General features: G+C 40.2%; 5 protein-coding genes and 1 long non-coding RNA gene across 21 annotated transcripts; 2 read left to right on the top strand and 4 right to left on the bottom strand.

The window, feature by feature from the left end:
* Positions 1-3,910: 3,910 nt before the first annotated feature.
* cldn23.1 (claudin 23.1) lies at positions 3,911-5,671 on the top strand. The gene has a single exon (XM_010732242.3). It carries the CDS (start codon positions 3,986-3,988, stop codon positions 4,799-4,801), a length of 816 nt encoding a protein of 271 aa, XP_010730544.1. The 5' UTR covers positions 3,911-3,985; the 3' UTR covers positions 4,802-5,671.
* Positions 5,672-9,445: 3,774 nt separating this feature from the next.
* On the bottom strand, positions 9,446-14,549 carry LOC104920088 (uncharacterized). Of its 2 annotated transcripts, none has more exons than XR_002042012.2 (4): positions 14,347-14,549; positions 12,577-12,975; positions 11,576-11,645; positions 9,446-11,182 (listed from the first exon to the last, which is right to left on the bottom strand). It is a non-coding gene; the product is annotated as an uncharacterized LOC104920088 (long non-coding RNA). The 2 variants fall into 2 exon arrangements; XR_797044.3 differs by having other exon boundaries at positions 12,577-12,907; positions 14,347-14,545.
* A 3,757-nt stretch (positions 14,550-18,306) lies between these two features.
* LOC104920103 (low-density lipoprotein receptor-related protein 2) lies at positions 18,307-39,283 on the bottom strand. Of its 7 annotated transcripts, none has more exons than XM_027278661.1 (47): positions 39,160-39,283; positions 38,316-38,438; positions 37,882-38,130; positions 37,507-37,620; positions 37,238-37,357; positions 36,921-37,046; positions 36,226-36,429; positions 35,651-35,819; positions 35,328-35,496; positions 34,728-34,950; positions 34,452-34,571; positions 34,048-34,266; positions 33,444-33,752; positions 33,117-33,335; positions 32,811-32,957; positions 32,437-32,685; positions 32,100-32,333; positions 31,752-32,000; positions 31,231-31,452; positions 30,914-31,162; positions 30,457-30,669; positions 30,105-30,353; positions 29,746-29,958; positions 29,353-29,619; positions 28,931-29,146; positions 28,556-28,738; positions 28,287-28,409; positions 27,630-27,797; positions 27,301-27,516; positions 26,985-27,214; positions 26,756-26,885; positions 26,407-26,600; positions 26,070-26,256; positions 25,667-25,879; positions 25,352-25,535; positions 25,059-25,260; positions 24,803-24,967; positions 24,379-24,624; positions 24,036-24,263; positions 23,563-23,697; positions 22,994-23,195; positions 22,791-22,916; positions 22,267-22,374; positions 19,654-19,890; positions 18,900-19,209; positions 18,690-18,786; positions 18,307-18,449 (listed from the first exon to the last, which is right to left on the bottom strand). In XM_027278661.1, the coding sequence occupies exons 1-47, from the start codon at positions 39,215-39,217 to the stop codon at positions 18,384-18,386; spliced, it is 8,880 nt and encodes a 2,959-aa protein (XP_027134462.1). In that variant the 5' UTR covers positions 39,218-39,283; the 3' UTR covers positions 18,307-18,383. The 7 variants fall into 7 exon arrangements, with proteins under 7 accessions (XP_027134462.1, XP_027134463.1, XP_027134464.1 ...); XM_027278662.1 differs by having other exon boundaries at positions 32,100-32,282; XM_027278663.1 differs by lacking the exons at positions 29,746-29,958; positions 30,105-30,353.
* Positions 39,284-41,921: 2,638 nt separating this feature from the next.
* LOC104920104 (nodal homolog 2-A) lies at positions 41,922-44,070 on the top strand. The gene is made up of 3 exons (XM_010732259.3): positions 41,922-42,259; positions 42,534-43,303; positions 43,426-44,070. Exons 1-3 carry the CDS (start codon positions 41,950-41,952, stop codon positions 43,576-43,578), a joined length of 1,233 nt encoding a protein of 410 aa, XP_010730561.3. The 5' UTR covers positions 41,922-41,949; the 3' UTR covers positions 43,579-44,070.
* Positions 44,071-45,406: 1,336 nt separating this feature from the next.
* Positions 45,407-47,591, bottom strand: LOC104920089 (eukaryotic translation initiation factor 4E-binding protein 2). 2 transcript variants are annotated; one of them, XM_027278594.1, is made up of 3 exons: positions 47,302-47,591; positions 45,555-45,749; positions 45,407-45,468 (listed from the first exon to the last, which is right to left on the bottom strand). In XM_027278594.1, the coding sequence occupies exons 1-3, from the start codon at positions 47,435-47,437 to the stop codon at positions 45,443-45,445; spliced, it is 357 nt and encodes a 118-aa protein (XP_027134395.1). In that variant the 5' UTR covers positions 47,438-47,591; the 3' UTR covers positions 45,407-45,442. The 2 variants fall into 2 exon arrangements, with proteins under 2 accessions (XP_027134395.1, XP_010730545.2); XM_010732243.3 differs by having other exon boundaries at positions 45,407-45,471; positions 47,302-47,590.
* Positions 47,592-48,652: 1,061 nt separating this feature from the next.
* ank1b (ankyrin 1, erythrocytic b) lies at positions 48,653-116,919 on the bottom strand. 8 transcript variants are annotated; one of them, XM_019260183.2, is made up of 45 exons: positions 116,797-116,919; positions 113,845-114,639; positions 85,367-85,468; positions 81,684-81,782; positions 80,979-81,077; positions 80,731-80,829; positions 79,944-80,129; positions 79,457-79,555; positions 79,193-79,291; positions 78,948-79,046; positions 78,475-78,672; positions 78,044-78,142; positions 77,645-77,743; positions 76,945-77,043; positions 76,509-76,706; positions 76,029-76,127; positions 75,733-75,831; positions 75,318-75,515; positions 75,065-75,163; positions 74,755-74,853; positions 74,414-74,512; positions 73,519-73,611; positions 73,227-73,299; positions 73,019-73,039; positions 71,519-71,642; positions 71,307-71,370; positions 70,844-70,956; positions 69,628-69,852; positions 68,845-68,999; positions 68,418-68,629; positions 66,439-66,643; positions 66,173-66,269; positions 65,867-66,095; positions 65,382-65,510; positions 63,717-63,836; positions 62,892-62,976; positions 61,693-61,767; positions 61,463-61,594; positions 61,112-61,270; positions 60,333-60,404; positions 54,382-55,048; positions 54,109-54,238; positions 53,598-53,669; positions 52,942-53,036; positions 48,653-52,709 (listed from the first exon to the last, which is right to left on the bottom strand). In XM_019260183.2, the coding sequence occupies exons 2-44, from the start codon at positions 113,968-113,970 to the stop codon at positions 52,968-52,970; spliced, it is 5,715 nt and encodes a 1,904-aa protein (XP_019115728.1). In that variant the 5' UTR covers positions 113,971-114,639; positions 116,797-116,919; the 3' UTR covers positions 48,653-52,709; positions 52,942-52,967. The 8 variants fall into 8 exon arrangements, with proteins under 8 accessions (XP_019115728.1, XP_027134394.1, XP_027134389.1 ...); XM_027278593.1 differs by having other exon boundaries at positions 114,338-114,639; XM_027278588.1 differs by having other exon boundaries at positions 116,807-116,880.
* Between the last annotated feature and the right edge of the window lie 6,674 nt (positions 116,920-123,593).

Raw genomic sequence — 123,593 nt, 5'->3', positions numbered from 1 at the left:
GTTGAAAGATGTCAGCTGGCCTGGTTGAATACAATAACGACATCTATTGGCGACCATTAGTCATAACACCAGGATACAGGAGCTGCACCAGTCCCACTGCTGATACAACCAGCACTTAAGGAGATTATAGAACAGACAGATTACAACATTACACAACAGGTATATGACAGACAAACGATATTAAATTGTACAGACAATATGTGGCCATTAAACTAGTAGGTAATCATATTTGAATAATACACATGCAAGTCAACTTTCCAGTACAGTAATAGAAATATTGTCTAAAGTATGTATGTATGTATAATATTATGGATTTATAGTTCTAAAGTTACTCTAACAACAACAAAAATGTGACTGACGTGTTACAATGTGTGAGTTTCATACATCAGATTTAACATAAAAATTTACATCTGCAGATTTCTTAATGGCATTTTGGACCTTTCGAAGTCTCCTGTTCAAAGTGAACACCAAAATATTAAAGCGTATATAGCATTAAACAATAAAGGCAAATGTCTCAATAGAACAAATTCATGGAAATTATAATATATTCTATGCTCGTTGCACTAAAATTTGAGGATGAAGATTAATTTGTTACTGAACCTTTTGTGTGGACAGAATTATCTCTACCAATATGTTCACTTATAAGTGAAAGACGTCTTGAGGACATTTATAACTGGATGGCTTAAAAATTTAAGTTTAACTAAAAAAAATAAAATAAAATAAAATATATATTTGGTCCTGATGATTCTGATGGGACAAATACTAAAGACTTTTTCACCTAATACACAGCATCTGGCAAAGATCCCTGAAGACTAAAGAATGCAGATTAATGTGAATGCACAGACTGCATTAAATTGCAGAGCACTTCTGAAGAAATGGACATTATAATTTATTATGGCATCTCTGAAGACATTAGAGACACAAAGCCTCCTCAAACAGATGCTGAACTTCGATTTTGGAAGCAGAATCATTCCCAGTGAATCTCTCAGACATAATTTTATTGTGATGAGATGTCCCCTTTCCTGTGCTTCAAGCCACATGAGGAAGTAACTTTTGACACCGTAATCCATCGCATTACCTACCGAATGTTACCTAACACAGGAGCTTCTCAGTCGATTTTGTCATCCACAACCCTGACCTTTCAGATGTCTAATCAATGCGATCCTTTATGTAGAGTCACAGGGGACATTGTATACTTTTCAAACACTGAGTTATGTCGAGCTGAATATAAGTATTTTGGTGCCTGAAGAAACCATAGCACCAAGATGAGAACCTACTTAAATATGATGAAAAATCCAGTCACTTTTCTGCGATTTGGACCATCTTGCCATTAAGCAATATTTCCACCAGTGACTGAGCCACACATCAAAAATAGACAGTTTATAAAGTGTTGGATAACTTTCCTTCATGTCAGACCATCCACTAACAGAATATTATAGTAGTTACATGAACTGGCCACCAGGTAGTAGCAGACATGCTGTAAGAAAGTGCATAAACTGAGGCATCTCTCTTTTCACACTGCTAAAATTATTCTGGATTTAGTTTCTCATATGATAACTTTACAGTATACTGTATATACATGTACCATATTAGGCTATATTTAGTGTTATGTAATGTTAATGTTGATTCTCATGGTTTTGTTAAAAGCAAGTTCGTGATCCTAAATCATTAGCATTTTGAAGTAAAGCTTAAAACCTTTTTCATGAACTTCATTAAACCCTGAAGCACACAGTACCATATTCAGAAGTCTGGAATCACCAATAATATAGATAAAAACACCAAATGTATTATTTGTTTATTTGTTTGTTTTGGACCCAAAAAGAAGAAAAAATAAAGAAAGTTTTGTTGTTTAAGTTTTTGCCATAAATAAATCTGATGTAATTAGAGACACTTATTTACTGTGCTATGTAACTTTGTGGTCCAGGTGCGATGACCTGCTAGAAGTACATAATGCTTTACAGCTAAGTGACATACCACCAACTATTTGACTGACAAAACTGGATCATGTTTTCTGCTTCTCCTCTGATGTCTTATGGCTACTGGGCATCAACCCTCTGTTTCCTTAATTGATTGTAAGGTAAACTGCTACAAACTATAGCTGCTGAAACTAATGTTAGCTCAGTTTATTAGTCAGGCTGCCTGGACTGTGAGCTCAGAGCACCAGGGTTAGTAGTTTTAGACTACTGGAAAGAGGAGATTTTCAGTCTTGGGCATGGGCAAATGCTGGTGGGGAGCAGTGCTGGTGTTGTGCCAGAACTGGAGCTGGGCAAGCAGGCAATATAAGCAGGCACAATGGCCTAAGGTGCAATAAACAGAGATGAAAAGACCATCAGTGGAAGTCATCATCAATCTGTAATACCACTACCACAGACACATTATGTTTATTTGAGGTTTTGGCACACTGCTAATGCCATTTTTTGCCCTTTAAAATACACCCAGACTGTAGTAGTAGCAGTATCAGTACCAAAATTAGCCATCAGATATGGAAATTTACAGCGTTTCACAATAGAGTCTCTGTGAGTTTAATGTCAAAGTCTGTGACAAGTAATGTGCGGCAGCTGATCACACGTGATAACTGCTACAACAGTGATTCAGCTTGTAAGAGTGGTAAAACAAGATGATGGTGTCAGGGGATGAGTATGCAGACTTCTGTCCGGTTGGATGACATACCTCTCATACACCTTCAACTTTGTGTGCCAAAGCTCAAAGCAGGCTAGAAAAACATTTCTCTGAAAAACAAGAGAAGGATCCCAACGGCCTCAAAAACACATGACCTGTCAGTTTGAATTTGAAGTCAACGACATTGATGTGCTTATGTACATTTCACACCAGGACAAAAGCAAAGAAATGTAAATGCAACCGGTGCAACAATGTAGTATCTGGGTGTATCCATAAGCTGTTTGCAGGTTGTTTAGTTAATCACTTTCATGTGGGGTTGACATTTCAGGGTCTGTGCACAATGATGTCATGAGAGTGTTTGGGGTTTTGGTCAACTTTAATAGCATTTGGGAATAATCTACTTTCATGGGATTATCAGACTGACTTGAGAAGAAACCCCCAGAGCAGGGATAATTTGAAATAGAGAAAAAGCAAAAGAAAGAAATAAAACCAGACAGATATGCAGATAGAAATACAGGAAGGGGAGAGGAAAACAGATAAACACAAAGAGGTAGGAAGGTATTTGAGCTGTTAGAAGGTTCCTGCAGAACTACATTCTTACAAAAAATAGTTCCCACACATGCCAAGGTCATCCAACCAAATCCATCATCATGAGTCAGAGTTGGATTGTGTTCGACTAAATCTGATCATCTGCAGAGATCTTTACACGTGAAGTTTGTCATGTATGCCTCCAAAATAAGAACTAAGAACAAAAATAGCAGCCTGCTGTATGTTTTCATACATATACGCCTTGTACTTTGTCTTCTTTTATTTGATAACTTATAATAACTTAATAATTCATAATCATTGTTTTATATGGGCCTACATGCTATGATTTCTTACACCTGGTGAACAAAACAAAGAAATAATTCTATATATTTTTGAAGTTGACAAAAAGCTGAAAATATGTTGTTGCTCATTGATAAATAGATGCAGTAAAACTGGTATTAATCATGTGTTTGTTTGTGTGTGTGATAGCTCATCCTCTTATTCATTTCTTTTAGAGTTTGCGGGAGTTAACAAAATATAAGAACATTATTTTGAATCATGAGCCAGCAGATGATAAGTGATCTTTTTCTAACTCTTCTAGCCTCGTCGAAACTCCCCTCTCCCCTGTTTCTGCTGTTGCAGGTCAATGAAAAAAGCTGCCAGCCCGGCTGCGCACGGCGCGCCACACCTGTCCTATTTAGGTACAGGTGAGGCGAAAGCCCCGCCCACTGCCAGGTTTCAGTCAGACTTGTTTTTAAGAACAGCTGTTGCTATCAAAGTTACTACACCGAGTTTGAGAGTAAGACCGTACACATCATCAGCAATAACAGCAGCGATCATGCCGAGGCGATCAACGCAGGAATGGATCCGGATATCGATGCGCACACCGGGCATCCTGATCTTCGGGATGGTTATGTCTCCCTGCGGCTGGATCCTGGATCTGGTCGCCACCGTTGCCCCAAACTGGAGGACCATCCACAACATCCCCAACACTCCGTCCGACGAGTTCATCCAGCAAGGCATCTGGGACATCTGCAGGGCCACCTCAACCAACACGAGAGCGGAGTGCAACCTGCAGGACTCCACATACTTTGGCAACCAGATCATCGAGGTCGCCCAAGGTTTGATGGTGGCCTCCCTGATCGTGACTCTAATCGGGCTGGCTGTGGCCATCCCGGGGGTCCGCTGCTGGAAAGACAACCCTAACTGGACAGTGGCCGGCCTGGGCGGACTGTTGATCTTCCTGTCGGGCGTCATGACCATCATACCCATCGCCTGGTACACACACATCCTCGAAGAAATCTCCACGGTGACGCCGACCGCAACTGTGACTGTCGGCTACTGCATCATTCTTGGCTACATCGGCGGGATATTCGAAATCCTGGCCGGCTTTGTCATGTTCATCGGGATCTGTCGTTGCTGCGGAGGCAAGAACCGAGGGGAGAGACGGGTTGATGAGATCACCCACTTCAGCCACCAAAAGCCGCCATCGAGACGAGTTGACGTGCCAAGCCTGAACCGGGCCAGAAGCACCGCCAGCAGCAGCGTGCCATACTCCAAGGACTCCATGGATGAAGATGTGTCCTTTCCCCGGGCCAAGAGCCCTGCAGTCAACAACTCCTACAACGGTACACCCTACGATGCAGACCTATGAGAGGTGACATCTGGAGAAAGAATACCCACAGAAGAAGGACGACTTGAAGTTAGACCTGAATATCTGCAAAAGAAACTGAGAGTGGAAAATTATAATAGGAAGAAGCAATGGTGATTACACAATGACTTTATAACGTCACAAAAATCAGTAGTAAAACTTAATATTATTATCTATAATATTCTGGAGTATTGTAGTAATAACATACTAAAAACCATAAAGTACTTTCAGTCAGTTAAGTGATGAAGCTATTCTGGGATATTGTAACAATATTTCAGCTCAAATACCTTGAAACATAATGAAATAACTGTAAACTCATTGTTTAGTGAAGAAAGATTACTTTGCGTATTACAGTGTTTCATCATTAGGACAGTGATGCTTGAAGGCCAACATGTATGATAGTGTTAAATGATATGAGTGGTCATGGCTGGAGTTGAATGTGGAGATGAGACCCTCATTATGGGCTTAGCTGCGCTGTGATTAATACTAACATCATTGTAATACATTATAGGTGTGCCATAAGCAGTGCACGTACGGAAAGTGAACCTTTCTGTGTTATTATGAAAGAAGAAAAAATGATATTGAGTTGAAGTTTACCCTGTCTCTCTGTTACAGTCTACAAAATGATGCTGAACTCTGTTCTGTTTGTAAATAGTCATCTTTAAGGAAGCTTTTGTATTTTTCTGCGAATATTGGCTAAAGCATGAATCATTTCCCCCCATGATTCTTATGTAAATACTGTATTCCTATGCACTTTACAATTATGACCAACATTGTAGGATAATGTGCCACAAAAAAAAAACATCCTGAGGTGATCGATATTGTTTTAATTGTGCTTTTTATTAAATGTGCGCAGTGTTTCCTAAAAACAGATGACTGACTGTCTGACTGATGTCTGCCATTCTTCTCTTCACTCTTTTTGTTTGGCTTGGATGGGGCGTTATGAAATACCTGTTTCTGTGATGGTTATGCAGTGGGATTAAATGTGTTTTCACAAAGTCAAAAGCAGGAGTGAAGCACGACAAAAACGGCGTCTCCAGAGCAGGAATCTAAAAAAATGCCACATTTTAGAGGCAATGTCTTCTATCAGCCGTCACCATTCATCGTGTATTTTAAACACACGTACAGGAATTTCACGGTAATAGTTTCTCTCTCTTCCACCCTGCTCAGTCATAAGTATACAGACAATGTAGCCTGACCGGTCTGAGAGGTTTCTTTACGCATCTTGTCTGACAACATAGCCTCCTGTTCTGTTTAAACTGGCTGAACATTTTAAACAAAGCAACACTGTAGTATACAATTGTCCCAGTACAGCTCTTGGTAAGTTTTCTGTTGTTAAATTGGCTTCTCAGAAATAGCGATGCAGTTCTCCCTTCAAGACCTGTTGAATGCCACAGTCAACAAATACTAAGAGGCAAATTTTAAAGCAAAGGTTGGGAGTTTTTATGCTGTCTGAGACTCAGACATTAGAGCAAGACACTGTGGACGAGCGGATCAGCTACAGAAGCTGGATATCTCTGCTGAATAATATGAGAAATGCAGGATTTTGAAAATATTTTGAAGGCAAAGCAGTACAAACATAGAAAATTGTCATAAAAAAAACACTGATTTCGTAGTATACTACAAATCAATTCCTCCAAGTTCCTGCTTCATTAGGGTACAATCAGCTGACTTCATCAGGCTCTGATAACGCTGATAGTGAACAACAGTTTTATTCTGAAAGAGCTTGTATTGCTCACTCCAGTCACACTTCCTCTGAAGTGGTTTTACAAGGTAAACTATGTACCTTCATGAGTAATGTGTAACCACCTCCATCTCTATTGGTGGATACAAGATTGTGTTTGATAGTGACAGCAGTTCTGTGGTCAGGATGCTCTAGGGCCCTGACGATTCTTTTATGACACAGAAGCAATAACATTTTATTAGAACAACAATTGTGGTAACAATTTATTTAAATCATCCAACTACAGGTAGTTTATAGTTAGTAACATTTCACTTTGTCTATCTATAGAGTATATTTCATGCACACACACCCTAACCAAGACGTTTTTTTTGCACCTAAACCAAATCAAACCTTAACCACAGTGGTGTCATATCAGTAGACAGTTGTTAAATCTCAACAAATTAGCTGTTGAAATGTTACAAACACTATCTGTAGGGGGACTAAATAGTGTTTTAAAGGTTATGCTTTTTTAGTCTTCTGATAATTAATGAGTATATAGAGTGTATTTATTCACATTTCTAATGAATGCAGGAGTAAGCTGGTTATTGTTAACATTAATCTTAATTAATTCTTCTTTCTCATGGTGACAATAACACACCCAAAACACAACACAATTATATTTTCACACTACCGTCCAAAACATTGCCACACCGACACCTCTGACTCATTCAATGATGGCCCAAGAGGGTGACAATGGATGCTGTGTGTAGGGTGTGACAAAAGACAGCAGTTTTTATTTATAGTCTCATCAACCTGGACTGTTGAGAAGTTTTCTCCACGCTGTTCAGGTCTCATACTCATAACTTATTCTGTTAGTATAGATTTTTGGATCAAAACATGGCAGATATACTATGTCTGCTGAGAAAGAAATGAGGATTACACTGTGATCCTGGGCTTAGGAAAACATAATGTTGAGGAGCGACTCCAGCAATTTAATATTTCACTTAAGTAGTAGTAGCATTAAAACACTCACATTAACATTTGTTAAACTAGTCTTTCTACTAAAAACCTGTAGTCTCTAAGTCCAAGCTGAGACTCCTCCAATGACATCACCAGGGTTATTTTCCACTTTTACAGGCAGGTAGCACTCCCTATGGCTATTTGACTTACCATAATGTATGTAAACAGTAGAGAAATGAACCACGGACTTCAAAGTGCTGCAGTTTATTTTGCCATTATTTTATGTGCTCCTCCCTCTGTACATCAAACATGCAAAGTCATCTCATTAAAAGGAAAGAAACATAGTGTACATAGTGTCCTACAGATATTTCCTGTTCCTGGTTATGATACATATTTTCCCCATAACAAAGATAGTTAGCTCATCACACATCAGTCAGTCAAATCAGTCTTATTACCTGTTGAGTTTAGTAAACACCAAAGGTGATACAAGCATGTCACCAGATCCCAGAAAGAGCTTAAAGAGGCAGCAGTACATGTTTTGGTGTATGCATAAGATAAAGAGAAAGAGACAGCTGTCTGTTGGCAGTGTTAATACACACTGATGCCTGCAGCAGCATGTGAAAACAACATAGTAATGATTTTACATAAAATCCTAAAAGACTTCACAAAATAAAAGTCTTTAATTTTTCTAATAACCTGCAAACTCTTACCTGTGTTGAAGAATGAGTTGCATTTATACAGTGGTTATATATAAAACTTATTTTAATGTTTTACGTGAAAGCTAATGAACACACAATACAGTATAGTCGTGTGTTACAAAAAGTGATGGTCGTGTTAAACGGTGCACACTAACTGATTGTAAGAACGAGAGACTTTATAATTAGAGTAAAGGTTATAAATAACCTTAATTTACCAGCTGATGACCATCACACGTCCTGAAAGAAAAATGTGTACTGAGAAAGCAAACAGACTTTGCTCTGACGAGAATGAACTAGTGTGAACCACCTGAAACTACAATGTATGTGCACACCTTGCCAGATCTCGTTTGGCTTCATTTTTAAATTCCTCTCCTGTCATGCATGTTTGGAACACTACAGTTTAAAACATGAGCCAGATATAACTCATTATTCTTTCTAAATATCTTGTGGTGTTTATTTTTAGTCACTAAGGCTATTGTAGGTTGGTGCTGAGATATTTACTAGTAACTATTATTATGTACTTCGTTAAGATTAAGTTTTTAAGTTAAAATTTTGACATCCTGCTTCATGTCAATGCTCTACTGAACTAGCTTTGCAAATGTAGAACAAGTCTGTGGATAAACTGGTTTATCTTTCCATTGTCCTGTAATTATCACAGATATATTTTCTTTTGGACTTTTTACTGCATGTATACTGTAAGTTTTTACTGTAGGTGACAGATTAGACTCAAGATGTTGTGTACAGTACAGTTTGATACACGCAGTATAAAACATTATATGTGGTAGCTCAGGTCACAGCCATCTTGGCAGTCCTGCCTCTGCCGCCACATTGCTTATCTAAAAAGGGGCAAAGACGTAGATCGTCAGTGGACCTAACGTGGGCTGAATGCCAATGAAAGCGGCCATGCTGTTAATTATGCATAACTTTAAGGCTTAATATAATTTGAACAGGCTAATTAAATAGAAATTCAGCCTAAGTACAGTTGTCATGTAGCTATAGACCATTTTTTGTACCAGGTTTTAAACACGTTTATTTCTGTAAAGACATTCTAACATAGCAGCGTTTGGAGATTGAATAGTTTTGTAGCCTGTCTCAAGTGGTTGTTAGAGGAACTGCAGTTTTGGCACTTCGGTATTGGCTTCACTTCACAGTCACAGAGGTTGCCGTTTGGTGTGATACAGTTGTTTTAGTGGTTTACTGAGGGCTTGGTGAGCAAAAATGTATTACCTTTGGTCATAATCTCAAATAAAAAGATCCATATATTTTTTGTTTTTTTAGTCACTCTGACCCGTCACTGCCTACAGAGAAGAATGACAAACAATCAAATCATTTACAATGCGTTTATATACAAAAATCACATGCTCAGTGCGTCCATCACACACTGTGTTTAACATTTAACATGTCTGACTACATGAATTACTGTATTCATTTGTGTAATTCGAGATATAGACGAGACATAAAAACATGTATGCATCTTTCTAATGTGCGTGGGTATCATTAGAGTTACAAAACATCATATTGTGTAAAACGGTTATTCAGACAGTAATGTACAAAACAAACAGACAATACAGCACTCAGTACTCAGTAAGGACCAAATCAAGCAGGGGACCACTGTCTAGCTTTGATTTTCAAAATTCAGAGAGCACAGGGTCTAATTTAAAACATTAACACAGTAAGCATGAAACAAAGTGCACAGTATGGTGAAGTGATTCTGTCCCTGCTTACTTTCAGAACTTGTTTTCCGTCAGTCTTTCCCGTCAGATGTCAATTTTTTGCAGGTTATCTCTGATAACAAATTGAACACACCTTTTGTTTTTATTCAAACAGGAAGCAGAGATAAAGGATGACAGTGATGTATAGGTGTTTTTCTGCCCAGAAGTGCATTAAATTCTGATTACGTTCGCCTGGAAGCAAAACAGATTCTTCTTAAAGAAATAAAAAAACAAAACAAGAAGAATCTCACCAGAGGCTAAAAGTAGATCATTTCAGGGAGTATAGCATGATTAAGCAGCAAATACACAAAGTGTAAAAAAAATGTTTTAATCTTGTTGACAACAACTGACTAAAACCACATCATGCTGGTCAAAGTGTATCTGTATATTTATGAATTGTATTGGATAGCTGTGCAAACATCTGTTCTTACAGAGTGGGTTATCAGTACCTGTATGAACTCGCTCCTTTAAGTATAAAAGAAACAGCAGTAATAATATGTCTCAATCGCTGTGGCAGTCACCTCTGCTTTCCCTGTATTTTAAGGAAGTCACTGCTCCTTAAATGTAGCTGGTGTTAGAGGACGCGATCAGCTTTGACATATTTTCAAAGAAGATTTTCATTAGGAGTATAGACAAATAGAACACCAAAATGTTCTAGTCTTCTATAAATAACACTATGAATATTAAAACAAACAGATATCAGTGAATTGCAGTTGCATTGCATTTCAGAAAAACATTCAAATTCAGAACTTGTAGCTGGTGATAAGAAATCAAAGGCATTTTTACAGTGCTAATAAGCAAATAAACGTAGTGACAAAACCTTCCATTCCTAGACTGGTTTCCCACATATCAATTTTCTATGGGCATGCTTTTTTTTAAAATTGTAACTCCATAAATGTATTAAGTTTTAAAGTTAGCAAACAGCATAGATGCACTGTATTATGTCAACATCAGCTTAAAGTCTCTGCTGTAATGAGACACTAGTGTACCTCTAAACATACTGTGAGTCATCCACTAACCACCAACAGTTTGAGAGCTCTGAAATACATGCATGTCATTTTCTCTCAATAAATCATGTGTGTTGGGATATAATTTAGAGTTGGATTTTTTTTTTCCATTATCAAATGATGTCTGAAAAACATCTGCAGAAATTCACTGTTGCTCAGTTCATCAGTTTGAGTTTCTGGGACAATCAGTCGTAGAGTGGCAGGCACAAGTCAGCCGAGAACAGCAAATTTGATTCGCTTTTAACAAACATCACACAACATTCAACAAACTGCGCCGTAAGCTTGCTGCAGAAGGATGCTGATGGAAGCCCAATAGTATCGCTGGCCATTATTTCATGGTTGACCTGGACGAGAATGACAGAGTAAGGTATTATTATTTTTTATTACATTTATTAGTGTCTCAGTTTCTGGCCTCTAAAGGTGTATGTTAAAGGTACCTTGTGGAGTTTTGACCACTAGTAGTGCTGTTGAGCAACACTGACTTTTGTTTTTGTTTTTGTATTGTGTACATGTGGGCATGTAAACATAATTTTTCTTGGTTTAAAGGCCAATTACACAGGCTAAGTATAGGAGTTAGTTTGTTATGAGGTGTTGTAATTTATATTTAGTATAGTAATGTAATGCATTTTATACTTCAGGCAGATCTCTATACTCAAATTTCACTTCTAGGTAATAACACTGTTTCCCAAAATGTAAAGAAATTTGGAAATGAATATCCTGAATATCTGAATACCTACCTCAGATATGATTGAGATTTATCCACATTACACAGCAATGTTGTAGCCATGTTTTTCTGCCAGACGTTTCCTGTTGACAACAGACGAAAGACACAATTTGTATGTAAATGTGAACTCTTTCTCATACGCAGCTTCCAGCATGTAGTAAAACTAGACACTCTACAATAGAAATTCCAGACAAACTTCAGGCAGTTTTGAACAGCTGTCTTCGATGCTGGTCCATCATTTTCACCTGCATGGTGAAACTCAAGAAACTAAGTGTTAAGAGGAATAGTTCAGTATCTGAATTATGGTGCCGGAGTCAGGACATAGTTAGCCTGGCTCTGTCAACTGTTCAAAAATATACCAACAAAAACTCTAAAACTCACAAATTAAATTAATGTTTTATCTGGTTGATTTTAACATGCACATGAACAAAAATGTAAAGATCACAATGTGTTATGTGCTGGAACTTGCTGCTCAGGACCTCGGTGCAGCATTTTCGGCTTCACTTACAGCAACAATGTGGGTTTGCAGCAGGTTATTGAAATCAAAGTAAAAATATTACAAACAAATTTACAGATATAGCAAAGATAAAGTAAAGTACCTACTAAATTTGTCGGTCAAAAACAAAAATATACACCAGCATAGGTACACTAATGTAGGGGGCAGTGTCATTGCAGAAAAATAAAAATAAAACATACATTTCAATGTGTCTCTGATTACAGTTTTGACCAAATAAGTATACAAGTCAAAACAAATATAAAGATATTCTGATTTCTTAGAAAAAGCATTAAAGGTTGTTGTGCAAATTTCTTTTCACTTCACAATCAGGCTTTCTAGTTTTTATCCTAAGCTAAAAATGTCCTGACTTCAGCTCCATTTTAACACACAAGGTTGATCTCATTCTTCTCACCTCTCTCCTGAAAACAAAGCAAAGAATAATTTTTTTTACCAAAAAGTTGAACCGTTCCCTCAAGACTACCAAAACAGAAAGCCACTGAGATATTTCATTTTATTACCTGTTCCTTTTCTTTTGCCTCTGCCTAATTTTGGCAGCGATGAACGCGATGGTCAGCACCCCGATGATGACTGCCAACACACTCAGAGTCAGTGGTAAACTTAACGCCCCGTTGACCGTGTCCTCGCAGGATTCCCCCCGGTAGCCAAGCTCACATTCACACACCAAATCAGTGCCACCACCAGGAGGTACAACGCAGGTGCCATGGCTATTGCACTGAGTCTGTCCACAGGTGGGCAGGCTGAGGTCGATGCCTCTCGGTTGAGGAGCAGGAGCAAGGGTGGTCATCGTAGAGGAGTGGAGGTGGAATGAAGGGAGAATACACTGGAATGCTATGGGAGGGAGTGAAAAGTGGAAGGAGGACGGGAGAGGAGGGAAATGAATGGAAGAAAGCCACACCCTGAAATACAACAAGGAAACACAACAAAGAGTGACACAGATCCTTTTCTGTTCAAGAGTTGAAATGGATAAGGTGTCACACATGTCAACAAGTAAATTTACAATGTCATCTTTAAACCAGTTTACTGCCAGCTTTGTGAAGTCCTGTCACACACTAATCTAACTGAGCAAAACAGAATTTGTCTCTCAATTTGGACTGCAACATTCAGTCACACATCACTTTTTTCGTATACGTATCATGGATGAAAACATTTCTTCCAACATGGAGGAAAAACAAGATTCGCAAACACCATGTAAAAAGCCACTAATGCCTGCTGGGTTTGTCACATACAGTAACACTGTGGGAGCTCATTCTGTGTGAATGACTGAACTTTTGTTGTCATTGTCCTAGTTTGGTCAGACTGACCTTGATTCCAAGTTCAAATTTGGCTGCAGGAAAGACAAAGTTCATCAGATCTTTTACCTTGTGTAATTTAGTCCATTCGACCCATCATACATTTGTTGGCTGTAGTGATTGTGTTGCTCTCAAACAAACATTTTAAGACAGAAATTCTAGAAATTTGACGTGTTGGGGACAATTTAAATGTCATTGTTTATACACTTCTGCTTTTACACAATAAAAACAAAACAAGATATCCTTTCCTTTTCATAAAAAGAAAATAGCCATGACTGAGTATGTAAATCTGAGCTGTGCTGTCTCTTCCTCAAACATATTTTACTTTTAAATCATCATAAACAAATGACCAAAAGCACCTAATGGCCTAACTACAGGCACATGGATTGGAGTCCTTGAAAACAACGTTACTTTTCTTTGCAGTAATTCTTACCGCATGACAAACACAGGGAAGTACTCTTCCTAGCAACTCTTGCATCACATCACTAACAACATTAGGCACTGACTCGGCTTATACTGACAAAATAAATGCATGTTAAAGGACACGGTATGATTTATTCTGACCCTAAAACATCTTTCGAACAATCACTAACATACCAGATGCATAAAGAGAAAAGAGAAAATGAATATGCTTGCATTATCTATGCCATAAAGCCTCACTTTTAGACTTTTAGGTTCTCAACACATGAATGAAACCGCCACAAAGCACATTTTAAACCCATTCTGAGTCACTCTAGAAAGACGCTGCTCCACAGCCTCCTGTACAATAAATACACTTTGTGGAAAAGTCACTGAGATGTAAGGGACAAACCAAAATTCTACAGCGCAACAGGTTAAGTGATAAATACGTGGTGGTCATGAAGCTATTTGACTTTTCGTCATTCAGGTTTCTCTGGTTTCAAGGCAGTGAAATAGTAAACGTATAGTAAAATAGAGCAACAACACATTCAAATATGACAAAATGAAACATTTACTCACAATGCCGGTGCCTTAAAATGGACTCTGTGGAGTTTGTTGTTGTGTCCTTTCAGGTGTCTGTGTGTGTTTGCTAAAAGTCCTTTTAAAAAGAATTTGAAGTTCCCCTTTCAGTGAGGGAATCAGCAACAATAGGGAGGGAAGGGGAAGAAAGCCGAGAACCTGTGAATACCTGCCTGGGTTTTTTTTTCCCATAAACACACACACATGAACACACATCACACGAAATCTCCTCCCCCTCCGTCTGCCTTATCTTAAAATGGACTGAGTCATATACATGCTATTACCCACAACAAATATCCCTGACATTGATGGAGCAACTCTACGTTTCGTAAATAGAGTACTAACTAATCTTATGCTTAATCTTATAACCCACACTGACTCACGACACTCTGAGTTCCCTGGGAAAAACTTAATTCATATGGTGCCTTTTTAGACGATGTCTCCTTAGATATATAGGATAAAGAAATGTGACAAATAAAATGTATAAAATGTTAAATATGCCATTCATCTGACCATTTGAAAGAGCTCACTATTCCTGAAGGCTTAATAACATAAACACACATGCATGTTCACACACACTCCTTTACCCTGAGGACTATTATACTGAGATACAGGACGTGTGTTTCCCAGACCAGCGGGGGATGGGAAAAAGGGGAGACAAGTTAGAACAAGACTCAGCTGCCAAGACCTGACAAGACAGACAGTGTCTGTTACATGCAGCAGTTCCAACAGCTATAGTGTAATTGTTAGGGATTTCTTAGGACATGAAAGAGAAATCAGAGGTGACTGATTGATTTAAATGTTTTAGTTTTGGCAGTATGGTTCTAATAGCAATGTCGATCTGTCATTCACTTCATCACTTTGGTCTGAACTCATCAACTACTGGATGGATCTTCATGAAAGTTTGCAAACATTTCTGGTCCACAGAGGACAAATACCACCGACTTTGGTGACGCCCCTGAGTTTTCCTCTTGTGCCACCAGGTGCTTGACATTTTTGGCTTTAAGCCTTGAAGACTAGTGGATAGATAAAATTTGGTACAGTCATTTAGATTTCCAAATAACTTTGCCTTGGGTGCAATCATCAGATCAAAGTTTCAGTTTTGCCGAAATTTTGGTTGATAACCATCAGTCTCAGCTGCACTGTTCAGTGCTAATCAGAAAATGTAAGCATATGTTGAATCTGGATGGTGAGCATGGTAAATATTATACCTGCTTAAGAAGTACTCATTGACTGGGACTATTCAACAATGACTTTTCTTTTCTTAAAGTTTCAGAACTGATGCGGAAGCACCGGAGATCCGGACATCATTGTTTTTATTCCACACTTTCTTCATCCTTGCCATCGTCTTGCTAACAGTTGCCAATAATTCAATTCTAGATTTCAGTCAACCCTTAATCACATGCAATTTTACATACATTGAGTCTTCAGAGACTTGTTACTAAGTCCACTATGTAAGATTTAGGGGGTTCTTTTAACAGATTCTTTTATATACAGACACTGTGAGTTCTCTTCCACAGATCTGGTCATGTTGGACCTCTACGTTTCTCCTGTAGCCCAGAACCTAAAACCCAGAACAGACCTACTAAACACAGGCTCTAGATAGAGCCTCTCACTTGAAGAGAAGAGTATTAAGGCCTTAGATTAGTCTGTATTCTGGTCTCAAGTGTCACCCATGGACCAGTACACTTTTAAATGATCATATACATACAATAAAAAAAAGTGAAATAATTAAAGGTTGCCATTTTCAATGTTAGGACGAAGAACTGAGTGCTTTGTACTGGGGTGTTTGTTTGGAAGCTTGGAGGAGATCACAAGGCAGACCAGAACATGTTGGAGGGATTGCATGATATACAATATAGCCCTGGAACGCCTTTACACATGTAATAAGTGTGCCTTAAATGGTCATCTTGAATTTTTATGTTCTAGACAATATATCTACATAAAAAACACAACTGTAAAACACATGCATGGTCAACATATCCATTTAAATTGGATTTGTTGTACTCTCAAATATTTAATCAAAGTCAATACAGGAGTTCATCACAGGCAGAAATTGCATAACACAAAGGTATTTAACTTTAATTGCATGTGTGACTCCTGTCGACTATGCACACATATGTTTGTAGATGCAGTATGTGTGTAAAGTGGGACAGGACACGATGAGCCATTTAGTTTCACTTCAAATTTGCATGTCAGAATGTGACACTATCACAAACAGAACATGTCTGCACGTGTCTTCTATCTCTGGCCTACAGACAGGTGGAAGTACATAAACAAAGGGATCTTTCATACCAAATATGTTTCTGTGAAAAGCAATACTGGTATTTGATTACCAAACTGGCTACAGACTAACATGTAAAGCTATGACATTTGTGCAGCACTGGAAGAACTGATTTCTGTGTTCTGAAATTGTGACCTGTGGTATAATTGTTTGAATTTGGTATGTAGGTTGTGAAAATGTGAGATGAAAATATTAAAGCAACATCGTGTAACTTCTCTAACATAAAAAAATACAGATTAAAATCATGTTGATGCTACACTGACTTGTAAAGTACCTCTGTCATTCTCACAATCCCATATCTCTGTTCTTGCATGTCTTGTCTTGTACATAACGCTTTATGTCATACCACCAACTATTTTACTGATTTTGGTGAAACCGGATCATATTTCATGAAAAATCTGCTTTCCCTCTGATGCTTTTTGGCTGCTCTGCATCAAACAGCAAACTGTAGCTGCTGTTAGCTAATGTAAGCTCATTTTACTAGCTGGGCATTTTGGACGATTGGGAAGAAGATGGCGAGAAGTGACCGATGTTGTGCCAGAACTGGAGCTGGGTAAGCGGGCAGCATAACCAGGCTTTGCAGCTTCTATAGACATATCTAATGTCAAAGAGACCAAAGAGAAAATTGTCAGACAAAAGGCGATGGTAACCAAACAATAGGCTGCTAGACAAGAGTAAATCTGAAACAGATTTATTTAAGGCTGAAGAATAGACACTGTGCTGGGCTTCTTGCTGTTTCCAAATAAGTGCGGCACACAGTGACATACCAGACAGACAACACAGGCATCACCTGCAGGCACACGGAAACAGTGTCGTCTCAGTAGCATTAGTAAGATATACAGTACAATATACACAAATACATGCGTTGAAGAAAGGTAAACATTAGAAGCACCAAACAATGACAGATGGGTGACGACAGAAAGGCAGACGCAACAGACAAGAAGATTTTAAACATGGTGACAAATCTGTCTGGGCTGTGTTGGGGAAAAATCCTTAGTGTTTATGTTTGTTGTTGAATTAGTATCCGCCCCATGTACAAAGGCTCAGTCCTTGCCGTGGTGGCCCAGGGCTCAAATCCGACCTGTGGCCCTTTGCCGCAGGTCATTCCCCAAATTAGCAGAATTAGCATATCCCTTTAACATTACAATGCAAAATTAATGACATTTATTCCACAATGCTAGTCTATAACAGAAAATATTCTGCTGTGCAAGCTATATCTTTTAGGAAATAAAATACAGAGCAGTTAACTGTCCTCCAGTATGGCTGACGATCAGTTTAATATAGTTGCTGATGTGACACAAAATGGCATATTCACTAGACACAAAGTATGAAAACTTGAAAACTTGTGTGCACTTTCTGAGTCACTCATGGTTTGCATATCATAACCAGGACCAGATATATCCACCATGTCAATAGGACATGTCATATGGCCAAACTAACAACATGAAAAGGGAAATTAGAAAATGATAAGCCACTCAGGAAACAGACACAGAATAACATTCAGGAGGCTAATGAACAAAAAGAAACTACTTTCAAATGACTAACATATTGGAATATATTCATACCTGATTGAAACCCTGAGTCAAAAAAAACTTGCACTAATAACGAACCTGAATTTTGATAGGCAAAGAAGTTTGTTGTCCTTGTTAGTGATTAAAAACAAGCAGAAACTGGTGTTTGGTTCATACTTTATCACTTTTATTACACCAACAATCTCCATCAGCACCACAGGAATGCATCCTTAAACATTACATTATTTTAGTTGTAGCGACCTTAACAGCAGTGGAGGGTTCTTTACATCTACAGGGGAATCCAGCTCCTGCGGTGAAGAAAAGATCATACAATTTCTTTCCCGCTTTGATTATAAACGAAACAGACATTTATCTGAAACCCTGCCAACTAATGAAGGTAACATACTTTAGAAAGACAGGAGATAAATCATCGTCATTACTATAAAATAATTTATATCAATCCTTTAAAAAGAAAATCTATAATAACCTATAAATATGTCTTGCAAATAACTACAAATGAATCTGTGTTCAGTCGATTAAAGTTTTACCTCAGAGTCGGAATCGTATTGTTCACATGGGAGGCCCATGTTGGCCATCAGAGTTTCTTTCTCAATGGATCGGTTCCTGATCGACGCCCAGGTTCTCCTGTTGAAACCAGATTAAACTTTGTTTAACTTAGTTTGTGCTCTCAGACCGGTAAAGTGTTGAATTTCTCTGACCAGGCCACAAAAGAAAATGCTCTTCCTCACAATCACTACCTTTTATTGAAAATAACAGCAGCCCCCATCAATACAGCAATGAGGCATAAGACACCCAAGATCACAGCCACGTGGCTTCGTCCAGTTTCGGTCTCTTGACAGAACTCCCCCTTATAACCATCCATGCACTGGCAGCGAGTGACTTTGCCTTCTGTGATGCAGTTACCGTGACTGTGGCAGAGCTGGAGATCACAGGAGTCTTTTTTAACTGGAAGAATAGAGTTCTTTTGGGTGTTGGGTTGAAATGGGGATGAAGACTGGGGAGGGTGGCCATCACTGGATTTGGTCCCGAAAGAGTTTGTGTTTGGACCTGAAGAGAAAGTCGGTGAGTGGTTTTGTGACATTATTAAAACTCGACTGCTGTTACTGGTCAAATATTGTAACTGCGATAAACATTGTCACTTAGGTACCTCTTGGAGCCTTGTCATCACCATGAAATTGAGTGGTATCAATTTTCTAATTTAACTTTCGACGAGAGTTCAAATAAGGACAAATTAAACATTTCCAAAATAACAGTCCTCCTAATGTCAGGTATTTAGGCCTACATTTAAGAGGCTGGCAGCTACAACCTGACTAATTTAAATAATCTACCATGAATACAGCTCCTTTTATTGTAGGCGGATACATAAAGATTGTTTTTTCAAGGGTAATTATTTACGATCTGCATGGAACTGATCAATACCAGTGAATCTGTTACTTGACCTAAAACAGATTCCTGTATTTGGATCCCAACAAATCTGAGATAAAAACTCACAGTCCTGTTCATCTGACTGGTCTGGACAGTCCACATGCCCATCACAGAACTTGCTGCTGCTGAGACACCTGCTCCCGTCAAAGCAGGATTCTTGCCCAGTGGGGCAGTCGGGGAGCGGGGCACAGGAAGTGGTATTGACAGCATAGAAGCCCCGTCCACATTTACATGTTCGACCTCCGGGATAGGACAGACACAGCTGGGCACATCCACCATTGTTTTTGGAACAGCGATTAGTTCCTGGAGTAAAATTAAGAGGATTAGCAAATTAAGCAGCACAAATCCATTTATACTTTTTTATTTTAAACAGCTTTTTAATATTGTAAAGCATGAGCAAATAAGCTAAATAAGCATAACTTAAGGTGGATGGCAGCAACATTTATTTATTTATTTTTTTAAATCAATTCCACTCTGGAAGACTTCATAGATCAACAGAAACCCCTTTTACCATAGTTTAACAATAATAATGTTCTATAATGAGACATGTGGCACTAACAGTGATGCACACCAGAACATCTTTGCACATCAAAAAACATACAGTGATGCACACCAGAACATCTTTGCACATCAAAAAACATCAGCCTCCTGGCTGCATGTAATGACATAATCTGCTTTAGCACTGTGAAGCAAACTTCCAGTGCCAGGATGAGAAAACAAGCTTGGTTCCAGCCTGGGAAACATAACAGAGGTGTGCCGACATTCGTCAATGGATAATTAGAATATAGGGCACTGTGCTAGTGACTGTGTGCAAATTAATTATAATACTACTGACCTGGTTTTAAAATGGACCAAAGACTTTGTGTTTTTATATATGCTTTTGTGATTTTCTATTTCCAGTATTTGTGACATTGTTGGGCTCAATATAGAAAAAAAACTGACAATTTGCACTCTCATTTTTGCTTGCACCTTGCTTGCTGTGGCACCTGCAGTGTGTCTTCAACTGCCAATAACTCTTGTTTCACCAGTAAACAAACATTTTAGTCAAAGTGTAGACATTTATTCATATTTGCAAAGTTTGTTAAAAATATATCTAAAAGCATACATATAGCATAGCAAACATATCTAAAGTATTAGTCCAGTGACCCAACTCCAAAAAGTAGAGCATTAGGAGGTAAAGCATTTAAAAGTGGGTCATGTAATGTTATAATAATAAAATTGGCTTGCTCAGTTCTTCCAAAGGTAGGTCAGTTGGCTGTCTATCAGATGCTGCTTAATTGGTTACTTAATTAAGATATCTCGTAAGTTAGTTGTATAAGAGCATTATACTGTAAATGATTAGTATTTGTAGGTCCTGTTATAAACATGATACCATTAAACGGAATAGGTCTTTAGTCGCAACCCCTCCATGATTATGCACCTGAATACAGTTAGTTATCCCTGTGTGGCGTCATCATATGAACAGACAAACTTTGCTTTGAAACAGGATTGTTCTATCTGTACAGAGTATGTGACGGGTCAAGAGAATAAGCAAAGAGGGAGTGAGACCTTTCCACTGCAGCACACACACAAACACACACCACAAGAGACTGGGCTCTCCCACCGCTTGCCAAGCCCCATCTCTCTGCAGGTATCACATCACTCTGCCATCTATTCAACTCAAACTGAGCCTAAGTGAGTCTTTTCATTCTCACTTAGGTGTCCGATAACACACATTTTCTTCTCTCTTCAGAAGCAGAAGGCAGAGTTGAGGTGAATATCTAAGTGTGCAGATGGTGAAATCCCTAATTTGTGACTGACTGGTTGGATGTGTTTGCTTTTAAAAATAAAGCAAGCAGACTGTGGTGCTGCAAGCCTCTTGGTTAGAATTGCCACCCTGGCAGAAATTAACGCATTATATAGCATTATGTGGAGGATTTCAGTGTTGATGAACCATGGTCACAGTTTCATCCATCATCTCCACATGATGCATGCTACGACTGCATGCTCATGCTGGTTGGGAAATTGGCACCAACAAGCTTCAGATAAATCAGCACGATGGTTGATAGGTGTGTGCTTTTGTGTCAGTCCTTTTTAATGGATGAAATACTGGGGCACCATCTCTGGAGGAGCTTTAACCTTACTTGTTTTCCAGATACGACTGAACCAGTCTGTTATCAGTTTCATAATCATCTGCTTTCAGTGCGGTACCAATTATGCACACCAGTGTTCAGCTGCACCAATCATTTAGTGCAAGTAAGACACTCTACTCCAAACGACAGCATGTAACTCACATTTTTAAAGCAAGCCAGTCATTAATATGTTTTTGGACTTTGTGATTTAAAGTATTTAATTTTGAACTACTTTATTTTATAAAATTATATTTCTCTTGTAGTCTTTTGTTTATTTGTGACAGTAATACCTGCTGTCACTTTTTGCATTCAGTCAGCTCTGGAATTTTCTACATCCTGTCAAGCCTTACCTGCCATCTAGTGGCCATCGGAGTCCTCCTTATTGTTGTCACTACTGTTACAATCACCCTAACCTCAGTATACAGGATTATAGAGGACAGTTCGTTTCCCTGTTATTTTCCTGTCTGCTTGTTTCACTGTAGTTGTTTACCTGGCTCTGCGTGCCTCCCTGTTGCAGCCTTACTACTGACCACCACTTCAACCTGCTGTGTTTAAGACAGATACCTACCAGACTGACTGTCGGTGCTGTAGGCTCTGACATCCACCAGGCTGGTCTTTGTCTCAAACCACAGTTGGTTAGGCTGAAGACCATCACTGAACCACAGCTTGGTTACATCTACAGTTTGGATACACACACAAAAAAAAGCATAAGAAAACCTCAATACTTACTGAAGTTTCTGCACGCTCAGTAGTCAGACTGAATATTAAGATATGAAAGAAACAATAGCAGGCCTGATGGAGCTGAGAAAAAGTACTTGTGAATGCAAGTGGGTGTTTAAAGATGTATAATAGTGCAGATTGCTGCAAAGAGGATGACTGAATAATTCATTGTTAAATTAGTCTGTGATGCCATCTGCTGCCTGAGGGGGAAAATGACAATGACACGAAGGTGAAAGCCATGATATGAGAAATTAAATTCCACAAGCAACACTGAACAGGTTAATGGAGAAAAAAAAGAAAAAAAAAGAAAGAATACACCAAGCTCTACAATTTTATGTAGGGTATAACTGAAAAGAGTGCTTCCACCCTTACCTTTGTCTAGGGTGACCCAGAGGAGGATGTTCTCAGTATGTGTGAAGGAGATGAGCAGCCCTGGGCCTGTTTTGTACTGTTTATATCCTGTTCCATCCACTCCAATGGAGCTGATTACACCTTCACCTGTAGAAAAAGAGTAATCAGACATGTAGGCAGGCAGAGACAAAGTCATTGAGTATGTGTGATTTTTAACTCCTCACTTGTGTCAGCCCAGTAGATCATGGTTCCTTGATTGGAAAAGACCAATGAAGTGGGGATGCTTGACTTCCTCCATAACACCGCTTTGTTACGGCCATCCATCCAGGCACAGTCCACCTCTGTCTGGCTCTTCCCACCTGCCACAACTATTGCTGTGTAGCAAAGTCGTCCCGATGGGGGATGTACTGCAATAGAAGTGGTGCCCTGAAAGGACAAATAAGATCTGAGCTAAATTTACCATGAAAAGCAAATAATAGATGGTGTTGGGACAAGCAAGGAAAAGGAATGCAAAGAAATGTCAGGGGTAAAAGAGGATAAATGTTCTGCTTTGTTGTACATCAGAAGTCCTGATGTTTCTGCTGACTTCTGTACAATTAATGCAAAACCAACGTTTGTTACGCATGAAGAACTTCCAACCTCCATAGCAACCTCCTGAACCTTCAGATGGTCCACAAGACATGAGAAGCTATGGCTTGTAGATTAAGCAGCCATGTAAACGTTGGCGGTAAAGGAGATGATGGATGAGCAGAAAAGAACAAAATGGGAGCAGCAGAGCTGAGGCCTTGTTCACCTTCAGTGATCCCTGCAGCAGTGACGTGGTGTAGCCGTCATGACGGGAGGTCACGTGGAGATCGGGCCTCTCGCTGCTGCTCCAGTACAAGTTGGAGGTCACCCAGTCAACTGCCAAAGCTGTGACTGAATCATCCTTGTGGAATGGAGAAGTTTCCAGAATTAACACCAACTTATGGACCATCTGAAAATTGTGTGTCAGGTTTTCAGCAGTATCAAAATAGATTATCAAGGTCTCTTTTGACATGAGATAAAAAAACTTTACTGACATCACATTTGAACATGGCAAAACACTGAAGGACAAGGAAAGACATTTAAGACTCATTTAGACTCATCAACTACAGTAGCTCAATGCTGCCATCTTATTTTATCTCTGTCCATCAAAACAAATCTGAAAACATGGAAAAACAAAACTAACATTTTTGCCAGCATTTGGGAAATTGTCATTTCCCTTGAAAAGCTGATCATGCCTACCTTCAGCTTTAAGATTTGTCCAGAGGGTGTTAGTCCCTGTCTCGACCTGGAGCCGCTCAGTTTCAGCACATCCACAGTTCCTTGACTTGCATCAGCCACATACAGAGAAAGATCCTGGATGGAAACATCCAATGCTAATGCGTCGGTTACTCCGGGAAGGGCTAAAACTCGGCTGTTTGGCATTTTTTTCAGAGCAATGCCATCCCGACGCATAGAGTGCAAGTAAATCTACAAGTAGAAGGAGGAGGGGATACAAAAAGAGGCAAAAGTGAGTAGTAAGGAGGTGTATTCATTATCAAAAGGCAAAAGCGTCCTTCAGAAGTGTTCACAGGCTTAAAGTCACCTGGTAGACGGTCGTACGAGACAGAAGCAGGATGAAAGTTGACTCCGTAGGCACAGAGCAGGTAATCTTATCCTTGGAAAGTAGCATTCCCTTTGGGCAGCGACAAACTGCCGTCGGTCCCCTCGCAGCTGGAGCTCCTGGTGCTCCAGACCTGCCCCTCACTGCCGGGGCCAGGAGACAGAGGTGGGAGCAGTGCAGCTGGTCACAGGGGCTGGGTATGGCGGGTTGGGAGAGTCCATGCATCAGCTGAGAAGAGAGGAAACACAAGACTCATAGCTGAGACTTAATATTGTAGTCCTTTGGCCCAAATGCTACTTATTTAGCTGTGATTCGCAACTTCTTAGACATTACACATGTCACCAGCATATTTCTAAAATATTAATATGTTCAAACAATACAGGAGTTAGAACCACTGAAATCTCACTTTCAGTCCAAATGGTTGCCCTGGTCTCTTTAGAAGGATCTTTTGATCTTTGCCAGTGTTCTTGTCAGCCGAGCGGATGGTTCTTCTTTTCGTGTCTGACCAGAAGACTCTGTCATTGAAGACCGCCACTGAGAAAGGACTTGGTGTTTCAGCCAACTGGAGGATCTAGTGAGTGAAGGAGACAGACTTCATCATCGCTTTGCTCAAATGAAACTAAAATCCAGGTCATTTTTCCCCCTCCACATCAGCTGTTTACCTTGATATTGTCTCCATCCAGAGAGGCCGAGCCAATGCAGCGCAGCTTCTCATCAGCCCAGTACACCCTGTTGTCCAGCAGGTCATAGGCCAGACTGACTGGCCAGCTCAAGTCCCGGCTTACTACTACCTTCCTCTTTGAACCGTCCATCCCAGACCGCTCGATCTGAGGGGTGCTGCCGATCTCAGACCAAAGCATTAACCTGAAAGTGTGGATTATGTGATCCATGCAACGATGAGAGATTTGGTGTTGAACTCGGGAGTAAACATGATTTTTCAGATTGAGCACCTTACCCTCTGTGTGGCAGAAGAACCAATGAGCTGGGCTGTTCCAGATCTTCACCCAGGACCACAGTGTAGTCCTGAGACATTACTGTGACATCGCTGAGCTTCACAGCCAGAATCTGGCCAACCAGTCCATCCACCCAGTACAGGTTCTTACCAACCCAGTCCACTGCGATGAAATCTGACTTAACCCCTGTAACGAGATTTCATTTGAGCGCTGAAGATTAGTGTTACAGTCTCCACAGCCCATCAGCTCATCATTTCCTTCACGTCTTGTGGATTTAGTTAAACCACACAGTCAATGAGTTCCAGACACAGTCGTACCTTTTAAAAGTGTCCCTTTGTTGTTTGAATTTTTCATGTCAGCCCAGCGGATGCTCTGGTAGTCGGGACTCAGCCAGTAAACTCTCTGCTGAGCCCAATGATAATCTAGCGAGAAGACCGGTCGACTGGCAGAGGACAGAAGACGCAAGGTGCTACTATGAACTCCCAGGAGTAACAGCTCCGACTGCACAGATGCCAGAAGCAAAGGCTCGTCTAGAGATGGAAACATGAGCAATGAGTTCTTCTGGCTCTCCAAGACAGTGAGTAACAACAACCAATATGACAGCACAAAAACTGAGCACAGTTTTAAAATATTTGTATATTCAAGAGTGCTCCGACATCCAAGGTTTAGCTAAAAAGCATTGCATTCACATAAAGGAGAGACAGTGTAGACCTACAGTACCTCTGGTCTTGCAGCTTGTGTTGTCAGGTTCCAGGTAGAAGTCGGGGCGGCAATGACAGACGTAAGATCCACGGGTGTTCAGGCAGGTGTGTTTGCAAACGGCATGCGGCATTGCATTGCACTCGTCAATGTCCACACAGGACGCAGCACTGGACTGTAGTCTGAAACCCGCAGCACAGTAACAACTCTGCAAAAAAAAACAAAAAAAAACGGGTAATTTCAAGACAAGCAGGGGTCAACATGCAACAACTAGAAGTTTTCTTGCCATTCCATGAAAGCATCCTGAGGTTCAAAGCAGAAAACAACCACATACACATCTGTCCTGTACTGTACTGACCGGGCCATTTGGGGTGCTGACACAGTGGTGGTCACACCGAGGAGCTGATGGGCTGGAGCAGTTGCGTTGAGCGCATCCCGCCCCCTCATCTGAGCTGTCAGCACAGTTGGTGAAGCCATTACACACCAGGCGGGGGTCTAAACACTCGCCGCTGCCGCACTGGTAAAGGTGAGAGGGGCATTTTTTCTGGCTGCCTGTGAAAGCAGATAAACATTCATTGCGACTTTGCAGTGATTCAAATACACCGTTCAGGACTGCATTTATATGTAGGTTTAACTCACTTTATTAAGCCAATTTTGACATAATTAAATCTGATAACAGGTTTATGTTTGAGAACAAACATGCTCACATTTGTCTTCATCCACGCCGTTGTGACAGTCCTTTTTTCCGTCACACCTCCAGGACAGAGGAATGCACTGACTGCTGTCTCCACACTGCCACTGGTATTTTCTGCATTTTGCTTGTGGTGACATGCAGTTCTGGATAGAAATAATAAAGACTCAACCACTGCTTTACCAATGGCACTCAAAAAAGCATTACATAAATGTTTGAGAATCAAGGAAAATGTAGTTCTTTACCTTCTCGTCTGACCCGTCTTTGCAGTCATCCTCACCATCGCAGAGCCATTCTTTCTGCAGGCACTCGTGACTATTTGGGCATCGGAGCTGGACCGGACAGCGCGGAGGTCTCGTGCAATCCACTTCATCAGAGCGATCACTGCAGTCAGCGTATCCGTCACATCTCAGAGCCTCAGAAACACACTGACCGCTAAAACAGCGGAACTGGTTTATCGCACAGGCCACTAAACCTGCAAAAGACAGAGGTCACGTGATGTTTGAATACATGTTCCATCTTCATCTTACAAATATTTAACAAGACCGGATCATCACCTACCACACTTTTCTTCATCTGACCCATCAGCGCAGTCTTTCTCGCCATCACACAGGAAGGTCTCTGGTATACAGCGAGTGTTGTTATCACAGCGATGATGGCAGCCCTCAATCACAGTTGAACAGTCCATTTCATCCGATCGGTCTTGACAGTCATTCTGCCCGTCACAAACCTGCTCTTTTGGGATGCATCTGCTCCCGTGAGCACACTGGAACTCAGCTTGGAGACGGGGAAAAGAGACTCATCAGAGATAAACCATTGCATGCAGAGTGTCCATGTTGTGAATTGTTGTTGTTGAACACACTTTAACCAGCTCAGTGCATAAAACAAACCTGGTTTGCATTCAGAAGCACATCCCTCTTCGTCTGATCCATCTTGGCAGTCCTTCTCTCCATCACACACATGGCTGTACATAACACACCCCAGGCCATCTTTACATGGCTTGAAACCATTGCGACACCTCAGTTGGGCTGCTTTGGCACTCGGTCCATTTGCGGAAGCTTAGCAGAAAGAAAATACATTAAAAGGGTTATGAAGACGCTCATCTTAGATTGTGCGAGTCAGGCAATGAAGTAATCAAGTCAGGGATTGTTTTCTTTGATTGAACAAATGATGTTGAAATGAGAGTTTGAAAGCTTTGAGTGGTTGGGTTGAACTTTGCTGAGCTGCAGCAGTTAGTGTGTTGCGAGGAGATTGCTATGATGGCTCAGACGGTGTTGATAGTTTTCCTGTGTTTAGGGTGTTTCTAGAAGAGGTTGGAGTGTTCGGCAAGGTAGGTTCAGTTGGGCGGTTGTTATGGTGTGTTGGTTTCTTGCTTGGTTAAATGATGCTAGCATATTAAGGTTTGTTATGGTGGCATTGGGGACTTATGGTGTATAAAGCGGTATGTTGATAGAAGAGTTCTTACTAGGGTATACTATGTTTTTACACAGCAAGCACATCCAGTATGAGAGATGATTTGATGCACTGTATTTTCCTTGTTGGCTTACTAGGAGCAATAGGATCTGCTGATTGACACTGCTTCTCATCTGAGCCGTCAGGACAGTGAGAACGACCGTCACACACTTCCATCCTGGGGACACATGCCCTCTGGTCGCTGCACAAGAAGTCATCTGATGTGGAGGAAGAAAAGGTGTCAGTTTGAGGAGCAGGCAGGAGTTAATAAGTGAGGTGTTGTTTAAAAAAAAAAAATAAAATGCTGCCCACAGTGCAGAATTTTCATTATGAAAGTAATGAAACTAGTGCTCCCAAGACTCACCTGGGTTTTTACACTGAGCCACACAGTTTGTTTCGTCAGATCCATCAGGGCAGTCTGTTTGTCCATCACACAGCTGATTTTGAGAGACACACTGTGATGAACCTGGACATTGAACTGACGGAGTGATGCAAGTGGATGCGGAAGGGAGAACGGGAGACTCTTTTGTTGCTGCAGTAACAGTGTCTGAAAAGGGGAAAACTGTGTTGAACTCAAAATGCTGTGGCCCTCACTGCCAGGACTGAATTCTAGCTAACCTTAAAGTAAACTAAGGAACAAGTCTATGTGAAGATTAAAGTTTGTAATTGTTCATCCCAGCAAGTCTTCATCAAATCCATTGCCATCACCAGGAAATGAATACTAGAAAACTAGACTTACCGCAGCCCACCTCATCTGTGCCATCTGGGCAGTCTCTCTCTCCATCACACAGGAATTTCTCGGGGATGCAGCGATTGCCGTCAGCGCAGCGATGCTCACAGCTCTTGGTTCCTTCCCTGCAGCCTAGTTCATCAGACTGGTCCCGACACTGCGACTTCCCGTCACACACCTGAGCCTCAGGAATGCACATCTTCCCGTGAGAGCACTGAAACTCACCTGGAATGGAGTACAAAATAAAAGCTTTGAACAGAGAAGCATTCCAGCCATCTTCAGACTACTCATTATGCATAAAGGTTGAGTTAGTTTGTGTCTACCGTGCTACATCTTCACTTCTTCTTGTGTTCTTTTAGGATCTTATTGATTAGTGTGGTTAATCTTCGTTACAAAAAAATGTCTATCTGAATGAATTGACGTGGAACAACCTTGGTTGCAGGTTTCTGGGCATCCCTGTTCATCAGATGCATCCATACAGTCATTTTCCCCGTCACACACGTGGCTGAAGAGGACGCATTCTGTGCCGTCTTTGCATGGCTTTGAGCCCAAGCGACACTTCAGGACGTTCGCCTGAGCTGCAGGAGGAGTAACACTCGGACAGTTGACTTCATCTGATTCGTCGTGGCAGTGAGAACGGCCGTCACAAACTAGACTTTTGGAAACGCAGCTCCGACGGTCCTTGCACAGAAAATCAGCTGAAGAGGAAGCCGTTTAATATATTAAACACAAAAGCAATAAAATGACAAAAAAAAAAAAAAGTTCTTCTTTTCCAGTGTGTATCAGAAAAACCGTCCTAATCAGCCCATAATCTGATCACTTACTCTTGTAAGGACATCTTTTCACACAGTTCTCGTCAGATCCATCAGGGCAGTCTTTTTTTCCATCACAAAACTGTTTTGGGTTGATGCATAAAGAAGAACCTGGACAAAGAACTGAAGGACTGGTGCAGGATGGCTTGACGAGAGGCTCAGTAAATGACTTGACACGTGCAGGTGATTTGTTTAAGTGGAGATTCTCTCCTAGAATGGTGGTGTCTGCAGAATTTAAAAATATTACACCAAGAGTTGCTTAGAGAAGTCAAATGTCAAAGTACTGTCAAATTGGTACATATCAGAAACACCTTCATATTTCTAAAAGCAATATAAAAAGGTGTAAAAGCAGCATTTGAAAGAACGCTCACCACATCCTTCTTCATCTGATCCATCCCGGCAGTCCTTCTCTCCGTCACACACGTGGCTGAAGAGGACACATTCTGTGCCGTCTTTGCATGGCTTTGAGCCCAAGCGACACTTGAGGACGTTCGGCCGAGGTGCAGGAGGAGTAACACTGGGACAGCTGACTTCATCTGAGGCGTCGTGGCAATGAGAACGGCCGTCACAAACCAGACTCTTGGAAACGCAGCTCCGACGGTCCTTGCAGAGAAAATCAGCTGAGAAGGAAGAAGTTTAATACATCAAAACAACAAAAAAATAGGTCTACTTTTCCAGTGTGGTTTAGAACACATCGTATAAGCCCATAATCTGATTACTTACTCTTGTAAGGACATCTTTTTACACAGTTTTCGTCAGATCCATCAGGGCAGTCTTTTTTTCCATCACAAAACTGTGTTGGGTTGATGCATGAAGAAGAACCTGGACAAAGAACTGAAGGACTGGTGCAGGATGGCTTGGCAGGAGGCTCAGAAAAGGATTTGACGGGTAAAGGGGATTCATTTAAGTTTTCTGTAGCAGTGGTAGGGACAGTCTCTGCAATTTAGAATAAAAATAATTAGCTCAAGTTCAAAGTTCAAATTTACAACATCTAAACATCATCACCATGTGATTACATTAGTAATAGTGACCATAAAAATAAGTGTACAGTCCAAGATTTCATCTCAAAATGACTGAATACATAAATCTAAAAAACAATATTGAAATCCTTCACTGAAACAAATAAATCCAATTTGCCAGACAACATATCAACTTTACAAACACTTCTACAGAAACTCACCACATCCTTCTTCATCTGATCCATCCCGGCAGTCTATCTCTCCGTCACACACGTGGCTGAAGAGGACACATTCTGTGCCGTCTTTGCATGGCTTTGAGCCCAAGCGACACTTCAGGACGTTCGCCCGAGCTGCAGGAGGAGTAACACTCGGACAGTTGACTTCATCTGATTCGTCGTGGCAGTGAGAACGGCCGTCACAAACTAGACTCTTGGAAACGCAGCTCCGACGGTCCTTGCAGAGAAAATCAGCTGAGAAGGAAGGCATTGTATCAAAATATAATAGAAAAGTCGTATAAGCCCATAATCTGATGACTTACTCTTGTAAGGACATCTTTTTACACAGTTCTCGTCAGATCCATCAGGGCAGTCTTTTTTTCCATCACAAAACTGTGTTGGGTTGATGCATGAAGAAGAACCTGGACAAAGAACTGAAGGACTGGTGCAGGATGGCTTGGCGGGAGGCTCAGTCAAGGATTTGACGGGTAAAGGGGATTCACTTAAGTTTTCCATAGCAGTGGTAGGGGCAATCTCTGCAGCATCTTAATAGAATAAAAAAATAAATAAAGTTCAAAATTCCAATTTACAGCATCAAAACAACATTGTAGCTCGTCATAATGGACATAAAAAGTAAGCCTTCACTCCCAGATTTACAGTAGTCTTCATCATAAGCTACTGGTATCATTGCTGTATTGTAATTCCAAATATTCTTGCTCATTCATATTAATTATATTAAATTAATATACCCATCTTTCATTAAAATTATTTAAAGTTAATTTACCAGGCAACGTTAGGTATGAAACAATACAGCTACAAGTAAAACACTTCTACACAGACTCACCACATCCCTCTTCATCTGATCCATCGCGGCAGTCTTTCTCTCCATCACAAACGTGATGGAAGAGGACACATTCTGTGCCGTCCTGACACTGTCTGGAGCCCAAGCGACATTTCAGGATGTTCGCCCGAGCTGCAGGTGGAGTTACGCTCGGACAGTCGGCCTCATCGGAGCCATCGCGGCAATGGGAACGACCGTCACAAACCAGACTCTTGGAGATGCAGCTCCTGCGGTCCTTGCAGCGGAAGTCGTCTAGACGTAAATCACAGAAAACAAGTTGAGCTTAAATTTCAGGATATTTTTAAGCATTTGGAATTAGGAGAGCACAAACGGCACATTTCAAGGCTTAACTTTTTGAGGGACATCTTTTCACGCAGTTCTGTTCATCAAAGCCATCAGGGCAGTCTTTACGCCCGTCGCAAAACTGGCTTGGAGAAATGCAGAGATGGTCAGAGGAATGAGGACAGAGCACAGAGGGGCTGCTGCAGGCCGGCACAGTTGGAGCAGGAGGTTTGGTGGCAGACAGCACTTCATCTGATGGATCAATATTTGGTTTTAGTGGAGTCGTGGTCGGCTCTGTGGCATCTTGAACATACAGAAGTGATCACATAAAGTTAAAACAAATAGAAGTTAAAATCATATAAGTCAAATATAACATAGCTGCAAACTAAGTGAGATTATGCCTCACCACATCCTTCTTCATCTGATCCATCCCGACAGTCCTTTTCCCCATCACACACGTGGCTGTATAAAACACACTCCGTGCCATCTTTACATGGCTTTGAGCCAGTGCGACACTTGAGAACGCTCGCCCGAGCTGCAGGAGAAGCTACAGTTGGACAGTCGACTTCATCTGAGCCGTCACGACAATGAGAACGACCGTCACAAACCAGATTCCCGGAGATACAGCTTCTACGATCCTTGCACTTGAAATCATCTAAGATTGAAAATCAAGACAGAAAAGCTCAAAAAGGACCTTGAGTTATCAGTCAGTGAATATTTTTAGGATTTTAGAGCAGCCCTGGCCCATTCCAACAAATGTGCAAAGGTCTGATACTTTACCTTTAGATGGACATGTGGTTACACAAAAATCCTCATCATCTCCATCAGGGCAGTCCTTTTCCCCGTCACACAGCTGGGCTTGTGAAAGACACACTGATGAGTGTCTGCACCGCACAGAGGGTTCACTGCAGACTGGAGTATTGGGCACTGTGGAAAGTTAGAATGATGGAGAAATTTCAGGACTATGTCAGAGTAAAAATCTCTTTCTTTAGCTTTTTAAATGCACTTTCAAACTTTCTTGCAAGCCAAGGAAGTAAAGAAATCCATAAGAAAAATCATCTGTATAAATTTGTTTAGCAGTCTTACCTGTTCTTACATCCCCAAGTGCAGCCACTACACTCAGCACATGACCTTCCACAGCCATGTTTTGGATGGCGCTGCCATCACGCCGATCCCACAGAGTCATGACATTATCAGAAAGCGATAACAGGAAGGGCTCGAGGGCAGCTACGATCGAGCCAGAAATCTTCCATCTTCTACCAGCTCGGTGGCTTCTTTGCTGCAGCAAACTCATTGTTGTCAAACCTGTAATATAAAGCACAAGAACCAAAACTAGTTCAACAGTTCTCCACTGTGGAAATGTGGGCTGCAACATCAAGAAAAAAAGATTTTGATCCAAACAGAGTGACAGACCTGCCCTTTTTGAGTTCCAGAGCAGACTATCAGCCCTGAGGTCGAAAGCGATGTTCCCTCGGAGTCCCCCGGCTAACTGCAGCAGCTCTTTGGGTTTGTCTCCCATCATGCTCATGGTGAGAAGTCGCTCTTCCTCCAGCCACACGATGCCATCCCTGAGCCAGTCCAAATACAGATCTTGGATCTTCTTTGTTGTGCTGTACAGCTGCTTTGAGTATTGGCTGTCGGCCGTGATGGTACCGATGCTGTTTTGGTCACATGACACCCAGTAAATGTTCCCTCTCCGCGGGTCTACTTTTATCAGACAAACTAGAAAAGTAGAAAAGAAGACGTAGTAAGAGTTTTGTGGGTCATGGCTTCAACTGAAGTCGAAGCCATCGACTTAGTATCGAGTAGAGCTGAAAACAATTTATTATTTATAAATGTTTTCATGTATTCATAATTTCATCTATACACCTAACAGTCCACAACCAAAACTTTAATTTACACTGATATAAAACAGACACCTCAGATCTCACATATTGGAACACTATTTTTGCTTGTTAAATGACTCAAATTGACTAAGTGTCTTCTGTACAAGCCAAGAAAACTCAAAGCATAAAACCTGGCACAGGAGTTGGGACCCCCTCAGTCTTGACCTGGGTTAGACTGGTGCGTTGGACATGGCCAGTTTCGTTAGTCCAGTATAGCCATTTTCGGTACCAGTCGATATCAAATGACAGGATGCCATCGTCAGTGGCAAACAGTTGGGTTTGGGTGGCGTCTCTGCCTCTAAACTCCAACATGTTGATGTTGGTCATGGTAGCATACACAAACCTTGGATCTGTGGGAGAAAAAAAAAAGAGATAAAAAGGATAAGATGTTAATGGGAACATTAATCCCATAATGACTCATGGACAATACAAAGGAGAATTTGCCTCAACAAGCCCAGTTCTTGTTCCTACGTCAGTTTGGGCCACTTTAACATCTACCAAAAATGAGCAAATTAAAAAGTTATGGTCAACCTACAATCACATGTCCCATCAAGCAAGAGTACTTGGGAGTTTGGACAAGCACAGGTGAATCCAAAAGGGTTGCCTTTAGTTAGCTGGCAGAAGTGACATGAAGTCTTCGCACATGCAGAGGTACCTGGTTCATGACAAGACGAGATATTTTGACATGCGACAAGTATTGAAAGATGCATTTACACTGGTTTATGATACGCATTACAAACTTAATTTAACCTCACAGTACGTAAACACCTCTGTAATCATCAATCATTAAATCTATTGCTCCATGAAGTACCTTCAGGCTGCTGTAGCTTGTTGTAAACAGCCAATACTGGCAGTGCAGCTTTCCAGATGAATTTCTTCTGGTTTGGTTGGTTCTGTGGAACTTTCCACAGTCCTTTGTCATCCACCCAGTAGAACGAACTTCCAAACACAGCCAGGCTGAGAGCCGGTCTCCTGTTGAACAGTCCTGTGAAGGAGTAATGGCCAGTTCCATCCACCTTCACCGTCTCTATGGACTGAATGAAATAAATTCATGTTCACTGTATGTACGATGTTCAACAAATGGTTTATAAAATTCATCCAGACTGACAACCAAACTTTTACAGTGGTAGGTTTATGTTTAGTTTAGGTTATATTCTCTTCTCATCATGCCAATACTTTATTATAGTCCATTCATAAATGACCTTAAATTAAGCAGGGCCATAGACATGATTTTTGAAATTGACACTGGAAATATCATAAATAGTAATAAGACCTGTGCTTTTCCTGCTACGATAAGCTAAAATGTCTGCTGTGAAACACGCATTAAAAACCTGTATATCTATTCTAATTATTATTGAATATGCATACTCCAGTGTGTTTGATGAACTCCTGCCTGTGTTTCTCATATCACCTTCTTGAAGTCACTGATCCAGTACAGCCTCCTGGCAGCCACGTCAGCAGTGAGACTGTGAGCAGATTGAGCAGTGAGTGCCGTCAGAGAGCTTCGCTCTGACCCATCCATCCACGACCTCTCTATTGTCACTCTGCTCCCGTGACTGGTACTGATCCAGAACATCAAGCTGGGAGGCAGACAGCAGAGAAGTTGAATCAGCACTACTCAGCACTGTGTATCATCATTATCTCTCGAATATACTTTTTGCTCTCATCTAATCTATGTCCCCCATAAATATAACTTAAATGATATCAAAAATATTTTAAAATCAGACAGCATACCTCTCCACAGGTATAAGCACCAACTCTGATGGACTGGTGTTTTTGCTCAGCAAAGTAGTGTAACTTTTCCCATCAGCTCCCTGCATGTAGATTGACTCAGTCTTCTGATTGGTCCAGAAGATGTTTCCATTCAGCCAATCACAGGCTAGACCCTTGATTCCAGGCTCACCTGTCAGAAAAATGAATTTTGTTTAGGAAAAAAAGAAAAAAAGAAAAGAAAAAAGTAAAAGTTTTGATATGGATTAAATGAATGATTTTATAACTGTGCAAAAGAAGAAGAAGTACCCATCTATTAATTTAAACTATACACTTTGGTCTTTGCCTTTTTTCCCTCTCTGGGTTGGATTTAGATGTTTCAGGACTTCAAAGTTATTCAAACCGAACATGGAAAAAACATGGTTGAACTGGTTGCAAATGGTGACCAGTGATCACAGGTAGAAACTGCATTGGCCACTAGCTGAAATGTTGGGAACCACTCTAATAGACTATCAAAAATAAAATTAAATGCTGTACTACATTGTGTGTTATAGCAAAGCTAAACAGAAGTGGAAAACAAAAATCTCGGGTTAACTAACCAGTATAGATTGTTGAGCTATTCTGTCCGTCGCTTTTATAAATACTGCCCTGGTTGTCAGCCCAGTAGTACCAGCCTCGGGTAACATCAAAAGTCAAAGCCACTGGGTCAGACATTGTGGTCTGGATAGCGTCAAACTGTAGAGACTTCACATTCAACAGCCCAATGGTTTTCCTCTGCACCGTTAACAATCTGATAGCATCACCTGGAGAGAAAGGTGCAGTTAGTGTGAATATTTGGGACTACAGTCCAAGTTTGACTTCCTGCTCAACATCCTTTAAGTACTAAAATTAGGAAGTACTTCACAGATCAAATATCAGTGACTACATTTGGACAGAAAATCATTTCAAGTAATTGATTTTTGAAGTAACCTGCTCAATTGTTTGCATTTCAAGTTCTGTCTTTTGATCTTTTCAACTTTTTTGCTCTTGCTTTTTTGTTTGGCCGCATCAAAAGAAGACCATTAACATGTCAGTGATCTTTGAATTGAACTTCATGATGCTTTTTGTTTTCAGAGGATGAAACTAAATCCAGAGTGTAGGTTCAACAAAATAACTCACTCAATAACACTCAACAGAATTAAATTTGGAATTGCATGACAATGCAATACACCCTCTTTTGTAGCACTCGAGTATTTTCCCCCCCGGCTCAAGGCGAGACCGAGTTGATTTGCTGATCACCTTGGATTTGGATTACCTGTAGCCACACATGCGGAGCCTCCATCCAGTTTGAATCCGTCTCTGCAGTGGCAATAGAAGGAGCCGATGGTGTTCATGCAGTGATGCATACAGGGAGCAAAGGGTGGAGCACATTCATCCAAATCTGAGGAGTGAGAGAGCGGGCTTGGACTTCATAACAACAGTAAACTTGATTTATACAGCACAAACAAAGCCAACAAAGTGCTTTATATGGCTGATTAAAACATTGTTTTTAGTGTACTTCTGGTACAACCCATTGTCAGTGTTTGTGTCGTATTGCTGCAATATTGAGTTATGTTTTCATGGCTCACATACCTTCACAGACTGCTCCATTGGGAGAGAGCTTATATCCAGAAGGGCAAGCACACAGAGCTCCCCAGGCTTCATCGACACACACATGGCTACAACCACCATTGTTCATAGAGCAAATCCGACCTGCAGGAGGAGCAGTACGGCTCATCACAGAAATAAAAGTGTGCCGGAAGCATTTTGCTTTGTCACAATATTTGGAGATCAATAAATATCAGTAGTGGTAAAGTAAAGCTGCAGCAAACTGCTGTTATTGTATTCTGTCTCAAACCTACCGCAGGTTATGGGCTCGTCGCTGCCATCTGAGCAGTGAATCTGCCCGTCACACCTCTCTTCAGCAGACAGACATGTTCCTTCAGGACACCGAAGGCCGTCCTCACCACACAGACCTGAAGAGGTGAGACGATCAGCTTACAGCTTCTCATACTTAATCTGCTTCTGTCCAAGAATAACTTTAATACTGTCTTCACTTGGTCTCTATGAACATGGTGGGGTGACAAATTGAGTCATGACCCTGATCTATCAAAATCATAGAACTTAAAATGAGTTTTTGTAATTTGGACGAGCCGACCCTTTAAGTATACTTTACTCTATAGTGCCACTCTATAATGTTTCCCGTGGCACAACATTCAGTCCTCCATCTTTCTCACCACAGTCCTCTTCATCGGAGTTGTCCAGGCAGTCATTCACTCCATTGCAGCGCAATTCTTTGGGGATACAGATGTGGTTTCGACAGGTCCAGTCGGACTCCAAACAGTCCTCTGTAGCTGTACAGTTCTCCTCATCGGAGCCGGTGGGACACTGGATTTGTCCGTCACAGCGGGCTGATGCATCAACACAGCCGACAGTGTCCATGCAAGGAAACTGACCTGGTGGACATTCAGGCGAGTCTAGACCCGCTGAAGGAAAGAAAACACAACACTGTGCACATAATGGAAGGCAACACATTGATTTCCTTAAGTCTACATACATTTTCTTAATAGATACATACATACATACATACATACATACATACAACACCCTAAACCTTTTGTTGCTTGTCCATAAAACCTCATGTCTTTAGCACCAGTACATGTATACGTACTAGTGCAATCCATTTCATCAGATCCATCCACACAGTCTCCAGCTCCATCACATCTCCAGACATCAGGGATACAGAGTCCATCATCACACTGCCACTGGCCTTGATTGCATCCCAAAATCTGACCTACCGAAAAACACAGAGACAGAAAGTAGGACCAAAGATTAAGACTTAAAAATATGACTGGAGAAGTCCAAGTCACAGACTCAATGAATTGTCAACCCCCTTTTTACATAAAACTGGTTGATTTCTTCAGACCTCAGTGAAATTGTACCTGCTGTCATGTTCAAACCATGTGGCATCTTTCATAAAAAGTTGAAACATGACATATATCCTGCATTCGGTCACCATTTTGCCTGTGTTGCCAAAGAATATTGTACAACTACAGACATAAACATGTAGCTGAAGTCACCATGGAAGGCCATGGGGGCCTGTAGGCCTCAAAGGGCCAAACAGAGGGATTGTGATGATCTTCACTTACCCATGGTCAAATGATTATCAAAGGAAATTGGCTAGAAATAGCAAAACATGCCTTAATTATAATCCAGTCCTGTTCAAAATGCAATGCAGCCTTTAATTAATTAATTTACCCAAATATGTTTCAACAGACATATTAGAAAGCCCAAGTTTGTAGGTGCTTATGTTACCCGTGCAAATTTATCTAATTTAACTGTTGAACTGTGGATTAAAATTCCATTAAAGTTTGCAGCCCCAAAAACTCATGGAGTCCACGGAAGAACGCCATTTTTCCTCGTCCATGTTTCTGCGTAAAGGACGTCAACACACCGCTGCATGCTATACAAACCTGCAGTTTGAATTAAGTCGACGTATAGAGAGAAATGTTTACCTCGGGAAACTGTCAGACTCGCCAGAAGAATCAAACAGATAAACTGGCGCAAGTCCATGTCGGCCCGCGCGGATCATCGGGACAAACAGCGTCACCTGAGAGGAAACGCTTATATCAGCTTCCACGTGCGTCATGGACCCATTCAGCTTCCGTTACCAAACACGAGATACAGCACAGTTACCATGATGAAGTCTCATTCATTATTTCTTCATTTAACAATCCCGTTTTCACATGTTCGTTTTATTCTTTATTTATTTGTGTCATGACATTTAGCTGTATATTTCCAAACCACCGTTAAAGAAAAAGTCCTTTTGATGGATTTTCGCCACACACACACACCTCTTATTTCTCAGATTTAAACCCACTTATTAATATTTTGACAGCTTATCATTAAGCACTCCTCTTTGACATGTTTTGTTTCGGCTCCTGGTGTTCACATCCACGATCATTGCGTTCAGTGAGATGATAAGATCGTGCGCACTTTGGATGCGTTTTGCGCTTTTACGCACAGGAATGATTGGATTTCCGTCGAATTACGACTACCGTTCTTGTGTTGGTGCATTTTTTTAAACATTATCCATAAGTTAAACTGAGAACACGGTTCTGTCTCCTTTTCAGGATATGCGAGGATGTGGTCTGCAGCATGGAAGGAGCGCAGCTGTTTTGGCGTGTGGATCCAATGCGTGAAGGTTGCCAACCTCACTAGCAAATCTTTAGCTTAATATTCAGTTTAGTTCTTCTTTTCAAATTGTCTTAAAAAAAATTAAGTAAAAGTTCTGCAGTTAAAATATTTCGCATCAAAATACAATTTAAGGATCATCCAATGAATGCACAATGGCTCGTGTCAGGGTAGTATATATGAATTGTATTGCATTATAATTATATGCATGAATATAAGTGTCACTAATGTTCTTCATATACTATTATAACACATCATGAGTTATAAGCTGTCGTGCTAATTATCTTGGTTAACTGTGGAGGCTAAACTAAAATCTAGTATTCTGTTATGCATGCATGCTGTTATTTGGAATAATACACCAGACTTCTTTTGTGAAAAACTATTATATAAAGTAACCATTATATAAAGTAATTCATATAAATATTCTTTAAAAGTCACTAATGTCACTATTTATTAAAGGTCATTGTTATTATTTATCATGTGTAGAGTCATGTGTCTTATTATTGCTGTTTTTGTGTGGACGCAAGGAAGACTAGTGATTACTTTTGTAAAATCTATATGGGGATCTGAATAAAAAATACAGTTGATTCATATTTAGTATTAATAATCTAAAATGTCAAAGTAATCAAGGTAGTCAAATAAATGCAAAAGAAATGGAGCAGAAGTAGCCTGTACAGTAGCATGAAGCAGAAATATTCAAGTATACAGTAAGTCCCCCAAAATTGTACTTAAGTACTCAGTTATATTCCAGCACTGACTTTGTTAAAAACACTGTGCACAATGTGCAATTTTGCTTTGGTTAGATGATGTAATAATTCCCTTTTTCTATCATGTAATTGTATTTATTTTGTAGCCCAAACTGTGCAAACCACCAAATTCTAGTTCAAAACAAAAGTTTTATTTGATGTTCTGACAATAAAGAACTTTCAAAGAACCACACTATTTTAATACTGACTGAACTGTGTCTTATGATTTTTTATTATTATTATTCTTTTCACACATCATACTCATCAAACAGAATCAAAGCTTTGTAGTCGGCCATCTGTTCTCTGTGCTTTCCTTTGAGCTCAAGTGTGCACTTTGACTTATGAATGGCCAACGATCATTAACGATCATGAATGTCAATTAGCATGTCAGATTTTACACTCAGGTGATGATGCATCGAATCGTTTCACTTAAGCTGTCCAAAATTAAACATTTACACCTCAAAAGTCACCTGAATATTGATTTAAAGATCAAAAACAAGGGATAAAATAGATTTATTTATGAAAAGCTTATTTACAGAAAAATAGTAAGTCAGAAAACAATGTCCAGTTCTTTATTTTTAGTATTTCTTGTAAATATTTATTGATTATTGAAGATTATTTATTGTGAATGTTCCAATGCTCTCCTGTTCAGTTCATTAGTATATATTTTTTTTACTTAAAATAATCACTATATCAACTATATGTTTGTCCAAATTGTCCAAACGCCATCTTTATTGAATTATTATTATTTTATTAACTATTTATTTACTTTTATTTTGAAGGTATGGACATACACAATAGACCTGCCATGCCAGGATTAGGCTATTTAAACCTGGTATATATACACAAATCAATAATTAAAGTTCTGCATCAAGATCAACTTTCTGGATTTGGGTTGTATTGACCTTAACTTGTCCCCGGTTGAACCCGGCTGTTAACAGGTCACGACCCGGGTTACAGAAAGTGATTTTTCTGATTAACTCCCGTGTTGCTTCCCCATTAATCACAGCGCAGTTGTGCAGCTCCTAATCTCCTTAACTAATATTATTGTCATGGCTTCTTATCAAAGGGATCTCTAATATACAAAACAACAACAATCAGAGTGGTGGGCTTTTACACTTTTCACACCTTCACCACTACAAAGACCAATTGGTTTCGATACACAACGACCTTGTCACATTTAAGTCTTTGAGCGCTCCCCGTGGATCACACACGCCCTTCAACCATCCAGGGCTTGACAGATCTCTTCAAAGGACGTCAGGGAAGAGGAAAGAGGTGTGTGATTATAAAAACCTGAGTCCCAGCCTCTCACCTGGACCATTTGGACTCTACCTGTGGAAGAGACAACAACACATCTTGGGAATTATGAAGGGACTAGCAGTGGATTTCTCTTTTGCGCTTCTCATTCTTCTGAAGGTGGATTTGGTTCTGGGTCTCACCGGGCAGCCTTTTCTTGGGATGCATCCTGACACGCTGCTCCGTGGGATGAGCAGCGGATCCAGACGCACCGTGCAGCGGCAGCAGACCAGCAGGCTGCCCCTCTACATGATGCAGCTCTACCGGACCATGCTGACCGAGGACCGGGCTAGGACTCCGGCTGCCGTGAGCCACACCAGGGAGGAAGACAATCCGGTTCTTCACGACTCCGACTCTGTCATCAGCCTTGTCGCTAAGAGTGAGTATTGAATATTAGAATATATGAATGGAGTTTGGTATTATGACTATGCATGGACTGTTTATAGACTGGAAATAGAATTGATACACCTGAATCTACTGAGGTGAATTGAATCATTTATCATCAGATTTTGCTTGATGTATTTGGACACTTATTGGGAATAAAGGCTGTGAAGTTTGTAAGACCTGCAGCACTGTGGTCATCACAAGATCAGGCTTCTCTCTGTAAGTCATAAATGATGCCAACCAGTTTTCTTTCCTCTTATTTCTTCCAGGCTGCCAGCAGATTGGCAAGAGGTGGTCCGTCACCTTTGACATGTCCTCCATGTCTGCAAGCGACAACATCCAACTGGCTGAACTTCGCATCCGCCTGCCCGCCTTCACAGAGTCTTCCCGAGCCTCAGTGGACATCTACCACTCCCACAGGGACCGATGCTCCGGCATTCACTGCCCAGAGAACAGGCTGTTCTTGGGGCGTCTGAGAGCTCATCCCAGTTCCATGGTCTCCCCGTCCTCCTGGAAGGTGTTCAACATGACAGAGATGCTCCGTCTGTGGCTGCAGCGGGAGCATTCCTCGCAGAGGATGGAGGAGGAGGAGGAGGAGGTGAAGGAGGAGGAAGAGGAGGGAGTCCAACACCCTACAGCTGACCGGGTCATGATGGTGGTCTTCTCAAGGCAGAACACGAACAGCCAGCGAATGCCAACACTCAAACGCACAGCAGAGCACTCCAAGTACGTGAGCCTGGACAGGGAGAGAGTGGCTGTTGGATCTGGTTCTAGGATCAGGAACCGCAGGGCCAAGAGGCACCACCAGACCCATCACGAGGGTCAGAGGGTTGTTGGAGCTGCTCCTGCCAACAAGCCCATGGAGGAGGAGAAGAAGGGTCCTCTCTGCAGAAAGGTGGACATGTGGGTGGACTTTGAGAAGATCGGATGGAGTGAGTGGATTGTCTACCCCAAACGGTACAACGCCTTTCGCTGTGAAGGGAGCTGTCCTACACCAGTAGATGAGACCTTCACCCCAACTAACCATGCATACATGCAGGTAAGACAATTTCTAATTACTTTTATCTTTTGTACAGTATTTGCTGCCACAGAATATACCTATTTATAATACTCTAAAGAAATATGTTCTAATCAATCTATTTTTTCTTTTTCTCTCTCCAGAGCCTGCTGAAACTTCACCACCCAGACAAAGTGCCATGCCTGTCCTGTGTGCCAACCCGCTTGGCACCGCTTTCCATGTTGTACTACGAGAACGGGAAGATGGTCATGAGGCATCATGAGAACATGGTGGTGGAGGAGTGCGGCTGCCACTGAGCAAAAGACCTGAAAACCTTTTGGTTAAAGGTCAGATAGACTGGAACCACTAAGCCGTAGACCCAGAGGAGTCTCCAGCCACCGAGCTACTCAGAGGCACAAAGTGGACGTATGTCCACAGGCACTTCACACACATGTCCAGTTTGACACTGGGACAGAGGCAACTGCTGCGATGCAGGACAGGAAAGAAGGACACTACTGTATCCAGGGCGCCACTCTCTAAATTATGGGTTTAAAAATGAAGAGCTATAAATTGTTGGTACTTTTTGCACGATATTGGCTGACCTAAATTGCGCCTTAAATTGTAATGGATGAGCTATAATTGAAGGTTATAAGGACTGATTATGGTAATGGATTGATCAAGACAAAAATACAATATGGCCACCGACAGAAGCACTATAGAAGAGTCACAAAAACAGTTCCACAAACTGTTTCAATCCAATTTTTTTTAAATGCCATTGACATGATTTATGCAAATATCAGAATGGTGTAAGCGCTTTAACTTAACTGAGATGTTTGGGTCACAGTGACCCATTTGTATGTTTGCTTTGTACAGTAATACAATAAATTATTTCTTATGTTGAACAAAGTGTTTAATGTTTCTTTATTACAAACTATGTTTTGACAAGAGTTCAACTTGATCATTTCCCTTAACTTGTTAAGGTTAAAAAAGGCTGTGATGAATACACATTTTGACTTGTATTAATTCATGTTAATGACTGCATTCCTTTCAGGTGTACAAGTTCAAGGGTCTGTCTCAATATATAAATATGGAACATATGCAACATAGTCCTTGGCTGCCATTTTCACAATGCCTGTGGTCTCTCCCCTTCCATCACGCCGCTAAAATGACGACTACTGAAGCCGAGAAGTGGGAGCACCAACTGGGTACTATGGACGTACTGGTGTTGTGCACCCTGGCTTACTGGGACACCAGAATAGAATGGAGCCATTGCTAACGTCATTAGTAACACCTGTGTTTCGTCTGCTAAGATATAGGAACCTGACTATTGTTTTCAGGCAAACCTGGAGAGTCCTGAACCTGAAGCTTTTCAGTGTTTTTAATCAATATTTTCAGTTTTAAAAGAGAAAGGGTTTGACACATGTATTTCTGGTGAGCTTCCCCACCTCAGTTAAAAAGCAACATAAGAGCTTTTTAGGAAGACTTTAGGGACGTAGTTGACCTCAACTGGGCGTGCTAGCGTCTTTCAGCTCACTGTTTTGGTTTTTACCACACCTAACTTTTCTGTGATAGTTCACTCATGTAAGTTTCCAGCAAAAACAGCTTCAAAGCAAAGCACAGCACACAGTTTACTACCTGAACATAGTGTAGCATTTAGCAGCTAGAATGAAGACCAGAGCTAAAAGAAGACTAAATATTGATTTTGTCATATCGACATATGTTAACATGTCAGTGTCATGTTTACATCTGGTTTCTGGGGCCCCAAAGTGGCAACAGAAAAACATAAATCATTGCAAATTAACAAGTTTTAAAACTGATAAATTCATTTATTCAGCAATTTCTTTGTATAACATCAAACATCTTAAAGGCATGAGTCATCACATAAATTAAAGGTTTTATTTTCACAAGACTTTGATCTACATGTCAAATATGTCACACACCATACAAAGTCAAGCGCCCATAAAAGTAAAGAAACATGTTTATGCACCCATTAGTGTTGGTTTCTAAGAGTACAACATTTGAACACATATTAAGCATTACAAAAAAATGCCATCTTGTCTTCAGAACAAATCTGAAAGTGGATAACACAGCTCAGCTTAAGACTAGGCTTGTCATTTCAACTAAAATCTTTTTTTTTTGTATTCCAAAAAAACAACACGAAAATGTTGTAGCCAACTTTCTTCAGATGTCCATTTCAAACTGGGCGTCTTCTGGAAAAAGAAAAGACATTGTGGATGAGTACAGATAATCATGAAACAGATGAAGCTCGGCTCTCTCGTGCAGACATGTTTACCTGCATTTTCCTCTGTGTGGAGGTTGTGGTTGGCGTTATTCCTGGCTGTCTGTTGAGGCTGGTTTATGTTGTTAGGCGAGTCAGGTTTGAGTGGCCTGGTGACTCCTGGGATGTCGGGCAGGTTTGGAGGCGTACGAGCCAGAGGTGACGTCCGACACTGGAGGAGGAACTTCCTCTCGTAGATGATTCTGGTACCTGCAGGTGACGGCAGCAAAGGAAAAGTTACCTAATGTCAACATCTTTCTCCTGCCAAACAGTGTAGTAAAATTTCAAGTGATCAATATTTACAGCAGCTGTGTTCATAGTGTATATTCACACTATGATACCAAACTCTTTGTTTTGGCTACTCTAGCACAGCAGATAATCCTGAAAAACATGAACATAAAAGACTTGCAACTAGATTAAAAGGATAATTCAAAGAATTTAATTTAATCACCACTATATTGGTCAGGCTCTAGTATACATACACACACTGGTCAGAGGACTATTACAGTGACTTGTTTCTTTAAGTTATACGTGTCTGTACAAGCCCATGACCTATTTTCTGTCTACCATATCAGTGACATTGACACTTCACGATCCAGTTCTGTTTTCAGGGTAAATCTCTCCCACCTGTAATGTGGGAACAGAACACAGTATCAGTCATAATGGCCATATGGAGTGTGCGTCATTTTTCTCACAGCCACAGTGGGCAAAACATTTTGTGCTTCACTTTTTATCATCGCTGGGGATTTCCAGAGATCTCAAACTGCTGTTGTTAGTTGTTTGAATAAACTGGGCCAAATAATTGTTGATGAGAGAGAGGCTGCTGATATCTTCTGAATTCATTTTATTTTGGGTTCAACTTCCTGCATTGTTCCCATGTGAATATATACCAACAGTTATATACATTTACAGGTTTTGGTACTTTTTGTGTTTTGTTCTTTATACACTACATAGAAAGCTGAAATTGTGGTTCACGTGCGAGTTTGGTCAGCCACCCCCCCATCAACATGCTGCAGCTCAACAACAGCCTGCTGTACTAACAGGACTATAAATAGGCTATGACTGAGTCCAGGCCTATATTTGACCATATAGCCATTGATTGTGTAAGCAATCAGCTTACACAATCAGTACAGCCACAGGCTATGGACACTGACTTCAGAAGTCTTGTTCATAATTGAATGAATGTTTATTCATATGAAAGGTCTTTGTGTAATCCACAGATCCATCATGTCAAAGAAGGAAGGCAGCCATGAAATCAAAAATATAAATCAGGTCTGTACACCGACGTCTCTATTAGAATAAATTGTGAAATGAATCAGCATGAAGTCTGTATGGAGACAATGAGATTGATTGACATTTATTCCAGGTTGTCTGATCGTACACAAACAATGCATGCACAGTGAAAAGGCTGTGCAGTTTGCAGACTGCAGGATTTGGACTGGTCCAATAAGTTTCCCTGAACTCCACTAACTGGTGGTCTTTAGCCTCTGTCAAACATTAACAGGACAACATAACAGAGCTGGGAACCTATAGCCTGCTGCCACTCTATAGTGTTTCATATTAGAATAAATCAAATGAAACCTGACAACTCAGCCACTTCAATGTTTGGCCTAAGACAGACAACACATTCTGTGTCACAAGCATGACACTGCCTGTCTTATAACCCCCCTTTAAATATTCCTTACACCTGTTTCCTCTCGTTTTTGTCTTTTTGTTCCTGATAAAAGTTTATTTTTTATTAAAGTTTTTTTTTCTACAGTACCTCCTGGCGTAGTGCTGAACAGAGTCCCTCCGGGAGTCGTGGAGTAGTCCTGGGGCATGTGAGCCGAGTCGTGTATGGTGACCCTTCTGACGGCCGGGATATCCCGGCTCCTGGTGGTCTGACCTCCCGCTGACATTTTTCCTCACAACGCTGGGTCGACTGTTTGTTTTTTTGTGCTACAAATGTGTCGGACGGTGTTCAGGACGCTATAAAGTTACAGTACGAGCACCTCGTGCCTCCACGTGGTCTGAGCACGTCCAAAACAACCCAGGGACTTCCTTCAAAACAGCACGTAGAGCAGAGAGCTGTGATTGGCTGAAAACAGGGGGCGTCACGACAAGTGGAAGTTGTAGTTTTCTGTCCCTGATCCGGAGGCTGCTCTCTCAAACACAGGATATGTACTATTTAAATGATGTAGTTTGAAACATAAGAATACATCTTATTGTTATCATGTATGCAGTACAGACATTATAAAAAATACAAATAAATCAGCAAAACCATAAGGAACCATAGGGTTCAATTATGTAATACCTAATTAACAGGCCATGCAATTAAGATAATGTACAGTTCAAGAAGATCCATATGAAGTTTGCTGGAAATGTACTTCCACTTCCTTGAGATTTGTATCATGCAAAAAGATAATGCATCAACATAAGTAAATAGTAAACAGTAGACGTTTTTGGAGCTATTCTTTCCTCTGGAAATCAACAACAACTTAGAAATGATGTAGATCTTTCCAGGAAAATATATGGAAATTTTGGACCTATAAAAGAAAACACTATGAAAAAGAGGTATGAGGTACATTTAAACTCACTGAAGACACGATCCTGGCCGACAACACAACAGAAATATATAAAACATCTCCACTTTTTCCACAAAAACAGACACAACCTTTATGTCACATCTTTGTTTAATAATTCTTGTAAATGGTTTGAGCTGGTGTACAGGGTAAGATGATCTATACATATCTTCATGTCAGAATGATTCTGATTGAAAGGCTTGTATACATATTCACGTTTGTTTCTCCTCTCTCCAGGACAATACAAAAGAAAAGAAAACAAGTGTTCATAGCTACAAAGCCTCTACATTCCCCATGATGTGGGTGTTGGCCTAGACTAGATAATGCTTAAAGAACATCCATAACAACTCTATGAGGGTGCATAGCATTCTAATTAAATATATTTTGTCATATTTATACATATATTTTCATAAAAACATCTTTTTTTGTGCATGTGCGCAGTTGCATTCCTTAGGATAGAGTAATATGATATTGCGTTTACATTGTCATGTATCCATTCTAAAGGAGTATAGGTGATTTCTATTCTTTGCAACAGTTAAAATTGTACAATACTTTTTTTTTTTTTAAATACATTGTCGTAGGTTACACGTCCTCTCATGCCACAAGCCCGGTTTAAATTTTCTTCTTCTTCCCCCAGATCCAACCGGCACCATCACACATGCACACACGCGCACGCACACTTTGAATACAACACAAACATGGTGGAGTTGAATTCATCATAGTGAAGACTGTCACTAACTAGTTTAATTCAGACTGAAAATCCAAATTGTGTTTGTTAAAATCCTAAAAATCTACCAGACTGGAAACAGAATAAAACTACTTAATACATAATTTCACTAAGAGTTTAAAATGGATCAGTATCTGGTCTTTGACTCAAAGTTTAAGTTATAATCCTTAAGATTTGGAAGCATCTGTGGTTATTAATGGCAAACTTGCTTTGAGGGGCTATCGGGGCCAAAGTCAGGATATTTAGAAAAGCCGAGGTTTTCCCTACTGACCTATCATCTAATAAAAGCTTTTTATTACCCACCAAAGAAAATCACATTTATCTATTATAGTGTGATATCCAATACTTTCATAAATTTGATCTCCTACATGATAGTCTGAATATATTTTAAAGCTTTCTGCACACTCATGTTTCATGGTATCTAGGGTCTTGGTGTATGGTACTATGTCAGAAATTACAAAAAAAGCAACTGTGGATCTATTTAAAGTGCGACCAAACAAACAGTATGTTAGATAGCTGTTAAAATTCATTCAGAAGGCGGTCAACGGTTTTACTACTCACTAATACTGATTGAATTTTTTGCATCACGTCCAGCACATGGAAGCATCGTCTGCTGTGGGTACACATTTTATATCCCACGTGAGGAGGCGGACTCCGCCACTGCAGAGATCCAATTCCCCAAGCAAATACTGTACATTTAATGACTGTTAGTGAGAAAATGTCTTAAAGAGAATAAAAATGTGTGTGATGTGATGAAAATCTGAAGGATTATGACTTTAACAGAACAGGAAGTCATTTATCTTCTGTAAAACGCCTAAATCTCTTTCTTGTGGTGAAACAGTACAAGATGTCAAATAGAGACTAATTAATAGTCTAACATTAGAGATTGAGGGAATCAGTGGCCTCCATCATTCAAAAGCTGTCAACTGCATCATTCATTCTAGTTAAGAGTGTAGACACAGTATAACTATAAAGAGACGGTGTCTTGTTTGTCCTTGGTGGATTCAAGGCTCACAATTAAAGCCGACTTTAAGAGAAAAGCTGCTTCAGTAAGAAATCAAAATATCTTAAGGACTGTGTTTTGTCTAGCAGCCCACAGGAGATGCTAAACAGTCCTTTAAATAGGGAGCAGTGCTTCACCAAAACCTGTTGGGTTCATTTTTGTTCACATTGACAGAGGTCAATTGTCTCCCCAGAAGATGAGCAGTAGGTTACTGACTACATCCTCAATACTGTGTGTCCTTTTTGGTCTTGTTTGAGTCAAAGAGCTCCCCACCACACATAAACACACACATGCACTCACAAACACTTTTACCATCCTGCTTCATACGTTCAACCAATCCCCCACCCCGCGAATCCCCATCCCACCCCAACACCAAAGTCTTGTTGTGAAGCACTTACTTTGTGTCCCACACTTGTCTTTTGAGAGGAGGACTCAGAACTTAAAAAAAAAAAAAAGATTTTTTTTTTATTCTGACAGAGCAGAACTGAAAACCTGAGTGGAGTAACAGTGGAAAACATGTGATATGTAATTGAAAACGTGCTATATCGGATGAGGCTCTCATGTGCATGGACAGGGCATGGAAAATATGTGCATTTGTGTGATGTGTACCTAATGTGTTCATTCATTCATTCGTTTGTTGTATCAGTCATTCAGGCTACAGTAGCATTTACAGTACTTAAATATTGTGTTTCGATTTCCAGGAAATGCGTGCTACTATGATATGACCCTTTCATAACGCTGCCGTCAGGTTTCTGCATAAAGTAAATGTTTCAGAGATGAAGGGAGTGACAGGGTTACAGTGATGCCAGTGTATTTTTTTTTTCTTTTTTAAATTGTGAAACACTTAAAACGACAACTTAAATTACTCAGGGAAAAAAAAACATGGAGTTCAGTGGTTTCCACCTTACAGCAGCAGCAGACTCCTTAATAGGTATCAGTGTATTAAGTTAACATATCCTGGTTTTATATTTTGCTACGTTAAGTGCTGAAAAACAAAGAATCCCTCTCAGGCCTCCGCAGTCCCACACTGCTACAGCTGAGTCATCTGATCTAACGTCAGTGCATCCTCTGACTCATTCCCATCAAGGTCGATGGGAGCAGTCAAATACAGCCCAATGTCAAACTCGACTGCTGTTGGTCCAGATGGAGTTTCTGCGTTCACTGAGTGCAGTCAGTTACACCTTTCAGCTTCAAATCCTTCATGTAGATATACAGAACCCCATCTTCTGTGCTCTTGTTGTTAAGTATTATTGCTGTAGCAAACTCCAAAAGACTATCTGACACTCTGACCAGGCAATACTTATTTAATGATGTAATGTGTTTCTGGATGTGTGTGTGTGTGTGTGTGCTTTTTGTTTGTATATATGAATGTTTGTGTGTCTTCACAGTTCACGAGTCTGGGGTCAGTGTTAATAAGACAATCACAGTGCTACCTGTCTGTCCTCACTGCACAGTTCCTATCGCAATCAATAGCATCTTGCTATTTTACGCTTGCTACCATAACTAGGAATCCTCCAGATCACTACATCCTCACATGAATAAGATACTCCATGAGTTCTCCACTTCATTCACTCTGTTTCAAATGAACGAACCAATATTCGACAGCCGTTGCAAACAGATAAAGAGGGTCGCACACACAAAGTTTGAAACATCAGATGGAGGAGCTAGATATGCTGATGGAGAGGCTTGTTATTTTACTGCATATTGACTGAGGCTACTAATCAAGGTGGGTGAAGATGACGTGCGCTACTGGGAGAAATGACGGAAGAAGGTAGAAAAGGTCACGAGGGAGGAAAACGTCCATCTTTGTCTTGCAGAGCTGCTGCACAATGCAATCAAGCGACCAACCCATATCCAAAGAAAACATTCCTCGTTGTCTGAAAAACACATTTCCCCTGAAAACATGAGGGGTTGAAAAGAGTTTCAGCTCCCTAGTGAGGGTTAGACAATGCTTAAAACCAAGGTGGACAGATTTTTAAAGGAACGGATAACAAGGAACGAGCTTCATCCACAAAAAGAAGAGACGCCAGCGCACGCAGACAGGAACACTCACCAGCAGGGGAGCACAGCGGCTTTCTAGTTCCAGCACTGAGCGTGCCATGACATCACAGGGGCAGCGAGCCAATCATGGGGCAGGGCTCAGCGCCAAGCCAGAAGCAAGAAACACATGCGGTAGAAGAAGAATACACGCGCACATACGCACACATACACACACTGACACATGTCCACATAGCATAGAGTGCATATATCACATTGAGAATAATAGGGGAAAGGGTCCAGTGAAAGAAGCATTGGTAGGCTCAGCAGAGGCTTAGCTGTATACAGAATCATCCATTGAGGGACTTCTTTTTTTGGCTGTAGTGTTATTGGACTCAACTTGCTTGCCACTCCAGTTGGGGGGGGGGGATAAGGTCCTTAAAATGGCCTGCAGCCCAAGTGCGGGCCAGCCCCGTACCTCGTACCCCTTCAGTTTGTAGATAATGACAGTTCAAAAGGTCAAAGGGCATGCACCAGCAGTCATCATGCGATTACAGTTCACAGGAAGCACTTTTTGTTGCTTTTTTTTCTTGGTTGTTTTACTGACATTTATGTTTTTTTTTGTAAAAAAAGAATCATCATGCCTTAGTCTAGTTGATATTTTTCTTTACAAATGTTATAAAACTACAAGTTGAACTCCTCTTTTTTTCCCCCTTTCCTCTGTCTCTTTTCTTTTGTGGCGCTCCATGGTCACACGTTGAGGATGATTTTGTGTTTGTCATTTTGTAGTTTGCACTTTTTAGTCTTTGTCTTACTCCTTACTTCCTCTAGTCACTTGCTCATTTTCCTCTGCGGTCTGGTTGTGATTTTGTGGAGGATGATTTGGCAGTGGCTTTCCGGTCCTAAAAAGCAGACACACACAAACACATGCTTAATTACTCCGGCCTTCCCAAAAAAGAAAAAAAAGAAAATGATCAAAGTGTACTAAATGCCAAATCTAGGGTTCTAATTTTGAACATCAATGGTACAGAACAGCATGTGAGAGACTACGAGCTCTAAAAGACTCCAATATATTGCCATACAGGTTTCTATCCAAGCACTGGGATGCACAAGTGCTTGTTATGTGTCCCGTACCTGGAGGACTGGGTAGTATGTGTATTTCAGTGATTAACCCTCCGCAGACTGGTGGGCTGCACTGACTGAGCGCCCTTTCTCACATCCACCCCCACCTGGAGCAAGGAGGGAGGGAGGAGGGAAGGAGACAACACTCGGACCAGTTAACTGCTGAATGCTTCGACATGAAACCAGAGCAGTAAACTAACTTGTCTGTCCACCGGCCAGCCGCTGTGGCTCGCTGCGGTCCCCCAAATTTACCACCTGTCATCGCCTTACATCGAGAAATTTATTAGCCAATCAGGTTGGAAGCAATCACTTCCAAAACACATCACTGCCCGAGGCATGTTGTTCAATAGAACAAATCCATTTTTCACTAATGATGACGATGATGAAAGGTGGTGATGTCTCTTTTTCCTACCAACACTCAGTTTAAACAACCAGGTCTTGCATTCTTTAATATATCTATTAATATACGTCTTCAATTTCTTAATTTTTTAAATCCACATTATCATCCACTCGTCTGCTGATGGGAACAAAGATTTGGCTGGTGGCTTCTGTTAATTACCCACCCTTTGTGCCAGGCGTTGTGACTGATTCATGGTTGTCTGCTTGGGTTTACAGTGTTTGTGTGCGAGTATGATGCAGTGTACACAATTAAAACGTGACTGACTCACCTTTCGAGCGAGCGCATTTCCTTGTTCAGAAACAAACTGCGCCTCAGCAGCATAGTCTTCTTTCTCCTCTCCCTGTAGAAAAAGAACACCATTTACATATAAATAACAGTTCATAGTACTCCTTTGTTCATTTATAACACATTGTTTGCAATCAGAAATGTAAAAGAAAACAAAAAGGTATCAGTTATGGCAGATATTTCCCATGTGTTGTACCACACAACACATCATTCCCCTCAGGTTCATCAAAATTATCCATTTTGATGATTCTTGAGTTGTGAGTGAGACAAAAATTGTTGATGGTCACGAGCAAAAAAATGTTGATGATGTTCCCCCTCCGGGCGCAGGATGCGGCGGGTGGTCGGCGTAGCAACCTGACCTGGCCCCGCCTCAGCTCCTGTTCCCAAGCACGTTGACCTGCCTCCTGGTGAGAGAAGCCCAGCCCCCTGTCAAAAGGCTGCGTGCCCTGCAGGAGGCGCCCACGCAGCACATGAGAGTAACCCGTGTCACACACCGGAGTCAGCAGAGCCTCCTGGGCCACGCGCAAGCCTGGCACGTCACATCCTGATGACACCGAGCCCATCCAGCCCTGGAGGGAATCCTTGTCTGGTAAGTAAGGTTGAAACGCTCCGCCTCCCATCACTCTGGAGAGCAAAATGCATAAACACAGAGGGAGAGAGAAAGAAAAACAAAACAAAACAAAGCGATAAAGGGGATGTATTGCCATTTTGAACACAGACTGTGGAAAATGACGCACAAAGTTTGACTACAGTTACAGCTGACGTACCGGTTATCTCCATTATGCTCTGCATCCCGACTCAGTCCTGACATCTCACACAGCTGGGCATACACCTGTTGGCCTGCAACAACAGAAATCCCTTCCACTGAACCCAGCCCTACACCTCCACCTCCCCCTTTTGCTCCTCCTCCTGCTGCGAGGGCCTCCCCTCTCCTCCCATCCGACCTCTGACCTCCCAGCTGCCCGTTTAGGTTGACCTTGGGGACAGCGCCACTGGCCCTCACCCTGTCCCTTTCTGCCAGCGCAATTGCTAGCTCCTGTGGCGCCTCCTCTTCCTCCTCTTCCTCCACTTCCCCTTCCTCCTCCTCATCCTCCTCCTCTTCCTCCAGTTCCATGATGGAGCCACTGGCCCCGCTTGCTCCGCTGCTTGGGCGACCCAAGCTGCACGGAAGAGAGAGCGTGGCGCCCTCCGAGTCATCAGCCCGACTGCTGCCCTCCATTGATGAGTCTTCCACTGGAACCAGCGAGGGGCTGACCCCTGCTGGCCACACCTGAACGTCCATGATCTCCATTAATGTGTCTTCCTCGGTGGTGGCGATGGGGGCGCACTCGAGGCTGGAAACTTCTTGCCAGTAGGGCTCCGCGCCGAGCGGAGAGGGCAAGCTGTACTGCAAAGAGGCCGGCGACAGCAGCTCCTCCTGCACCAGCCCATAACCTGGAGGGAAGACAGAGGCGAGACAAGAGAAAGACTAACACCACGCAGGCACAGCCAGGGCGAAGATGGGGAGGTGGTGGATCGACTGTTTCTCCAACCTGTGAGGAAACAGTGGGGCTCAGCCCTGTCCCAATACACCAGGAAAGAGACTAGAGACTAGAATATCCTTCAATCCATTTCATTAAGTGTGAGACAGAAGATATATTGATCCTGAATCCAGATTGTGACTCCAATAAATCCCAGCAAGTATGTTTTATATACTCGTCTATGTTATAATACTTCATTACAATACTTCATTCTGAAATCAGCTTCCTTCATCTTGAAAATGTTGGTTTATCTAATTGGTGTACAGATATTTGGACTGATTTTCTTTCTGTTTGTGGGTTTGATCTAATTCACTTTAGGTTCTCGTCATTGGGACATGGCAATAAGAGTGAGGTGAGTGTCACAGGGGATTGGTGTATCATCCATTGTCTGTGAAGTGAATGACTCTAGTTTGTAAGAAACTGAATCTGCAGAACATCCACTGTGTTCCTTGATAAGTGAAAAAGAAAAGTGAGTCTAGAGTGATACAGTAAACTGATTGTGGGGTTGGTACGATATAAATGTATCTGAGAAAAGTGTTCCAGTTAGATTTTAGTATCCTGATTACAAATGGAGCTCATTAAGAGGCTGATCAAAAATGTACATCAAATCTGTTGGATTTACTTATAGCCAATAAGGAAATCACTATTTTCAGTGAAGTAAGTAAGCCTACAGGAAGTGGCCATCACAGATGTGTTCAGACGATTTCAAAAAGCAAATTTGCTCTTCTTTAGATCATCGTTGGTGGTGACCAATTCAGGCAGATTCTGCTTTTCCAGTAATGTCAAAATATTCTAGACAAGTGATCAGATGAAGCCCAGCAGCTGTGACACAAAGACCAATCATAAAATAAAACGTCTGTTATCGTTCCAACCCACGTTTCTGATTCTGCAGAGGAAAATGCAAGTTACTGTTTGACTTGCATTCTCCCATCGTTACACATCAGAGGCATGCATTTATATGTCTGCCCCCTGTACACACACACACACACACGCACACGCACACACACACACTACACACACACACACACACACACACACACACACTTCACATATAAATACAAATACACATTAGACAAAACTAATATGTTAAATACTTTTTTGTAATTGTAGTTTATAATAAAGTCAGTTTACATTATAATACACTATATATGGGTCTACATTTTATTATTATTATTACTACATTTTTAAAATATAATCAATCACCTGGTTGAAATATATACTGTTCTTCTGATAAGCCTAAGAAATATTCAGGAGGAGATAACAAATCAATTGATTGTAATTTATTAAAATATACTTTTGGGATATCTAACATTATTCATCACAATATTTTGCTGACACTAATGTATAAACAAAATACTTCATATATACACTGTTGGCTTCTTATATTTCTTTTTTGTTGTTGTTGTTCTACTTTGACTATGAGCAAGATGCCATTCACTGCAACAACACAAGCAAAATACATATGACACAAACACACTTTCAAATACTCAAACACACATTATATCCAAAGATGAATTATTATTTATACTATTCATTTCAAGGCAAAACAAAATAAATGGTATATTAATAATGTGTTTGACATTTATATCAAAACATGTATTTATATTTTGATTTATAGTACATGCTGAATACTCAAAAACACCTTATCTCTGAGGTTTAATGTCACTTAGGTTCAGTTTTTTGACATGTTGTCTGGGTACTGATCATCTTTCTAGTCTTAGTCTAGTCTCATCTTTAAGATACACAACTTGTTCACAGCTAGTATTTTTTCCTTTATTCACTTTTAAATATTTGATTGATTGGCATTTTGATTCATCATTTAAATTTAACACGGTTGAATGTCTGTTTAAGATACACAGTAAAACATATTCAACTTTAAACTAATACTTTGGAAATATTATGTAAAGAAACTTATAATGTATATGTTATATATGACTGGTGACTCTCACACATTTTTGTACATGTGACATGTTTAGGGGATTGACTGTAAGTAAAATAGTTTGGATAAATTGTTGCATCAGTGAAGTCAGATGAATGAAATAAGGTGATATTGTAAAACAGCAAAGAGTACTTCACCCATAATCTAAGTAAGGATGTGTTCACACTGTTCAGTGCTTCAGACCCCAAATCCACCAAGGTGCGATGTCACCTTGTGACAAACAAACTTTGGGGTAAAAACCACAAACATCTGGATAGTAATGTGCCTCAGATGGGGCTTTCAAAGAACAACCAAATATATAATGAGCTCAACCGTAAGATTTTATTAAAATCCTTTTAGTGTAAAATCAAATTAATCCTGTTATCATATTGCTTATGATGTTGAAATATGTCCCTTCACAATAAAATATTGCAATCAAAAGCTGACAGAGGGAGTTTTGCTTGTAAGAATCAGTTCATTACATCTCGTGTCCGATGTTCCAATCACTATGTGTCATGTCATCTCAAAAACAGCCTTTTTTTTAAACTTCATGATTGGAAATAATTACTTTTCTAGAATGATATCAATATATTTGCTGTATGGAAACTGCTTTAACGTGCAGCTGTGGTAACAGAAAGTGAGACACATTTCTACCAAGGCACTGTCTATATACACTATCTATAAACTGTACATTCAACTGACAGACTGACAGGTAAGCTTAACAGATAGATCCTCAGAGAGGTTTGATGCACTGCAATTCCTTTTTTTTTTTTCTTTGCAGAAACCCACAGTATATAACATAAAGATCCAGCTAAGGGCAGGAAATGATTGAATGAAACTATAGAAAACTATATACGTCTTATCTGACCTGCTAATAAGTACATTTTCTTTTTCTAGGTAGGTTTCTAAGAAAGGGGATCTTCTATCTATAAGATGAATTTTACTTACATCCGATCTAAAAACTACACAAATCCATAGCTCTGACCAGTAAGAAAAAGAATGTATTAATGTATTAATGGGTGAAATACTTCTTTACTGTGTAATTAGTAATAGTATAATAGCATTTTTGTGCATATCCACTAAAATGTGAGTAATCGTGTGTGTTTGTGTGTGTGTGTGTGTGTGTGTGTGTGTGTGTGTGTTTCTGGGATGGTACAGGGCCAGGAGGATGAGCGGTGGCGTCAGAATGAGGTGAGCAGGGAGAAATGGGTCAGAATAGGAATGAGATTTAGAATGAGTTAGATGAATCTGGGTTAGCCTTTCCCTTCACTCCTGCTATTTAAACACAAACACAAAGGTGTCATAGGCACAGGATGTAAGTGAAGCACAAATAAACTCCACAGTGAAAAAAAACAAACAAAAACATAACACGCTGCACAGCACGCTACCCACGTCACCACTGTACACACACACACTCACATATACACAAATACTGCACTCATATTAAATTACAGATGAACATACACACACAAACACACAGGTGAGCCTCACATGTACAGAACACACACACACTCGAACCAATACACAAACACACCTCACAGCAATATCCCTGCTGGCAGATAACGTTCAGACAATGTTACCAGTGAGTCCGTCATCAGACTTGGGCAAAGCATACATGATGAAAATCGAATCAAACACGTACCCCACTACATGTATTTATATAGCTTATTATTTTGCCCATGAATGAAAGACATGTCACAGCAACATTGTCCGTTGAACATTATGTGTTATGCAGCTGACCCTGTGTTACAGCGTAGCATTAAAAACAACACACCATTTATTTTACAGGAAAGGAAAGAAAAAAAACACACATTTGTTTGTTAATATAGCATTAAAACCAAGACCAGAATACACACATTGAACAGAGGAAACATTTTACACTGTGAGGAAAACTTCATACATTGAAAGCATGCCGTGCACATAAAGATGTCAGAATCAAAAACAGCAAACTTTATTATGTTCAAGAAAACTCCACACGCACAACTCACACTAACTGCACTCACAGAAATCATCTTAAATAGACCTGGGTAAATCTGTATTTTAAAATATTTTGGCATACTTGTGTAAAAACAAAATATTCATACACATACATTTTTTTGCAAGCTGAAGTAAAGAAAATGATTTGACTTTGCTTGACAAAGTCAGCTGCAATTAACTAAAGCCCAGGTCTGAAACACACTCACTCCCGCACACATACAAACACACGCACGAACAGATACCGTAACAGCAAAGCATGCAGCATGCACATGCACAAACTGTAGTACACACACAGAGCTGGATTGAGAGAGGAGGAGGAGGAGGAGAGGGTCCCCGCTCGACTGAACGAGGGAGGAGCGCGGGAAAATAAGATGACAAGAGAGGAGGAGGAGGCCCAGAGGTCAACATGAGGTCATATGATGTCAGAGGTCGGACAGGAAGAGCTGTGAGGAAGAAGAGCAGGAGAGGGGAAGAGGAGGAGGAGGAGGAGGAGGAGCAGCAGCAGGGCGGCTGGGCAGCAGATATGACATGTCAGATTTCAGAGAGACTGAAAGTAGGACGGGAAGAGAGACTGTCCTGAGCAAAAGACAAAAGTCAAAGACTGCTAGAACATCGTAACAATGTCTGCTGTCGATCAAACTTTGTCAGAAGTGAAATTCTGTCTTGTTCTCAGGGAGAGAAAGACAGACAGAAGGAAGGAAAGAAAGAGCGATAGAAACAAGGTATGACGGCCCAGAGCACGCTATCATCTGTGTACTAGCGCCACTTTTAACTAGTGTATCCATCCCAGACATACACACAAGCATGTATGTGTGCACACACACAGGCATGTATGTGTGCACACACAAGCATGTATGTGTGCACACACAAGCATGTATGTGTGCACATACTCACACAGGCACACGTCATCTAAACAATTTCAAACACACACACAAAATCATGTATTATCCATATGTTAAGTATCGGCCTGTTTAGCATTAGTTAACCCTTAAAATCCTGTCAGCAACGGCGAAAGTGACTTATCCTCTTTTCTCATATCCAGTGAGGAGAATAAGAACCATCATGTTCAGGGCTCAAGTATGAGGTGTGAAAAACTGTAACTGAAAAAGAAAAAATGACTTGTGGCCCCAGTGAGGAATGCACAGAGGCGGTATTAGTGCATGCTGCAAAAGGCTGGAGTTCATGGTGGGAGAATGACACCATTCCTCAGACTTCAAAAACATAATTTGAAATTCATTATCATCATCATCATCATGTCATGAGCAGCAAACCACCATGCAGCCCGAGTTCAACTTCAACTTACCCCTTCTGAAAAACGGGGGTCTAATAACTCGTGGCTTGCGCACTAGGCGCGGTGGCCTTGTGTCCGTGACCTCTTGTGGAGCAACAGAGACAAGGTAAAATGGCTGTTACCCAGACTCACAGGGAAGCAGGGAAGTTTTCAGAGGTGGAAAGTAAATGAGAACAACAGCTCACCTTATCGTGCTGAGGAATTTTGTCTCAGATTTTTAGTAGTGCTGACTATACCGGCTGTTGTGACCAATGCTTTTGTTTACAAAAAAAAAAGAAGCATTCGAGTAAATAAATCCTGAAGAAATAATTGTTAAATTAGTGTGGAATCATGGTGATTTTTAATCAACATAGAGAAATTACTTATTTTTACAATGAATTTTCTTGTAATAATTGAATTGACTGCTGATTCCTTGTAAATATGTCTGGATATCCTGTATAAACTTTCCATTTCTGATTGTTACACATCATCATGTGACAATAAAACAAGCCTAACATCGCATATATATATATATGTCAAAACTTTTTTAACAATCAAAACTTTTGAAATTTTCATAATATATTTTGAATGAAGAAGATTCTCCATTAAAACAAATGCATTTGTAACTTTAAATTAAAATAGTGACATGACCAATAACTAACCTTGGTGATTGTTTAGCTTTAAGGTAACTACGGCATAGCAGAATGTTTTGCTCTTTACATGTAGCATGGTAAGGCACTGTACATTGATTAGGGTATGTGTCTAAATGTTGCTTGTCTGATGTGGTATTTGATGTGTTTGTGTAGTCTTACCATTAATGACACTGGGGGACAGCAGGCTGGAGTCACGGTCGCTGAGTCGACAGGCACCCTCCTCTAAAGAACCTGCTGCTGGCTGTGGAGCCTGACCCTCCAGAGAGGTTACAATGTCTGCACGATCAATGTTTTTCAGAGCGGTGTACAGGCTCTCCACTGACAAGAAACACATCGATAGGGAGGGGCGTGGGAGACAAAAGAGAAAGAGAGGGAAAGAAAGACGGTAACAGGGAATTCAAGAAAGATTCGTCATATTAAAAGACATTAAATTACTTTAGTAATCAACATCTGTGACAGTTTGCACATAGTGATGACTAATACAGTATTTAAGCAGCTAACTTGACTTACTCTTGGCCCTTTTGCCTTCTCTGCTGGCCCACAAGTTGAGCAGAGCAGAACTTTGATCAAGGAGGGAGTTGGGATTCTCCACACGGATCCTATTGATGTCGTCCACACTGAACTGAAGCTCCCGTGCCAACTCTTGACAAACAGACATGTCGAGTAGATAAATAGATAACACACAGTAACAAACAGATGCAGGAGTTGGATCGATCCTCTGATTTTTTTAAATGACTGACCTGCCCAGCTCAAACCCAGCTGCTCAGATATGATGTTGATCTTGAGCTCAGTCCTCTCCATGGCATTCACTGTGGCTAAAGAGAAAGGAAAAATACTAGTGTGATTAAGACAAATAAGTGTACGTTCACTTTACTAAAGTGATTATAATGTAACTGACTGTAATTTAGAGTATACAGTATCTAAGTTCAGGACAGTCCAGCTGACATTCTAGTAACTAAGTCTAAATTTATTCAGAGCTTGAATCAGGTTAATGTTGGGATTTAACTTAAAACTATCCAAATGTGTGTTACTGACAAATGTTCAAATACTGCAAACAGTTGCTATTCTTAATCTAGTCCTAAAAGATTTGATGTTGACTCGAGTTTCTATTACAGTTATTATTGGCACTACTTACCTTAACAAAAGCATTGCTCTGTTGAAGAAAATAAGCAGTACCCACATTGTTTTTGTCCAAATAATCCTCAGGGTCAGCACACCATATGGACAGGGAAGTCAGAATTCGGGGTTCATTCAGGTGCTAGCCCCACCAATCAAAGTAGCATTCAGTAACCATTATAGAGGGACTGAGGTGCAATGTAGCAGCGCTGTGTACTTGATAGACAGAAAAGACCTTTCACCTTCACCCCCCTCCCCCATCTGCAACGTTTGAACCAACCCGAATGGCCATCTTGACTCTGTTCATTTACCACAGGCCAATCAATAGGAGGACTCCTCTGTCTAGCTCCACTGCGAGGTCCTGCCCATTCCCAGTGCTAAGCTACAGTGCTAATGCTATCAGTATCTGCTGCCATGCCATTGGAAATCGCAGTGGAGACACCAGCGCCATGCAAACCAATCACAGAAGTCATTCATCTGTTGTCATAGCTTCCAGGACACTCAGGAAAGAGAAGGTTAATTTGCCATGTGCCATGGAGCCATTAAAGGTCTTGTTGGGGACTGCTGCACAACTTTTGTCGCACATTCAATACGATTTCTTCTAACTGCACTGCAAAGAACTCTGGGCCATACTGTTGAGCAGTGCATTGCATCCAAGGCTCAGTCTTTGTGCCATGCGTGCACACGAGACAAAGAGGGGGATATAGAGAGAGCAGAGTGGGAAGCAAAGGGTTGTGGGTAAAGGGGCAGTGCAACATTCAGTGCCCGTCTCCACAGTGTATTACTCAGGAGAGGGCTGAAGGTCAGGCAGTGAAGGACTCACCCACACCAGGCTCGTTTAGTGCACTGTAGCGTTCCCTCAGGGCAAGAGGCGTTAAAGTTCGCCTACGCTCCTCACTTCCAACAACCTAAAAAATAAATAAAAACAACAAAATCGTGTCATGACTACATTGCAATAGTTTGAAGTGTAATTTACGTAGCCCTGTTTAAAGTGCATGTCACCACCCTGATTAATAGGTCACAAACAGTAAAAACTGCTTTACTTGTACCCTATATAGTCCATTACGAGAATTAAAGGGTGTGACAGCGGGCCCACAGTAATAAGCGAATTTTTACCATATTTTACATACAGACCCCTTCAAGAGAATGCTCATGCCTTGTTTAGTTAGTAACTAAAGTCAGTAACTCATATAGTTAAGAATACAGGGGGCTTCAAGCTGTTTCAAGGAATATGTATAAGGTTAGTGACAAATATTACATTAAAATATTACATTTAATTACATTTGTGTTTGTGAAGTGTTTTTTTCATCGTTTTTTTCAAATAACATTTTTTGTGTTATTTTTTCCTAGTGTTTTGGTCTCCCAGTTTTCCTGAACCTTGCCTGCCTCATCGGCTTTTGAATATTGTCTGCTCCTTCATTCATTTATACAGTACTTGCATTTATTGAGTAGTTTATTACACATCAGACGTCCTTAAGCATGATATGACTTACTAGCTATACACCTTATAGAAAAACTTTACTGACTTCTTAGGAGAATGTCACGTACGCAGACCTCTGTCTCAGCATCAACGTCTACAGAAACACACACACAAATATTTGTGTGCGTGTGTGTGTGTGTGGGGAGGTGTTTGCATGCCAGTCCTTACCTTGACACATGGTGGCATGGTTATGTTAAGGTTACACAGTACATGCTGTGTGTCCTCGTACTTGGTGCACTTCCGCAGAAATGATAAAAACCCAGCGGCCTCCTTGTTACTATCTCTGACCTAATGTAGTGACGTGATGAACGGAGGGAGAGAGAGAGAGAGAGAGAGAGAGAGAGAGAGAGAGAGTGAAGAGAGAGAGAGAGAGAGTGAAGAGAGAAAGAAAGAGAAGAAGAAAATAGAAAGAGAAATAAAAGGAGAGAATAGTGGAAAAATAAGAAGCCAGATAGAGGGATGAAAGAGAGAAGGGTGGATAAAAAGAGTAGGCAAAGATGAAGGAAGTGACAGAAAGAGACAGAACACATGCAAAGAGAAGAAAGTGAAGCAGAACAAGAGAGAGAGAGGAGAAGAAAGAGGAGGAGGAGGAAGAAAAACATATCAAAACGGGTATTAGATCGCTCCACAATGTCTCGAGCATGTGGCGCAGTAACATGGGACGAGAAGCAGGGGGAAACAGGGATGATAGCAGTCCACAGGCAGAGAGGGAGAGATTTACCTGCACATTTTACCTGGACGTCTGTCAGACCAGACAGTTACAGAGTGACCGTGAGAGAGAGAAAGAGAGACAGTGAGACAGACACATACAGGACAGGCAAGGCCGCAAGATAGGAAGGCAGGCAAAGAAAGTGAGGGAGTCACAGGACATGCAAACAATTACCCAAGAGAGTCGACAGGTAGATAGGTAAGTTGTTTGTTGCTTGGCTACACTGTGATAAAAATATATTTATCAAAGTATTCAACTAGCTGATACTGAACAGTAGTGTGTGTCACACTGACAGACAAAGAAATGGATTACCAAACGAAACACACAATGAAAAGACAATAAAATAAATGACAGAAATATGACAACACAGACATGAAAAAGGCACACAGTGTGAAAACAGACAAGGCAAGAGAGGAGGGTTAAACCACATCAATAAAATGCAGAAGGACAAAAAGAGACTAAGAAAATACAATTATGATCAGAGAGGACTAATTTGTAACCAGAGGAACACATTTAAAAAACACAGTAATCAAATCAGGGAGGTGTTCATTATCAAACATTCATCAAACGTAATTTGACCAAAATAAAATCGAAAGAGACGGAAAAAAAATCTGGGACAAATCTGGACATTTTTTAACTTGCTAAGAAAGAATGAACAGGATTCGACAACCACAGAGAAGAATGGACTGACTGACAGACATACACCGATCAGAAAATGTGTTGATATATATCAAAAATAGAATATAAAAGTAGAGACAAAAAAATTTGACTTAATATTAGAGAGAAATTATGCCTCTAATTTCACAGTTTTTTTGGGTGTAGATGTTCCTTTCTTGGTGTAGTGTTGCTGTGGACCTGAATGAGTGCAGAGAGAAAACATCGTCCTAACTTACATGCTAATAGAGAGACAAACTGAGACTGTCTGACAGATATGACAGTGATAAGCAGACACACAAAAACCACCGTAATGAACAGGGTGAACAGGTTGTTTGGGTGATCAGCAGGTCACTAACTGGTGAGAGGATCCTTGACACACTGAACTGAACAAACAGAACCACAGTACAGTATGAATACGTAGCGAGTGATAGAAAAGCAGGCATATGAACGGTCAGATGGAGACAGACCTTGACGGAGACAGGCAGCCTGTTATCTCTGAAGGCCTGGAAGCTGAAGCTGCGAGGCTGCTGGGTGGCCTTCCTGATCGGCACTAGGTTCCCAGAACACTCAAGGTGCAGCGGCATGCCCTCCATCAGCTGCAGAAAGGTTCACAAAATGTTAAAGGTGACAAGATAAATCATAACAGATAGAGACTCTGAGATGGACATCATGCATCATTGTTAACCGCTTTACTATGCTTGGGCTATTTATTGTATATTGTTTATGTTTGTTGTGATCAGGGCATTGCTGTAAAAGAGCTATTTGCTTAGTCAAGGTTTCCCTGAATATAGAACGTAATAATAATAAAAAATAAAAATAAAAAACGCAAATTATTCTTATAGTAAGTGAAAATTATAACACTGTCTGGGGACTACAGTATGTTTTAGGTTGCCATAACACCTTTCCTCTTTTTGTGAACTTGGCAACATATTCCTTTGACCCCTGTGCTGACCTCAATGTCTCGACTGCGGGCCACTTCGGTGAAGTTTTCATGCAGCTCCAGCGTTTTGTCCATCTTGTCGTCTGTCATGCAGTAACAACGTAGGCGTCCCTCTCGCGCCTCATTCATCTTTGCAAAAACAACAAACTTGGCCATATATGGGACAGACATCAGCTCCCGGTACAGCAAATTGGCAAAGGTCACTGCTTCTGCCGTGCGTGGACAGTCTGCCAGCCAGAATCTGGCAAAAGGACAAAAGAGAAGGTTGAATTCACATTCAGAGGTGTGCCTAAGTGCGGGGAAGGAAAGCTGACTCACCTTGCAGAAACATTAGTGGTAAAGTTAGCGCAGTTGTTGGCATACATCAGCTTAGTGGTTCCGGTGATGTCCTCCCACTGAGCTGGTGCTGTGCCACCTGACACACAAAAACCACACTGTGTCATTCATGCTCTGATAACCAAGGGAACAGATGCCTACACCTTTTTACAGCACATTTTATGTACGTCCAAAAAAGTATCAAAATAATAGAAAAACTTAGAAATTACTTTACAGAGAAAGCTTGAAACTTCCAAAATGGATCCTACCAATGACACTACACAGGAGGCGCAAGCTGGTGGTATCACCCTCCCCAGCATCCCGAGGACTCTCCCTCCAGGATGGTGGCAAAGGGATCCGCAACCCAATTGGACGGTGAAATTTGCGTCGGCGTGGCTCGATGGTAACCACTGGGCTGAAGGTCGCCTGGTTACCGAGCTGTCGAGTCAGCAGTTCATCAGGGATTGGCTGCGCCTGAGGTGGTGGAGGAAAAGGTTATTAAATAGGAAGCTGTCAGAATGCACAGTTAAAAGGATATGGAGTTGAAGAAGGCTGGGTACATAAAATATGTGAGAGATAAACTCAAGCAGAAACATAATATAAAAGCGGAAATATAGAGTAGGTGATCTAAAAAGAGTAAATAGCAGGAAATAGAAATAAAAAGAAGATACAAAAACAAAAGAGAGCAACACAGAATGCAACAGACATCAAAATCGCAGCCATACTCACACATGCAACCAATTCATATTTTACACCTGACCCAACTCAGATCAGTGCACCATCTCGTCAGTGTGGCTCACAACTTAAATCAGGTAACTGAGGAGTGATGAATGGCTGGATAAAAGGAAAACATAAACAGAGCAGCATAAGGCAAAGCAAAAACTCATGCAATTCCCTTAAATAGCATCAATGCTGTGATAAATCAGTGCTTTGACAGACAATGTGAACAATGTACACTGAGGACAAAAACAAAACTGAAATGTAGAACCCATAATCTGACGTAATCCTTCTGTCGTGAAAAATAAAACTGAGTGGAGGTGTTGTGTGAATAGAGGATTCGGCAGGAGTGTTTGCCAAGTTCCCATATGTGTGTCTGTGGAGGTCTGGATGACTGTCAATCAGGCCAACATTTGCCAGAAGCTCCGGTTTGGCAGGACAGACACCACGTGTTACAAATGCTAAATTAAAAACGGTGCGGTATGGTAAGGCTGAGATACTCCTCAGGTCATGTCACCTAGTTCTTGGTAACAGCATTTGCAGGCAGATGTAAACTTTAAGTCATATCCTAAAGGTCATGACAACTGGATAGATATTTCTACATTTCTCTTATGTAGATAATAATATCAACTTGGATTACTGCTGATGTAGACATCAGGTCAAGTTTTTAGGGAGTGTAAACTTATAAAATAACCTGTAGATCTTAATGTTTTACATCATTAATATTTTAGTCATTTACTATAATAATCCATATCTTAAATTACTGCTGATGGTCTTTATAGTGCTTTAGATTTTTAATACTTTCTTTAGTTGGTTATTGGATATGTATGGTTAGTATGGAAGGTGGACTTGTTGCCGGAGAGGTGCTAGTTCACCTTGAGCAAGGTACTGAACCTTTAACCACTCCCAGGGCGCTGCTATATGGCTGCCCACCATCTCTCACAATTGCATGTCTGTGACTCCTTTGTGTGTGTGTGTGTGGTTGTACTGCATGTAAAACTTGAGTGAAAAAAGAATTTTCCCTCGAGGGATCAATAAAGTATGTATTACGTTTTGTTCTATTCAGTAAAATGTGATTTGATGTTCACTGTGATGAATGAATGTATCTGTCTGAAGTCAGCAGTAAGGTGTACAAATCCACTCTCAGTGACTGATGCCTTCATATGACATATTCAGGCTCATTTGTCAAACAGGCAGAACATCAACTTCAGGACGTGAAATCTGTCAAATCTCAGTGAATGCAGTGAAACAGAATTTACGCAGGTAAGAACACTGGCATAGACTGTTAAGTCCCAGAGTGAGACTCAGCTGCTTTGTAATTCAAACACGTGCCTTGAGTAATTTCTGAAAAGTACCAGATTGTCTCTGTTGTACAAACAAAATAAAAACCCAAGCAATTATGGAAGATCTGCATTTGATCTATCTTGTGTTTTTCGAATATGCAATTGCCTCTCCTCTTCATGATACCTTCTCATTCATATCTCAAGCCCTCTACTTTGTTTGCACTCCAATTTTCGACTCCTCTCCTTACCTGCAGGCCCAATCTCACTTTCTTAGTGACAGCCGTCTCAGGGAAGATGGCCTCGACGTGGGGTACCAACTTAGTGGTCAGCCTGCCACCCTCTGGACCAATCAGATCGCTCTCTTGCTGAACACGGGAGACTACAGCGAAATATAGAGGGAAGTCGGTGGAGATGATTCGACGGATTCTCTTCTTCTCCAGCTCGTCTTGACTCTCCAAGTCTAGACACAGGAAGGAGTGCAGAGGAGGTAAGTTTTTTGTATATTGTTGCACGTGCTCAGGTGAGACAAAGTGTACTTCTGTGTTGTTGTTTAGACAACAAAGTATCCTCTCCCTGTGCCCTTGTTTTGCAACTTCAGGATCATAAATAAGGATTAAGACTGACACATTCTGCAACCGTGCAATGTCTTGCCAAAAGCCATTCATTCACACTGACCTTCATCCATGCCATTCAGAATAGTTTCCAGCACTTCGTCGCCGTAGCGATTGCGATGTTCCTTCCAGACCGAGCCATTTTCACTGCGGAGGACCACAAGCTCACGGTCCCCTCGTGCCAGTGAGGCAAAATGGGGGATTTCTACAATTACAGGCCTGTGAAAGAAAAAAACAAAAAAACCTGCCTTAAAATCTGGTAGTGAATCAGGAGTCAGTCATGTTCTTCTGTTTAACATACAGAGCATCATGGATAAGTTGGATATAAGAGAATAAATAAATCACAAAAATAAACGTAGTAACAAGTAAGATTATACTATTATTTTCAGCATCTCTCTGAGATGTGCAAAATGAACAATGTCCACTAGATGGCATGTTCATCATTAACTTATAACTTATAACAAATGAAACAAGATACACAGAACACATTATTATTATTATTATTATTATTATTATTATCATCATCATCATGATCATCATCTTGCACAAATCCAGTGTAAATCATTCTTACTTGTAGTTTCTGTTTCAGCTGATATGTTAATTATATTTAATAATCTTTAAAACAATTTCATAAATCTTACAATTTAATGATGAGAATATCAAGTATACAATATTGTTGAGCAATTTTATGTTCTATATTCCCTCAACCCTGATTATTATTTGCAAGGACTGCCACATATTGCTAACATAAATTCACATATGAGTATACACAAACACAAAATTATGCAATTTTTACTTGAAACTATTTTAAATCTGTACATGCAGTAAATTCAAAACGCTGTCTCACCCAAGGAACTGCATACTGGATGGCCCTAGGGAGATGATACGGCTTGCTAGCCCCTCCCCCTCCACCAATGGAGGAGGTGTGGTCAGTTTCTGAGGTTTGACCAGACGGCAAGTAATGCGGGTCGGGGCGGTGCACGTTCGAGGAGGAATGATGACGCGCAGGCCATGGTGTCGGCTGCCTCGCATGGAGCCTCCTCGAGCGTCCACCATGAAACTCACCAGGAAGCTGAGAGTCAAACAGTGAAATGAAATGAAAGGTTCAGACGATCACTTCATCATCTTTAAACTTATTATGATCAAGAGGCGGTCAGCATTAAGTAAAACAGGCGCCTGAAATTTTATCAGTCAATACTTGGCTTTACTTTCTGCTGAATGAGACAGTTGTGGTTTTGTTCTGTAGTGTTTTGAATTGATCTGGCTTCTGTCTGAGTGATTCATACATTAGACACCATTACTATGAGGGTGCCCTTTTCATTTGACTGTCTAAATATGGGAGGGGAGAACAGGCCATCTGGAGCAGCCAATACAGGCAGCAAGAATAACACAAAATGATTTCCCATGCTGTGTGATCCTGCATTAGACAGGCAGCTTCATACAGATGTGTGGCAGAGTGACTCTTTCCCCTTAACACCTTTACTTTATATTCTGCTTTTCACAAGCTAACTCATTGTGATGTGCATAAATTATGACTAGGCAGACTTAATGAATGAATATTTTCAAACATTATGAAATTTAAATACCGATGTATGAACAATACGGACACAGTTTATGATCAGCAAGTGACCAACATGCATAATTTATGCATCATTCCATTTGCAGGATAAATTCTGGGTTAAATAATTATAATAAGTAGAAAAAACAGCAAAATATTATATATTATAAAGATTATTTTGGACATTTGCTAGTGCAGTATGAAGTGGGGTGATTGGTGGAGCATCTGTAGCTCAGTCTTAGCCATTGATCATCAATATTGATGTTTTGGGAAGTCATAACTTCAGGGATCATAACAGATGAGGAATGATTCAGCAAAGTGCAGCATTCTCAGTTGTGGAGTTTTTTTCTATGAATTACCATGTCATATAAACATAAAAGTGAGACACCTGTTCTATTCCATTTGCAATACTAGTAATCTCATAGAGTCCAACAAAGTCCATTCTTATTCTTATTCTTGTGTAAAAATAAGGATTAACATTCAGCAAAATGTTTTATTAGCTGACCCAGTGTGAATGGGGCTAGCCACAGGGCTGACGTTGTCTGAAGTCTCTGTAGCCGGACTGCTCGGGATAAGAGAGTCTTCGTCATACTCCTTTGGCAGAGGGATGGGGGTGTGCTGAGGTCAGAGAGGGAGAAGAAATAGACAGACAGTGAAAAATTGAGAGGCAGAAAAATAACGAATGAATGAAAAGATCAAGATTAAGAGACAGACAAAAGCAGCGAGAACAACAGAGAGAAGATAGACAGAGAAAAGGAGAGAGAGAAGGCTTTAACAAAAAAATCCAGCACCAGACAAAAACAGGCGGAGAGTAAACCAGACAGAGATGAGATGATATAATTGAAGACATGGAAAATCAGAAACCAAAGGAAAAGATAAAAATAAACATCTGAATATGTGACTTAATATCCAAAGTATTATTGGATAACAAACAAATGCTTACAACAAACATCATTAGTTAAGCCTACCTGATCCAGTAGTACAGTTTCTGGGGACACACAAGGGATCCTTGGAATAGCAGGAGAATATGGCCTGAGAAAAAGTGAGAATAATGTAAGACAAGAGCTGACTTTTATTCTGAAATACAGACAAAACCGTTTTAACTGTCACCTGCAGCCCCTCCATTTACTAGATGTTACAAACGAATGAGCATGAAAACATGAGCGACAGAGCAACTTACGTGGTACCCATGCCACCTTCAAAGTCTCTCAGGGTTTTCTTTGGGGAGAGGAAGTCATCGTCCTGATCCTTGAAGTCATCAAGCTTCAAATAGCGTGCTCCATCCATCCCGAGCAACTCGTCACCTATGAGCAAAATAAAGAGGTAAGAAAGGTGACAAAAACAAAAAACTGGCAAAGAACAAGTTGCACATAAGGAATTAAGAGAGAAAAGGACAAGACCACGTGAAAACAGGGCAAAATGATGCTGATCTCAACTCTCAAGTTCTTCCACTCAGTCGTCAAATGTGCGTTTCTTAGAAGTACGAAAATCTGCCAAGATTCACCCTCCCCAATGCATTTTGACTTTCTTTCTTTTTTTTTTTATGAGTGACGATATCTTGAACTGTGGTTGACGTCTCCACTCGAATCAAAATAATGTCACTTGGTTCAGTTCTGGATAGATGAAAGCAGTAATCTTTCCCATCCTCAAACCACAGAAAAAAATGGCTACAAAGCAGAGACATTTTAGTCTAAGCAATGGAGTAAAACCAACAACAATCAGAGCCGATGGAAACCAAAGGAGTGAAAGAAGAGGATTGGTAAGACAGTGAATATTAACACAGTTTAGGACACTGCATGGACGGCAAACTGCAAGGCACCTGGTGACAGCTTTTTAGTGAGCATGCCCATTAAAGATGAAATCACATGTGGTGATGGTTGTTTCTGTGTAGGAGAAAATACCTCAATTATTAAAGAGGAATGATATAATGAAATAATAACCATAACAACAAGAGTAAAGTATGACCCACTTCACAAAACAGAGCTGTATACAGACAATTAAACATTCATTAGTACAAGCTGCACAGGTAGACAAAAAATGTTAAAGAAGAAAAAATCAATACAATTAAACAAGTACAACAAGAACAAAATAGATTAAAATGGCACTTGAATGTATAAATTATTTCAAAATTTGTGCCAAAAATTATATTAGATTGAATTCTGAATTTCTCTAGAGCAGAAAGATGACTGCATAAACAACAACTGTGCGTGCTGTTTGCAGGAGAGTGTCACAGCTGGGACACAGCATGTGTGTAATCAGCTTATAGATCAATTAGGCAGTAAATGGTAGGAGCTCATTTTCAAAATGGCTGGATTGGTAGGGAGCTGCTCGTGTTTTAAATGCAGAAATACTGGAGTTCTGTCAGTAATGAGTCCACAAACAGATGTGGATTGAACTCTGGTAAAAGGAAAATGTCGTGACTACATGCTGATGAAAACAGACACATTTGTTTTTAAATAAATCTCGAGCGAGAAAGAGAGAGATGGGAGGAGAGAATAAAGATAGAGAAGATCAAGATAGAGAGGAGTGAACAGTGCTGGAGTTGAGAGCAGAGTCAGAGGAGCTGATCAGAAAAGACAATTAGTGGCACACAGAGAAAATGAGAAAATGCAATTGCAATGAAGGCACAAGTTCACTAGCCACCGGACTGGACAAGCCAGAGATACAGACACAATCCTACCTAAGGTTAGCTGGGCAACCCCTACAAAACAAATGGAAAAGGGTGTTATAAACAGTCATGTACATATTTAAATTCATGGTGGTACTTTGACGTGTCAATGTACCTCCCATACAGTCTTCTTCTACCAAAATAATGAATCAGAGCTGAAAATTAATTATCAAAAGCTGTACAGTTGATGTATTTAACTTAATCAAATTGAAAACTCTACCTTCATCCTCTGAAACATCCAAAATCTCATCTACTGTCTCAGGAAAACTCATCCGGTGCTTCTCTGTAGTGATCTGTGAAGAGCAGGACAAGGATTCAAGAGAAAGGTATGGTGGAGACAGAAGAAGGAGTGGAATGGAAAAGAAAGAGAATATATGGAGAATACAAGTGAGGAGCTGAACTTGATCAAGACAAGACAATCATTTGATTGGACGTCTGAGTCACAGTATGTCAAGGCTACTTCTTTTGCGTATTGGCGTAACCATGTGAACCATGCATGATGTGTTGCTCACCGCGGAGACAGACTCCTCGGTAACCAGTTTCAGCACATCGATGACAGAGATGTAACCCAGACGCTTAGCAATACCCAGGGGAGATGTCCCATTCTATGCAGAGAAAGATGAGAAACATCATGTGAAATATTTCCATAGATCAATTTCAAATAAAAATAAAAAGCATTTTATTCTTTCTACAGTAAGTATTATATAAAGAAGTACACTTTCACAACATCTGCTATTTTGCCCTTCGCTCCTAATCCCTTAGTTGTCTATCAGAATACAGGTATAAAAATACAAATATAGTTTTGTTCAAATTTACAATACAATAATACAATACCTTATTAAAAGAACATGGAGCAATGTGCCCACAAGAAAAAATCCAAATATAAAATAAAGATGTCATTTTGTTTTATTACAGCTACGGTAAAGTGATTTATTTTAATGTGGAATAAGGATATGTTACTGAAGTCAGAAAATATATCTAAAAATATGCAAAAATATAATACAGTATCATCTGCATATAGGGATAAACGGTGACTGAAGACAAGGGGATATTCATATGTATCATATAATAGAATCTCCCTCATCACAGAGGTCAAGTATCTTAATGCTAGGGACAAAAAAACAAGGTAAAATGATACAGGCGATGCACTTGAAGGCACTATTACAGCACACTTTAGTGACCATTTCCCTTTAAAACCCACCCCTTAAGTGAACTGTACTGTGAATTGTGTATTTTATTGAGGTATAATCTCAGAGGCACAGTCTTGTTTTCTTTCTTGCTTGTTTTCACATTATTTATAGAACATGTTTACATTTCCCCAGAGAAATGAGTGTGCGAGTCCTGAGGGAATGCTCAGTGTTCAGAGGAAGATCATCACATGTTACGGTATTCTTAAAGGTGTCTTACCGAAGTAATATCATTGGGCTGGGCTCCGTGTTTCAACAACAGGGTGACAATGTCGGTATGGCCCTGCTGAGCTGCCTGGTGCAGAGGGGTGTAGCCCATCTGGAGAAACAAAGACAAAGGATGGTCAGATGATCAGACAAAAGATGATAATGACCAGTGGTGCTCCAGCCAAGGTGCTCATACACTAAACTAATTGCTGGAGGTTAAACTCTGTTTTGATCAAGCTTTATAGTACTAACACCAAGCATGAAACAAGTAAACAAAACACACAGCAAGTCATCAGGCATATGTGAAGTCATATATAATCATCATATTATACAAATGAGATGAATATAGTTTACCCTTGTCTTGCTATTCACATGGGCCTGCTGCTGCAGAAGGAACTTCACCATCTTTATGTTGCCATAGTGACAGGCCACATGAAGGGGTGTGTAGCCCATCTGAGACAAAAGGGGGGAGAGAGATAGTTGGATGTTGTTCAGTAGCTTCGTTCATGCCTCCTTACAAACAGCTTGGGTGTTGTGTAAACATGCACAGAAAAAAGGCAGCAAAGATTAAATGCACATTTCTTCTCCCATCAACTTTTAACTCGTGTCAGTAATAAAACAACATTCTATCATTTTGTGCACCATTGGAGGTGGTTTAACTTACACGTGAGGCAGCGTATACAGAGGCTCCTTGTTTGACCAATGTGTCAGCGATTCCCACATGACCTTCCTGAGCCACAAGATGCAGAGGAGTCAATCCATTCTGAAAGAAAATAGACAGGACAGGCAATATGCCTTTATAAAACAGCATTTACGAGGTTTATTTACTCTGTTCATCATTTTCATCATCATCAAGCTACGTAAATCAAAATTCATTCCCTTGGAGTGATATGTTTTGATCCATTCTAATATTATACCTTGTTTCCCAGATTCACGTTGGCCTGTTTGGAGATGAGCAGTGCCACAATATCAGGCCGCCCCTCCTGTGAAGCCAGGTGTAGGGGCGTGATGCCTTGGAGGGACTCGGCATTGGGTGTTGCCCCATTCTGCAGCAGACAACTCGCCACCTCCATCTGGTTCTGCTTGGCTGCTATGTGCAGGGGAGTGTAGCCATTCTGAAGCCAGAAACAAGGACATACAGATACAGACAAGACTAGGCAATGCTGTTCTTAACAGTGTTCATGTGTGATTTTAGATTAAAACTTGAATGCTGTCATTAGTGAGTACTTTAGAGCACAAAGATCATATGAGGTAATGTAAGTTACACATGTGTGTCATAATGGTTGACGTGCTGCCTGTGTTAGTTTGTGCACACGCATGTGAGCCTCTTACTCGCGCAGTGCTGTGTGCAGATCCTCCCTTGCTGACCAGAAGTTTAACAACATCCAGGTTGTTGTGATGGACGGCCACATGAAGGGGTGTCAGACCGTTCTGTTAAACAGACATACACATGTACACATATATACAACACACAGGGATAGACAACAACACACAGAAAGACATATATATATGAAACACATACTGTGATAAATCATATCCATGTAGGCTCATCACAGCCTTGTAAAGAGTACATTAGTGTTTTTGTGTACTTCAGGGAGCAGAACTACAGAGAGCACAGATTGTCTCACCTTCCCAGCTGCATTCGGGTTGGCTCCTCTCTCCAGCAGGAGCTCAGCCACGTCTACCTTCCCATATTTAGAGGCCACATGGAGAGGAGTGAAGCCTTTCTGCTCAAAAGAAAACAAAACCAGAAGAGATATTCCATGCTTGTCATTGTTATATATTATACTGAGAAATAGAACTCTGCTTCTCATTAAATATTCATTTTTACTAATACACAACATCAATAAAAGTTAGTCTGTGTGATAGAATTAGAACAAGGATGAGGAGGACATTTATAGAAATCGGACAAAATTAAGCATAAAAATAAATCAGGGAGTGCTCTGGAAAATTACAATGGATGTATTTGCAAGGGACTGTTCTGAAATTCAAATGTCTCAGAAATGACATCAAGTAAGGTTTCCAAGCATAATATACCCCGTTATATTATTGTATACCAATTAAGGCTAAGATTGTGAGCATTAATGATGATGCAACTTCTTCTCTACCTTTGTCATCTTGATCTGCTGTGCTCCAGCATCCAGCAAGATTCGAATAGTGTGGACATGTCCTTCACGTGCAGAGATGTGTAAGGGTGTGTGGCCTGCAGTTGTAGCTGAGTCAGGGTTGGCCTTGTGCTCAAGGAGCAGCTTGACAAGCTCCTTGTGGCCCATGCGGGCCGCACAGTGTAGGGGTGTCTGGTCATCCTGGACACAAGAGGATACGATTTATGCTTAAAAAGGAACATGGTTATTGTTAAGCAGTAGGTAATGGAGTAACACTTTATACTACTACTTATACTACTACTACTACTACTACTACATCTGCTACTGATGTATGCTAACTTTAAGTTTTCTAAAATGTTTCCTGCTGTTTAAAAGGCAGCAATAACCTCCACAAAGCTTGTTTATGGTTGTGATGACTTAAGCAAGACTCAACTCATACCTTAGCCTTAGCGTCCACTTGAGCTGCATTCTGCAGCAGGAACTGAGCGACTTCACAGTGTCCTGCTCTGGAAGCCATGTGAAGGGGAGTCTCTACTTTCTGGTTGTGACAAATACATGTAAAGTCACTCTTTACATGTTACATACATAGTACGTTATTTTTTTTTATTTTTTGAAAATTTTAATTCATTCAGCACTTAATACATATTACTAAACAGTGCTCAGCATTTTATACAGAAAAATACAGATTTATTTGAAATTTTAATTTAGAAAATGTTTTTTTTCCTTTCTTTTTTTTTTTAACTGAGTTTGATTTTTAATTTGGAGCCATCTAAAATCCACCTTGTTCAGTTTTAATGGTTCAGACCAGTCTATTAATTTCATTTATTTAGAAAAAAGTCATGCTTATTATTCAGCAATATCCCTTTTAATGGCACTGGCTTTCTGCGCTGGCAAGAAAGAGGCGTAATTCATCTATGGCTAATTGTTAAATGCTTGACCTACGAAATAAATCTTCCCAAGTAATTTTTATTTTTTTTAATTCAGTGTGGAATTCACTCTCTCCTAAAAAAGTGAACGCAGAGAGAGCTAACTTTTTGTCGTACATCTGAACAAAATATCAATACACTCAACTGGCTATGAAAAACAAAGTTATAAAGGACTTCAGTTGAGCTTTGGGGGTAGAAAAATGGGGTACTCACCACATTGGAAGCATTAGGTGAAGCCCCTCTCTGGAGCAGGTTCTTCACTATGTTAAGATGGCCCATGAATGCTGCTACATGAAGAGGAGTGAGACCAGACTGCAGACACAAACACAGACAGAGTCGAGGCTCAATATCAACTCATTGCAGAGAAGTCAAATGACATCCTACTTCATTAGGCAAATCTTTGGACCGCGGAAGACATCATTAATATTCCCTATTAACAATCAGAAAAATAGAGTTTTTGAAAGATGACCTTAAATCTGCATGCAAGGAGCAGCAAATACAGACACAAAACAAATATATGCTTGCCACAGAAGTTGAGGAATATTTATTAATACCACTTGGCAGAAAACTTTTCATTTTCATACTCTGTCCCTGGTGGTCACATTGTCTCACCTCTGTGACAGCTTCTAGCGAAGCAGAGTGCTTAAGCAGCAGGTCCATGGACCGCATGTGGTTCTTCTTGCAAGCAATATGAAGAGGTGTGAAGCCATTCTGGAAAGAGAGAGAAAACAGTTCACAACTAGACTATACCTGTGTACAGACATGAAGCCTTTTGATCCAACTAAAAGTTTCGAAATGATGTATTTTTCTATCCAGCATTACTTTAATATCACAGTTGTGTCCTTACAGTGATGGTGATTGTTTTATGTGGTGCAAAAGGGGGTGTAAAAGATCAGTTTTTGTGGGTTAGCGAAACAGAAATAAAACTGCACACCTTTAATGAACTTGAATTAAGAAATAAATCATTACAATAGATATAAAACAGTCACAGTGCCATCGTGATTTATTGTTCAAAGTCATTTAAACAAACAAAAAAAACCTACCAGAGCGCGTGCATTGGCTTTGGCTCCCTTGTCCAGTAGGACTTTGGCCATACGATGATGACCACAGTGGGCTGCTACATGAAGAGGGGTTAAATGGTCCAGAGTGATATCATCAATCTCAGCATTGTACTGCAGTAGCTGCCTGACGCAGTCCATGTGATCCCCCTGAGCTGCCATGTGGATGGGGGACAGACCGTTCTGTAAGGAGTGAAAGAATGGGACACAGACGGAGGCAGGAAAAAGTTATGAACAGGAAAAAAAAAGGGAGAGTTGGAGATAGATTTCTCAGTGTTGCCAAGTATTGCCAAAGCCCTGTGTATGCATAGCACTCTGTAGTCAGATTACTTTTACAAGATTCAGATCATGATTCACAATGTCTTAAATCTTTAAAAATAAACCCTGATGATCACTGCTGATTACAAGGATAGATCATGGATAAAAGATAACCACAGGGATCGCAGTATTTCATCTACCTTGGTCTTAGCCTGGATGGGAGCACCATGTTCCAGCAGGATTTCAATGATGCGAACATGACCATTCCTGGCTGCACAGTGGAGAGGAGTTAGCTCATCCTAAGAAGAGATGAGTCAGAAAGACACAGAGTGAGAGAGAAAAATTGGATAATTGGAAATGTGTTAAACGACATAAGAGAAAGAAAGAGGAAGTGTTAAACATGCAAAAAAATGCCAAAGTGGAGTGGAGCTGGGCGGTACAGTACCTTGGTTTTGGCATCGATCTGTGCACCTCTGTCCAGCAGTAGTCTGACCATCATCACATTGCCCCTCCTGGAGGCTATATGAAGGGGTGTGATGCCATTCTACAGAAGCAGAGATGTAAGTCAGCAGTATTAATCATCACTGTTGTAATCATTGCACACTGCAATATGACAAGCCAAAAATAAAGTGAAAAAGAACAAAATGTATAGGTGGTATCTAAGAGGCATTTCTTTTTATTGTTCTCTCAACACATGATGTGAACTGACCTTGGGGGTGAAGTTTACATTGGCTCCTCTGTTCAGCAGCAGCTGGGCTACGCTCATATTCTCGTAGTGGGCTGCAATATGAAGAGGTGTGAAACCAGTCTACAGAGAAACAGACACAATGGGAGAAATGCAAGAAGAAAAGTGTAAATAAGGACAACTACAATCTATTTATATCACCTGGAAAACAAGGCTACATCAACATGCAAAACACAGAATAAATAAAAGTTCAGGTTAGAGTTGAAAAGAACAAACACTAGATTTTTTAAGATTTCATATTTCATCATAGTTTTAAAGATTAGTGTTTGCTCTCATGGAAGGTGCATTCTAACTGTAACATCATACTTCTGCTTCTTTTGGCTCGTTGTATTATCTGAGTACACAAAGAAAGATTTCTGAACATATTTGAGTGTGCAGATGCTTTTCTTCATTAAGTTTGATAGTAGACTGAGTAAATCATTACACACATAGCCTCACAGTGTGTGTATACCTTGCTGAGAACATCAGCGTTGGGGTCATTCTGCAGAAGCACTGCGGCTGTGCGTGTGTCGTCATTTCGTGCAGCGATGTGCAGTGCCGGGAGTCGAACCTTGCCCTTGGTGCCATAGTTGATGAGCAGTGCCACAACGTTTTCGTGCCCTTGCTGGAGGGCTACTGCCAACGGAGTGAAGCCATCCTGAGAGAGGGACAATGAGTGAAAGAGATGATGAGATGACAGAAAAGGCAGAGGAGGTAGGAAGGTCAAGGAAAGGCAGGAGTGAGAAATTAATCAATAAAATATGCTGTTGCTTTATTTTTTTTTCTTGGCATGAAAACAATCTTTATTTACACACATAATATGTGTAATCAGAAGTTTTCCATTATCAAAGATGAAAAATGTCAAAATACCCTTGATACATGACATGGAACCTAGGAATGGGACTCGTGTTCCTTAGAAAATAATCCCATAATGTTTGTTCATAATTCTAGCTAATGACAGCTTTGACATTTACAGGCAATTTGTTTCCAGAAAATAAGGTTAAGGATTTTAGGTGTCAGAAAATGCCAAATTTCTTTTTTACGATGTAACACATTCCTAACCAACAACTTTTCTGCAGTAAACACATCAGTACAGTAAACACATCATAGTGTCTCACTGTATTTTTCATGCAATGTGTGACAGCACACAAACACATTGGACGTTTCAGGAGCTAATTACTAATCGTCAGTATTAGTAATTCGTCAGACAACTTCAGACAAAATCACAATCAAAATGGCCAGTTTGAGGAGACACATACCTCGGTTGGGAGACTCTGATTGGCTCCATTCTCGAGCAGGAATTTGACCACCTCTAAATGATTCTCCTGTGCTGCCATGTAGAGAGGACTGAACCCTTTCTGTTACGGCACAAACAAATAACAATATATAATATAAACATAAAACATATGGACAACTCTCTAGCAAGTGTGTTACATATACAAGCACAGAAATACACAAATGCATGCGCACACAGACTTCCACTCCTGGACAGTGTGCAGTGACTCACATGTGACTGGGCATTAACGTTGGCACCATAGTTGACAAGCTCAGCCACAACTTTCTCCTGCCCTGCCAACGCTGCGATATGGAGAGCTGTGTTCCCTTTCTGGAGGTCAAACATGCACACACACACACACACAGTTTCATACACAAACGCATAAAACCACACCGAAATATTGAGAGAGAGAGGAAAAGAAGATTAAAGAAAATATTGCAACCTTATGGCCTAAATCTCTACACTGAATTATATTATAGCTTATTATAGCTCATGTATTGTATTCCGTATATAAAGGTAAAAACTGTGACAGTGAAAGCAGCACAATTTTGTTCATATTTCCATTTAGAGGCAAAACAGTGTAGACATTAAACAAAAGCTGTCAATATAAAATAAGTATACTAAATATTGTTTTAGCCTCATACAAACTTTGAGGAATCATTGCACATAAAAAGTAAAACATCACTTTATTTTAAAGGAACACTGATTGCTTTAACTTGTTCCTCAAACTTTAAAAAGTTCTTGTAGGTATGTGAGTTCAGCTCAGAGAGACTTGCTACAGTGGTTTCTACAGTTGCAGTCCAGTTGAATTAGCGTTGAGCTAAGATAAAGCTAAGAAAGATGTTGGGAAGGTGTGACAGTTAATGTGTTTTATTTACTTCAGTTCAGCATGAAATGCTGTTTTACATTAGTAAGCACACAGAGAGAACACAGTACCTTGGTAGTGGCTTCCAGCTCAATGCCCGCGTGTAGCAGCTCCAGGACCATTTTAACGTGACCTTCTTTAGAGGCTAGGTGTAACCCGTTGAGACCATTCTTAAAGAGAAAAGAAAGAGTTTTAGTCCCATTAGAATTAGAAGAAACATATGATGCAATATCCTCTTAGCTATCATCAACTCTTTAAATGTACTACTGGATGTTTTAACTGGTTATGAAACCATTTCAGTTTAGGACTGATGTGTCTTTATGCATAAACAAACAAGGCCACCAGAGGATTGTCTGTTTCTCTATAATTATTCTTAATTTAAGTCTCCCCTTGAAATCAATCAAAAGAGGCAGTAAAAACACTACCGCTTTTATCCACAGGGGCTGCCAGAATCAAATAAATGAAAGGTCCTTGTTGGGGCTTTAAAGAATTATTCATTTATAGTAATAAAGGATTTAACTTTTGATTAAACATAGGATTATCGGTCTCTTTAAGCTTCAGCAATAGTGTAATAATCCTGTTAATAACCAGGATTATTATAATCACACATTAAATGAAATGTGATACCACATCTCTCAGGACAACTTAATGAGTTAATCTGTGGTCTAGCGAGTTAATGTAATAATATACACACGTGAAACAACACATTCTATCGTAAATCAATTCATGCAACAGATCTGTGCAAAGATCTCTCAGAAATCTCTATACATCCATGCTGAGGCCATCTTTGGCTACCTTGGCCTTGTCCTCTCTTTGGCTGATCAGTGTGCTCTTTGCCACAACCACTGACATAATGTACTTTACTGCCAAAATGTGCTATTAGTGCAGTGGCCTGAGAAACTGGGCTGTTATGTGTTCTGAACCCCGTCAAACTCCCAAGTTCATATTCCATCTGTTTAAAGCAAAATTACTGATGGTTACTGAGGGAGAATGAGAAAAACACACACTGTATCATTCAGTCTCATTCCCCTGTGAGCACTGCAACATACGCATGCCTCTCGAGCTGTGCAGAGAATCACTCGTCTACTTACTGTACCTCAGTTCTGACAAAATGAACAACCTGATGACACTGATGAGCAAGGAAAAGGACTGGGCAGGGCAGTCTCAACATTGTCTGATTGTGTTTCTGGCTAGCTGACCACATATTTTATTAGTAGTGTTGCTGAGCTGCAACCAGCCTGCTGTAACCAATCTGACCACCAGGAGTCTCCGTTATCCACGCCGCTCTCAGCCTTCCCATGATACTGCGGTGTCACTCAATTCAAATGGGTAACACAGCCTCTCAGCGAGCATGCGCAGAGTGCTGGGAAACAAACTGTGTATCAGTGGCACTTACACACACTGTTAAATGCAGTGTGTGAACGTCTGCTGTGCGCACATGGGACTAAAGCAAATACACAGTGAGACTCAGTTTTGTTTTTAACACAGAAACAACACCTTCAATGCCCGTTAACACCCCCATTCGCAAACACCTACATCTGTGAATTATGTGCATTTCTGCATACTCAGTGACACAGACAACAGCACAACAATGCAAGGTAGTTAGATACCTCGATAAAGAGAGAGAGAGAGAGAGCAAGAGATCAAGCCTGCAGGATTGTTAGCTATAACAAGGACAGGTTATTGCTGCAGACTCACATAAATCACATACAAAAATACCATCTCTGCCCTTGCCTCAGTCCACAGTAAGAAGCCATCAATAGAATCGTAAACAAGAAATCCAAAAGAAGCGAAAACTGCACGAGGAAATAATTCATATTTGAAAATCGCATTTAGAGCTTTTAGGAATAGAACTGATCTCGTTGTTGGTATGAAATGCAATTATCGCACATCACATCAACAGTAATTATTTAGCTGATTACAATCTTCAAGGATGTTTCAATAGTCATCTATCTTCTGTATCTCTTCTCTCTCTCTGCTGCATGTGTGTGTGTGTGTGTGTGTGTGTGTGTTGCTTGCATCAACATAAACTGAGGAATCCTTAATGCCCATCTCGCTGACAGTGTTTTGTCTGTGTATGAAAGCACTTGTCCATCCATTCACCAAACATCACTCCCACTCCACAGTGGTCCTTACCACAACAACTCACTGACAAGCTAGTGTTTGTGTCCCAACCACGCACATTCAGACTTTCACATTCGTTTCTCATCTCAGCTCATGTCATTTTGTTAAGTTTTTGGTCATGATGTAACAAGGTGCAAGAAAGTGGACGGTACAGATGAAGATTGAGGGGACTATAATCTAATATGTTTAATTATTTACGCGCACCACTTTACACAAAGATAGAGAGGGAATCAGGAGGTCTAGGAGTCGTGAATTTTTAATTTTCTTTTTGGTCTTTTATTTGACACACTTTGCTAAGACTGCAGAATGGTATTCCACTGAGAATATAGGGACATTACGTGGTGCATTCAAGTCCAGCTTCAAGTTCATTTAAAGACTTGAAATTTTGTTCTTCCTTAGAGCCTTAGTCTGTTCATAAACCATGACCTTCTTACTCGGGGAAAGCCTACTTTCCCACAGAAGGGTGACAAGAGGTTCCATACTCTCACAGACCAAACCTTTTTGATATGTCTTTATTTATTTTTATTTACAATTAAATTCTTCATTCTATGAAGTTCTATGTTTATGAACTCTCTTGGCCGATAGAACAAGCCACTTACCCAGTGGATGGCAAATTTATTGCAGAGTGTGTTAGTAAAGGTATCCAAACAATTATTTACAGTAATGTACCAACATAATGACATAAGTAAATGCAGATATTTACCAAAGTTCGAACTGATACCAAACTCTCTTCCAGAAATACTGAACATTACTTGATGCACTCTAAATATATTTACATATTCTACCACTCAGCAAATTAATTTCTTGAGAACAATTTGAAGATTTGGATTTGGGAAAGTTCTTTATCTTTGAATTTTGTTATCCAGATTATGTCATGCATCTTTGCTAACATTATCCAACATTTTGCTTAACACTGTGCCTAATGCCCAGTAGTCCTCACATGTACTGTATTACCCCAAAGGCAGTGGTCTTTCAGCCAGCCAGAAGGCATAACCTTTTCCAATGTGCTGCACCTGGTTAATGAATGTAAGAACTGGAACTGGTGGTTTCATGAAAAAGACTTACGAAGTATAATGATTTTCTGCTCTCCTGTAGTACATAAAAGATATAATTTACCTGCACCGTTGGAAATTTCTCCTGAGAAACATTAACAACTAAAGCAATAAAGTTCTCTTGCCTTGATCTGCTGCTACTGGGTGCATGAGTTCAGCATTACTCTTTTTTTTTTATTACACTGACAATTGTACTGCCTCAACAGCTAACTTGTGTAATGTATGCAAGACTTATTTTTTATTAATGCAGAGTAATATTTCTCTGTTAATGTTCAAGATTATTGTATTCACATTAAATTCTCTTTTCACTTTCATAGCTCTGACTTTTTCAGAATGGATTCAGACTCCTCCAGAGAGCATGTACTTGTTGCATCAAGCCATTACTTCTGTGTAAGCTCAGCTGGTAGTTTTTGTAGTACTGTGACTAGTAAATAAACACTGTAATTGATTTTAATGAGCCCTGATTTAATTTGCTGTGTTGTTAAATGAAATCTGTGGGTGGCATCTTTTCTTTTACTCCCACATGTACACAAACAGCTTTTTGAGGACTTGTTTTGGTGAGTCTCAATGAAACTTACTTGATTAGCGGTGTCAATGTTGATTCCATTCTTGATGTGATCCAGAGCCTTGTCCAGGTTCCCTGAACGAGCTGCACGCAGAAAGCTGGTGGCTGCATCGGCCTGCAATGAAGAAAGGGGAGAACTGTCACAAAGGAGGAGGAGAGTGTACACATAAATACATACGGACGCTATTTTTCATACGGACATGTAATATAGAGATGCTTTTTGAAGAAGAGACATTCATTTCTCCACTAGGAGTGAAAAGATAAAAACAGAACATAAATTGCACATCTACAACACAAACAGCTCTGAAAAATAGACAAATGCAATAACACAACACTTGCTCAACATCAATTGTTCCTCCCAAATTATCCACAAGTTCTTCATATCAGGATGCAGTTGCACTAAAAGCTCAAGTTGGGTTACACATTTAAATCCATTACAATAATGTAACACTTTAAGACAAGACACAAGGCTGTATGTAGGAAATATGATACTACATTCATTGGCTCTTCTGCCCCTCTCTAAGAGGCTAAAAATGTCAGACTCCGTACAGTCAAGCTTCGCCCACACTGTGAGTTTGGCAGGCGTTCATAGCTGAGCACGCTTCGCCACGAGCTGCGCTGTCTGCCCGTCTGATCTCAGAGGAAAAGCTCCTGCGGTTTGTGTCTGTGGTGTGTGTGTTGGCGTTTGTATGCCCACCCCCGTATTCATTCATCAGACAATAGAGTAATGTGGCTGACCTGCACGAGATGTTTTCAATGCCCCGAAGAGAAAATACTGTGCACTGTTCTGCACTCTTGATCCTCTCTACGCCCCTGTCACTGGTGTAGTGATGTATCTATTTGAGCTCTTATTCTCAAGTGGTTTAATCACTGTTGAAACTGAATTGCTAAAAGATATCTCCCTTTTTCTTCTTCTTCTTCTTCTCCTCTCCTCACATTACAGATGCGTCAGGAGTTGATGTTCTTGTGTTTCTGTGAACTATGCACTGCATTAGGTTTTATCTAACAAACAAATAAGATTATTTCATCTTCCACAGCCTCCTTCCCATGCACCACTCCTTTTTTCCCTTCAGCTCCTTGTTTTTCCCTTTCAATTTATTCCTATTATAATGATTAGTATTATTAACCTCTCAGGATCTCAGACAAACTCTTAAATTCAATCTCAAAGTGACTATTAAGAAATTATTTTCTTCACTTTGCATTGACTGCTCACATTCTATGTCTGTCTCCCTGTTAAAAAAAACAACAAAGAAAACAAATGTGTCATCCTTCTAATAAACCATTTCTCAATTTTTGAAGCCAGTGTAGGAGTGAATAGAAAGCTCTGTGGCTGGTGTTCCATAAAAAAAGTATATTTATATATATTTCAAATATTTCACACATTTGGTTGATATTCAATAGTATCATTTAATGTGTTTGACTCTATTTTGTCTTGTATCTGACCACTAAGTGTCTTGATAGTTTTATGATTGAATATGAGAGGTAGACATAACTGGAGACTGACAAGAGTCTCTTCAATTTAACAGCCCAACATCTGGGGGTGATGCAGTGTTTCTTATATTTCAGATTCTACAGTGATGTGTCTGTGCTATGATGTGTTCATGATATGTTCTGTATTACTGAGCACAGCCTCCACCTGCAGCCCCTCTCCTCCTCCCTATGACTCCACCACTGCTGCTTCATGAACCAGTTCTCTATGTGCATTTATCATCTGCAATGTTTGTTAATGAGTGCTCGTCTTTATGTCTGTGTGTGTGTGTGTGTGTGTGTACTGAGGCAACAGCAGCATGAGCCATGTGCTGACCACATTTAGCAGAAAATGAAAAATCTTGCAGCACCTTCTGGAAACTCATTCTATACCAGTTTGTGTTGCTCTCAGGCTGGAATCCATTTTCTTTCAAGCTTTTCTTCTCCCTCTTATTTTTATTTTTTTTACTGCTGCCTCCATCTTTCCTTTCCTTCTATCCATCACAGAGATAAGAGCTGTACATCCAATCCTGGCAGTTCTGCTACTTTATTTATGATCATGGTGCCCGTTTACACCAAATAATCAGATTACTGAAACCTCTCACTATGCATCACTCAATACTGTAGAAATGATCCCTGCCGCTCCCATTTTGGCCATTTCCTATCTTCCGCTGGCTCACTTTATTTCCACACTTTTATTAATACCATCACCATATTTAACTCGCTTTAATAGCTAAATAAACTAAGATGTTTGCATGTAGTCACAATGCATGTATTTTCTTCTTTCTTTTGTTGTTTTCATTCTCATCACTTAATTTATTTTCTTGTTTCGAGCATCTCACAGGTGCCTCATATCAAACAGCTTCAAATGACCCTCAGTAGGGTATTTGAAAGGGTGTTAAAGTGAATGATTACAGTACATATCACTGTAATTCAGAAACCGGTAACAACAATCCTATTTAGGACCTGTATGTAGTTCAATCTTTATTTACTCTTTTCAAATATACTTGGGGGGTTTCGTGGGTGTTCAAATATTTTTGATGTGATCTTTGGTCCAACAGGACTCTTCACGTGGACAAGAAAAGTGTGTCACACTACACTACTGCCTCAGGTGATTGTTGTAATTAAGGATTTCTTATCTCCTGTGTGTAAAACAGGGGAAACACTGATTGTTTATCAAGCCATTTCACAACCAGTAAGCCTATATAAGGTGCTGCTGTGCAGGGCTTTTCACTTCCCTCTTAATAGACACTGTTTACCTCAGAAAACCTCTGGTAAGGAAGTGTAACATGCTTACTGATTAGATATCAAACTATCATTTCAGGGGCAACACCGTACCGTACACGATACAAAAAATGTCCATTAACAAAAAATAACCAAGGTCAATCTGCAGTTTGTGACCAAAGCTTATTTCCATTTTCCAATCTGTGTTAAGAATATGATGACATGATTTTACAGATACAGACTGACTCACATCAATAAAATAGAAACACATATATACATACAGTACATATATACAGTAACATATATGAACACAGCTTTACTAAAGAGAACAGCACATCCGACAAGTCGATACCATTAAGACACAGAAGAGAAAAGGTTGAGACACAACAGCACTGGAAATACGTGACTAGAGAGTTGCCAGCAAGGCCGCAACGACACAACACTTTTCCTGAACACAATGATTACAAGGACGTGAAAAGAAGTGACAGCAACACACAACCACAGAACGAAAGAGGTCAGGCTACCAGTTTTAAAATCTGACTTTTAACAGAGAAAGAAAATCTGCCAATGAGGTCAGTTTAAACCGCAGTATTAAAAACCTTTTAAAGCCAATAATACTGACCTGATGGACAAGTCAGCGCTGAACCACATGAGCCTAGAAGACAACACACACCGGCCACAGCAAAACAAAACCAGACGTTTAATGGTACACATACAAACAGAAAACAGCAACATGTAAACTGACTGAAATGGGGTAACAGGTGTCAATTCAGAATGTACTTAGCATCACCAAGATCTTGACTTGGAGGTTAGAAATCAAACTGCACTCTGTGTTGGAGTTACAGGTGTGCAGCAATGTTTTGTAGAATCTATCCGACATGACTTGAGGTACAAGGACGAGGTGATGTACCAAAGTTTTATTCACATTACATTAAGTCACATCTGCCAACTTCCTTTTGTTTCTCCGGAAGTTACAGCAACTAAAGGGGATAAAGGGGATATGATGCTATGGCCAAGCAACCATTACGTTAAATAGAATAACATATTTATCTGGGTTTGAACATTGAGTACAAGTGTACTCAACAAGCTACATAGGTCTCTTTAATATAGAAATGTTACATATTATAGTATCAGTGATTATTTTTTATCAACAGGCCAGATTTTAGCGAAACAGAATTTCAACATGCACATATATACAACATTAGCATATATTTCAAATGTAATGAAAAGTTAAAATAACAGTAGAGAATATGTAGAATCAGTGTGACATACATCTCAAATTTCATTTGTGTTCCTTGATCTCCTTGTTGTGCCTTGTGTGTTAGCTTATCATTGCTGTGTGTTATCGTAGCTCTCTCACACAAACGGAGATCTGATTAAATATCCTCACAGTGAAACACAGACTCATATTTTAAGCAGGGCCAAAAAAAAAATCATGTAGACACCGAGAGAAGCCAGTAGAGGCAGAGACCTCAGATACTAATTCCAAAGCAGAGAATACTGAAGCAAACAGCCAATAACCACGTGCACGTGTGGAAATTAAAGGCAAAAAGGTTAAAGCAGCTGAATTCAGGTTTGATATTTATTGCATTTTTGCCAGGGCCCTTCAATAATTCACACCCACACAAACAATAAGTATAAAAGTGCTGAACAAGTGCCAGAAACTCTGTGAAAATTTGATAGAAACCGATCTTACAAGCTGAGTAAAACCTCATCCCATCTAAAAACATATTAAGGCATTGAGTCACACAGAGAAGAACCTAATTAGATCAAACTATGAGCTGTTATATAAGCTGTGGTACATCCATGTGACTGATTTAATGATCCGGGGAAGAGTAATGTAAAGATTTGTTACAGAATATTCCTTCCCAACATCCACTGCTGTTCCCTGTGACAAGTGGTCAGGACTTTAGGAGAGGGGAATATACACACATTCAAGCTCTGAACATCACAAACTCCCTGTCCCGGGAGCATTTGAGGGTTTTCTGTACTGCGGCTCTTCTCTGACTGAAGTCATTGGCAGAACATTGAACATGTGTACTTATTGTAGTGACAGCTCCTGTCACTTCTGATTTGGAAATGAATCCTTGTGTCACTTCAAGTTGGGACGAATTCTCACAGTTCAACATACATCTCATCTCCTTCACAGTCTAATTTGATAGATGTAAAAATACCTACAACTAACTTAAGGTGGTTACAATACCAAAACCTTAAACTTCAACACAAGTATACTGGTATAATTCCCTTCGAGGGATCAATAAAGTATCTATTCAATGCTCAATATCTTTTCGATACTAAAGCAGGTTATTCTTTTTTCTCCCTTATCGCTTCATTTACACGACCTTGGTTTAAATCAGATTTTTTCGTACTTCGATGGTACCTGATACAATCGAATAATAATAATGTATCATTTTAAATATTGGTATTGAAAAAGTATTGAAGTATCAATGCTACTACAATACTATTACTTATATAGTATGTTACAATGGAAACAAATTATTATTTTTATTAAATCAGCAGTAAAGTTATATAACCAGATCAAAGTTGTGTTTAAAAATAGAAACACAGAATGCATTATTTGATTTTTGCTGGCTTGAATGACATTGACTTGGCCCCGTTTATGATATAACTAGTATTTACTGTATATTCTGTATGAACCTTTTTTGTCATTGTTTACATAAGTCATCACCATCGCTGCAGGTTTCTGTTTTTCTGCATTGTTAATTTTCATTCTTTGACCTTAAAAAAAAATGTAACCTGCTACTCTAGTACAACTAACAAGAAGCTCCACTGAAACAAAGAGATTATGACTAAAATGCACGTATATAAATATATATTTCTAATTGTTTCATTGTCTGTAGCAGCAGTCACAGTTTCACTTTGTAAAATCATTAAGAAGCTGAAGAGAGGAAGGAAGAAAAGATGAGCGAGATGTAAACAGCGAAGAGAAAAATGAAAGAAATAAGAAAGACCACTAAAAATGCCTTTTTATCCTGACAACCATCCGACTGTCAGAGCATTCCATCTCTACAGAGAGATTTAGCTAGTGTGTAGTACTCTGTTGTCTTATGAAGTGAACTGATGCAGTGTATTTTGGGTGTATTATGATGAATACTAGTGGACAGTCACAGATTACAAGTGTAGATGGAAAAATGGTGGCCATTTGTCATTGTGAGCATTAACGACAAATTCATTCACATAATGCTAAAAAAACAATGCAGACGTAACAAATTACCTACAGACACACACTCACATAAACACACAAACAAAATGACACTAAAAAGATATGCCACAGTGTGTTAGTGTTGGCACCAACAGGGAGGGAGATGGATCACCGTAGTGAACCCTCATGGGTTTAAACACAGACCCACTTCTACTGCAAAAGACAGATTCTCAAGCAAACTCATGAAATAGGGGCACACACAGAATATATTATATATCATACTACCAATGCACAACGCTATGGTACGCCTGATTTGCAGGCTCTGACAACAAGTACAAAAAATGAAAACACAGATGTGTATAAATACACGAGTATCCATGAGTTCATTTAGGTGTGTCAATAAACATACACAGCAACACTGTTTAAAGAAGCCACATCTTGCATTTTGTCCAGAGTACCAAAAGTGCACATGTTTTGATCACAGGCTGTTCTGGTGGGACATCAACCACAAACCCAGAGTGTTAATGACATCCTCCATGACAGATGCACAGAGAAAGAAACCTCTAAACCTGGCTGCTGAAACTTGCCCTGTGCAACACAGGGACACATTATAACAAGTCACCCAATTTATCGCATCTAATATTACTGGCACAGTTTTTTCCCCACTCGGTTCCACAGCTCTTCAAGCCATTCCCCAATTCCCTCGACTTAGGCTTCCAAGTGTAAAATATTACCTTGACAGGGAGACCCAGAGTTAATGAAAAACCTGATCAGTATAATCACAATGAAACACCTGATCTCGACCACAGCTACTTCAATATACTACACCCTCTATCTTATCCTGAGACCCTCAGATCAGATGTCATCCTCCATAAATGAAAGGACAAAACACAAGCTCACCTTTAAGTACACACACTGAAAACACAAAACTCAGAACCCAACCAGAAAATACACAGCGAACAATGAAAGAAACAAACTAATACAATACAGTAACATAAAACAAGAAGCATCAGATTCCTCAAAATAAGTATTCATTTGGGTGTAAAATACTGTAGGCTCGATTCATAAAGCAGTTGCTATAGTTTTATATTTCCACCCAGTGTAGTGGAGATAATTTCAAGAGCATATCTATGCCTGGCAAGATGAAGTCATAGCCCTGAGAATGAAAAATCAATAGAGGCCAGCAGCCTCTACAAAGTGGGAGTTATCCAATATGGATGGATGGATGGATGGAATTAAACAACATTTAATTAGATTTAATAGTGATTACTATTTTTTCAGTGCCTATTGATTGCTTATTGTAATATAAAGCAAAATGTGATACTTAAATATATTCAAATAATAATAAAATACATTTTCTTCTTAAGAGAGACCTGTAATGTATCTTTTTGATGCTCTCCGGATTGTACAAAGAAAGACTGTTTGCCTGTGACTTAGATCTAACAAGCAGTGAGCTGTCAGATGAGCCTACATGCCTAACGGCACGAGACGTTAACATGAAAAAGTTTGATGTTTTGTGCGGTTTTCTCCAAATACACACACCAATCTCTTGGTGGTTTCAACTCTGAGGTGCAGTATATAATCGTGATGACAAACCAGTTAACGGTTAACCAGTCCAGCATATATTTTTGTGCAACTGACTCCATGTCTAAAAAAAAACTGTTCATCTGAAGTTCATCTGTGCTTTGTCTTAAAAATAAAGCCTGAACAAAAGATTAAATGATTTGTTAAGATGAACATATTTTGCAGCGCACTAAAATTCTTCTTTCCTCACGAAACAATGATAAGACACATCAAAACGAGGATCTTCCTGTTGTCTTCTCCTTCCTGGTGCTAAAACAGAGCATCTGAAATATTTATAGCTTCTGTCAGGCCACTGCTTCTGCACTCCATTACAATCAGAGCATGCTTTTCCTTAGTTCTATGTCTTGATGTCGGCATGCACACGCACACTATTTGCTTGTATTTGTGTAATTATTGATTTGTAGGTTTAGATTCCATCATGTCTGAGACACAAATATAAGGACAATACTAGCAATGTACACACAAGTGCTTACAAACAAGATCACATACAAAGAAACTGTGAGAGGTTGATAATAGTTTATACAACTACTGCCACACACACATTAACAAGCACTTTCTACATATGTGCGTGTTTAATATTATATGACTTGCTTTATGCCTTGATGATGGCAAACAGGGACAAAATATAATTAATGCATAATGATATTTGGTATCAATAACAATGTTAAAAAATGTCTTGTGTCAGAAGAGCATCAAACGATTGAAAAAGACATGGTACAAAGATGACCATATTGGAATAATCAGCATGGAATGTAAAGTAAAGTTTTGAATCTCTTGGTTTTTAGTGTGAAGCAGCCTAAAAGAAACACTGTTACTTCCCCGTCTGAGCTACATTATTTATTATTCTTCCATTTAACGTTCTCAGTCCAAAGCCTTACTTTATAATCCACTATCTCTTAAGAATAATCACACATGTATGGCACACACACACATGCAAAGGGAAAGAAATACACCTTTTTACTGACATTGCCTTTCGAAGGTCTGACCAGGTGACAGGAGAATTTTACTTCACTACTCACTTTGTGTTTGAACTTTTCTTCCCACAGCACAGAAAAGAAAAGAGACAAGAGAGAGAGACAATAAAGAAATGTGACAGGGTGAAGCAGCCCTGAACTCCTGAATTCACAAGCACTCCTTCATTTGCTCATCTACACATCATATCCATGCATTTCATGTCATTATTTTCTCTCTCTCTCTCGCTCTCTCTCTCCATAAACTTTCAATATTTATGAGCACTGCAGAAACACTACTGAAAAAGCATGCTGGCTAAAGCGGTCCCTCAGCGTCTGTTCATGACGTCACAACTCTGTGCTGACACTCTGGAGTCTGGACTCCCTGCCCCATCTCAGTTTCCGAATCTAAAGTCAAGCAGATATCTGAGACTGCATTTGAATATACAGGATGATATTGAATTACTCCAGTAAAAAAAGGCTTAGAGGGTGCAAAATGTCCTTAATCTTCACGTGACATTGTACTCAGTTCTGTGTTTTTTGGACTGCAGATGTCCAACATCAGATTCCAGTGTGAACTGGTGACGGTCTTACACTAAATAACACAGCGCTGTCTTACAGAAGTAAACATATAGGAGGAGAAAGAGATGGGTACTTATGTACGGAGGTGTGTGTGAACACAGGGTCGGAGCAAATGCATCGATCACGATCAACCCCACAAGTTTTACTTGTACAGAAGTGTCACCCCACATATATGACTCCAGCACATAAATGTTTTGAAGCTGCCTGCGATGCACTTAGCCATCAGGCACATCCTTCCCTTTTTGGGAAGGAGGCATGTACTTGTTCGGTCAGACAACACCTCAACTGTTTATCATGTGAACCACCAAGGGGGAACCAGGTCCAGGCATTCCCTACGGGAGGCTCAGAGGCTCCTTCACTGGGCCTCGCCTCACCTTGCAAGTCTTGCAAGCTGCAGACATGCTTTCCTGCAAAAGGCCTCCTCCGGGGAGTGGAGGCTGGACCCCACGGTGGTTCAGATGGTATTGGAGAGGTTCGGCAGAGCGGATGTCAACCTATTCGCCTCAGCGGCATCAACACATTGCCCGCTGTGGTTTTCCCTCCGGAACCGACCAGCAATCATTCAGTGTTACTGGTGGCTCCCTTCTGGCCTGGGACAATATGGTTTCCTCTTCTCCGTCGGCTTCTCAACAGGGTACCTTGGCCCCTGCCACTGAGGCAGGATCTCCTGTCACAGTTGGGGGGGGGCATTTGGCATCCTCACCCGGAGCGCCTCCAGTTGCATGTCAATGACTCATTAATATTTTTTTGTGATCAGACTGTTGTCCAGACCATAGTCAGTGCTCGTGCATCTTCGACTAGACTGCTGTATGCCAACAGGTGGAAACTCTTCGCTAGTTGGTGTGGCAGTCAGAATGTGGACCCAAAGCATTGCTCTGTACCTGTACTGCTCAAATACCTGCAGACATTGCTGGATAAAGGGCTCTCTGCCTCTACTATAAAGGTGTATGTTGCTGCTCTCCGATTACGGCCTCCACATGCTGTTCGGGTGCCTGTCATCCTGGAGGCCCTGTGTTCTCCTCCATTTGAGCCCCTGGAACATGCTGACCTCAGGTGGCTGTCTTGCAAGACTGCCTTTCTTCTTGCTGTTACATCTGCGAAGCAGGTTGGTGAGCTTCATGCCATGTAGGAGACGATCTCTGGGTGCCTGCCCCTTTATCAGGTTACTTATGTCACCCAGGTCACATGGCTTTGTTGGTATCATGTCTCGATCATGCGTGTGATGCTTATCCAGGTATTTCATACCGTCTCCAGAATTCATAGAACCTTAGTTAGATCTGTAACTCTCGATTTCAGCTGTAACTGATCACCTGAAACATGATGGGAATGACCTTAAATGTGTGCTGACACAAGGAAGCGGTGTGCTTCTCACTTTTTATAGCTTTTAAAATCCTCATTTGGAACACCAGATGGTTCAGAAAGAGGTGGTGAGGCTGAATGCTGTGGTCTTATGCTGGATTAGGTTTGCTGGTGCAACTGTTACTGCCACACTGAAAATCTAATTCTCTTCTTTGAAAGCAAAACTTCAACATTTTAGGAAATAGCATAATATAACATTATAGTGTAAAAACGATAATTTGCCATTTTACAGATCTTTACAATATGTGCTGGACTACTTCTTTGATCTGGAGGAGAGACTCCAGGTAGTTATTGTTCACAGCCAATAAATGGTGCATGAATGATGATGTATGTTATGTCTATGTCATTTTTATACATCATTTTGTGTATGAATTAAATAAACAAAATATGACCTGTTAATTAGGGAACAGCTAGTTTCCCCCTTCTTCCCTCCTTTTTGCTAAACTAAGTCAGCCAGCTGCAGGCTGTAGCCTTATACTTAGCAGGTGAATATAAACGTGGTATCACTCTTTGTAACATGAAATCTATCATTGTTGTTAGATTTAGAATCAGTGCTAACTCTATATAATTCAAACGTTCAGTTGAACCTAGGCAAAGCTGGGTTTGTAATAGATTTATGAAAAGGGAAGAGAGGGGCAAACACGTCTACTCATAAATGGTGCATAAAGGCACAAAAAAACTGCAAAAATAGAAAAGTGGGAAAAGGAAGAATATAAGGAGGATGGGGAGACTCATAGAAGCTGGGGGAGCCACTATGTCTGAAAGTCGTGTGCATAACTAATGCAAAGCACTCAGCTGCACATGGTCAGTGACTGCCCTACCTCCCATAGGGCCAATATACAATCACTAAGACAGAGGGAAGCAGTCGTCAGAGGGAGGAGCAAGAGTGATGGATATGAAGGAGGAGCATGAGCATGACAGGAAGGACATATAGAAGAGAGATTGTGGGGGGGGGTCTGATAAAAAGGCACACATAAAAGGGTAATGAGAGAATGAATTAGTGTGAGTAAAACTGACAGAGGTGGGAGGAGCGTGGAGGAGCTGAACAGCACAGCAGACACCTGAGATCACGTAAGAACAACATGCCATGTTAGAAGATAGCCTCGGATTGTTATCCAGCTTCTCACTTTCAAAGTGTGCCCACAGATGTGTTTTTGCTGGCTGAAAATGCTCCCATTAGCGCAGTTGAAAGGCTAAAGCAGGAACAAAAGCATTAGTGGGGACGTGACTTTTACAGTGATATATAAGAGTACAGGTCAGGCGCAAGTGAGAAATATGGGAGAGGGGAGGGGGTGAAAGCCAGCTATGGGAGGAGTCACGTGTTAAAGCAAACTATCTGTGTGTAATGGGAAAGATAGATGTCTTAGAGCAATTAATTCCCACTGGGAGATTTTCTTTTTTACTTGTTCTCCATCCACAGGAAGAGGACAGAGGACATGGTCAGATACAGAGCAGCACCTCTCATGGGCATGGGGATGCAGTGGCTAGCTCAAAGACACTGAAGCAAGGTCAGTGATTCCTGAGAGGAGTTAATTGCACCTATCTGCTACAACAGTTTAAACTCCTATAGCCTGTCACCTGCCCATCTATGTTTATTGTCTTTATATACAGTTGATATACTGTCACCTATTCATTCTCGTAATAGCTGCTGTGTATCAGTTTTGGCTGTTTAGATTGGGATTTAGGAACCATGCCGTCAATAATGAAATCCCCATTGTAACAGATCACTTGAGTTCACACAAGCACAAGACAGAAAAGTCTCTCTGAGCAGACGTCTCTGTAGCTGACACACTCTTGTAACACTTCTTGTTTCAGCGCTGTCAGTTTATCACTCCATCCTCCCCCATCCATCTGTCATCTGTTCATTTTGAGGTGATCTCAGGCCAAGACTGTGGCCTTCGTCATTCCCTTTGAGCTTTGGTCCATCCAGTCTGAGGATATTTTACTGTAGGCTTGTATATAAAATGTCTTATTCATAATCTTATTCTATAGTTTTACTCCTATTAACACCTATTAAGGTCATGAACAACATATTAGTGACCAATAGATTTACTTTTGTTTATTTAAATAGATTCAATAATAAAAATATGTAGGACAATAACAGAGACACATATGTAGCTTTCTAGCCATTATGGAGCTCAGTGAACAAAGAGTTCAGTGATTCATTTTTGATACAATGTTCATTATTTATGTTCCAGATTACTGTATGAACTGGGTTCAATAAATCATAATCATGCTTGTGGAAGAGTGTTCAAACATACATCTGTAAATGTTACTATGTGGAACTCTTGAGACATGAAAGAGTACTATGATGCTCTGTCTCATTGACACATTGTTATAACACACTCAGCTAATTCTGATTCATAAATATCTGTGTACCTTTACATACACACACAGGGATACATAAGTATCTGTCTATAAACGTGTATGTAAAAAATGTGTGAAGGTTCTTTCTATAAACGCTTGTTTCTATAAAAGCGAGACCCCAACAGATAAATGAAAAAAATAGATTTATGTACATACACACACAAAGCATCAACATGACAACAAAAACCACAACTGGATTAGATACCAGCATGAGTTCACCACAAAATTCACAGGGAACAGGGAAGTCACTATAAGGTCACTGCAGTATGACTCAGTAGTTGAAAGCAGAGTTAGATGTTAGATGTCAAAGTATCTGAGATCGTGGCCTGGGAGGAAGAGATAGATGGGCTGAGAGGCGTAGGCTGCTCGGAGTGGGGGAGCTGGAGCTTCTGCCCTATCGTGACGTTGACTGACTGACTACCAAATCACCAATGTCATGAATCAGGACGGTAGAGGTCTCTGAAGCTGACACATACTAAGTCACACAGGACAAATACACACTAATACACTGAGTCTTGACACGTATGTGAACGCATGTGCACCCTAAAAAAAAACAGATTTCTACTCGCACATTTTAATTCAGAAAGTGATGACACGTGAGCGTGCACACACAGTGTAACATGCTACATCATCTTCAGCCCCGCTGCCAACAGGCGTTCACAGAATCTGACATATGCTCCTCACTGCAGGATGGAAAGACTCCAATACACACACACACACACACACAAGAACGCCCGAGTCAGCTCATACTCCACATATGTGGTGTGTACAACAGACGCAAACAGAGTCACCTCCACATGAACAGTGCTTAAAAGGCATTCATGAGCCACCTAAATGTGCCATTCTCGTACATCCCAACAATATTTGACCATGCAAACCACACCCTGTCTTAAAAGCTAGCCTGTTTGCAGGCACAGGATAGAAATCCTTTCACTCTTCCCTCCCTTTCTCAGCAACAATCTGGGGGAAATGACATCCAATGAGGGAAGACTGAACCAGAGGAGGGTTCTCTTATGAGTGTATATAAATAAATATAGTGTGCATGTATGTGTATTTATGTGAACGTTTCTTCACGTCTCATCACCTACAGTTTAACATACAAACACAAATAGCTTCTACTATAATTACAAGCAAATGGTTTGTACCTAATTGCTTTGATATTTTTTTCAAGAAAAAAAAAGTAAAGTTCTTAAAAAAAATCTTCTATCCTGAAGTTCTTTTAGCACAGATACACAAATAAAAATAAGTACTGATACCTACTGCATGTGGCGGCTGTATGTTCTGGCATGGGCACAGTGAGCTCCCCTGTGCATGTCTGTGTTATTGGCAGCGGGTCATCACTAATCACCCAGTGGGTGAAGAGTCATACCAGTAAGCAACATGCTGAGAGAGGGATGGGGGAGCCGAGGGGCTGATGGAGGATGGAAGGAGGAAAAGTCACAGAGGACGAACACAAGATGAACTCCAAGACAACATCGCAGAAGGGCTTGGACACATCCAGCTGCGATTGTGGGTTCACAACCATCACTATGACTACTACTGTGTCTAAAAATAAACAATGATACAGCAATAGTAATAACGATAGCAGTGTCGAGCTCTGCTCTGAAAATGAGCCTTCAGCCTCGCTCTTTTTCCTGAAGTTATTAAATCTGGTACACTGGTATTTTAAAGATTGCACTCAGACTGGAATGCAGTTAATAATAATCACCACTTATGAAATCAGTACCACAAAATCATCTTCACATGCCACCATCAGTGAATAAAGGCACCGTCTTCAGCCACAAATTGGTAGTCTGATGGATTTCATGGGGCAGCAACCACTCCCTGAGGCCGATCGATACTAAGCCAACTCCTTATGATTCAGCATTCTGCGCAGGTTCACAAGGGGTGTTTTAGCAAACGAGGAGCCATTCATCAATGGGGCAAACTCTTGATACCAGAGTCAGGAGTTGAAGTGTGAGGTCCAGGAAGGGTTATCACACATGCTGTCAATATAAAGAGGCAGCAAGTGGCTCGTCCTCAGAGGCCAGCCAAATATAATTTTCCATAAAGTCTACATAGAGACTTTACATATTGAAAAAGGAGGCCGTGGGCCAAAGCAGACACTGAGCACAGTGACATAAACAGACACACACAAAATGTGAGACTATTGCATCGAACAAAACGCCTCTGTCAAAGTCAACAAGACAATAAAATGCAAACTGTGAAGTTGTTTGTTGAGTTACAGATCTCTAAATGTGAGCTTTTTGTTTCACTGATGCACAAAATGTTCCCACAGTTTAAGGCAAAACACACAAAGCAACATCCAACTTTATCCAAAAACACAAACTGATGAAGGATATAAAGTGGGTAGCAGCATGACTGTGACACATGTCACATGATGTCACAATGAGAAGTCACTCAGCCCTTTCAGAAGCTCATGCTATAATAAACCTTATGCACCAGGGAGAGCTAAAAATATAGGCTAGACAAGCTGACACACTGCATTTGCAGGAAGCTACACTTGGTTCAGAGCAGCACCGATTGTCCTCATCATTCACCGTTTGCTGATGCTTGTTGTTGTCTGCGCTGCATATTAAACATGTAATACTCACACGTGACTGTTTGCCGGCATGCTAAAAATGTCTACACATAAATCTTAAATGTCAGGCTGGAAAAGGAAATAAAGCTAATTCCATTTAGGGATAAAACGCCTGCATGCTAAGAATATTGATATTTTGAAAGCTCTATTCATAATTGTGCTCATGCAGCAAGACCGAAAACTATCACACATTTAAAAGATAGACCTTCTATGTTTTTCATCGCGCACACACGTACCTGCTTTTTGGGACAATCTAAGTATTAAGCATTCTCTTTATAATTAATATTTCATGTCAGAGTGAAATGGCCCTCAAAGCCATGTTATAACCATGAGATGTGAGACACTGGGGAAAATACTGCTGCAGTGTTATTGATCAATTATGTCAGATATTTCTTGAAATCTGGAAGGTAGTAAAAATATCTACACCAGACAGAAGAACATTCTACTGAACTGGATTTTTTAGTAGTATAAGCTGGAGAAAATACTGGGTCGATTCAATGCCTGCTCTTGACCTCATTTATTATTTCAAACATTAAACTGGCATGGGAGAGATTTCAGCATATTCAGGTGTACAGTAGATGTGCTAGATTCAAATACACAGCAACCAGAGACAGATCTGTAAAGAATCTGTCTCTACTATTTTCTAGTAGGGGAAGAAAATTATACTGTAATCAATCACTTTTTGCGTGGTTCAGTGAGCTTCATGCTTTGAATGATGATGAAGGAGAAGCAGACTCAACTTGTTAAGCTGTGGGATTAAGGGGGAGTTTTTAATATGTATGGGATGTGCATATTTGAGAGATGCTGTTTCTGGGTGTTTTGTCCTCTCACCTTGGCCATCCCCATGAGACCAGTACTGCAGAGCCGACAGCTCACACACCCTGTCACCCTGTCAGTCGGTCAGAGTGCCTTAAAACAGCTGAGTCAGACTGCTTCATTACAACCAGGTCACGAACATTTTAGCATTTGTGCGTTTGTGAGTCAAAGATATGAAAGAAAAAAAACAGCATAAAAATTCAAGTGTGTGTGTTTTTGAGGGAGGGAGAGAGAATTGAAGACATGCAATCAATCAAATCAGTGATTCACTTGTGTCCTTCTGGCGAAAAGTGTGATGGTAAGCTAGTAGCCTGCTAGCGTCTGAATCATCATGCTAACTGTCCCGTGGCTGGTTTGAATCAGTATACTTGCTAACCCGTGGGGGCTGCAGTAAATGAATCATACAGTGGATCGTACAGTAACCACAGTGCTGGTGACAGGGTTTCTCACTGGCTCTGCTCCATGCACTTGTGACTTTGGTAACAGAAGCTAGCAGGAAGTAAACAAGGCAGATGAGAGGATGCTAAGCAAAAGACGATCCACCAGGGAACAAAACACAAAACTGATTATTCCCTTTACTGTTTGTCATTATGTCCCTCTTTGACTAGGCAATTATTTTAAAAAAACAGGACAACCTAATGGTTGAAACCACGATATCGTTCTCCATTGCCTCCAGAGCAGTATTACATTTCCTTTGTTCCTGCTAACTCAATATCATTGAAATGCTAGAAAAACATAGTTTGACTTACAGGTGATTTTTGAAAATAGAGTTAACATTTATTGAATGTAATCAGCCTATGTTTAGACTGCTAATGGATGATTTGTGCTGCATGCCATGCTTATGCATGACTTACTGCTGATAGGTCATGTCACTGAAAAACTGGGAAAAAGGAAATTGTGTGTAAAATATAAAAATAGACTTACTATGATCTGTTTTCTTTTGTTGTAGAGTGTTTGAATGTGTTTAACCCATTCCCCAAGTTCTTAGTTTGTCATATAACAGGTATCCATGTTGGATCAAGAGGCTGGGGTCAATGTCACTGTGGCACTACAGAAAAGCTTCAGGCGAGGATGGAGGAATGGAGGAGAGGGAAAAGGGCAAATGGTGTGCACAGAGTTTTCCAGTGAGACAAATCTCCACATCAGGTAATGAGGCCAAATCTGCACACCGAGCAGTAAATTAACATTTGGTCTGGTGTGGTGAACGAGCAACACATCCTTACAAGTCAATAACAGCACAGCGGTGAAGCACTCTGCCACATACACAGGTACACACACTGGTACAAGGAGGATGTTTATTTAAGGCTGGACATGCTCTAAATGCTGCCCAAACGTGTAAATAAATTTAGTTACACATATTTCCAAACTTCTGAAGTGTGGTGAATTGACCACTTGATGATGCGTGACATTAATTCTAGACTTTTTCCCTTCCTTTTCCTTCCTTTTAAAGTGGGTCTCTATGGGGGAAAGATTTGTTTGCAGTCAGCTCTGGTACTGCATGATGTAGCACTGACATGCAAAGTGAGTCAGTTTGGCAGCACGTCAGGGATTCCTGAGAGAAAGCCCTTTAATCGTTTCTGAATCCTGAGTATACAGACAGACATTTGACGGGCTTTTGGGAGAAGCACTACAAAATGCATATGGACTCTCTTTACAATAGACTCTTGGTTCTAATACTCTGCTCATGTAACTACTGACCTACTTTTGTTTCTACATTTGAATATTGATGACAAATATATAAACAGAACACTCTTCTTCCCAGCACATCTATGAATCTACTTTAGTTTGTCTATCCCCAGAAGGGCAAAGCCATGACCTGCCCTCCTCTCCCTCTGATTGGCTAGTACTTGCTGCCTTTGTTGAAATATCAGGATAAACCAAGTAAAAACAGAAACATATTTGGTTTGCATAGAAGAAATTTTAGATATTTTACTTCAAAACAAAAGTATTTATAGTTTTGTTGGATGTGTCCATAGATCTGAGCTTGAAGTCTCATTATTGACCTTGGAGATGAGCAAAAACTGTTTGTGCAGGGGAAGTTTGCCATACCTAGTAGCAAACAGAATAGACTACATTTATTCAATGTAATCCAGACTTTAATGACTCTAAAGTGTTTTTTAGGATGAACAATAAACACTCACTCACTCTCAGTGGGGTACATTTGCCCTCATGACATGGCAAACTCAGGGCATGTAAAGAGCATACAGTATAATTCATCACATTTATTCTAACATTCATTTGCTCATAATTTGGTTTCCTAATTACTTTGTAATGGGAACATCATTCAGATCAGTCCTCCATTTATGTACAGCATGCTATGTTTAGGCAACAAAAGCACCTTAGTTAAGTGCTGTGACTTAACACAGCCATAAAGCTGCTATGTGTGGTTACTGTAATGCTAGAGCAGATGTTGTAGGAAAATAAATGAAATAGATACATTCAATATCAACTTCAACACATAAACATGTAATTAAGTCACACCTGCACAAATCAGAAGGAGTAAGTTTGGTAAAAAAGAAGATGGATGGGTTCAAGGAAACAAGGAAAGGGAAAGAAAGACAGAGATGGGGGGAAAGAAGACTGCAAGATAGCTGACAGGAGAACAGTGCTGACTGTATGGTTAAAGAACAAACAGTTGCTCCCTCCATCCAAGAGTTTAAAATTGAATTAGCAATTAAGTATTTATACAAGTTCAGTGTGGATTTTCCAACTCATTGCTTCTGTAGAGTAGACAGCAGAGGAGGATAGCGCTGTTGATTGGCCTTTTCTTTTTCTTCTACATACATGTCATGGCCATAATGACAAATTCAGAGCCAGAAACACAAGACCATGCAGACAGAGGAAGGAGATGGAAAAAAGTGAGGGAGGGAAAAGGTTGTAGAAGGATGACAGGGATGACTTAAAGCTGACTGAGGAGAAACACTCAGTTTGTTTCTTGCTGTGTTCCCTTGCTGTCGTGTCCCCACCCTGACTGCCATCAGTGAGTGCTGCTGATGCAGGCTCTCTCGGATCAAGGAGTGTGAAATGATATCAGTGAATGAACAGCAGCTGGTCTTGGCAGGGATGTCTGCAAACAGATGTTATATTCTGCATTTTTTTTAGTAGTTTCACAACTTCTTGCTTTAACCCAGTCTTTTTGATTTGATCTGGCTGTGTGTACATGCGTGTGAGCACACTGTCCACCAGCATGGATTGGTTATTGAGTGATGAGCCTGAAGAGAGTGGAGCCATTCCATCTGCCATCAGGCAGCAATCCCAGTGACACATGACACCCTTTCTCATCATACAGGCAAACGAGCACACATGCACGCACTCATGCACGCAAAACCAATTAAACCACCTACACATATGCAAACTTTAATGGGTGAAATAAAGGTGACACTACCTGTGAAAGAACACTTATTTCAAGAGCATCAAGAAATTAGCATTTTTCAATCATACTTCACAAAAAAATCGAAACAGAAATCAGTGAATGTAACAATTATATGTATATATAAATAAATCAGGATGATTTTATATAAATAAAATCAGGAAGAATTGTGTGAATTGAGCATACCCACAAAGATTTGCAGCCTTTTTCTGTGACCGCTTATCCTTATGCGGGATGCGGGAGGCTGGAGCCAATCCCAGCTAACAAAGGTCGGCAGTTCATCACACACACATAGACTAACAACCATTCACACTCACATTCACACCTACGTGTAATTTAGAGTCACCAGTTAACCTAGATTTGCATCCTTGCTACACAGTATGTACTCACCACCTCATTAATATGTTACCTCCAAGAAATGAATGTGGTTTACTAAATAGCTATGAAGCACAAAATGTTTGAAACCGGTCACAGCCAGGGCCTAAAGCCTGCTGTGTATATATTATGCACAATTAAATTGTGACAAGTTATTACAGGATTTTAAAAAGTCACTGGAAATGTGTTAGCTAGACAACAAATACAGTAAGTGAATTGAATCCACGCCTCTCTCCTAACCCAGACATAACTATATGATCTTCAAAGAGGTTATTGCAGAGCCATTTTATTGTCTGGGTGTGTCCATCCACATTTTACTATCACATTCAAATCAAGCTTTGTTGAAGGCCAAACATCAATCTCAAGTCAGTCTGTAGTATGTGACAAATACACAGCTGCCCTACAATTTCAAGCACTTCCAAATGCATCATAGCTGTAGTCAATAACAGGATGAACGTGCAACAAATCATGCTGATACTCCACCGCTATATGAAATCCTCGATCACGCATTGTGTCCATTAGCCAGCACACGTACTGTAAAATGTGTTTAGGCCAGCAGAGGAAAGCGATGGAGTCAGGGTGTGCCTGAGAGCGGCCGCTTCAGTGCATTAGTGGGCTCCTGCTGGCCACACAATCCATGTAGACCTTGAGGAGAACTAATTCCATTACATAATGCCCATCTCTAGCTCTAAGTGTGTGTGTATGTGTGCGCGCGTGCTCTTTGTGGGCATATCAGTGCATGTGGCATGGTGCCAGGCTGTATCACTCTCACTCTTCTAATGATTCTTAGGATTTAACAGGCCTCACATACAGATTTCGTTAATGACCTGTGATGAGTCAACTGCATCATTAGTATTACGTATATAGTGCATGTAGGTCAATGACGTAAATTAGATGTCTTTTCGAAGAGTTATGTGTTTTAGAGCTCCCTTTTGATGTGGAGGTCTGAGCTGCTTGCATGCAAAGCAAATCGCTGAAAAATCTAGAATACAGTTGCTCTCTGACTCATGTCCTCATATTGATGTGGTCTCATCAGAGGCACTGCGAGCTGAAATGAAACCTGGGAGCATGCAGAGCAGTTTGAGAGCGTAGCTAAAGCAACAAGCTTTTTCGAAGTCAGACGTCTCATCGCCAACCAAGACGTGCCCTCGTCCAGCTCTTCGCCCCTTCATCACCCCGCCACGTGCCGGTGTCACACCAGGTAACATCAGTCACCTCACACCAGCCTGCTGTCTGACCCCAGGGTCACGATAAACTTTGCCAAAAGATTTACAGCTGTTACCCCTCCCCTCTGCACACCAGGGCTCCACACTGGTTGGCCTTGCTAACAATGGTGATGGATGCTCTGATTAACAGGTACTGGCAGATGAGCTGTGACTCTTGAGGAACTCAACACATTGATTTAATGGACCATCAGCAAAGTGACTCTCTGAACACAGCAACTGTTGCTAGTGTTGCAGAACAACAAAATAATCACAAAAAACATATCTTGATACAATGCAAGCATGATCAATACGTTACGACATAGACAAAAAAAATATGATTTTAGCCTCACATCTTCAAGAGGCGACAGCTAAAGATATTTCTAGCATATATGAAAATGATTAATAGATTTTTACATACAAATGTCTTTCTTTTAGTCAACATACTAAAGACATGAATGTACCAGAATTGCACGTGCACAGCCACAATGAATACCAATGTTTAAGGGAGCAAAATGACTATCCCGATATTTATCAAAGGTGTGTGACAAGGGACGTTTATCTGAAATCACTTTGATCTCAGGATCAAAATATGTGAGTCGAGTCCTAGATAAGCCCTGAGAGAGGTCTGATAAATATCGACCATTATGCTTCTATTCTGGAATCTTCCTGTGTTGTTTGAGCAGGTACGTATTCAGGGCAACATCAGATACAGTATCACAGCAGGTGCTCGGCTAGCACGCAGTAGTGGTGTGTAGATAGATGGGAGGCTCTGGTCTCGGATGCAGTGTAATCCTAGGCTGGCAGGTAAATATAGCCTGTGGCTGCTTCGGGCTGGGCTGCTTTTGCACTGCTCGACCTTGGTGCATCCTGTCCTCCCTTTCCTCAAAGGGGTTGAAGAGGCACCAGCCCACACTACACTACAGTACAACATGTAAAAATGTATATCACATAAAAACTTAAGCTATAAGCAGAGACAGCATTTTTTTAGTATTCATTTACTTATTTTATCTATAATGAATCAAATAACTGTACACTGCAAAAGAAAATACAAATTTCACCCACTTGCATGTTTTACCAGTACAGTATTTGGCTAGTGCTTAGCTGTACAGTTGAGTCTGAAGGTTCTCATCAACCCGCAGATACTCAATGCAGATTTTCAGCTCCAATCAACCCACTAAACACTGTGTCCTGCACCAAATCACAGACAGTTAGCAGCTATGTGGTGAAGCATACTGAACATTTAGCCAGCTTAAAACTAAGACAAGTTTCCAAAAACAGAGCTCAAAATTGCACATATGCCATATTTTCAAAAATATGACTTCTAAATGAATGCTGCTCTGTGTGTGCTGCACGTGTACACGGGTAACTGTTTGCTAACATGTTAGCCATAAACATATCTAGGATGTATCTGTCACTTTGTTTTAATGTTTTTCAGTCCACTAGTGGCAAAAATGCTCAAACCTAAGAGCCCTACTCTTAAGGAACATATAAACATACTTTATTTCCTTTAAAAACCAAAACTCAAATCATTCAAAGGCAGCAGGACTCACAAGAAACAAGAAAGAAAAATCACCAGAAAACACCTTGCCAGGCTTCGAGCTATGCGTTTGTGTCCAAACACAGTGGTTACAGACCAATCAGCGCATCATGAGGAGCTACTAGCAGCATGAGTTACAGGTGTGGTTTAACACAATAACGTATGTGACGAGGTGTGTGAGAAGTTACTGTTTGCTCTAAAAGAAACTAAAGAAAAGCTAAAGAGGTTAGCGCAGATGCTGCTAGCATCAGTTATATCAGATCTGGAAACTTCACTGAGGGACTGAAGGCTTTTCTTGATGGAAAATATCTTTTTTCACTTTGCTTTCAACCAGTTTCACAAAGAGTTTGACTGTGTTTTATGTTCAGCCATGACAGCTAGACAAATGGTTATCCAATCTAACAGTTATTCCATTGTAGCAAACCATCAGGCGCAGTTAGAGGATGAGTAGAAAGTTACTAACTTAATCAGTCGCCTTAGTCAGTTCCCTGGGTACCTAAAAGTGGTCAGGTAGGAAATAAAGAACAAAGATTTGTCATGTGGCTGAGGAGCACAATACTCTGCTCTTGTCCTCTGGGTTTGTTGTAGGTTTTAATTGTCTGCCCTAGAGAAAATCAATTCAAATCAAAATGTTCATGCAGTTTGCAGCTGTCAGAGCAGTAATGACTCAGACAACTGTTAATGCAGTGTATGATTAGACTGTGTTTCAAAAGACTGGATGAGAGTCTTTCTGCTGTGCATTGCAATGACACAAATTATCTAAACGATCTATTAATTTGCATCCAAAGCTCCGGAGTATAAAAATAGTCCAACAAGGATTACATTTCATCAAATTGATTTCTTTTTGCAGACGATGCAACTTCTGATTACCAATGTTGGACATTACATCTTTGTCCAGTGTATTGTTTTGTGTGAGGACGAAAGTTGGCAGAGAGACAAAGAAAGAGGGCAGGAGACAGAAGAGAATTTCGGCTGATTACAGCTGGGTATCCATAAGGTTACATAAAAGTGGAATGAGATACCCTGAAGCCCTGCTATTCCACTCAAACTCACATGCATGCGCACACACAGCTACTTTGAAAACACAAACACATATACAGACACACACACACAAAGAGCACACACTATCCATTACCAGATCTTTGGATCCATTGTAATAAGTGAAGGCCTGGAGGGAACAGGAAAATGTACAGGCCCAAGGAGCTTCTTGCTAGAGTACTACAACAAGATTTTACATCCCAAATAAGTGTATCCCACCGGTTAGAGAGAACTGAAAATTAACAACAGTGCAATTGGAAATGATGGGCCTTATATAAATAGATAGATTATTGATATGTACCACACTCCAGCTGACTGTCATCCATGTAAATATGTTTCCAACTGATTTAGTTATGTATTAAGCTGGAATTTAAATTTACACAATCGTTGCTGTAATTCATGACACCAAATCTGCAGATGTAATTTTATACTTTAATTGAATGTCATAAACGAGATCCAGGCATATCTTTAATTAATCAGTATCAGCTAACATAAAGCTGATCAAAGTCTGATCCTTTCTTTATTGCACTCTACGATGTCTTGCTTTCAGTGCTGCTCTCCTTTATAGGCATGTATGCAGTCTATGGGTCAGATTACAATCAATATTTAGGTAAATATAGTCAATATCAACAGATTCTCAATGTTTAAAGGACTCAGATCAGGACCAGGGCCAGAAAAACTTGATAGCTATATCTCTAATTTATAGCAGCAGAAATCAATGAAAGTTATCGGACTGTTGTGACCAGTGACTAGTAAACATACAGGAGTAATCAGTGATGTTAGACATAGTGGTCACAATATGGTCAGACAGTGAATCATACATTCAGTGAAGAAGACATGCTGTCACGCAGCCAGGGAGTGAACTCACAGTTAATTTCACATATGGCATAATGCGTTAGCAGCAACATATATAGCTAGATTTCTGGAACTGAGAAGATAAATATCAAGTGCATTCTTCAAACTAGAACTGCAGCTGTATAGCAAGCACCTGAGCCAGCAGAGCTAGCAGAACGCCCCTGCACTTTCTTTGCAGATTCCCTAACTTCATTACTGTCCAGTCCATCCAGACTTATGATAGGATCTCTGTTGGCACTGTAGTAGATGACCTTTGTGCAAGAAGAGGAACAGGGAAGAGAGATGCCACGCTGCCGAGTTTGATTTACATCGAATCGAGCTAATTAACATCCCCAGAACATTAAGACCTGCCCATTCCCCCTCTTTCCTTCTCTGCCTCTTTGACTCGCTTCCTCACTCTTTCCTCACATATGTCGACAATCTACTGGACAAAAAAAGACCAATTCAGAGAAAGATACACAGTGAACAGAGACAAAGAGGTATAGGTGGGGAAGAAGATGTTCTTTTTTGCTACAAATGTATTATTGTGACATGAAATGTGCCTTAAGCTGTGAAATCCTGAAGAGGACAATCCAACACTGATGGTATGCTTTGTTTTTCAGTCAACAAGGATACAAGTCTTTGTGATTTATATTAGAAAATACATAAGAAATATTTTCTCAGCAAAATTAACTTAACAAAATTAGCAATTTGTTTTACAGGCCACAAGAGACATTGTTAAACACTCTTTTTTTTAATGAATGAACTGAGAAATTGTGCTTGGGTTTGCATGATTTCTTTTTACACTGCAGTGAAGTCAAGTTTACTTTCAAGGTCCCCTAAGCCTTTAAAAAGGAGCCAGATGAGATTGAGAATAGTTATGAATCAAATAACTATAACAACTTGATTAATCTGTGAACACTAAAATACACATATGTAGAAAATGCTAAGAGCACAAAGATTAGAGGATGCCCAATAAGTGCAGTAATGTTAAGTTACCTTTTACATTTTCCTACAACATATTTACTTCAGGGTAAAACAGTAAAAATTAATTAATATTCTTGATTTGCTTTGGCTTGCAGTGACTGTGGGCTCACTGACCTAGATTTTTATTTTGATCAGTAATAATAGCTAAAATGTCCACACAGCCATATCATGTAATCAGGAATTTATACTATATCTAATTTTAGCAGGTCTAAAAGGATTCATAGAGCACTGGTTCCAAATGCACTATAGAGCCCCAAAGCTTCAGATGGGGTGGCGAGGCCTTCTTGGTTTTAAGCTTTTTCTTTCATATGTATTTGCCTTCATATCTCAGCATTTCGTTAATTTCTGTGAAGTAAACTAAATGAAATATTCACAGAGCCTCATCCTACATTGGAAAAATATGCAGTTAACCAGAGAGCTAATAAAACAATGACTAGGAGTCAAACTGAATTTGTCAAAAAAGAAACATATTAAGTATGTATGAGTGTTTAAATTTTAAAAGACACATAATCCAAACAGAATTGTATTAAAAGTTTAAAAGATTCTTCTCTGATGCAATATTCACAGGAAATGTTCTGCTTAAAATTCATCCAAATCAGTTGTTTTACATTCACCATACAAGATGTTTGTATTGTTATGCATTCAATATAATATAAAATATGTTCGTCAACGGGTGGTATGTTGCCTTATTGAAAAAGGTTTGGAACTACTCGGATAGAATATACCTAGAATCAAACTAATCTGAAATCAGAAAACAAAGCAGATGCAGCGCTGGACTCTTCGTTTGTATTTGCTTACTTTGGCTGTAACTGAAACTTTAGCAACTCTGCTCACTAACCACAATGACAAAGAGGTTTGCCATTGCAGTGAAAAGAGAACAGCAACATTTCTAAGCTTGATACATCTCTTTCACCAGACAATACACTGCACGTCTTCATGCTGCCAAACCATAATTGATATGTTGGTTAAAGGCCATATCTGACTGACAGTAAATGTTGTGCTGCACAAGTTGTTTTATTTTTTTTTTACCTTGTTATAAAGTCTGTGAACATTCACAATATTCATACCCTTTTAGATACATCTCATCATTTGGTATGAGTGGAGATTTTATAACTGCTTTTCATTAATTTCAATATTGTACACTTACATACAATGATACAACACCCCCTATGAACCACCAGCCAGAACCAGTGTTCACTGTGTGACTGAGATGTCTCCTGTTTATCTCCATCACTTCTCAGCTCAGTGTGTTTAGTGTTCACATCTTTAATAACTATTTCCGAAACCTTACATAACAAACTTGCTATTACTGCCTAACTGTAACTGTAACTACTACTACTGAACCTTAGTTAGCTTCTAAGCCTTGTTACACAACAAACAGGGCAGTGACAATAACAATTCATCTACATTCAATGTAATGATAGACTTTTGAAGTCCTCAAATAATTGGTGTCTACACACATCTTGTGGACCATGTTGGTTGTTTTTCATGGGACCATTGTTGTAAATGCTGTTCTACTGACCAAACCACATTTTTACATAAATTCATTACATAAGGATTAGCTAATTACATAAGATTCAGTGCGTTGTTCTAGATGGAAAATCAATTGATTTTACAGAGAATATTAGATTTCTCACATAGAAAATTAAATAATGTTTAAGAAGAGTGCATCGGGTTATTACAGACGGCACACTTAACCAGTTTTCCAGGCTTTGACAAAAACTATTCCAGGAAGCCTAATGTATGGCCTTGGAAGAGCTGTGCAAACACTACCGCTTTGCAGTCAGCATAAACAGTGTGTTTTACGTTGAAAGAACATTCAGTAACCTCTCTAAAGAAAAGCGGTTGCACTCCATGAGCACCCAAGCTCTCACTGCAGATTCCATTTTCTGGACTTGCTTTTTCCATTTGTGTTTCTGTCTTTCTGACAAACTCACTCTCCAAAAAGACTGTCCTCTGCAGGAGGAACAGAAAACAACTGAGAGCTGCCTACTGCATTAAACACTGAGCACTCAAAAGAGACAAAATTCATTCAAGTTTCTTTTAAATCCATTCAACAAGTACCTTTCACAAGAGAATATGTGCTCCAATAAATCATTTTGGTGCTGGCGAGCATGAGTGCAAGGCGACACAACCAATAAAATCTGCACCTAAAGGCACAGCCAGAGTGGGAGAGTCAGGGAAGTGAGACGGGGGAGTGAATGACACCTCTCATTCCTACAGGATGTTGTCCTGCATGCCTAGTTTGTGACACTTTAAATGATTAATCATCCAGACAACAAATATCACACGCGCTAAAAAACATAATAATTATTAAGAGAGATTTAAATATTATATGTACTACAAACATGCCCCCTCAAAGATATACAAATGGGTTGAAATTGCATCTATTATTAGAGTGTACCTCCATTTTCCCCCTCCATTTCCTCTGTTTCTTCTCCCCCAATGAAAAAACTGTAATATGGGGGAAGAAACCAAATCTAGGACCAACACAGCTTCATGGGATAAAATAGATCATGCATAACACGTTCAAGGTGGAGTGATTATATGCATATATAGATATACGTGCAGTACACTGAACTTGCATTGCATTAATATGAATGAGCTGCACCCACGTAAGGCTGAAATCCCCCCAAAATGCATGTGGAATGTCAGGTGGGGGAAAAAAATATGATACTGGCTGCTATTTAACATCCTGTACTGGACCTCTAAAAACAGCCTCCTTTTCCTTCCCCCACAGCTAAATATCTGACCGAGCATATACAACCTGTACCAGAGTATATGTGCTTGACTCGTTAGCCTACACACACACACACACACACACACACACACACACACACGCACACGCACATGCACGTACCAGCTGAGGCCACAGGACCAACTGTATAATTATACATGTGTAATTGCATCCTCACCGATCTTGCACAATAGATACGGTGAGAGAGAAAGAGACAGAGAGTGCTAGAGGGATGGAGAAAAGCAGGTAGAGGGGGAAAGATGGATGCAAGACACACCGTCACCTCCCCTGTCTCTTCAGACAGCACAGACATACCCTGCGCCTGCGGTCCCTTGATCGATTCCTCCTTTTTTGCTTCTGCTCCTCCTTCTCCCTCTGCTCCTGGGCGGCGGCCTCCGCAAGGTCCTTGGTCTTGCGGAGCTGCTTGGCGGCTTGTGCCATGGTGCCGCTGGTACTGTTGCCACTGCTGCTCCAGTCACGGTCGCTCCAGCCCTCCTCCCGTTCGCGCTACCACTAGTCGTCCCTGTTTCCTCTTCCTGTGTCCCTCTTTCCCCCGAGCCCCGTCACTTACTACCTCGTCTCTGGTGGCCACCACGACATGTGTGTGTGTGTGGCAAGCAGCAGGAGTGTCTGTGTCCGGATATGTGTGTGTGTGATGTTGATGCTACGGCAGCCACAAGACAGCCTCCAGCAGCTACAAAGAAAGATGCTACGGCTAGTGGTGCTGATGCTGCTGCCTGTGCCGCGGCTGCTACTCATCCAGTCAGCTTGCACTGCACTGAATTGCCTCCCCTCCCCCCTTCCCTACCTTCTCTCCTCTCTCTCTCTCTCTCTCTATGCGCTTGCACAGACCAGTCACGCAGTCCTGTGTTCAGCACGGTGGGGATCCTGCTGCAGAGCTCTCTCTCTTTTTATCTGTCAAATGTCCTCCTCTTCATGCCGCTCTGCCTCTTTCTCCAATTTTTGTGCGAAACGCTTTTCTTTCACAGTGGCTGTTGTTTTGTCTTGCGTAACGAGACGAGGGCGCCAAAGCCGCGGAATGCCTTCAGATTATCTTTTTTCTCACGTCTTGCCTCACTCTGACCACGGCTTTTCCATGGCACCTCCCTCCTGGAAACAGATGGAGAGAAAGAGGAGTAGTGAGAAAGACAGAAGCTTGTAAATTACAGACGAATAACATCTTTTACCTAATACACAGCATCTGAGATCGTGTTCCTCTGCAGCATGATTCATTGCACAGCTTGGTCACTTTTTGACAATGAAAAGCTGATGTGAAGGTGGAAAGGCAACATGGTGCCGTATATTAACATTCGCACTAGCCTACTTCTCTCATGTTTTAGTGTCAGAAGGAGACAGGAGAAAAACATCAACAACATGAATGCTTCATTAAAACTGCATGTCCTCTCCCTCCCCTTTCATTCCACCACTTTCCCTCTTTCCATCACATCAGAAGGGGCCTGCACAGCTGTTTGATGTTGTAGCATGTTACAGCACGGACAGACACTATGATTTCAAGATGATACAGGCAGAAAAATGTGACTGCTCTGTATTTTAATAACCTCTAACTAAACTTTTAATACATCATCTGTGAAATGGTTTGCTGCACAGACGACTTCTAACTAAATCTGTTGCTGAATAAAATATTATTTATGTATACCTTCTTTTAAAATGCATGTTATTGACTTTTATAAAGCCATGTTCTCCTGATAGTTCATGTCAATATTTTCACATACATCAGGTTATAGTGTGAAAACAGTATATGACTTATCTTATTCTACTGTTATATATTCTCTGCAGGCTACTTTTCAACTTCAGACAGAAAATGTACTGACATCAAACTCTCCCTCTCTCTCATGTATTCCCCCCTCCAGTCCCTGCAACATCATCTTTCTGCAGAATGATGTTGCAATGCATCGTGTCGTGCAGCATAGCCTTCAACGGAGAGACCATGTGACAAGACTAGGAATACATACATTTTATATCCACAGACACCATCTCCAGACACATTAACAGCAGATTCACCTTTTTTATTTCAAGCCAAAAGGCATGACATGCACATCAATACTGTGGCTTTGTGTGAATTTGCAAAATCTCAAGACATTTTCCAATTAACCTAACCCCTAACTTTTAGTGTCGCTGTGCCTGTGTACAATTATGTGTGTGTGGGTGAAGTCTTTCACAGTGCATCCGTTTGATTGACAGCTTTGGATTTTCTTGCAGCCTGATGGTAACAGTTCTATTAAGCTGGAGGTAATAAACAAAATAGCCTCTACTGCAATCTCTAGATTTGCCCAAGGAGCAGAATGGTCTTGGTGAATATCTGTCAATGTGACCGGGCTAATTATTACAAACTCCAAAGAAGTGGAGGAGGTGCGTGTGCATTCAAGGCTATGTGCACATTGTAAAAGTTAAACAGGCATAAGGTTTCTGATCAAAGTTTATTTAGTAATGTGTCAAATAGTCTGTAGCAGGCACAAATCATTTGCTGTCCCATTGGTAAAACTGGTAGGTTGCTTATTTTTTTTGCCAGCCACTGATGTTAAAATTTCTTTTAAACAGGCATGTTATTGTGAGAAATTGTGTCCAAAACTCACAATTTTAAGCCACAGTTTGTTTGGTGGCAGCATACACCTGGACTGTCTTAATGGGCTCTTGCATAAACATGATTACATTAGCATCAAATCGAGATTAGTTTTTAAATTGCCGTTTTCATGCAGACATGAAATATGACAAAGCCGATGGAGGAGTATGATTTTCAGGAGGGAGTTCCCACAATCTAGGTTAAACGGTAGCTAGCTGCCAACAAATATCTTTGAACTGCATTATTTTGTAGCTATAACAATTTGCTTATATCATTAATGCATGAGAGGGGAGCTAACATTAGCACTTGCTGCTATGTAGTTAGCTGAACGAGTTAGCACCCCCTACTGCTAATTTTTTTAAAGAAAGGTCGTCTTACGCAAACCCCACTGTTAATGTGCAGTTACATATGCACAGGGATAGTTAACTAGTGTTTTAGTTTGAGGATGTTAAATAACAACGCGACCTAAATGTTATGTAATGTTAGTAAGCTTTATTATTTTATGGCTAACACCAACGGCTTAGCCTGTTTCAGCTAACAACGGCTAACGTTAACGGCAGTCCTTAAATCTTTTATAAAACTACACTAACACAGGCAAAAGTCTTCAAGCTAATGTTTTGACAAGCAAACCACCAAATAAAGCAATTTGCAGTGCAAAAATACATAATAATTCATATCTTGCTTACTTTACTAAACCTTTGTAAGCAGGACGGGGCCTCCATATATCGGACTTGTTTGACATGAAGCACAGGTGTTACCAATGACAACACTAATGAAGGTTCAGTTCCATTCAGGTCAGACAGAGTCAGGGTGCTGCTGTGCTGCATGTTGGCTCAGTGGAAAGTCTCTGCTGCACTAAATGGAACAGAACCTTAATTAGTATCATTGGAAACACCTGTGTTCACCCTACTATTTCTGTTTCTACTCTGTCAAAATGGCTGCGGTGAAAAAAAGGTCTATTTGGAGGCACCTTGAATTTGTTATTGTGTTCCTCATACTATCCCTGAATCTACTTTTGTGGCCGGGTGCATTATCCTGCTGAAAGAGGCCATTACCATCAGGGGATAGCCCCTGGCCTCCCATGAGCCTGTTCTGGAAGGCCAGGGCTGGAACTGGTTCAACGCTTTTCTTTCCTTGGACCACTGTAGACTGGGAACAACCCCACAAGAGCTGCAGTTTTGGAGATGCTCTAATCCTGTCTTCTAGCCATCACAATAGATCATTTTCACAGCAGCCATTTTGACATGTAATACTTGGTGTTTCAGTGATACTAATTAAGGCTCAGAAAAATATACATTTGTCAAAGTCACCCAAATCCTTGCCCATTTTTCCTGTTTCTAACACATCAACTTAGAGGGCAAAATGTGCTCTTGCCGCCTAATATATCGCACCCACTGACAGGTGCAATGATAACAAGTTAATCAGTGTTATTCACCTGTCAGTGGTCAAAATGTTACATGAGGCTCAAACATATTCAGTTATGCTATTATTATAATGCCCACTTCACTGTAGAACAGACTAGAAACAGTTATCTTAACAAGAAATATTATACTGGGTGGACCATGTACAGAATTGGCACTAGGATCATATAAATCTATGGAAATTAATCCATACTAGGTTTTAATGTGTATCCAGAGCTTGCGTTATATTTATAGGACATTATAAATCTGCTGACAATGACATGGCATTTTGGTGGTGACATCACATACAGTAAAAAGACAGGATACAAATGAGAAGTTGGAGCAGATGGTGCTGGGAGCTATCATTGAAGAAAACAATACTGGTGCTGGGTCAGATCTGATTCCACCAGCGCCTCAGCCAAAGTGTGGCGTGCTAAATATGGAAAATGATGACGTAGAAAAAGTGTTCTTTTTCTGTTACCTGAAAAAGCCTAGCATCTGTGCAAAACAATTTTAAGGGTTTGTATGGTGAAATAAATTCAACGACTCTTGATAATTACACATGATGCATAGGAAGAGATGCCTAATTTCAGAGAACACACCTTTTTCACTGCAGCCATTTTGACATGAAACAGTAGGGTCAATGCAGGTGAACTACGGTTCCATTCCATTTATTGCAGCAGAGCCTTTCCAATGAGTCAACATGCACTACAGCAGCACCCTGACTCTGTTTGACCTAAATGGAACAGAGCCCAAAATTGAACGTTCCTTTAATTTTATTTTAGCTTTGAGGCTTTAAGGTATTTTTGTTCCTCTTGAAGAAACATCTAAATTTTTGTCTTTGGAAATTGCTATTTTTGTCTGTCATGAATCTGAGTTCATTATGTGTGTACTCGTCTTGTGAATTGACCTTGATGTGATTATCTGTAAGTTTATCTGAACAACGTCAGCACTGTACTCCATCACAATCACCTAACAATAATGAAATAAAGAGTCATGGACTGCTGGGAACTGGATGAGTTGTCAAAAGGATAATTTTTCAGTCGTTGGAAATGTCCGCTGTGTCAGCCGCCCTGATATGTTTGGGCAGGTTGTTACATATTTAATAGCAAAATAGATAAAGACCAATTTTCTCCTTTGGGAATATTTAGCATGCTGTGGAGGATCTCCAAGGTTGCTGCATGATCATGACTCAACAACACTTAACAAAAATGAAATCTCAAAGAAACGGGGTGGTGGAGCAGCGGCTACAGAAGTGAATTATGCATAATCTCTGTTTATTTTGAGTTACAACAGTGATGTCATGGTTCATTAGTCAATATATGGTGTAGCATGAAAGTGTTATATTTATTGCCTGAATGTCACACTCTACTTTCCTGAGTAGATTTCCTGTGGATGGTGATTCATGATTCTACAGTGGTGAGATTTACAAATACATCAATGCTATTTAAAGACTCATGCTGCACTGCAACATCTTTGACCGTCTCATGTCCACTGTGTTACAGCACCATCAGGTGGTAGGTGCTTGTTATTGCGACTAATAAACATTTTTCTATAACTCCCTGGAGGAGTTTTTTAAAAACACATTTAGACACATGAGTGTAGGTACTTTTGGGCCTTAAAGGTGATTTTCAGTCCCATTGTTGAGTCATGGTAATTTGCTCACAAGATTTTTTTCACAATACACCAATTATGTATCAATCCACAGGCTTTTACAGGTCCAGTGTGTAAGATTTATCAGTATTTCCTTGCAGGAATTGAATGTAATATTCATTAGTATGTTTTCATTTGTGTATAATAACCTCAAAATAAGAATTGTTATGTTTTTGTTGTCTTAAAATGAGCCCTTTATATCTACAGTAAGAGTGGGTCCTCTTCAATGGAGTCCACCATGTTGAACCTCCATTCTTCTACAGTAGCTCAGATCAGACAAACTACAACTGATTTAGATATTACCTTTATGAACTGATATGAATTTTACAACTGGAGTTTTTTCTACATGCTCAGAAGGAGAGGGTGAGACGTGGGCAAGTATTCATTTGGTTGCAATCTGTAATTTCACTGCTAGGTGCAACTAAAACCTACACACTGGACCTTTTATGTGATGATAAATGATTGGGTCTAATAAGTGCTGATAGCAGTTTTCTTGTTTCAGGACTACTTATTATTATTATTATTATTATTATTGTTGTTGTTGTTGTTGTTGTTGTTGTTGTTGTTGTGTTTGCAGTTAGATCAATTTAAGATCTCTGCATGAACAAAAGTTTTCAAATGATTGTATCTAAACAGGAAATGTGAAATATATTTCTAGATAAAGTGCTGATTTCGCAATGATTTTAACAAGTTGTTTTTTCTTAATTAGATCATACATATGTTTGTTTGATGTCCCTGAAATGACCTACTGTTTTGCCGTGTCTTTCCAGTTGTGTCACATGCCATCTGGCCTAACTCCAAAGCAGGCCTCTGTATCCACTGGTCTTTGCCCTTGACGATGACTTGCACTTCCCTCAGCAAAAATGAAAAAAAAGAAAAGAAATTCTGGGACTCGGCCAGCGCTGCTGCTGCTGTGTCCGATCTAAAGTCCACACCCATCTCTGAAGTAAGAAGAGAGGTTGTGAGTGCTGTAACAAAGGACACGTCTTTCTCTTCACCTTGATGTGATGTTTATGTTCTTCTTGTAGGCCAGCTACACGTTGCATGCAAATCAGATGATTCATGAATGAGGCGTCCTTTTACAAGACGTATAATGTCATTATCTCAAAACTGTATAAAATCAGAATCTAAGATTTATAGTGAAGATTCAAGGATGTATTCACCATGGTTTATTAAGAATATGTGTATGAGAGTGTGTGTTTATTGCCAGATTTTCATCCACCACTCCAGTGAAGTATACAAGACATATGAGACCTCAATTGCAACTCTTCATCAATATATCTTTATCTTAATAACATGATTGATTATACCTAAACTTACATACAGTAGATGTACATAGGTGGAAATTCATAGAATGGGGCACCCTCTAGTGGTTAAATATAAACTTTTTCTGCTGTTCATTTAAAATCTAAAAGAGAATTTGTCTACCTCTTTTGTCTTTACTACTTCTACTATTACCAAAACTAATAATGCCAATACTACTATTGCTACTACTAATACTACTGTCACTGCTAGTATCAGTACTGACACACAACTCTACACACTTACACACTTGTACCTGTAGGTGTCAGCAAAGTTTCAGCATCTGCCACGGAGGACACTGAAGAAAAAGGGATTTTATTATTATTATTATTATTATTATTTTAAGATATGGACGCACACATTCTAAAATATAAGCTACAAAATTACTCAGGACCAGATTGTATGAAAAATATAATATAATATTCTATATAATGAGAAATACTACTACTTTTATTATTATTATTTTTTAATCTTTTTTCTGCTTTGCCCTTATTTTCTGTGCTGCAGGGTTGTTATCTTTTTTCATCGACTTATAATATTGTGACATTTGTGCAACATAACATCTAATTAAGAAGCCGCAGTATACTGTAACAAATAGCCATGGTATAGGCCGCCTTAAAGAACTGTACTGCTGGCACCATTAAGCAATGCTCAGCAGGGTAGAAATAACACATCGCTATATGGGCACCAATGCAGATATACAATGAACAGTGAACATTTGAGTTTGCTCAGCAGTTCAGCAACTGCACCATAAGACCATGAAAAGGTATATTTTCATCAGGGAATATATTAAACAGCATCTTGGCAAAGGGAACGGAATCTAAAAACAAAAGAATATGGAAACTATTAATACATTTTGTGACATGATGTTGAATTTATGTTGAGATGGAGAGATGATGTAAATCCATTATGTTAACATACAGCACGATCAGCAGTCTTCTTGATGTGATTTTCGAGTGCTTATACAGCAGCACTGACAGAGTTTACAATATGAATGAGAAGTACTTTTGAAGATCAGATTTACCGTAAGGAATAGTTTGCCATTTTGAGAGATGCACTTATTTTCTTTCTTGTAAGATTTCTTGAGAAGATCAATACCACTCTCATCCCATGTTTATTAAATATGAAGCTACAGCCAGGAGACAGTTAGCATAACTTAGTGTCAAGAGAGAGAGAGTGGAAAAAAATTACAGTTTGTGATTTCACAGCAGTTTATGGACCATTTATTTGCTGGGGAACAGGGACTTCACCGCTGGTTGCCTGGCGTTGACATCATGTCATCACTTTGGTTTGGTATGGATTGAACAAATGAGACATAATGTGTTAATTAGTGAGCGTTGGCAGTGCTGCCAGGCTGATGTGTTAACCTTTGGACAGAGGTGAGCTCGCCTTTTCTCATCTTTATCTATGCTAAATGTTTCTTGGCTATAGCTTCATGTAAAACATACAGACATTAATCTTCTCATCTAACTCTGTGCAAGAATGCATAAAAATAAGCATATTTTCAAAATGGCAAACTATTCCCTTCATAAGTACTTGCATAATATATCCTTGCAATACCTCCTGAACATTGAATTGACCATAAAAATGAGATTGGCACAATTGATTTTTAGAAAAAACAAAACAAAACATAAAATCTCTGTGTCCTTTTAAAATATCATACTGTCCATGACTGCTCCTCCATTAGGAACCATTGATCATTAGAGCTGGGCATGCCAGACCCACTCTGTGAGAATCAAAGTGCCTTGGGGGGTGAGAAGCACTTGGCAGACACCCAGAAATTATCTCAGAGTCACCCCTGTGGAAGCCAAGATGCCACAATACTGCAGACCAGCTTCCTGTCAAGTAGAAGAATAATGCAAACTTTCTCTCTTTTCGTCTGAAATGCTGATGAGGAGACTAGCGCACACGGCAATTCTGCATTGCATATTATACAGTCTCCTTTTTCATCGTCAAAGCCCTTTCAGTAAGCAGGTGATGATAGTGCAGCTTGCATATTTATCAGCTTTTAAACACAGTTATTGAATTGCTCCTTGTGCCTTACTCTTAAACCTCCCTGCAGCATCCAAGTTTCTGTCGTAAGTTTGGGTGGAAAAAAATAAGGTACATTGAAAGGTGTTGATTAACTCTTAAAAATCACCACTAAATCCAGCTCCAGATCACTGTCTCTTTTAACTCTAAAGCTGCAGTCTGGCCTCCCTCACCCTGCCCGGGAAATTCATTGACCTCTGAGGCTTGGATTACCTGGCATGGCCTGAGAGAGCAGCTCAAGAGCACTTGAGGACAAGACTTGTGCTGCTCCCGATCGATGCACATTGACTGTGCCTTTTTTTTCTACAAGAGTTACATTACAGTAAATGTGTTTGCTTTGCAGTGGTTCTGCAAACTGCAACGGCAAATACCTTGTTCTATAGATTAGGAGTTAAAGCTGAGGTGTAGAGGTCTGATCCTCAAATGGTGTCCTGAGGTATGACAAAGCAAATGCCTTTCTTTATGGCAGCTATAATCTTCAGTTTATGTCATGCTGCAGCATGATGTGATAAGACGTGACATAATGTAATGGGAAGGGTCATCCATGATAGAATGTGTTGTGATATAATGGAACATGATGGATATGGGCAGCGTATGCTGTGATCTAAGGGGAAGTCATATGACATGACCCCATCACCATACACGCTGGGCTCGGATAGCAATAGTACCCCAAACTCTACAGCTAGAGTATGGAGGACCATAACTGCCAAAATCAAAAATAAATAAATGACTCAATAAAGAGATTCATATGACATCAAATACATAAAAGCAACATTAAAAATAAATGTAGACATCAATTATTTTATAAAATGTGACTTAAATGGATGTTTTTGTTTAGTTTTTTTGTATTAACACGATGCTCCAGAGTCCTTGTCAGAGCTGGTGTAACCCCGGTTGTGAGCTGACTGTCTCAGACAGCCTTCGTGTGGCAGTAAGGCATGTAGAGTTGATGCATAAACTCTGATGTTAATCAACCACCAGGTGAAAAGTTGACCCCATGACTCACTTTAAATGACAGACCCCTGTTACATAATGAGTCAGAAATGCAAAAAGAAAATACAGAGATAAGTAGGTAAGGAGAACTAATACAGAAATAA

This window comes from Larimichthys crocea, chromosome IV (assembly GCF_000972845.2).
Source record: "Larimichthys crocea isolate SSNF chromosome IV, L_crocea_2.0, whole genome shotgun sequence".
NCBI classification, from domain to species: Eukaryota; Metazoa; Chordata; class Actinopteri; family Sciaenidae; genus Larimichthys; species Larimichthys crocea.
This window is presented reverse-complemented; position numbering and strand designations above follow the sequence as displayed.

What these genes read in the sequence shown, in the direction of transcription:
- cldn23.1 (XM_010732242.3), top strand. Translation starts at nt 3,986, where the DNA reads ATGCCGAGGCGATCAACGCAGGAATGGATCCGGATATCGATGCGCACA.
- LOC104920104 (XM_010732259.3), top strand. Translation starts at nt 41,950, where the DNA reads ATGAAGGGACTAGCAGTGGATTTCTCTTTTGCGCTTCTCATTCTTCTG. An exon ending in CATCAGCCTTGTCGCTAAGA is followed by an intron (nt 42,260 to 42,533) that starts GTGAGTATTGAA and finishes TATTTCTTCCAG; the next exon opens with GCTGCCAGCAGATTGGCAAG. An exon ending in CTAACCATGCATACATGCAG is followed by an intron (nt 43,304 to 43,425) that starts GTAAGACAATTT and finishes TTCTCTCTCCAG; the next exon opens with AGCCTGCTGAAACTTCACCA.
- LOC104920103 (XM_027278661.1), bottom strand. Translation starts at nt 39,217, where the DNA reads ATGGACTTGCGCCAGTTTATCTGTTTGATTCTTCTGGCGAGTCTGACA. An exon ending in AGCAGATCCTATTGCTCCTA is followed by an intron (nt 27,798 to 28,286) that starts GTAAGCCAACAA and finishes CTTTCTGCTAAG; the next exon opens with CTTCCGCAAATGGACCGAGT. An exon ending in CAGCACCGACAGTCAGTCTG is followed by an intron (nt 19,891 to 22,266) that starts GTAGGTATCTGT and finishes ATTTTACTCCAG; the next exon opens with GAACTAATCGCTGTTCCAAA.
- LOC104920089 (XM_010732243.3), bottom strand. Translation starts at nt 47,437, where the DNA reads ATGTCAGCGGGAGGTCAGACCACCAGGAGCCGGGATATCCCGGCCGTC. An exon ending in GTTCAGCACTACGCCAGGAG is followed by an intron (nt 45,750 to 47,301) that starts GTACTGTAGAAA and finishes CGTCACCTGCAG; the next exon opens with GTACCAGAATCATCTACGAG. An exon ending in CCACACAGAGGAAAATGCAG is followed by an intron (nt 45,472 to 45,554) that starts GTAAACATGTCT and finishes TTCTTTTTCCAG; the next exon opens with AAGACGCCCAGTTTGAAATG.
- ank1b (XM_019260183.2), bottom strand. Translation starts at nt 113,970, where the DNA reads ATGGCACAAGCCGCCAAGCAGCTCCGCAAGACCAAGGACCTTGCGGAG. An exon ending in ATCAGAGTCTCCCAACCGAG is followed by an intron (nt 80,130 to 80,730) that starts GTATGTGTCTCC and finishes TCCCTCTCTCAG; the next exon opens with GATGGCTTCACTCCGTTGGC. An exon ending in ACCCGAATGCAGCTGGGAAG is followed by an intron (nt 75,832 to 76,028) that starts GTGAGACAATCT and finishes TCTGTTTAACAG; the next exon opens with AACGGTCTGACACCCCTTCA.